This window comes from Saccopteryx bilineata, chromosome 1 (genome assembly GCF_036850765.1).
Source record: "Saccopteryx bilineata isolate mSacBil1 chromosome 1, mSacBil1_pri_phased_curated, whole genome shotgun sequence".
Taxonomy (NCBI): Eukaryota; Metazoa; Chordata; class Mammalia; order Chiroptera; family Emballonuridae; genus Saccopteryx; species Saccopteryx bilineata.
The window spans coordinates 85,547,017-85,650,409 of NC_089490.1; the positions used below are offsets into that span (position 1 = coordinate 85,547,017).

General features: G+C 48.9%; 3 protein-coding genes across 4 annotated transcripts; 1 reads left to right on the forward strand and 2 right to left on the reverse strand.

Moving 5' to 3' along the window:
* The first annotated feature begins 7,539 nt into the window (after positions 1-7,539).
* On the forward strand, positions 7,540-13,715 carry SHISA8 (shisa family member 8). Its single transcript, XM_066253072.1, has 4 exons — positions 7,540-8,457; positions 11,046-11,179; positions 11,904-12,050; positions 12,273-13,715. Exons 1-4 carry the CDS (start codon positions 7,934-7,936, stop codon positions 12,662-12,664), a joined length of 1,197 nt encoding a protein of 398 aa, XP_066109169.1. The 5' UTR covers positions 7,540-7,933; the 3' UTR covers positions 12,665-13,715.
* Positions 13,716-15,401: 1,686 nt separating this feature from the next.
* Positions 15,402-81,839, reverse strand: SREBF2 (sterol regulatory element binding transcription factor 2). 2 transcript variants are annotated; one of them, XM_066256741.1, is made up of 20 exons: positions 81,589-81,839; positions 48,396-48,506; positions 48,084-48,305; positions 46,955-47,136; positions 46,076-46,222; positions 44,079-44,300; positions 42,565-42,679; positions 42,178-42,359; positions 40,479-40,671; positions 39,706-39,887; positions 37,118-37,394; positions 35,443-35,612; positions 28,678-28,846; positions 26,369-26,486; positions 25,493-25,602; positions 23,872-24,004; positions 20,712-20,880; positions 19,369-19,554; positions 17,686-17,797; positions 15,402-17,175 (listed from the first exon to the last, which is right to left on the reverse strand). In XM_066256741.1, the coding sequence occupies exons 1-20, from the start codon at positions 81,674-81,676 to the stop codon at positions 16,955-16,957; spliced, it is 3,309 nt and encodes a 1,102-aa protein (XP_066112838.1). In that variant the 5' UTR covers positions 81,677-81,839; the 3' UTR covers positions 15,402-16,954. The 2 variants fall into 2 exon arrangements, with proteins under 2 accessions (XP_066112838.1, XP_066112829.1); XM_066256732.1 differs by having other exon boundaries at positions 48,084-48,506.
* A 4,100-nt stretch (positions 81,840-85,939) lies between these two features.
* On the reverse strand, positions 85,940-102,593 carry CCDC134 (coiled-coil domain containing 134). The gene is made up of 9 exons (XM_066256754.1): positions 102,464-102,593; positions 102,001-102,095; positions 101,078-101,112; positions 100,339-100,460; positions 99,355-99,473; positions 99,059-99,143; positions 97,231-97,412; positions 96,868-96,939; positions 85,940-89,182 (listed from the first exon to the last, which is right to left on the reverse strand). Exons 3-9 carry the CDS (start codon positions 101,086-101,088, stop codon positions 89,057-89,059), a joined length of 717 nt encoding a protein of 238 aa, XP_066112851.1. The 5' UTR covers positions 101,089-101,112; positions 102,001-102,095; positions 102,464-102,593; the 3' UTR covers positions 85,940-89,056.
* Positions 102,594-103,393: the final 800 nt, after the last annotated feature.

Genomic DNA, 103,393 nt, shown 5'->3' on the forward strand with positions numbered 1-103,393 from the left:
AGGAGTACCTCCATCTCTTCTTCCCTGGGACACAGCCACTTCCTGCCCAGAGCACCTAACCATCAGCAAACCCCTCTGGAAAGTGAGCTTCCCAGCTGGTCTGAGGCTCTGGGCTCAGCAGTTACCACCCCATCACTCATCCATTTACTGCCCACAGATCACACTGGGTCCCTGACACACCTGTTTGTGCCAGGGACATTCTGGGGGTACCACGAGGTCTGCCTCAGGCCCCGTCATTGGGTCCTGGTCTGATGGGAGAGACAGCAGCACACAATAACAGGACAGGATGATCCATGCTAGGGTTAGGGAATGTCCCAAGCAGGGAATGTGACTAACCCACCACCTAGGGAGTGCTTTGAAGAGTAAGAAGTATGTCCTGAATCTGAGGTCATTTTCCTGATGGAATGGAGCAGAGAAATGACATTCCCGCTCCAGGGGACTGTGTGCAAAGATGTAGAGGAGAAGGGGTAGGAGGGGCATCAAGAAGCAGGGACTGTGAGAGGTCCTGGAGAATTAGGCAGCATTGCCCGAGTACCAGGACAGGCTGTGTAACAGCCTTCGCTGTGCTGTGCCTGCCACAGGCATAGCGGGATAGCCACCCTCAGGGAACCCAGGTGCTCCTCCAGCCCTATCATTAGGTGCCTCACCCTTTCCTGTCCCCTCTGAGAGGCCACCAGACCCCTCTGGCATTCCTCTGGGCGGAATAAGCTCCTATTTGCTCTGTCGTGAGTGGTTCAGTTTACCTAGAGCTGAAATCAGACCTCTCTCCAATTTGTGCCCCTCCCCAGCTGCTTGTTCTGACCCTGGGTCGCGGAGGTGTAAGAGCAACTGCCCAGGTCACACAGAGAGTCAGGAGAAACCAAGAAGACACAGACTCCCGCGTTCCGGCTGTGCTCTTTCCTGGGACTTTTAAGGTGGAGAAGCTGCCCGAGGAACACTGCACAGGTCCTAGTGCCCAGAATGACCTCTGGGCATCTCTTCACTCTTTTGAGCTGCAGAGAATCTGGGGTCCAGCCTCGACGTCCAGACGAATCCAGGATGGTGCCAGCGAAAGTCTATCCGAGCCGCTCTTATTATCAGCCCCAGTGGCAACTTGACTGACAACAGCTAGGCGCGGAGACCTAGGTTCCGGAGGTGATAGGACCAGGACAAGAGGCGCGGCCAAGGGCGGGGCCAAGGAGAGAGGCGGTGCCGAGGGACCCCAAGCCTCAGAGTTGCGGGAAAGGGGCGGGGCCAGGGGCAAGTAGAAGGGGTGGGTTCAAGGCCGTGGGCGGAGGGAGAATGCGGGAAAAGGGAGGAATCCGATGAGCCGCAAGAACAATGTCAAATGTTTGCTTCTCCAAACCTGGACCTCTGCGCTTACGCGAGGTCCCCGTCTCCACGCACCTCCCGAGCCAGAGGGGCCCGGACGCAGGGCATAGCCCAGAGACCTTGGGGCGAGGTGTGTGTGCAGGGCTCAGGACGCCTCCGCTGCATTCTCGGCTCGGAGCTGGAATGTTGTGTCAAAGTTGTGTCCCAGGAACCCGCAGGATAAGACTCGGGTGGACGCGCTGTGTGGCCTTAGCCGAGCCCTGTCCTCCCTGGATCTGCTCCCGTTCTACGGACTAGGTGGCCAACTCCAGACTTGCACATTCACTGGAGCCTTTGGAGGGTCCTGAAGGGGGAGACTTTTGGGGGTGCTCTAGGCAGAGGGATTAGCTGTAATGTCTGGAGCAGGACTCCCCGAGGCAGGGGAGGGAAGGGAGGGCAGGGCTGGGGAAGAAGGTACTTAGGGAACTGGGATAGAAGGCTGAGCCCCAGCTCCCAGTACCCCGGTCTACCACTCCCTCACGGCCTCAGAAGCCCGGGCATCCCCTCCTTACTGCAGGCAGCTGGAGCCTGAGTCACCGAGCTGCCTCTCAGGGAGACAAAGGAGCGTAAGGCCCTCCCCTTCAGACCCCCTTCCGGTACTGGCATCCATCTGTGCTGCTAGCTGGGCCTTCTGCCTACAACCTCTGCTTCCATCATTGAGGCAACGAAAGCAAAATGGGTTTGAGAGTGAGGACTTGGAGATTGTGAACCGCACCCAGCTTCTCAGCCCAGCGGTAGTGCAGGTCCCCCTGAGGCTTCCTGGATCTGAGTGCCTTTCAGTCAGGGACCCATTGGCTTTTCCCTGCAGCTCAGGGGAAGAGGTGCTAGCCACTCATTTTGCAGATAAGAAAACTGAGACCTAGAAAGGTTGAGCGGCCCTATTAGAGCAGAAGTTGCAATCTATGTTATTCTGACTCCCAAACATGGGATAAGTAGGAGCTCTCAGTGTGAAGACTGGAAAGGCATTCTAGGCAGAGAGCCCCACCTGTGGGAAGGCCCAGGGGCTCAGATAGGAGTCAGAGTGCATTAGATGTTGGTTAGGTGTTTAGTCAGGTACTGGGCTCACTGTCAGGGTGTGGGAACACTGCTCTGGGCCAGGGTCCTCCAGCTTCTCTTTCTGTACTGAACTAGCCAGAAGGCAGATTTGGGGCTCACAATGCAGGTTCCAGGCCAGACCCTGGCCCTTCCTGGTTGTATGCCTGTCATAGCAGTCACTTCCCCTTTCTGGGTCTTGGGTTTCTCTCTAGGAAATCCTAAATCCCCTGGGCCAGGGCGGAGCAGACTTGTTACCCAGCATCTAAACTGGGGACACTGAGGCACAACACAGGCTTTCCCTAATGTCCACAACTTCTCAGAACCCTGAGACTTGCACAGCCAGAGCTGGGCACTGAGTGAGGGCTCAACAGTGAGGAAAACATGTTTTCACAGGTGTATTCACACTGACACACACATGTATACACCCATGCCAATGGTTCAGGGAGTCAACCGTAGTCACACTAGCCCAGACATGCATGCTCTAGCCACTCAAATTCGTAAGAACACAGAGACCCACACACTCAAGCTGCTAGCACTGCCCTGGCTGATTAGTTCAGTTGGTTAAAACATCATAATCATTTGCAAAGGTTGTGGGTTTGATCCCCAGTCAGGGCACATACAGGAACAGCAGAACAGTCAATGTTTCTGTTTCTTTCCCTTCCTCTCTCTCTAAATCAATAAATTAAAAATTTTAAAAGTCCAGAAGAAAGATAAAAAATTAAAAAAGCTGCCAGCACTCGCAGCTGGGGGGTGGGGCAGGTGCCCTTCAGGCTCAGAGACACACAGCTCCTCTGCCCGCCCCATGGAGCTCACTGCAGATGCCAGGGGTTATTTTAAGCCTGGATCAATGGACAAGTTTTGGTGACACAGGCTTGGGGGGGGGGCAGAGGAGACAAGGGGAAAATGCTCTGGTGCTGTGCTGTGGAGGGATCCCAGGTCCAAGGAGGGCAGCCTGGGCAAAGGGGTCACTTCGAAGCCGGACTTCTCCATGTTTAGATCCCCTTGCCTGGCACATGGTTGGGGGCAGTGTGAGCTGGATGGATGGCCAGGCCCCAGGGTTCAGCCTGCCAGCTGTGGTCTCTATTTGCCTTTGTTCCCTCCGGCTTCCTCCCCCAGTTGTGTATTCATATTTTTTTTTTTTTTTTTTTTTTTTTACAGAGGCAGAGATAGACAGGGACAGACAGACAGGAACGGAGAGAGATGAGAAGCATCAATCATCAGTTTCTCGTTGTGCGCGTTGCGACTTCTTAGTTGTTCATTGATTGCTTTCTCACATGTGCCTTGACCGTGGGCCTTCAGCAGACCGAGTAACCCCCTGCTGGAGCCAGCGACCCTGGGTCCAAGCTGGTGAGCTCTTTGCTCAAGCCAGATGAGCCCGCGCTCAAGCTGGCGACCTCGGGGTCTCGAACCTGGGTCCTTCCACATCCCAGTCCGACGCTCTATCCACTGCGCCACCACCTGGTCAGGCTGTGTATTCATATTTAGAGAGCATTGAGTGGCTTGCATGGACCTGGCAGATGTGGGCATCTTTGGTTGTTGGCTGACCACTGAATCAGACAGCGATGGGGAGGGAAGTGTGGGTGTGGGAAGAGGTTAGACAACAGTCCCCAGGGGTGGGAGGAGACTGGAATCTGCTTCTTCATTAGACAAATGGAGATTGTGTGTGTGTGTGTGTGTGTGTGTGTGTGACCTGACCAGGTGGTGGCGCAGTGGATAGAGCATCGGATGTCTATGCAGAGGACCCAGTTTCGAAACCCCAAGGTTGCCGGCTTGAGCATGGGCGCACCAGCTTGAGCGTGAGGTTGCTGGTTTGAGGGTGGGATCATAGACATGACCCCATGGTCGCTGGATTGAGCCCAAAGGTTGCTGGTTTGAAGCCTAAGGTCACTTGCTGGCTTGATCCCAAGGTCGCTGGTTTGAGCAAGGGGTCACTCGCTCTACTGTAGCCACCTGATCAAGGCACATATGAAAATGCAATCATTGAACAACTAAGGTGCCACAACGAAGAACTGATGCTTCTCATATCTCTCCCTTCCTGTCTGTCTGTCCCTATCTGACTCTCTTTCTGTCTCTGTCAAAAAAGAAAAGAGAGATTGTGTGTGTGTGTGTGTGTACATATATATATGTGTATGTGCACATGCACATACACACACACACAGAACCTGATAGGAGTTAACATGGGGCGAAAGCTGAGCGGAGCACTCGCTGATGCCAGGATAGTGGGAGCAAGAGAGGGTTCTGGGCCCAGTCACCCTACCTGGGAAGAGGCCCCATTCCCAGGAAGCAGGTCTTTTAAAACATAGTGCCCAGCGGTAGGAAAAGCGTGGAGAATTGGTCCACCCTTAGAGCCCTGATAACATAGAGGGCAGCTAGGCAGAGTGTGTGGGGGCAATGATACAAACTGGATTGTGCCATGGATTCTATTTTTAGGAATACTCCCTAAGAGCAGAAAAGGATGCACCAGTAAATATGGCTACAAAGTTCTAAGCAGAAAAACAAACTGAAAGTTTAACATCAAAAAGTAAACTAACTGACTTGTGATGGCGCAGTGGATAAAGCGTCGACCTAGAAATGCTGAGGTTGCCGGTTCGAAACCCTGGGCTTGCCTGGTCAAGGCACATATGGGAGTTGATGCTTCCAGCTCCTCCCCCCTTCTCTCTGTCTCTCCTCTCTCTCTCTGTCTCTCCCTCTCCTCTCTAAAATTAATAAATAAATAAAAAAACTAAGCTTTAAAAAAAAAAAGTAAACTAAGGCCTGAACACGCAGTGGCGCAGTGGATAGAGCATTGGACTGGGATGGGGAAGACCCAGGTTTGAGACCCCAAGGTCACTAGCTTGAGCACGGGCTCATCTGGTTTGAGTAAAGCTCACCAGCTTGGACCCAAGGTCGCTGGCTTGAGCAAGGAGATACTCTTCTGCTGTAGCCCCACGGTCAAGGCACATATGAGAAAGCAATCAATGAACAACTAAGGTGTCACAACAAAAAACTAATGATTGGTGCTTCTCATCTCTCTCCGTTCCTGTCTGTCTATCCCTATCTATCCCTCTGACTCTATCTCTGTCTCTGTTAAAAAATAAAATAAAAAGGCAAACTAAGCCTGACCAGGCAGTGGTGCAGTGAATAGAGTGTCAGACTGGGACGCAGAGGACCCAGGTTAGAAACCCCAAGGTCTCCAGCTTGAGTGTGGGATCAGAGACATGACCCCATGGTCGCTGGCTTGAGCCCAAAAGTTACTAGCTTGAAGCCTAAGGTCACTGGCTTGAGCCCGGTGTGTCACTCACTCTGCTCAACACCCCCAACCCACCCACCCTCCATCAAGGAGCCACAAGGAAGAATTGATGCTTCTCATCTCTCTCCCTTCCTGTCTGTCTGGCCTTACCTGTCCCTCTCTCTGTCTCTGTTACAAAAAAAAAAAAAAAAAAAAAAAAAGGCATGTAAAATGTGACATATTTTAGTGTCTGTTGCCCCTGGTGATGGGATTAAGGCGATTTCATTTCATTCCTCATTTATTTTCCTTTTCTCAAAATTTGTAATAGTCTTTTAAATGGGTAGGGTCTTCCGGGCTGAATGGGAAGAGTGCTGAAGGAGACAGGAGCAGGCTGTCTTAGGCCAGGGCACTAGGAATCAGCCTGAGGTGGGTCCTGTTGTAGGGAGGTCACCCCCCCCTTCCTGTTTTGGCTCAGTAATACCTGAAATTAGCCTGTCAGCCCCTCATCTCAGCAACAGGACTTGATCCTTCTTAAAATGTAAATCCTCCTCCCTCTTTTCACACCTCCTCCATTTTTATAAGCTGATCCCACTGGCTGAGTGAAGAGAGAACGCAAAAGGGTGCAGACCCTGTGAGCCCAAATTCTTTTTTTTTTTTTAGATATTTGCATATTGCTTCTTTTTTTAATTATTTTTTTAATTTATTCATTTTAGAGAGGAGAGAGAAAGGGGGAGAGAGGGATAGAGAGGGAGAGAGAGAGGAGAGAGAGTCAGAGAGAGAAGGTGGGGAGGAGCTGGAAGCATCAACTCCCATATGTGCCTTGACCAGGCAAGCCCAGGGTTTCGAACCAGCGACCTCAGCATTTCCAGGTCGATGCTTTATCCATTGCGCCACCACAGGTCAGGCTGAGCCCAAATTCTTTATTTTATAGACACTAAAGTCACTCACTTCATTCATTCATTCAACATATATGGGGGAGGCCGGTGCTCTGTGGAGACACCGGGCTGAACTGAACCCTCTTGGTGTTCCCATCAGGACAATGGGAGACACCATATTGACGCTTGTCTCTTTGAAGGGGCGTATGATGAATCTGCTTCTCCAGGAAAAGTTTTTGATGTTAAGATGAGAAACAGGCAGAGAGAGAAGTAAGGCGCTGCTGCTTGGTCACATTCTCCAGTTAAACCCAACTTTGAAAAACAAGACCGAGCTATGCTCTCCGTCAGTCCAAGTTCCATACTCGCCCCCACCGCCTTGCCCAGGGCTTGTGAAAGAACCTGAGGGTCCTGCGGGGCGACTGGGCAGAGGGTCCGTCAATGGCCTTGCCCCCTTCTTTGGTGATATTTTTCCCCTCTTACAGCCAGGGTGGCAGAGCGATCTCGGGAGAGTTTCGGCCAGGACATGCCCATCGCTGCCATAGGTGTTGGGACACCGCAGGACCCCAACCCAGCGTCCGGGAGGTTCTGGGACCAGGGCGCGAGCCCCTGGGTTAACGCTGCCCCCCAGGCAGTGCGGAGGGGACCCATATTTGGCCCTGTACAGCAGCTTTGCTGGGGGTTGTCACACTTCTCTGTCTCGATCATAACTGCCGGAGAAGACCAGAAAGAGGCGGAAGAGTCGGGGGCGGCAACGACACTCCTAAGGCTGCTCTGTCTCCTTAGTTCCTTCACCTGTAAAACAGGCGCGCCCGCGGCGGTGCTAGCGTCCTAAGCAACAGACCCGAGGGCTGTAGCTGAACCCTTGGAGCGTCCAGTCAGGAGGAATAATTTGGAGAGGACTTTGGGATGGATCCCGTGAGGCGCCCCAGCTGTGCGGGCCCCGCTGCGTCCCCTCCCTCTCCTGGCGGCAGCCGCGCTCCTCCCACGGCTTTGCTTGCTTCTTCCCGCCCTCCTTCCCGCACTCCCTCCCTCCCCCGCCTGCCCGAGCCCGCGCGGATCCCGAGCCGCAGCCAGAGCGCGGGCAGCGCAGAGCGAGCGGCGGGAAGGTAACCTATCCGACAGCCCGCAGCCCCGCTAGGCCCGGGATCCGCACACCCGCTGGGCCAGGGGAGTAGTACATAACCAGGCGCAGGTGAGGACCCGCTGCCCAGCCCGGGGGACTGCCCACGGCGCGGACTGGCTGGCTCGGGTCCGAGGTGAGCCCAAGCGGAGGACGCGACTTCCGTCTCCGAGAGCTTCGGTCGAGCCAACCCGGGTCTGGGGTCCTCGACAGAGGCTGACGGCAGAGAAGGCATCTGTTGGGCGCCAGAGCCTGGGCAGCGGGCTCCGCGCCATCCCTGCGGGCGCTGAGGGAGCTGCGGCGCGCAGCCATGCGCCAGGAGCTGTAGTCCAAGGTGCTGGCCCGATGGAGCGGGCCAGGGTGCGGGAGCTGTGCTGTGGTCACGGCCCGCCGGGTCTCCAGTTCGCGCTCGGGCTGTTGCTGCTGCTGGCGCGGCCGCCGTCGGGCCGAGCGGGGGCCCCCGACGCGCTGGAGCCCGCGACACCCAGTACGGCTGCCCCGGCTGGCGGCGACCGCTGCCGCGGCTACTACGACGTGATGGGCCAGTGGGACCCGCCCTTCAACTGTAGCTCTGGCGCATACAGCTACTGCTGCGGCACGTGCGGCTACCGGTTTTGCTGCCACGACGGGCCACGGCGCCTCGATCAAAGCCGCTGCTCCAACTACGACACGCCGGCCTGGGTGCAGACTGGCCGACCGCCCGCGCGGGCCCGCGACATCGCCTCCCCCCGGGACCCGGGCCGCGAACGCAGCCACACGGCCGTCTACGCAGTGTGCGGCGTCGCCGCGTTGCTGGTGCTGGCGGGCATCGGGGCGCGCCTGGGCCTGGAGAGGGCACACAGCCCGCGCGCGCGGCGCACGGTGACCAGGTGAGCGCGCACCCGCCGAGTCCGGGCGGGAGATCCCCGCACATCCCCGCTTGGACCGCCCGGCCTGTTTGGTGGACGTCCCCTGGTGACCCTTCACCCTTCGCGCCCTTCTCGGAACTCTGGTCCTCTTAGCAGCCCCCCTCTCCTGGTTCTTCCTCCCAGTCTCTGTCTCCAGATCTGTCTTCCCCTGCCCCTCCCCCACCACACACTTCACAGGCGTAGACAGCTGATACCACACTGTCTCCCCTTGACCTTCGGCGAAGCTGGGTGCTGGGACGCCCTTCCCCGCGGCTCCTGCCTACTCCCGAGTGGGCGAGGAGGGTTGGTCGCCCGACAGAGGGCACACTGTCCCAGCTCAGGGGAGGGGGTCCAGGGCCAAACCCCACTAGCGCGCGGTAGTGTTGATGTAGTGTTGGCTATCTTGGATCTGGAGGAATGGAGGGGCTGGGGCATGTTCTGTAGCTCCTTCGGCTCTCTCCCTCCAACCACTCCCCTATTTTCCCTCCTCTTTGTCCCTTGCATAGCTGTGACTCAGGCCTAACCTTTTCTTGGGGTTTCAGACAGCCTCCCCAATTCACCCCACTCAATACCCACAGGCTAGGGCCAGAGTCTCCTCTGCTTTTGTAGAGAGACCTAGACAAGTGCTAGTTGAGTTCTGAGCTGTGTTTAAAGTGGGATGCACAGTACCCATGTTCTCTTCCTCACTGAGTTAGGGACTCAGGGATTCTGTGTCCTGACCATGGAACTCTCACCCATGCCCCTACATTTATATGTTCCAAGCCACCCTCATGTCCTGGGGTCCTGGCCCTCCTCATTTACCTGGGTCCTCTCTCCCTTGGGCATGTAGGCTGCTGACACTGTATGTGACAGGCTGGTATTTAGAGGTGACAATAGAGAGAAGCCCCCATGCCTGGGTGGGCCAGCTATGGATGCTTTCCCCCTTCTAGACCTCAGGGACAGGGAATAGGGAATGAGTACTTTCTTGGCACCCCTAGTCTCCAGACCATTTAGCCCACCCCTCTCAGATAGCTTCAGGGCAGAGCTGGGGCTGAAACCCTGGCTTCAGTTTCTGTGTTGCCTTTGTGATGTGGAGGCTCTTGACCTGGGTCCTGGATGCTGCAGGGACAGGGCCTGGGCCTCTTAAGCATGGAGTCCCTCATGCTGGGTGAGGAGGAGACGATAGTGCATGCCCTTGACCAGAGTGGGGCAGCAGGAGCTGAGGGCTATGATAGTATAGAGGGGGTGATTGGGACAGCCTAGCTGACACGTTCACTTTGAACCTACTTCATCTGCACAGGACTGGAAAGCAGTCTGGGTGGTTTCAGGAAGAGCTGGCCCACCCCGAATGTGCTATGTGGCAGGAATCCGTCCTTTCCTCTTTGAGCTTCAGGCTCCCATGGGCCCTGACTCCCTTTTCTCCTCTGGGAGACCTGAAACCCAACTTGAGTTTATGTGTGGAGTGTTGTAAACCCCTATGCAACCCCCAAATCTCACCTTTAATTCTGCAGTGTTGAGATAGATGGTAAGAAAAAGCTTCTCAGAAGAATTGGAGGGGAGCTGGAGTATGTCTCTAGAGAAAGTCTGTGCAAAGGCCCAAAGACATGAAAATTACTCAGGTGTTTGAAAGAGCTGGCTGAGGGGTGTTTGCCCAGAGATGAGAACACAGGTGGGCAGCTGAGGAGTGGGCAGGGCATGAAGGTCAGCTCAGACAGGCACTAGAAGGCTTTCAGACCCTGCCATATTACAACCAAACCCTGCCTGTCCCAGTTGTCCCACCTCGAGCATGCTTCTTCATGAATCAGGTTGGGGCCTCTCATTTGGGGCCTCAACCCCAGAAGGAGAGTCAGACTGAGCTAGGAGAAAATTGTGGGTTCTGGGTGCCAAAGGTAGCTGAGCTGAAAGCTGGGTCTGGCTGTCTGCTAGAAAGGCTAAGTCAGATGCTGTCACAGCTGGGTTGGGGCTGAGTGTCCTGGTACTACCCAAGGTCACAGAGCCTTTGATGCTGGGCTGCCACAGGGGGATCTCCCGGCTCCCCTTTCCCTCATCTGTCTGTTCTCCATTCCTGTGCTGGCAGCTATGTCCCAGGACCCAGCAGAAACCCTTTAGGCTTCCTGGAGGAGGGATTCTGGTGGGGTTTGAAGAATGTGTAGTTTTATGGGAGGGGGTGGAGAAAACGATATTGTCAGCAACAGCAGCAGCCGTAGGAGCAAGGCCCAGGAGACATATATTCATAGAACTTGTGTTGAGAGAGGAAATTCAAGTTGGAGGGTCTTGGATAGTGGACTCCAAGAAGGGAGTGGGGGAGGAGAATTTGGAAAACAGGTGGCTCTGGTTACACATCACCCCATTAGAGTTTCCTGACCTGCTATGGGAAGTGGCCATGTTGGGGCCACAGGTTGTGCCTGGAAAGGGAAACTAGATGTGTAAGGTCAATCACAGGGGAGCAGGGAGGCCCAGAGGTTGAAAGAGCTGCCTAGGGCCATACAGTGAGGCACAGTGCCCAGGGGTTGGCGTTTGATAGGGCAGGGCCAGGCCAATGGGGAAGGAGGAGACTAGGAAGGCTGTTTCTCATCCCTCTTTCCTCACAGGACATTGACAGAACTTCTGAAGCAGCCAGGCCCCCAGGAGCCACTGCGTCCACCTCTTGGCCCACCTCTGGGTAGCTGTGTGCAGGTGCAGATGGGTGATGGCCTCCCCCGAGGCTCCCCCCACAACAGCATAGGTGAGTAGGCTGGGAGGGGGGAGGACCTACAGCACAGGTCCTCCCTTATCTGACACGGGCCTGGGAGCAAAGGAAGGGGTGCGCTGAAGGGCAAGAGGCTCTGAGCAGATTGCTTTCCAAATGGAAATAAGTTGTCCCCTCTGCAGGTGTGTGAATGGACTCAGCTGGTCAGCTCCTCTTGGTAGAGAGAAACCTTCTGAGGGGTCCTGCAACCTCCAGCCTCAAGGACTCTATAAGGAAGGTTCCAGATTCAGGGGTCCCTGGCTCAGGTTGTTGTTCTAAGGTTTGGCTCAGCACCCTGGGGTCTGCCAGGCCAGAGTCTATGGCCTCCTACAGGTCTTTACCTCCAGGCTGGAGCCTCCCTCTTGGCCTCTTGTAGAGGCAGGCTTGACTCCCCTATGTGAGTTCTAATCCTCAGACATTCCCTCCATCTCTGCCAGGAGCAGGTCCTGGGACTCAGTGCCTGGCTCAAGCTGAACATGCTGGCCAGTCATCCAGGAGGTTAGCACCCGCTCAGGCCTGGTTGCTATTCGTGTTTTTCTGAGCCAGGCCCTGTCCTGGGCGCAGGAGATTTTTCCATGAAGACAAGTTCCAGTTTCAGTCTCGCCCAAATAGCCACCCAACCAAACTGCAGTTGGGACGAGGGCTGTGAAGAGAGGGAGTGCAGGTGCAGTGTCCTCCATTCAGCGGGCTGAGTCTCATCTCCCGCCCACCCTGGCTCTAGACAAGAAACGCCACAACAACGTGCCCCTGGGAACAGCGACACCAGGACCCTCCCGCGGACCCCGGCTGCAGGGCGGAGGCAGCATGACGCTGCAGCCCGACTATGCTAAATACACCACCCTCAAGGTAGCCGCGCTCAAGGCTTCAGGTGAGTGGCCGAGTTTGTGCAAGTAGCTCCGGGGCCACCGGACTTGCAAAGACCCCAGCTTGAGGCTCAGCGCGCCAGCCAGCTGCTGCATGGCGCCTATGCCTGGGCTGTAGCCCAAACCCTGACCAGGCCAACTGGCTGGGACCCCTAGCGGGACCCAGAGCCGGGCTGTGGAAAGCCGCGTCTCCGACGGCTTACCCCCGCCCCGCCCTGTCCCCACAGAGGCCTCTCCGCCGGACTTCTACCAGCATTTCCCAGCGCCCGCACCTGTCCCACTGACCTTTCCAGTGCGGGCTCCGCGACCCTCGGAGGACTTGCCGCTCGACGCCTGCCCCTGGGCTCCGCCGGGCTATGCGCCCCACGCCGGCCCTGCCCCGACGGGACACCGTAAGGCCTGGACCGCCAGCTGCTCTGCTCAGCCCGCACCGCGTGGCCACCTGGTGGCTCAGGCCTCCCCTGCTCCCTGGCGCTCTGGCCACATGCACCGGCGCCAGTTCAGCGTGGAGAAGCTGCCCGAGGCCTTCGGCCCGCAGCCCCCTGGTCTTTACCGCTGCGCAGGCCGCGGACCCCGGCACCTGAAGAGCACCAATAGCAAAGCTGAGGTCACCGTATGAAGACCGGGATGCTGGTTTTCTGAAGTATCGCATCTGCCAGGGATGCGAGGGGGAGGGGCGCTGTCCCCGTAAGTCCAGCCCATCCACCTGCCCCAAATGGTCTGGGGGGTCTTGGAGCCTGCAGGGCTAGGAAGGGATCTGTCCTCGGAGCCCTAGGGCCTGGTTCCTCATGTAAATAAACCCTTTCCTGTGGCTCTTACCCGAGAATAAAGGAGCCCAAGCTTGGTTCTAAGAGGGACTGATGGCAGAGGCATAGGTCATTGACTGCACAGACGGTAGTGCAGAGGGCACAGCATGCACAAGGGCAGAGGACTTCCTGAGAGCTATCAGGTCTGTTCTAGAAGCCAGGGAGAAGCGGCTGAAGGGGATAGTCAGGGCTGAATGCCAGACTTAATGTCCACACTAGTGGACTTGTGGGAGAAGGGCATTTAGGCCCTAGTCATCTTGAGGGCACAGGTGAACACTAGCTGACCCATGCCCCTTAATGGAGGTGAGCACCCCCTCCAGCAGGTCACCACCCTCTATGGCTCCAGTTGGCTGAGGTAGGCTGATCCTTACTGACATATTCTGGCACTGGGCCAGCCCCTGGCCTGCAGGCCACCTGGTCAGCTTGGCCCAGAGCCACCCTCCAAAGGGTGTGGGCAGTGGGCCGGGTGGACAGCTGGTGCTCAGGATGGCAGAAGCCTCCACCCAGTAGCTACTCTGGAGGGAAAGGGAATGGGACGTTGAACCTGGAACCTTGGCAGTGCTCCCACAGGGATGCTCACACCACTCATGCTTGGCACTGCCAGCGCTCCTCCTTCCTACCAGGTAGGCTCTGCCGTAGCCCAGGGCAGTGCCAGCAGCCTATATGCATTAACTTTCTGTGACAGGCAAAGGAGGTTGAAGGGTGGGCAGTGACCCTTATGTGACCTCAATAAAGCCATCCAGTTGGACCTCTTTCCCCTGTGTACCCCCCCCCTTTTAGAGACTTTATTTAGAGAGGGAGAGAAAGGGGTGGGAAGGGGAGCGGAAAGCATCAACTTGTAGTTGCTTCTCGTATGTGCCTTGATCTGCCAAGCCTAGGGTTTTGGACCCTGCGACCTCAGCATTCCACCGCACCACCACAGATCAGGCGGCAGGCATGGTATACCGTTTTAAGAACAATGGCCACCATTTGTTGCTGTGTCTTTTATTTAATTCTCATAGACGCCCCACGGGTATGTGGCTTTACAGATGAGAAAAACTCAGGTTTTGAGCCCTGAGTAACTTGCCAAGGTCACCCAGCTGACTCCAGTTTAGGACTCATCCATATTCTCCTGCCACAGTGACCCTGATGGTGAATGGCAGGCAGTGGGCAGTCAGAGGAGCGAAGGTTCTGAACATGTGTCTTGGTAGGGAGAGGCCCCTCCCTGCTTTCAGGGTACAAGCAGTCTCAGACCTTTCTCCCACTGACTGGGAAGCCCTGATACCCCTAAACCTACCAGTTCTTTACTACCAGATAGTCCACCTCTGTCTCTAACGGCTGCTGAGGAAACCAAGGCCCAGAAGCCACAGGACAGAGCAGAGCCTAGAGCCCATGGTCCTGCCTGCAGTGAAGGGTCCAATGGTTTGTTGAGGAGACAGCTTCATACTCTCAACCCAGAGTGGGGGTGGGGTGCTCTGGGGCCTATCCTGCAGCTGTGCAGAGCTGGGGGAGATAGGGTGGGTACTGAGTCATGTAGCGGCCCAGATTCACAAAAAAGGATCAGTCTTCTGGGCACATTGGCCACCCAGGATCACCCACTCTGGTGACGCAGGCCCTGCCTGGGTTGTGCTGGCAGAGGTGGGCTCTACTTCCCTGCTCCTTCGAAGTCCCAAGAGCCCTAGATCTCTACCCCAGGGGGTGAGGGTGTGGCCATGGGCATGCCTACCACTGGAAACGCTGCTTTAATAACTGGCCAAGGATCAGCTGCAGCTAGGCCTCTCCTGGCTGCTCTTGCCCTTGGGACAGTGTGGCCTGCTGTGACTGCCCTTCAGAGAAAGCAGTGGCTGAGAAAGCTGAAGGCACTGGGCACACCGCTCAGCCAGGCCAGGTGACCATGAACTTCAGCCCCAGGCTCATTACCACACGACTTCCTTTCTACTTGGCCCAGTGCTCTCCCTTCCTCACCACTGTGGTCTGTCTAGCCCCTCATTGGTCTCACAAGGCACTTACCATAAATTGGTACATTCAAACCAGCCAACAAACCTATGGGGACAGTAGCCAAAGACAGGGATTGTCATCCCCATTCTGCACATGTAAAAGTAGAGGCTGAGGCGACATCCTGTCCAAGGTGACCCAGCTGGGAATTAGAGGAGCTGAACTTGAATGTGATCTGGAAGCCAGTGAAATCTCCTGGCTTACCGACTCTAGGGAGGATGGAGAAACCAAGGGCCGCGCACTCAGTAAGGGATGAATGCAGAAGGGCTTAGCACCCCAAATCCCAAAGAACTGCGGCTGTCAGCCAAATAGCCACTGACCCCCATAGCACCACCCCTTTCACTCAGGCCGTCCCAGACCTGGCTGGAGTGTGCGTGAGACAGCCCTGCTGGAAGGAAGGGGCAGAGTGCATGGGTGAGGGAAGAAGCTCCATCTGAATGAAGTCTCTGGCGCCTCTCAGGCAGGAGGGGCTGTCCTTCATCCTTCTCTGGCCCACGGCCCACTGGAGGCCAAGCCACGCAGCTACCAGGCTAGTCATCACAGCAGTCACACCAAAGACCCTCACACACCTCGTCCTGGGTGGTACCAATCTGTGTTTATTGAATAACCTACATTCAGGACATGGTGAATGATTCCACAGCAAGGCTGCCATAGGTATATCCCTCTTTTCAGTGAAAAACCACCTCCTCCCACCCCTAAACAATGAGAAAAGGCACAGTATATACACATGACACAAGGGCTGATTTACCCCATAGCCAGGGGGCCATAAATTATGGCAAGGGGGGAGGGGCAAGAGAAAGAAAATGGGCAAGGTCCAAGCTGACCTGCTCTGACCTGTATTCAGCATCAGAGGAACCCCTGCTGTGTGCATGCCCAAATTTGTGCTGGGCCTCTGTCACTCCCTGTCTAACCAGCCTAAGGGGTGAGAAGCATAGGGAGGGAGGGGAGGAAGTCCATTTCAGCCTCCCAGCAGGCTCTGGGATGCCAAGCAGTCCTCAGGCCCTGGAGAAACAACCTCAGAGGAGGCACCAAGCCTGGGAATCTAGGAAAGTGGGATCACTTTTCCTCCCAGGAGCCCCAAAAAGGCAGGGGGCCTCATTCCTAGTGCCTGCCCCCAAAAAGGTGCTTATCACTAGGGGCTAATCCCTACCACCCTCGCTTATTTTCAGGTCAAGAATTAGGAATAAAAACAGACCATGGCGGTAGGAATTGGGTGTGTGTATGTGTGTGTGGGGAGGACTGAGAACTGATGCTGAAGGTCCAGGTCCCCAGTTCCAGTAGGTGGCTTCATCTCTCCCAGTCCCTGGGCCTACCCTGAGCTTGGGCTGAAATCCCAGGGGGTGGGGGAGTGGAAGGAACAGGACAATTAAATAAGATACCATTTATTTTTAAAAAATTAAAAAATAATACCAACATTATTTCATCCATTCCCAGGCCTGCCCCCTGCCCTCCCCATAGCCTCCTCAGGGCTGGGCTCCCTTCCTTCCCTGGCTGTCCTGTGTAATAAAGAGAAAACAATGAACAGGCTTTGTCAGGCACAGGGGAGGGGACACAGACTCGGAGAGAAAGAGATGCCACAGCAACTTAGTCCTGCATCACGGCAAACCCAAGCACACTGATATAAAAACATTCATATAAAAAAGAGGGAGAGGGCACGCTGGGCACAGTGCCAAGGGTGAAGTGCTCTAGTGCCCTGAGACACATGTCCCCCAAGGAAAGCCTAATAAAAAACAAGGAAGCAAGAAAGGGGGCGGGGGTGGGAAGAGACAAGAGAAAGAATCTTGGGAGGACTGGAGACAGGCTAGGCAGCCTGGGGTTACCCTGCTGCTTTCAAGTCAAGGCACCCCCCAATTCCTGCCCCGCTCTGTCTTTCCTCTCTCAGGCCCACTGGGTCCTGGACCATTGGCATCTACCCATATCAGCTACAAGGGGCTTTTGCCCAGGGGTCCATTGGCCTGAGGTAGACCTAAATCCCTAGCAGGTGACACCGCAGAAGACAAGGCTCAATCCCATGTCCCAGAGGGAGAAGGGAGAGAGATTGAGAGGCAGAGAGTGGAGGGAGAGAGACTCAGAGACAAAAGGACAGACAAAGAGGGAGGCAGAGGGCCGAGGCAGATAAGGCCCAGTGGTCAGGAGGCGGCAATGGCGGTGCCACCGCCCAGCTTGACAATCATCTGCTGGCAGTCGTTGCAGGAGCGCCGGTCACCCACCTTCTCCAGTGTACGGGCTGCCTCAGCCAGTAGCACTGCCCGCTGGCCCGGGGAAGAGAGGAAGGAGAGGGGAAGGTGGCGGCAGGCCAGCAGGATGGCGGTGGCCCGCTCTCGTTGGCCAGGCCAGGCATCTACCTCTCCTGTGGGAATGAGGAGACGGGTGTAGAAACCATTCACTGAGAGCCCGCTTGAATACAGGTGCGACCCCAAGGACTTGATGTGTACTTGTTTATTCAGTCCTCACATCCGCTCAGGGACATGGGTCCCAGCGTCCCTTCTCCTTGTTCACAGACGAGATGAAATGACTTGGCCAGCATCACACAGCTGTCATCTGTGTGGGGCCCTGAGAAGTAGCCCCTGTGGTCTGGTTCCAGGGCCCATGCTACTCTGGCTCCTGCACTGGAATCACATCCCCAGCCCCCTTCACCACTCCCGAGGCTGGGCCCCCAGCAACCCAGTCCCACAGCTCTTCCCTGGCTCTCCCTTCTACCCCGCCCAGCCCCCAGACAACCCACCAAGCCAAGTCTTGGGCTTTTTCATTCTTATATCACCTCTGAGAACACTACTGAAAGGTCACTACAGGGCTAGGCGCCTCCTCCACTCAGGCAGCCTTACACCAGGCCTTCGGGCTGGGGTGCTGGTGGACTCACCATGCTTGGTGTTTGAAGCAGTGTGCCGCCGCAGGCTGTGCTCCAGCAGCTGGTGGGTGCGGGTGGGGCTGGCTCCTGCCATCAGGCGCACAGTGGCTTCATGCAGGAACACCTACAGAGGCGTACGGGAGACAGTCAAGTCTATGCCCCAGTAGGTCCTCTCTAGCCTATGCCCCAGTAGGTCCTCTCTAGTCTATGCCCCAGTAGGTACAGGTGCCATTCCCTGCAGCATCTCATCCGCCACCTGATGACACCGCTTCTCTCCACGCTACCTTGCCCTGCTCACCCTGTGAAAGCAACCGCTGCTGTCCTCACACTGACCTGATACAAGCCAGAAACCTGGAGGAGTGGCAGGATCAAGGAACACAGCACAGGCGAGCTGGTGGGGGCAAGAGCGAGACAACAAAGGAGGAAGAGGCAAAGGGCTACCAGTGACAAAGACAGCGCTGCCACACCTTCTAGACTTGGAAGATGAGTAACTGGGGTGGAGCCTCAAGTCCTTGGAGGCTGCCTCCAACTTGAAAATATTACAGAAGGTGAAGCAGGGACAGGAGGGATACAGGGGGTCAGCTGGACTGGTATCAGGTCCAGGGTCCTATTTTCTCTGTTTCTTCAGAAAGAAAGAGTTCAGAATGTTCCCAGGTGGAAGCCTGCAACTCTTCTGTAAATATGAGTCACGAGGTGGGGGTGGAGGACCAGGCCCAGGTCTCTAATTCTTTAAAATCCAACGTTCTTTTATACCTCAATATCTCAGTGTGGAGAGAGTCTCAAGTGCCACCCAGGGCGATGGGAGAGCCAATGCAAAGTTCTAGCAGGGTTGGGGCTGGATGGAAACGGCACTTCCAGGGAGGCCCCTGAAGCCAGCCATGCCCTGAGCAGACTAGAGGACCACAGAACCCTGGGGCACACTTCCTTTTTCCAGTAGGGATGGCTCTCTGATGACTACATTCTGTCTGCTGTGTCTGTCCTGGCTTCTGGGCACACAGTGGGTACAGTGTAACTCTGTGAGGGTCCCACAGCACCCTTGGGTGAGGGCAGCTCACTCTGAGCCCTTCTCCTTTTTTGTGCCCTTCCCCCTCCTGACACTCTGGCCTCCTCACTTAAGTTTTTGAAAACAATCCCGGCAAAAATATGTAGGGTACATTATTCTAACCATCAGTAAGAAGAAAACAAGGAATGATTTAAGTCCACTAAACCCAGCCACACAACTACCCTCTCCAAGACCTATCTTGGGCCCTGTGGCCACTGTCAAAGGGATGTGATGTGGAAAGATCCAGGCAGCAGAACCCAAGCTCCCAATGGCTCAGAAAAAGGGCTAAGTGCAGTTATAAGGAGATTCTGTCACTGACGACAGCTATGACAGCCAGAGCAGAACTTCGTTGTGTCTTTCCCATCCCATACTAGAGGGGGCCAGGAGCACGCCCTCCCATCCCAGTCTTTGATTGTGAGCCCTCTGCCCCCGTCTGTGAGCCCTTGTGTCCTGCTCACCACCACACACTAGGACCAGGCACACAGCAGGTACTCAACCCACAGGAGCTGAACAAAAGGACACATGGCACCCAGCCCAGAGCTTGACAGGTCAGCTGGGTGACCTCCAAGGACTGACTCCTCGACCCCATGCTGGTGCCGTGCTAGGCCCTGGGGACCCCAATCTGCCCTCCCCACCAGATAGCTCAGTCTCACCTTGCGGTAGGCTGAGCAGAAGCTGTGTGCCAGCCTGCGCAGGCTGCCCAGGTCCCGCTGGAAGCCGGCCAGCTCAGCACCTGATGCGTGGTATGTCTCACCCAGGGCCTGGCTGGCTCCTGCCTGCTTTTGCCAGAGTGCAGTGCGCAGCGACAGTAGCAAGTCAGAGGTCAACAGCTGGACTACCTGTGGGGTGGACCACGGGGGAGGAGACAGGAGATGAGCCTATTGCTGGGGCAGTGATCCCAGCTCCTACCCGGTCCTCCTTCCCAGCCCAACACTTGGCAGCTCCATGACGAGGCCACTCCACTTCAAACACAATCTGGCATTTCTAAGAGGGGAGCAGAGGGGAGCATTTTCGAGTGGGGCAGGCGCCTGGGGCTGATTCTGAGAGCCGTAGGATGGATGGGGTCTCCCTCTTCTGGGACCATTCTTTCACACAAAGCTGCCACTCAGGAACATAGCCTCAAGGATGCCAGCAGCCTCTCTCTCATTCCCCAAATTCAGCTGAGACTATTTGGTTCTCTCATACAGACAAATACAATGGGAGACTGGCAGAGAAAGGGACAAGGGAGTGATGGCTCCCTCACAGGCCTTTGGCCTTGAGCCTATTCAGCACACTGCCTGTCCTGGAGGGCTGTCATGCTGTCCTGTTCACCCAGTGTCCTGGGCCACTGGCAACCTAGCCACATGGGCCAGCCTGGTCACCGCAGGCCAAACTCCAGGGACAAACTCCCAAGATATACTTCACCCCTCCCTTTCTAGAATGAAACCCTGCTCCTCCCGGGGAGCAGAGAGTGCTGCGCTTCCAGCCGTGTGCACTCCTCCCTCCCCTCTCCTGGGAGGGCTGGGCCTGGGACCCAGCAGTGTACTTGAACAGGGCTAGGTGGGAAGTCTCTCGAGGACTGGGCAGGCCTCCGTGATGCACTGTGGAAACATTGCATGGGTACCGCCAGAACATGCAATGCAACTACAATGCACCACAGCTGCCCGCTGGGATGCTGTAGCGGGTCTGCTTAGGGTGTATGTGCACGTGAGGGGGGTGGCCACTCCAAGGCTGGCCTACAGGGGACCAGAGGGTTGTGCCTGGGGCAAATGCAGAGCCCTGACCAGCAAGATCTGGGACTCAGACAGTCTAGGAAAGATACAGGTGAAACATCCCTGCTCCCAGGACTAAACAGGGAACCCATCTGGGCCAATTGGCTGTTTTGGGGAAGGAAGCTGCTTGTCTGGTCTCTAGTTTGTGGACAGCCCCACAGGCTATGTATACTCAAGGTGGGTTAGAATAGTCTTACCCACTACAGCTGGTACTTCTTGGAGGAGCCAGACAAACCCTCACTTACATGATTGAGGGTGGGATCGCAGGTTGCACCACTGACGTTGAGGCTGTTCCACAGGTGACCACTGGCCCTCTCACAGTGGAAGAAGGAACTCTGTTGCCCATCTGCCTTCCCAGGGAGTGACGCATGCATAGCTCGGCAGGTGTGGAGGATAGCCTTCACCAGGGGGCTCCTGGGTGGTAAGAGGGAGGCAAGATGAATGAGGCCAGTACATGTCACCTGTGTAACGTGAGAAGGAACCTGAATAAGTGACCACTAAAACCCATACTGCCGTGACACGTGAGTCTACCGACTCAAATGCTTCCACAGTGGTTCCAAGTCCTCAGCTCCAGATCTGAAATGCTAGCGCCGGGCAAGGGTGGGCAAGGGTGGATACCCCACCCCTACAGCACCTCTTTCAAGCACTCACTTTCTAGTTAAGAAGTTGGAAAATAAACCCATTAAATGCTGAATATACAATGGTGGGCAGTACAGGAGCCATGATGGAAGGTCCCACAGAGATAAAGAATAGTTAAGGATGTCCTCTCTGAAAAGGTGACATCTGAACAGAAACCGGAAGAAACTTGGGGAGTGAGCTGAGTGGATTTCTGGGGAGGAGGGTTCCAGGCAGAGGAGGAGCATGAATGTCTGACGCATGTGAGAATATTCAGGAGCCAGCGCGCTGGAGAGGAAAAGCGAGGGAGTGGAGGAACAGTGAGTTGTGGGGTCAATCATGGTCAAACAAGGCTCTTCCTAGCCCAGCCATAGCCTGTCTCCTATCTGCCTCTGATCCTGCTCTGGGCTCCAAAAAACCAGAGAGCAGCCCCTGTCTCTCCTTCGTTTCTCTTTATCTGGAATACCCTTCCACCCTTTTGCACTCACCTCTGAGACTTGTTCTACCTGCTGGGCCCTCTGGTCTGCCTTCTCCTGTCCTGCCGGTTCCACTTTCTGCCCTCCACAAGCCTCCTCTGGCTGCCCACTGAGTCAAGTCCTTTGTGCCTACCTCTGCTCTCCCCCAACATCAGCTCTTGGTTTATGGGCCTCTCTCCCTCATCTGAGGCTGCATGAACTCTCAGAGGACGATCTGCCTCTGGCCTAGAACCACTCCCAGTGAAGAGATATGCTGGCTGCTTCACAGAGGCTGTCACAACAACCCCCACAAAAGAGTGCCTTTGCAGGAAAGGTCACTGACTATTTGCTTATGACCTTAACTTGCTATCTTGCTCACAACTGCCTGTGAGAGCCTAGAATGCAGCCAACACCAAGGAGGCCCTCAGCTAAGCATTTGCTAAATGAATGATGGAACTGTGGCAAGTGCAGGATATATCAGAATAGGGCATGAAACTCAAAATGGGGCATGTGGCCAAGAGGGAAGGATCAGAGATCCAGGTGCTACCACCAGGACTACGAAGCCACTGAGGATGGTCATTCAAACAATCTGTGCCTCAGTTTCTTCATCTATTGAGTGGCCACAATATCACTTGCTGCTTCCTATGGTGACAAAGTGCTGGCCTCATTATTTGTTTTTTGTTTGTTTGTTTTTTCTTTGCATTTTTCCGAAGCTGGAAACGGGGAGGCAGTCAGACAGACTCCCACATGCGCCTGACCGGGATCCACCAGGCATGCCCACCAGGGGGCGATGCTCTGCCCATCTTGGGGCGTTGCTCTGCCTCAATCAGAGCCATTCCAGCACCTGAGGCAAAGGCCACAAAGCCATCCTCAGCGCCTAGGCAAAGTTTGCTCCAGTGGAGCCTCAGCTGTGGGAGGGGAAGAGAGAGACAGAGAGGAAGGAGAGGGGGAGGGGTGGAGAAGCAGATGGGTGCTTCTCCTGTGTGCCCTGGCCGGGAATCAAACCCGGGACTCCTGCACGCCAGGCCGACACTCTACCACTATGAAGGGGGAAAAGACAGATTAAGAAAATAAGTTGTTGTTCTACTTATTTATGCATTCATTGGTTGATTCTTGTAAGTGTCCTGACTGAGATCAAACCTGCAACCTTGAAGTATTGGGAGGATGCTCTAACAACTGAGCTACCTGGCCAGGGCCATTTGCCTTGTTATTTATACCTGCTCTCTAAGAGGCTATTTCCCCAGAAGCTAGTATTAAACTCTCTGGAAAAACTTAAGTTCTTTTCATAGAACAAATTGAGAAGAGGATGGGGAGGCTGGGTTGGGGAAGGGTTCCCATAGCGTCATTATCCTTGAAGAGCAAAGAGACCCCAGAGGTACTGAATTCAGGAAGAAAAAGTGCCTGCTGAGGGACTCAGCGGCATGCTGGGCTCTGTTTCTTAGAAGCAAGATGATTTTAGATCATTTACCTGGCAAGTCTCAGACTTACTGGCTGGGAGACACACATGGGGCAAATGCTAATGCAGGGCTTGGTGCAGGGTGGGTGCTCACTGGTTGGGAAGCTTAAAAATGGGTTACTTAAATGAATTTGGGATATTAGACCCACTTTAGGGAACCTGACTAGACCTACTTTTCTCAGCTCCCTCTAGCCCTACTGGTTAAGAGTCTGCTTGACAGGAAATGCTGCATGCAGCCTTGGCTCTGAGGACCTTCCTTGTGGGGTTTTTGGATCTTCCCTCTCAGTCAGGGACACTCAAATCCGGTCAGAAACTCCACAGTGGGGCTGCCCATCACTACAGGCCAAATGTCCATGGGCAAAAGAGTCCCTACAGAGGGATGAGGGATGTCAAAGACTCTGGCTATGGCCATACTAAAGGCCCTTTGAATGAGAGGGCTGGTGAGGGGGTAGGAGAAGGCGGAAAGGATACTAGGGAAGGATCGTTGGGCCCACATAAGCCCTGAGCTGGCCATGAGCCATTACCACACTGCCTGCCTCCACCATGAGCTTCTGAAGATGCTGGGAGCCCCATCATTCTCCCTCCCTGTCAGCCTGTGGCTCCATCGAGGCTGTGGCTGGAAGCCCCAGAAATACTGTTGGTAGCTGCTGAGATGACACACTCAGACAGATGAGCTTGCCAAGCTCAGTTTCTCCGTGGTGTCCTAGTCCTTCCCCTCACTATTTCTCCATCTATCGTTTGGTCCCCAGTCTGCCTGACCCTTCAACCTGATGGCCTCCCAGACCTGCTTCCTCCCACTAACCGAGACAAGTGAATCTGACACACCTAGCATTTGGGATCCCTCTGGAGAGAAATAAATGGTAAAGGAGGCTTACTCACTCGGTCACTTCCAGGGCCTTGGGGACACGCTCTACTTCGGTAAAATGAGCACGTACAGCCACGTCGTCTCCCTGGAGCCAGTTGATGGCCACAGTGATTGCAGATGTCCACCAACGACAGACAATGTCTGGACCTGGGGTGAACAGTACCAAACGTCCTTCTAGCACCCACAGAAACCAGACGTGTGGTGCTCAGCCCGCTGGCTGCCCTTAGTCCCCATATGGCATATGCTATCTTTTTACTTTCCAGTGACAGGCCGAGGGCTCTGCTGCCCTCACACATTCCTGGTGGAAGTACCACCAACACCTTTTGGCAATATGTATCAAAAGTCTTAAAAAATGTTTGCTCTAGCTCTCAGTTCCTGAGATTAGCATTAGAGAGCAGAGCAGAGAAAGGCCATGTGGAAGAGGCCAGGAGAAGCAGCCAAGATGGCAGAGTGCTGAAGGAAAAGCCAGTTTGTGCAGAGTTTGTGCAGGGAGAAGGAAGGAGTTGGGGAACAGAGGTGAATAAGTCTGGTGAGCTAGAAACCTTTGATTCTAGGAAACTTGGATAAGTCAGTAGCTTTGTGAGCACTGAATGAGTGGGTTTTGGAGCCCAGTGTGTGTTTTTACTTGACCGCTGGGTGCAAACTAGGATTAAAGATTATGGCCCACCAAAAAAAAAAAAAAGGTTTACTCTATTAACCTGGTAGTCTATTTTAGGCAATCTATTACAAAGAAAATGGCCTAAAATTAAGGAAAAAAGTTTAATAAAGATGTTGCATTATCTAGAAGTAAAAGCTGGAAACAACCTGAACTTCCAATGGCCATTACAAACAGTGCTTCCAAAGTAGCTGCAGGAACAAGCTCATGTTAGAACCTTTTAAGTCTCCTTCTCTGAGGCTTAGTTTTCTCAACCGCAAATTTGTGATACCAATGGTTTTGAGATGCCAGTAGGACAGACATGCAAACAGAAGGCCTAAGAGCGCATTCTAAACTCTGAAATAGGAATAGGCCACGAGGTCAGTGGTCACCAGGAGGCGGCTGGTTTTCTGGGATCCTTCCTTCCCTAGGGAGAGTGACTAGAAGGGAGCTTGAAACTCCCTTTTTCCCAGCAGCCTCAGAAGCCCAAAAGGTGGCAACTGATATGCCATCACTGATGGCATTTCAGGGACAGAAGCAAAGAATGTCCTGGTGCAAATTCAGTCAGTGGATTGCACTGTCACCCAAGGCTATGAGTAGCTGGAGCAGCACATATGCCCAAATGGAAAGTCTCTCCATCAGAAAGTATCAGACCCACAGGCAGCCAGGGATGGGGGCTGTGTGTCTGAAAGGTGAGTTCTCACTGGCCCCTGGTGCCTGGACCACTTGCTGCCTGTTCTGGGTGTTTGGGGAGGTTGCTGACCTGCTCTACCAGCCAGGACCCGGGGAAGACATAAACTTGCTCATTCTACTTCTGAAAGAATTCTTATTTCCTGACCCCAGAATGCTGCCCAGCAGGGTAACTGTGGGTTCAGGGCTTGGGTCAGATCCAGAGAAAAGTCTCGAGTGTGTACTCACAACTAGCTGGGGACTCTGGCACAAAGGGGCTACAAAGGGATCAGGCAACCTGACGTCTGCGGAGCACACAGCAAGACACTTACCGAGGGCTGACTTGAGCACGGAGCTGCTGGAGAAGGGTGGGGTCACAATGCCCACAGAGTCCACAAAAGAATTAAGCAATTTCAGGTACTCCAGAGCACTGGAGAATTCACTAGAAAGAAAAGAAAGGGTCCCATGTACCTCAAAATGTACCCAAGGACCACACTCACAGCCTAGCTGTTCATGACTGTTTCTGGCCCCTTCCCCTCCACAGTGCCAGGAGCACTCCAGCTCTGCTCCCTATGCCATTCACACTCTCCACAGGCCTTTCTTCCTCATACTTTACTGACACTCCTCCCCCTGCCTGGCAGGAGGGCCAGGCTTTCTCTGTCCTTCCTGACCCCAAAACTTGACTCCTCCCCTCAAGGCCCAATTCCAATGTCAGCTCTTTACAGAATTTTTCTGATGTCTGGGGCAGAAATGCCCTCCCCATCCCACTCAGGTATATCCCAGTCAGGACCTGGGCCTAAGAAAAGACTTATGAACTATGTAAGAATAAGAGTTCTTGGCACACTTAGCACAGACTGATCCCCAAGATGTCCGGGCCAGAGGTGGCTGCCTTTGCTGAGCTCTCCACAATTCTGTTCCTATCCCCTCAAGAGGCCATCCCTCCCCACCCCGAGGAAATCAAATCCCTGACCTGCTTTGAGCGCTAACTCTACCTGCTGAGGAGATAGGTAAAAAGGAGAAGGGGAATGTGACATACTTGGTCTTGGGGCAAAGGATAGAGGCCAAGATAGAGGAGTAAATACAAAGGAATAATTCCATTTCCTGTAGACTCTACACTAGGACTTGTTTCCCTCTCAGAGCTGGGCCTCATAGCTGCCCTGGGCTTTCTGGACAGATAGCCCAAGGCAGAGGCGTCCTGGGGACATTACCAACTCTCTTCTTCCTGATCTCCAGCCTTCTTCTTGGCCTGAGGTTTCACCAAGGACTCCACAGCTTGCTCTAGCAGGTTCTTGCAGAAGGCTTGGTGGACCTGGGCAACAGGGTCAGCTAAAGAAGAGTAAGGCCAGGAGAAGGATTAAATGGATTTACCTATGAGCCCATTTTGTCTTTACATAGAAAACAGGGTGGGGAGAAGAACCCATATAGCTATCCCATCCAAACCTCAGAACTGCCTTATTAAAGGGTTAGAAGGTGGGGTGGGGTGGGGAAAACCGTCAGCCTCAGAGTACAGATCCCAAGACTAAGCATAGTTATAAACGGGAGGGGGGCCCTGGCCAGTTGGCTCAGCGGTAGAGCGTCGGCCTAGCGTGCGGAGGACCCGGGTTCGATTCCCGGCCAGGACACACAGGAGAAGCGCCCATTTGCTTCTCCACCCCTCCGCCGCGCTTTCCTCTCTGTCTCTCTCTTCCCCTCCCGCAGCCAAGGCTCCATTGGAGCAAAGATGGCCCGGGCGCTGGGGATGGCTCTGTGGCCTCTGCCTCAGGCGCTAGAGTGGCTCTGGTCGCAACATGGCGACGCCCAGGATGGGCAGAGCATCGCCCCCTGGTGAGCAGAGCGTCACCCCTGGTGGGCGTGCCGGGTGGATCCCGGTCGGGCGCATGCGGGAGTCTGTCCGACTGTCTCTCCCTGTTTCCAGCTTCAGAAAAATGAAAAAAAAATAAAAAAATAAAAAAAAAAATAAACGGGAGGGGTGTGTGTGTGTGTCTTAGCACTTCCGTTCAAGGATGGAGGCTGTAAGGTGGTTGGGAAGGCAGATGGCTCCCTCAAGTCCCAGAGGCTACCTCTCCTCCTTGTGGCTCAGGACAGCCAGCTGAAGAGGAAAAGGAGGCAGCTGCTGCCTTGATATGACAAGGAAGTCTCTGCTCCTGTTTTCCAAAGCCTTGTCATGGGACTTGTAGCCAGCAATGATTTGGCTGCTCAGGAAATACGACTTGTAATGCTTGCTATAGCTGACTGTCACCAATAAGTCCCTGCTGGAAGGCCCAAAGCAGGATGTCACCAGTCCCTTCCCTCCTCTCCCCTCACATGCACATAGGTGTGGGCCTCAATCTGACAGGAACGAGGAGGCAGGACACTTATGAACACAATCCGGGTGACCAGGCCTAGAACCAGAGCCTGCAAGATGTCAGAAAGCCATTGAGACTGGGGGTGATGAACACACAATGTAATCTACATATGATGTGTTGTGCAATTGTGCACCTGAAACCTATGTAATTTTATTAACCAGTGTTTATAAACTCCAAAAAATTTAATTAAAATTTAAAAAGCCAGTGAAAGTCTAGGTATGGACAAAACAGATGGGGGAGGGGCTGAGAGATTTAGGTTGGCTTTTGCTTTTATTCTTACTTTTCGGTACTGTACACTATTCTTACATTCAGCAATCAAGATTTTTTTTTTTTAGTTTTATTTATTGATTTTTAGAGAGGAAAGAGAGAGGGAGAATGGTGGGAAGAGGGGTAAGGAGCGGTAAACATCACCTCATAGTACAGTAATTGCTTCTCGCATATGCCTTGACCAGGCAAGCCCATGGTTTTGAACCGGTGACCTCAGCATTCTAGGTTAATGCTTTACCCACTGTACCACCACAGGTCAGGCAGCAATCAAGTTTTTTTTAAAGGGTAGTAAACCCCTTTACTCCCCCAAATGTTTGACACACACACACTTGTACCTGAAGAACATGCCCCACTGTCCCCAGACTTCCAGTGTAAAGAGGGAAACGGCACACAGAGAGCAGAAAGCCAATGGCTACTCAAGTCAACCCGTCTAGCTGCTACCACTCCGAGGCTAGGCGAGTCGACTCTAATCACTGTCAAACACCAGGGACAATAAGCCAGCATCTCCTCCTGACGCCTGGAGCCCTGTCCCTGCCACCACTCTGAGCACTTGATGACCGCCTGTCACCTATTGTTCCCTAACTGCTCCATATATGTCTGTCTGCTTACCAATGGGACCTGAGCCAGTGAAGAGCAATGTCACACATCCCTTGTGTCTCCAAAGGACCCAGAACAAGGGCAAGAATATAGTCTGATTGACGTAAGGAGCACAGGCTTTGAATGTCAGAGTGGCAAGCTGCAAATCCAGCTTAACTGCTGACCATGCCCATTACCTTCCTATATTTTGGGAAAAACAAGACTGAGAGACATCTTGTGTCTCCACATGTCTAGGGCGCAGTTACCCTGCAGTCCTGGTGGTCCTCAGGTTTTCCTCCAGTTCACAATGGTTGTGAAAGTGTTCTCACCTGGGTTCCTCTGGGCACAGTACAGACTCTCCTTGGCAGCTGATTTCGCTGACCAGCTCCGCTCCATGAAAAACTTCTGGCCGAGGGGGTGGCATAGCCAGCGCAGTGAGTCAGGGACAGCACTGCGCTCGGGGCCACACAGACTCTGGGCTCGACTGAGGAAGTAGCTCTGTGGAAGGACAAGGATCATGGGTAACACCAGGGTGGTGGCAGGCTGGGGAAAGGAGATCAACAGGAGGGCTGGGACACTCATGTTCCTGAGAGTAAATACCACTACTGAAACTAGGACAAGTGGCCAGTGTCCGGCCTGTGAGGAAAGGCCAAGAAAGACTTTGAAAGACTCTTTGCTGGCAATTCAAAGAGCCAGCATCCCAGGCTCTCGAGTCCCTCCCTGCCCACAGGATAACATGAACTCAGGGCCCCAGGAACAAGAACCACAGGGACAATGCTGTCCATCCATGTTTCCCAAAATTTGTCATCTTTTTATATTCTAAAACCTATGATTTCTGACTCATAAAACCACCACAGGCCAACTAAATGAAGAGCTGAGCAGAGAGGGGTGGGGGTGGGGGACACAGATACAGGGAACGTAGGAGCCCAGTAGAGGGGCACTGGCCCAGGCTGGCAGACCCAACTGTCACATTTCTGCTCTGGGCTCTACTGTGAGGGGACCTGTCCCCTTGTCTGGTTCAATCTGATGGTTCTGACCTTTACTGGGCCCTAAGTAGCATCAACTAATGTAATGGCTTCAGAAGACTTGAATGCCAGGGTCAGAAATAGCACCATCAGAACACTACTCAAGGAACATGGGCTGAAAAGGCTGCTTCTCTCTGAGGGAGTATGGAGATGGCTGCATAAATCCAAAAGAAAATGACCTGGCCCAGCAGCTCTACAGACACACTCTAATATTGTCAGGGCACTTAAGAGGGCCAGCTGGGGCATTTCACTTAACCTTCTCATCACGGGCTGGTGGTACTATTGTCCTCTCCTTCTCTTTGCTGACTACCACGCCTGAAAAAGGGTCCTGGAGAGCAAATGCAAAGGGATCCCATGACCTTTTCCTAATCGCCAAGAGAGCACTTGCAGAATCCGGGCTCGGAACTGAGCTTGGAACGGCAGTACTAAGAGCAGCAGCTGAGGCTCCCCATGAAGGCTGGGGGGTGGACCAGCAGCAATGTCAGGGCCTCTTGAAGTTGGAGAATATTCCAACAGCTGGAAACTCGCCAACTCTCCCAAACTCCCTCCTGAGGACACCTGCCTGATGGCTGCTCCAGGGGAAACCGAGGACTACTGGCCCAAATGTCACCCACAAACAGAACAGAAACAAAGCCTGTTTGGGGAGTACTGAAGAGGAACCCAGAGAAGTCATTTAGAAAATCATTACATTAAAATACACTTTGTAAGCTGAATTCTTTAAAAAAAAAAAAAAAAAAAGAAAAACCTTAGTTATAACAAATCTCATTTGGGGGGAAGGGGGAGGAAGAAGTTTGAGTTTAGTGGTTTGAATTAATAAGAAATATAAATCCTAGAATAATCATCCACAGTACAGCTTCTAGAAATGAAACTGAAAAAATAACTCCTCTTGCTCTTTTAATTTTCTCAGCATTATCACCCTATGATAATTTCCCTAAATTTTACAGAAACCAGAATTCAGCTGAGCTGGGGCCTAGGGGATCCCTCCTCTGTAACTCATCGCTAACTGATGAATTCAGCGGCTGAGGCAGGAGACTCAGAACTGTTTAGATCCTGAAGGCCACCCCGTGCCCTCGGGCCAGTTTCAGCTCAGGTTGTGCCCTCCCATACCAGTCTGACCTTACATTGTTGTAATAAAACACAAGCGCTGTGTGAAAGTGTGGAACAAAAAACGAAGTGGTAGTGTCAAATCTGACTGCGAAGTTTGAAAGGTGTGCGGTGCCCATGTGTATTTGTATTAGTTTTCAACAGCTACTAAACTGTTAAGACATAAGTGTTTATTAAGATACTTGCACCTAACTAACAACAGAACCTCTGGAGATTTGTTCTAGCTTAAACAAACCACAAAAAAAATTCCTGAGGCATAGTGCCACAAACTGAGAAAGATAGGGAACCTCAGGCCCAAACCATTTTCAGAGGCCTCTGCTTGTCCCCAAAGCCTGACTCATTTATTAGCTAACTATATTCAACAGAATTTAAAGCTTCTTCCTCTTCAAGAAAAGACTGTCCTGGTCCCTTCCCAAGAAAATCAAGCCAATTAAAAAGGCAGTTCCTCTCCTACAGGTCAGGTCCTCTCCTTTCCCCACCTTACTGAAAACTGCAAAATGTCAACATCATTCATGTTCTAACATTTATACCCCCTGACCCAGCATCACCACTTTCTAGAGATCTAACCTGAAGTGGGTAAAGACAGCGTGCGAGGACACTCCCTGCAGCACTGTGTCTAATGTTCACCAGCAGGAACTGGAACAAACAGTACAGATGTGTGCTGGAGTACTGTGTACCTCTGCAGAACAATGATGTGATGGAGAAACAGGCCTGAGACTTCCCTTTAGATAGAAAAAAATCAAGTAGTAAAACAGGGTCTCTGGTATGATCATGTTTTTTTTTCTTTTTGACAGAGACACAAAGAGTCAGAGAGAGGGACAGATAGGAGGGATAGACAGACTGGAAGGGAGAGAGATGAGAAGCATCAATTCTTCATTGTAGCACTTTAGTTGCTCATTAATTGCTTTCTCATGTGTGCCCTGACCGCTACAGCAGACTGAGTGACCCCTTGCTCAAGCCACCACTAACCTTGGGCTCAAGCCAACGACCATGGGATCATGTCTATGATCCCATGCTTAAGCTAGTGACCCCTGCACTCAAGCTGATGACCTCAGGGTTTTGAACCTGGGTCCTTGGCATCTTAGTCTGAGGCTCTATCCACTGCGCCACTGCCTGGTCAGGCTCTAGTGTGGTCATGTTAAACAAATTATAACGCATATAGGTTAGTATGTGTAGGAAGTAAGTTCTGAGGAAAGACAAATCAAATGTTCTCTGCTGGTTAAGCATACCAAATACTTTCGGGGGGTAGGGTGGGAGAGTCATGGGCAGGGAGATTCAAGGCGACTATTTTACTTATCCTCAGCTGTCATATGCATCTTCCACAAACGGACCCTCTTAATTCCCTTTAAAGGACAGCAGCATCTTAGCAATAAGGACAATGGAGACCCTAGTAGGATTCTTGGGATGATGAGATGATCCCAAAATTTATATGGAAAGGTGAAGAGCTAGCTAGTCACTAAAGCCAGAGAACTGATACTTCCAGATATCAAAACATACGAAGACTCGGCCAGCCTGACTGGTGGTGGTGCAGTGGATAGAGCATTGACCTAGAACACTGAGGACCCAGGTTTGAAACCCTGAGGTCATTGGCTTGAATGAGGGATCAACATGAGCCCAAGGTCTCTGGCTTGAAGCCCAAGGACACTGGCTTGAGCCCAAGGTCACTGGCTTTGCCCGAGTCCCCCCGTCAAGGCAAGTATGAGAAAGCAATCAATGAACAACTAAAGTGATGCAACTATAAGTTGATACTTCTCATCTCTCTCCCTTCCTGTCTGTCTCTCAGCAAAAACAAAACAAAAACAAACAAACAAAAACCTGGCCCTATGGGTTTGAAGGCACTGGAACAGACTAGAGCGTCCAGAAGCAGACCTATCACACACAAACACTTGAGTTAGGAAAGAGGCCTCAATGCAGTAGTGCAGTGAGAAAAAGTCATTTTATTTTTTTACCAAATCTGAACAAAGAAAATCATTTATGCTAAGCCCTGACAACATATGCATAGCAATGACAGAATCATGAATAAGTGGGATAAATCTGACCCAATAACCTCCAATCATTGCACATAAATTGTGTGCAACAGGCACAATAGCCCCACTTCCCCAATAATGAACAACCAAAAACAAGTTAGGCCAATTCAGCCCTTCACAAAAATTCACCCTGTGATTTTCTACAGTTTGGCAGTGATCACAGGAGTAGTATAACAAGACTATTCAAAGGGCATTCCCCAAAACAATCAGCATTGGCAGCACTCTCCTCCAAGATGGGAAATTTACTGAAAGGTTGTATATTATCTGCCAGTGGGTGGTCCTAGTGTAGCAAGTACGATAATAGTACTGTCATTTTAATAACATGACATCTGGGGCAGAAACATATCCATAGAGAAAAAAAGCAGATCTTGTACCCCTACCTCCAACTCATAAAAATCATTTCCAGGTAGATAATGGGCCTTTGTGTGAAAAGTACAAAGTAAAGCATCTCAGATAATACAGGAGACTCTGTTCAGTATTCTGAGAATCTGGATTTAATGAACACTGAGATGACACCATTAAGGGAAAGAACAGACAAGCCATAGCATGGGAGAGGACATATGCAATGCCCACATTCAACAGAGGATTACAGCAAGATTACAAAGACCTCCTTGAATCCATTAAAAAGATAGATTCCCCAAATAAAAAATAGGTAAAAGAATTGACTAGAGTTTTCACAAAAAAGGCTACCCCAAATAGGCAAGAAACCATCCAAAGGGCCAATAAAAAGGTATTCAACATCATTAATCATCTGAGAAATGTAAATGAAAACCACAATGAGATACCAGCAGAAGGGCTAAAAATCAGAATAGGCACAATCATGTGTTTGGTGAAGACACAACAATTGGAACTCATACATTGCTCATGGAGCAGAAGTCAGTACAACCACTTTGGAAAACTGTTAGGCAGGATTCACCAAAACCTGGGCCTCTGATCCAGCAATGGGGTCATTCACAATGGGGACATTCACAACAGCACTCACTATTCGCAATAACCAAAACCCGGGAACAACTCAAAAGTCCATCTACAAGAGTCTAGTCTTACAGTGGACTACTATAAAGCAACAAGAATGGACCATCTGCAACTATCTGCAACATGAATGCATCTTCCACAATACAGTGAGCAGAAGCAGCCAGGCACATACAGAACATACTCTATGACTCCACTTCTATAGTTTTGATAGAGGCTACACAGCCAAGGTGATTGAGCACTGGTTACTGTGGCTGGAGAGACGAGGGGAGGGGCAGTTTGCTGACTGCAAGGGGGCCCAAGAGAGGCTTCTAGGGTTTCAGTTGTGTTCTCTTTCTTCCTCTGCCTGCTGGTTATATGGCTGTGTTCACTGCTAAGTCACTGAACTGTGTATTTATGATTTGTGTACTTTTCTACACGCATACTATACTTCAATAAAAAGTTTACAGGACGCCTGGCCTGCGGTGGCGCAGTAGGTAAAAGCATTGACCTGGAACACTGAGGTCGCCGGTTCAAAACCCCAAGCTTTCCTGGTCAAGGCACATATGGGAGTTGATGCTTTCTGCTCCTCCCTCCTCCCTCCTTTCCCTCCTCTCTCTCTCTCTCTCTCTAAAAAAATGAATAAATAAAATCTAAAAATAAATAGATAAATAAAAGTTTATAGGAACAGCAAACAAAAGGCAAGTTAAACTATGGAGAAAGAATTCAGAATAATGGTCACCTTTGTGGAGGGCAGGGTGAGTGGAGAAGGACTTTAGGAGGCTTCTGGGGAGAAGGGAACATTTTACTTCTTGATTTGGTTGATTGTTACATGGGTGAGTGCACTTTGTGGAAATTCATCAAGCTGTAAATGTGCATTTCTCTGTATGTACATTATATTTCAATAAAATTAATGCCTTCAACATACCTCTTGGGGACAGAGGTTAGAAGTGTGACGACATCAGCCTAGAGCACTAGGACAAATGAATGGAACAGACAAGCATCCTGGCCAGGACCCCAGTGTGCTCTCTGGGCAGCCAGACCAGCTCTACCTCTCACATATCCTGGATTCCCTGCCAGACTGTATGCTCCCCGAGGATAGGGCAACTGTCCTGCTCACTGTTGCATTCCCACCCCGAGAAGTGCCTGGCCCAGAGCAGGAACTCGGTCCTGTCTGCTGAACGGAAGTCTTATCTAGCTACGGTCATAGAGACAGGGTTGAGACTTGCCCTCTGCACCTAGCTATTGTGATACACTTCAGGAAACATCAGTGCCACCATATGGCACATTCCTGTTCACTCTCAGCTCCTCAGTGCCATTACTGAGATATGAAAACAAATGGAGAGGTGATCATTCTGTTCTGAGCACAGCTGGTGTACTCCGAAGCCTACTCAAAGTGGGCACTGAATAAGCAGGCCTGTCTGCAGATGAAGAGAAGGCCTGTGAACAAGTTGGTAAGAGGGCCTCTGAACTGCCTTTGTGGACTTCTAAGACTGGCTCCACACCAGGCACCTGGAGGCGCCTGAAGACTGCAGCTCTTCAGGGTCTGACCTGGGCTCCCTGCAGACATGTACCGTCTTCCATTTCTGGATCCACAGTGCTGTGATCAACACAAAGTACCCCATAAACACCTTTTGAGCAAATAAAAGAACGAGGAGACCCAATCAGAAGATTCCAAGAATTTTTATCACCACTGGAAAAGCAGAAGAGTCTGTATTAACCCTGAATGTGGGTCACTCTGTATCACCGAATCAATCTTACCTCATAGCACCAAAATGTTCTGCTTATGCTGGTTAAGGGCCATGAAGGAGCATTCTGGTCTGTTTTGTTCACTGTTCTAAGTCTTGGAATGGCCCATGGAATGTCTACCCCTCTGGGTGGTCAGCACCCGAGAACAGGGCACACATCTATTTTTGCATCTTAGCTCCTGGCTGGGGAAGATGCTCAGTGAAGGCCTGAAAGTTTGCAGAAGGAAACCGAAGGTACTCACTGCCAGGAAGCCCAGCTTGCCTCCACACTGGGTCTTGAGCCCCATGGCGGCAGTGAGGTGGATCTCCACCAGCGTATTGGGTGGGATTTTCTCTTCTGCACATTCAGCCAGGTTCACAGCACACAAAGCCATGTGGACATCTGAACAGGCAGATCTGGCAGGGAGCTTCCCTGTGGAGGCAAAAACAGACATCAAGGTTGACAAATTCCCCAAAATAAGGTTTTTCTTGCTTTCTCTAGCACAGAGTTACAGCAGAACCAAAAGAGAAAGTATTGAACTCTGTGATCAGACAGTCCTGGATGGGGTGGTGGGCTTTGCAACTTAGTAGCTGCATGCTTCTTTACAGCGCCCAGAGGGGACAAAAGAAAGTGCATGTCATGGCACATGGTTATGTATAAGTGGGAGAGGTTATGATTAAAGGTCCTGCAGGAGACGCAGAGGCGTGCATTATAACATTTTTCAAACCGTGTTCTGCTACTCTAGCCCTGTGTCTCCAAGCCTTTCGAGAGGTAATGAAAAAATTTTAAATCACCTGATTTGAATTTATCTTTGCTTAAAAAGACACCCACATATATATAACAGACACCCTTCTGAAGTAGGAAGTAACACAAAACTGAGACATGATGACCAAGGTATATGTTGGGTGAGTAGCTGAATGGCCAGGGAAGGCTTGTCCACTCTCCTGTATGAGGGCTGCACAGCTCATCTGGGTTAACCTTCAAGTCTGGGTATGAAGTGATCTTGAAAAGGCACGAGGTCCCATCATGGCTCTGAGGCTTTCACACTGTTGCTTGCTTTGGTCCTCTCGAAAGGACCAGTAAGTGGCCAGGGCAAGCAGTCTCCTCACTTCACTAAGGGGGAAGGCTGACCTTAGAGTGGGCCCATGTCAAAGGTCCAGAAGATGCCTGAGCCTGGCCTCCCAACCTTACCCAGCCCTGCATTCTTCCCATGGGGCCACTCTACCTCTCTGGTCTTTTTATCAGAGTAGGGAGGCCTCAACCACCATACTTTATTCTGCACAGGTGTTAGGTGTTGGTCTCCCCTAAGAAGTACGACCCAGCTTCCTCTTTTGAGGGAGGAAAGGCGGAGGAGAGTGTGGGAACACGCTTTAGGTTCCTCTGTCCCCACAGTCAGTGTTAGCAAAGCACCTGGCCCACAGCACTGCAAACTACTGAATGCTATGCACCGTTCCATGAAAAGCCAAGACTTTCCTGAAACCGTCCCCAACAAGTGCCCACCCCAACAGAAGCCCGCCCGATCTTTCTGCTCCCTCCACCATACTGAACCAGGTCATGCTGACCTGTCTGCCTCTCTATTAGAGCAGGGTTTGCTGAATGAAATAAATGATCATTATTTCTTTGAATCTAAGATGCCATCAATTTTAAGTTTCACCATTAATTTAAGTACCACTAAAGAACAAACACTGCTAATGTAACCATGGCATGCCATTGCCCAAGAGTAAAGATGATAATGATAAAAAAACATGTGCACCTTAAATTGATGAAATACAGTGAGTGCCATTCTCTGGAGGCAGTTGGAAGGTCTGTGCAACTGTCTAAAAGAGCAGTATAAAAGGGGCATGACTGGGTGGAACACTCGCAAATGAAACCAGGGTGGGGAGATGGCAAGGAGCACCTCGAGGCGAGGCAAGCCAAGCAGCAGTGGCAGTCCTCACCTGTGATGTGCAGCTGGTGCAGCCTGTGATAGGCCAGAGCTGCGTCCCGGGCACTGGCCTTGGCTTCATCCTCAAAGCCTGCCACAGTGGCTGGGGTGGCACGCCGGCACCGGAAGACCTTCTTGAGCAGCCAGCGCACCAGGCGCAGCTTCTGCAGGCTGTAGCGGATCACATTCCAGGAGAGGCTGCAGGCCAGGTCCAGGCGAGAGGTGGGCAGTGCCCGGCCCAACACTGACAGGCAGGTTTGGAGGTTGGCGGCAGCAGCCGCAAAATCCCCCTTGAAAGCAACAAGAAGATATAATGTTCACTGGCCTTATTGTGGCTTTTTTGTTTGTTTTAATAAAATTTTTACTTTCCCTTCATTCTCCAGATCATCAGAGTAATACATATGCATTGAAGAAAATCTGGGAAAATTCAGAAAGCTACAAAAAAGGGAAATCATCTGTAATCTTTTCCCACAGAAAGAATGACTAATGACATTTTAATATATTTCCTCCCAGCCTTTTTACTAAATTGGGATTGACTTCTGTTTTATCTTTTTTTTTTTTTTTCATTTTTCTGAAGCTGGAAACAGGGAGAGATAGACAGACTCCCGCATGCGCCCGACCGGGATCCACCCGGCACGCCCACCAGGGGCGATGCTCTGCCCACCAGGGGGCGATGCTCTGCCCATCCTGGGTGTCGCCATGTTGCGACCAGAGCCACTCTAGCGCCTGAGGCAGAGGCCACAGAGCCATCCCCAGCGCCCGGGCCATCTTTGCTCCAATGGAGCCCTGGCTGCAGGAGGGGAAGGGAGAGACAGAGAGGAAAGTGCAGCGGAGGGGTGGAGAAGCAAATGAGCGCCTCTCCTGTGTGCCCTGGCCAGGAATCGAACCCGGGTCCTCCGCATGCTAGGCCGACGCTCTACCGCTGAGCCAACCGGCCAGGGCCTGTTTTATCTTTGAGCAAACACTCTTCAGAGTTTCCCACAGCAGCTTTTACTTTAAAAAAAATTAATTAATTTATTTACTTTAGATTTTACTTATTCATTTTAGAGAGAGAGGACAGAGAGGGACAGAGAGAGAGAGAGAGATAGAAGGGGGGAGTAGCAGGAAGCATCAACTCCCATACCTTTATCAAGGAAGCCCAGGGTTTCAAACCTGCAACCTCAGCGTTCTAGGTCGATGCTTTACCCAAGGTCAGGCTAATTTACTTTTTTTAAATGTTAATTGTATTGATTTTGGAGAGAGAGAGAAACAGGAACATCAACCTGCTCCTGTATGTGCCCTGACTGGGGATCTAACTGGAAACTTCTGCGCTTTGGCATGATGCTCTAGAGCCAACTGAGCTACCTGACCAGGGCACTCTACAGTAGCTTTTATACATAAGATGATAACAAGAATTTAGATGATGATTTATGCAGTCTTTTAGGTTCTCAAAGAGTGGTCCCTGGAGATTACTAGCATCAACTCCTGGGATTTTATTACAAATGCAAATTCTTGCTGTCTCACCCCACCATCCTGGACTACTGAACCAGAACCTCTGGGAGTGGGCCCCCATGTAATTCTGATGCCTGCTAAAGTTTTGAGAACCAGTTTTAGTAAATACACAGCTAAACTACTCTAATCAAAGATATGGCCAAACTACTCTGCCAATCTGAGAGTCTATGGACCTATACTGAAGCCTTCTTTCTGTTTCTCTCATTAAATGGTGTTCGAAGACTTAGGCTACTGTCTTGGGAAACGGAAGTAACCCCTCCTCTCCCTTCCCACATCATGCAGTGAGTATGCAACCTGTGCTTGTCTTCCAGCATCATTACAGGAAAGCGGATTACTACACAGGGATAGTGGGTGACAATGCTCATAGAGAGTGACAATCTCTAAGGTGGTGGTGGCATCTTTCCACCAGAAGTACCTGTATTTACAGATTCCAAAGGAGGTAGCCTTTCCTTGTGCCCATCGTTCCTCTTCCCTGTTCCTCCCAAGAAGGTCAGCTGTTCCCAAGGCTCAGGCTTTGGTTCTTGCCTCTTCTAAAGTTCCAATCCAACTCTCCCCAGGACTCTCCTGGCAGGGGCACAGCTTCCAACATACTCGGGTCCTGACCCACCTCAGCTCCCATGGCCCTCTGCCGGGTGGCTTGTCATGCTACGGGGCCCTCTCATGGCACTTCCAAACATCATGGCTTAGACAGAGCCCATATCTTCCAGTCTCCCCTATTTTAAAGTCAATGTCACGCCACTTTCTTTCCATTTTACAACTCAAATCTTCCTTGACATGTCTTTCAATTCCCATGTATCCATGCTTTCTTTTTTCCCCTTTGCTTGGCAGGTCCTTCCTGCCATTAACTGCTCTGCTCAAGCCCCAGATGCCCTCAGCCAGAATGTACCTTCTGCCCCAAACTGCTGCAGCAATTTAGCCTTCCACTGTCACCTCATGTCCGTGTAATTATATTTATGCATATGTGCCACTGCTCCGCTGCCCTGAGACAAAGGCAGGGTCCCTTTTTTCTCTCAATCACTACCTTTCCCCCACAAGCACCTACCACAGGACTTTATTCATGGGGGTATTCAACACAACTTGCTAAGTTATTGACTGAACACTGGAACTCACCCTGGCGAGGTCTAGGTCCGCCTGTTTCCGGTGCCTCCAAAAAGTGACTGAGGAGCGCGAATGTGGCCGGATCACTGGTTCCCCATGGACCAGCAGCTTCACAAAGACGCTCAAGATGATCACACCATTCACCAGCCACAAGAGGAGCGTTGGCATCATCCAGTCAAACCAGCCCGCAGAACCTAAAGAGCAGCATCTCAGTCAACCCGTGAGAAAGGGTCCCCGTCAGAGCAGCCCTAGGTCTGCTGCTTATTGAACTCTAGCATTGTGACATGAAAGAGCTTTTACCTCATTTTCAGAAGAAAGGGCAGATAACATAATTGCTTCATTTACTAACAATGTCTAAATGCTTAGGATAGGAATAATCGACATAACAAGAAAATCTAGACAATTCTAGAGCCTAAATAGGAACCCTGTAAACCTTGTCACTATGGAGCTAAGTGTCACAAAAAGTCTGTTAGCCAAGGGGGTTAGGCTACTGGTTTCATGACTCAGACAAAAACATCATATCCTCCTTCAAACAGCGCCCCCCACCAATTCCCATCCCTAGGGAATTACAGCAATACAGGTTAATGGTTTATTTTGCTCTTTCTGACTGAACTCAGATTTGCTGTCACTTCCAAAATGTGACTTCTGCCAATCCCTATTGGAAGCAAGCAGGTGAGGGTCGCTTTCAAAGCCCTTCAGGACCTGGTGGACAAGCTGAATAGTCTGCATGCAGGGCTCGTCTCCTCCACAGCAGCCCACCTATGCACGTGGGGCCCACCACCCACCTGACTCAAGTGACAGTACGCTGCGGCCAGAGCCTGAGTATGGGTGCTGGTCAGAGTCGTGGGTCCCTCCCCACTGCAGCAGGGCAGTCAGAGGGTTGAAGGACAGGCACAGGAAGGTGAGGACACACAGCAGGATTCGTGAGCGGTCCACCATGCCCAGCGCTATGGGAGGAGAGTCTGGTTCATCTTTGACCTTCAACACAGGGCAAGGTTAGAGTGAGTGAATGCTGTGTGGATTTTTACAGCATTTTACTTTTACATAGATCAGAATCAGATTGTGAGATTTAAATTCAAGAGCATTGAGTCAGACAGGAGTAAAGCCAGGAAAGACAAAACTGCCCCCCAAAGCCCACAGCACTCATCCTGCTGCCTCCTGGGAAAGAACAAGGTCTAAAGACCGAAGGTAGTCAAGCTACTTCTCAAATAGTGCTCTATCGCAACAGAGAGTGCACCATACAACTGTTTCTGTGAGCTTCTCCAACAGGCAAGACCAGTCAAGTGACAGAAAGCGAGCAGTGGTCTGAGGCTGGAGGGGGTGTGTGAACTACCTGTACAGGTAATAAAAGGAGCTTCATGGGTAATGAAAATGTTCTGTATCTTGATTATAGTGATAGTTATATAAGTGTATGTATAATACTGTACGGTACTGTAAAATAGGTGTACTTTATTACATGTAACTTACACCTCAATAGAGTAGATTAAAGACCATACTCCAGTGTGGACCTATGTACAGGAGCTCCTCTATTTTAAAACCTTTTTTCCCCCCTCCCACTTTCCAGAGGGAGAACTGGAGGCAGAGGCCTTGCCCACCTGAGAGACCCTGAAGAGGGAGGGAGGCTAGGGCAGATCTTCCCTTTCTCTCACATTCCATGCCACTCCTTTTCAAAATTTTTAAATCACTTGAAAATTTCTTATGATTGTTGAGATACCTAGCTAATTTGATGTTATATAGCCTTTTATTACCAAATAGAATCACATTTATAAAATATTTCAAAAACAGAGCTTCCTTAGTAAAATTAAGAATATGATACTATGAACAATTTGATCAAAAACATATGTTGGAAGGGAACTTTGTGCTTTCAGAGTCAGAAAGTGCCAATGTCAAAATATAGTGCAGACCCAGTGGTCTCTGCAGGTTCCCAGGAAGATCATTAGGCTTGAGTCTCTTTTAACCAATTCCATTAAACAGCAATTGCCAGGGGGGCTTTCTTGGTCTATTAAAGGCCCTTGGTTGGAACGTTATTTGTTAGATTGTACACTGTAATAATTTCCAGAAGAGGGCCCAGAGGCAGCCTCATCCTAAACCAACTGATGAAACCTCACAAAGTGGTCTTGCCAGACCCATTACAGGCAAGGGAAGTAATGAGGCGCCTCTAGCAATGCCTTGCACCCCCACATGACAGCTGCTGTGTGTTCTGCTCTGGATCTGGCCCTCATTTCTCTCTGATGGGCCCTTTCAGCAAAGACCAGTTCAACTGGACTACACTGAACCAGTTAAACAGTTTCTACTGTTTGCTCCCACAGTCAGGTTTTTTTCTTTATTCTCCATGACCTGGCTAATTTCACAGAGTTCCTGTTCTTTCCCAGACCAGGCCTTCTGAACACCAGGCCTGGCGCCTCTTTGTGTGCCCCTGCCCCAACTATTAACATTGGAGAGATGAGCAAGATCCAGGGGTCAGAGGATTTCAAAATCTCATACCTTTGCCTCATCCAACAGAGGGCTTCCAGGCTCAGAGTCGATGGAGTAGGGGGAAAAGCCGGCTTGGGACCCTGAGTCAGAAGCCGGAGGGGACATCAGTAGCACATTCTGATTAAAGTCATCAATCTTCAGGTCCACGTCATTGTCCACCAGGCTGCCTAGGTCGATGCCCTTCAGGAGCTCTGTAAAAAAAACTCTACCTGGCAAATGGTCTATTTCTACACAGCCCCACCAGGGCCAGGGAGGGGCTGGGTGAGGGGCGCATGGCCCCTGCTCCTACTCCATCCCTGGAGGCACCACTTCTGCATCAGTGGCCCTCCCGGTGCCCAGCACAGGACTTCTCCTATAACCAGGTCTGACAGCCTTTCTTTTGATGAGCACACTCACTGTTTTTCTGACTCGCCAGCTTCAGCACCATATTCTCCTGGCGCAGTTTGTGATTGACTTGCTGCAGGTATTTGATGTAGTCAATGGCCTTTCTTAGAACACCAGACTTGTGCATCTGGGAAGGACATAGATGAAAACACGGTGACATCAGTAACAGGCTGCACAGTGCAGAGAGCAGAGGCCAGAGCTCGTGGTGACAGCATGGCACTAGAGCGGGAGGTGCCGGGTTCGGGTTCTGATGCGGGCTCTTCCACTGATTAGCTCTGCTCTCAGGACAAGGCACCTCACATCTCTGAACCTCACCTTTCTCTTCTTTAAAATGGAGATAATAATAATTATATAAATCATAGGCATGCAGTAAGGGCTAAGTGAGATAATATACAGAGAAAGCTCAGCTCCTGGCCTGACAAATAGTAACGCTTGATAAATAAACTTAGCAACATGACTACTTCCTACAAACCCAGCATGACATAGAGTTAAAGGAAAACAAATGGCATAAACCCAGAGCACTACTGGATGGTTATCTTAAGTAATGGTGTATTGGTGCCTTTCACACTTACAGGCTACTAAGGAAAGTGAAATTTTATTTCAAAATAGAGGTAAAGATAAACAAATAGGTAAAAAAGAAAATCTAGGCCCTGGCCGGTTGGCTCAGCGGTAGAGCGTCGGCCTGGCGTGCGGGGGACCCGGGTTCGATTCCCGGCCAGGGCACACAGGAGAAGCGCCCATTTGCTTCTCCACCCCCCCCCTTCCCCTCTGTCTCTCTCCTCCCTTCCCGCAGCCGAGGCTCCATTGGAGCAAAGATGGCCCGGGCGCTGGGGATGGCTCCTTGGCCTCTGCCCCAGGCGCTAGAGTGGCTCGGGGTCGCGGCAGAGCTACGCCCCAGAGGGGCAGAGTGTCGCCCCTGGTGGGCGTGCCGGGTGGATCCCAGTCGGGCGCATGCGGGAGTCTGTCTGATTGTCTCTCCCCGTTTCCAGCTTCGGAAAAATACAAAAAAAAAAAAAAAAAAAAAAAAAAAAAGAAAGAAAGAAAATCTATGTGCCAGAATATACATTCATTGAAGCATCAGAAATGTATGAAAAATCAATTTCCTCTATTTGTTGTTGATACTAGACTCAATTCCAGTTTCTCTCTTCTCAAACAGGTACAGATATTGCTAGCCACCCAGAACATAATTAAACAAAGAACAGCAATGCCATTGGCTGACTTCAAGGTACATACAGTCATGTACCTGGCCCCCAGTGAGTGGCAGGCATTTCTCTGCCTCTTTTCTGGAGTCCACGATCCCTGCAGAGCAGAACTCAAGATCCAGGAAGCCACTGTCTTACCAACTCACAACAGTACCCTTACATTGGTTAATATTTTGTAATACTAAAAAACCTTAAGATGCTTTAATAAGAAAGCACCTAATTTATATTCACTCAACCTGGACCTGGAGATTGCTAAATTCCCAAGACAAAGACAGGTAGAAAGGAGATGATTGGGCATGAAACACCATTTTGCTTGGCATCTACCTTGGCATCTGTTCCCATGACCAGGTCCTTCAACTCGATGATTTTGTCATTGATAGAGGAGCGATACCGCTTCTCAATGATGTTGTGTGTCGTCCGTCTTTCTCCTTCTTTGGGGGGCTCAAGCTGCTTGACTCCCCCAGGTACCTGCTTAATGGGCACTTTTTCTTGCCCCATCATCACCGGCATTGTGGTCAGAATGGTCCCACTGCTTCCCACCAGGGTCTAGAACAGGCACAGACACAAGGCAGAATTACCCCTTGGTTAGTCTGAGTAAAGCAACCTCATAAGACCAACCTGTGGCTTGTGTTTGTGATATCACCTGGCAGTGCTGTGGGTGGTCTAAGACCCTTTCTGAGTTAAGTAAGGCCTCAAGAAGCCTGAAGAGCCATGAAATCTCAGATATTATGCTCTTTCAAAATCACACTTCAATAGAATTAATGTGGATAAATTTGTCTTATCCTTGAATCTAGGGGTCCAGAAATAAGTCATATGATTTCTGCTTTGGTGTCAACCATTACCATCTCTGAGCTGAGTTCACATATAGCATACCACATCACTCTGGCCTCAAGGAAAACATTTTCCTAGTGTATGACACATTTTTCCCCTTCATATGACAATTAAGCAACTTACTGCATTTCCTTATACAATTTGACCATCTAAAAGCTCAGGGGCAGAAATGACACTCTCATCAGAACCATTTGATTAAATAAGTAGACCAACCACAGAGGCTCCCCTCATTTCACTCCTCACATCTGCTTTCCCCAATCTGTTTCCATTTTTACTAATTTTAGTTTTATTTTCTTCAATAAATGGCCACAAATATCCAAATGACCGATGCACAAATAAAAAGCTACTTAATTAACTTCATTAGTTACCAAGAAATAATTTGCACAAAATAAAACATTTTAAATGCACAGCTTGATGAATTCTTACATATAAATATATGATGGGTGTGACTAAAATAACCCAGATCAAGACGTAGAGCATTTTTACACCTACAACATTCCCCACTGCCTCTTCCAGTAACGCCTGCCCCTTCTTCCTCCTGTAATCTGTTCTGACCTCTATCATCATGGCTTTGTTTTGCTCATCCTGAACTTCATATAAGTGGAATCAATAGCATGAGCTCTTTCCTGACAGGCATCTTTGCTCAACATACTGTATCTGAGGTTCAGTCATGTAATCAAATGTATCAACAGTTCTTTTGGATGGACATTTGGGTTGTTTCCAGTTCTTGGCTTTTATGACTAAAGCTTGCTTTCAAATTTTGATCATTTCTAATTCTGTCAGACTCTCTTGCTAAAATACTGAAAGTAGTTGAAACCCTACAACTGAAGAATGGGTGCCTTCCATGTCCCTCACCTTGGAGTCCCTTCTGCCTAGTGGGTCTAGGGTCCTTTAGAAGCCAAACCTTGCCTGACCGAGCGGTGGCACAGTGGATAGAACGTCGGACTGGTTTGAGACCCCCAGGTCACCAGCTTGAGCGCGGGCTAATCTGGTTTGAGCAAAGCTCGCCAGCTTGGACCCAAGGTCAGCTGTAGCCCCAGGGTCAAGGCACATATGAGAAAGCAATCAATGAACAACTAAAGTGCCACAATGAAAAAACTGATGATTGATTCTTCTCATCTTTCCGTTCCTGTCTGTCTGTCCCTATCTATCCCTCTCTCTGACTCTCGCTCTTGTCTCTGTAAAAAAAACAAAAACAAACAAACAAAAAAAGAAGCCAAACCTCCCCCAGAAGGACCTGAGAGGTAGAAGCTCCTGTGTGGAGCTGTTGCCCAGGAACTCTGCTGTTCCTCTCTTCCTCTCTAGACCCTGGTTCTCCCACATGACACACATTGGTGTGTAGTTAATGTACTTCTCAGGGGAAAAACAAAGGGGGTAATAGTTGCAATGTGATTGACACATTCCACAAAGCTTCTACACCTACATCTGAGGCCTAACACCTCCCAGAGAAGAGGCAGAGGGTGGCAGGCAGGGGGGAAGGAGGCTCTTACTGGTACTTGCAGGGCAGTTGTCTGGATGGGAGTGGTGAGGGCAGTGAGGGCTGGGTTCTGGACTGCGGCCATGACAGGACTGCCATCTGTCTTCAGTGTGGTCAAAACAAGGGAATCTGTCTTGATGATCTGAGGCTGTACTAGGACCTGGATAGAAAAAAATAAAAGGAGAAGTGGCCTTATTTTTCTATTTTGCATTAGCTTCTTACTGCACAGACCCTCTAGAAAGATAAAGAGAAAATGACATTTTCATGAAACTGAGAATACATCTTGATTGCAAGGTTTAGCAGGAGAAAAAGAATATAGCTAAAAAGGGTCCTAAGTTTAGCACTGCTTTGAGGAGAGCAGTGCTAAATACTAAGAAGGACCTTCACTGTGTGAGGATGGGTAGGGGCGCCTGGGCCCTGCATGGCACCAGTGAGCGGTGTCTGTGGCCTGTAAGGGGAGAGGGGACATGGCTTGGGGTAGATGGTGGCAGAGAGAGATCTGATTTTGAACACACTCAGGAAAGAAAGCCAGGAACCTAGCTGAGAAGCAAAACTGATAAAGCAAGATAATTTAAAAAAAAGATAGATTACTGTAAGAAAATATAGTCCACAATAATACATGACTTAAAGACATTTTGGGACATTTCTTTGCAGTTTATACCCATTATCTGTATAAATAATATACCCACATTTACTGAGTCCATGGGAGTACTAGTGTATACCCTCGATGCCAGCTTAGCCAGGTCTCTACACCATGCTCACTGTGGCTTTGCAACACCCAGGTGTCCCTACCCACCCTATAAGCTGCTCCCTCACACTCCGATGGTCCTTCAACACAAGACCAGCCAACAACCCCAAGTAATGCCTCCTTGAATCCTTGTCAGCCACCTACCGGGACTTGCTGCACCTGTGGTGCAGCAACTGTCTGCACTGTGGCTGGGGCGAGGGTCTGCAGGGTGCCATTGGCCGTCTGTGTCAGCACCCGCTGGGCCTGTACTGTCTGCACCTGCTGCTGGATGGTGACCGGCTGCACCTGGGAGGATGTCACTAGGCTTTGAACTTGAGGCTGAAGAACTTGGAAGAGGAGAAAAAAGTCACATTGTCAAGGAATGCATTTGGTCATTATAGCTGCACAATAACTGAGAATGGAGCGATTCATAATGTCTCTGACTCCCCACCTGCTGTGGAAGAAGACGTGCACATCCATTTACAAGCTGGTCTTAGATAACCTCAGAAGGGCTGCATCAATTTCTGAGGGAATGAGTGCAAATTATTTGATTGTTCTGGGTGCTGGGGTGGAGGTGAGGGAAGCTAATCAGCAAATTGACTGCACCCAGCAAGGAAGTTAACAGATGTTGAGAACTAACAACTCCCTGGGACTTCATTTCCTTCCATGAAATGAACAGAAAGTGTACTTTGGGATGACTGCCCAGCTTTTTGCCTTGATACCTCCCCTCGGCTCCTAAGCCCTTAAAGTCCATTGAAGAACTGTCAGGGCAATACTAATCCCACCCAGCGCTCCCGCCGAAAAGGCACAACAGGGAAAGTCACTCATTCACTAGATACACACTGAGGACCTACTAGGAGGCCTGCTACTCAGAGACCCAGCACCTATGTTCAAAGTCTTTTTCTCTGTAGTGGATGTTTGCTGAATGAACAGCTCGCAACCTACAGGTGCGAAGGTGTTCCCTGGGTAAGTTTCAAGACTAATTTTATGCAAGCCTCCACCTCTAGTTACAAGGATCACCCTGTGTCTACTCTGCTTGCTGGACTCTGAAGCAGACACTTGTCAAAGCAGGAACAATAGATATTAGGCATTTGAAGAGGCAGTATGTGAACCATTCCCGAACCACTGTTCTGACTGCCAGTTACCAAAACTTCATTTAGACAGGATCAAATAGATAAATTTTTGTCATCTCTGAAGAGGACAGAACTATTTACAGTCTACTTCGGAAGTACCAGAAAACTGGCACATAAACTTTTGAACAAACCATCCCTATCATATCTGACTTCTGAATCACCTTGAAAGCTGGTAGCCGCATTCTGGTATATCAAAGGCTGCTGGATGATCCTCGTCTGGGGAGCGGTGCTGAATGTTGGGGTAATCATTACTGTCTGCTGCTGCAGCTGAGCTTGAGGCTGAGGCTGGGGACGGGGCTGAAGAACAGGAGTTGCCCTTGGCGGGGTGAGAACTGAGGTGGGGGAAACCTTGACCTGTAGGGCTGGTGCCTGGGGGGAGGTGGCTGAGGGAGAGAAGGAAGGTAATGGGACCTGGCTGAAGGAGCGCTGCATCGAGGGGTCCCCAGCTCCGCCACTGCTGCCCCCGCCATTACTGCTGCTGCTGTTGTTGCCACTACCACTGCCGCCAGGGAAGGAGCTACACAGCTGCTCCGGGAACAAGTCAGGGAACTCTCCCACTTGATTGCTAACAAACTGCAGCATCTCTGTGAACAAATGAAAAGGAGTCATTTTATTAACATGCAAAATATTAATTTTCAAGCCTGACCAGGTGGTAGCACAGTGGATAGAGTGTCAACTTGGGATGCTGAGGACCCAGGTTTGACACCCCAAGGTTGCCAGCTTGAGTGTGGGATCATAGACATGAAACCTCATGGTCCCTGGCTCAGCTGGAGCCCCCGATCAAGGTACATATAAGAAGCAATCAATGAACTAAGACTGCCGCAACTATAAGTTGATGCTTCTCATCTCTTTCCCTTCCTGTCTTTCACATGCTCTCTCTCATTAAAAACAAAACAAAACAAAACAAAAAAAGCCTGACCAGGTGGTGGCGCAGTGGATAGAGTGTCGGACTGGGATGTGGAGGACCCAGGTTCGTCTCGAGACCCCGAGGTCGCCAGCTTGAGCAAGGCTCACCAGCTTGAGCCCAAAGTCACTGGCTTGAGCAAAGGGTCACTAGGTCTGCTGTAGCCCCCCAGTCAAGGCATTTATGAGAAATCAATCAATGAACAACTGCGGAGCCACAACAAAGAATTGATATTTCTCATCTCTCTCCTTTCCTGTCTGACCCTATCTGTCCTCTCTCTGTCTCTGCCACACACACAAAAAAAACCCCAGAAAAAATTAGCCCTGGCTGGTTGGCTCAGTGGTAGAGTGTTGACCTGGCTTGTGGATGTCCTGGGTCTATTACTGGTCAGGGCACATAGAAGTGACCTGTTTCTCTCCCCCCTTCTCTTTCTCTCTTCCCCTCCCACAGCCATGGCTTGATTGGTTTGAGCACATCCACTTGGGTGTTGAGGGTGGCTCCATGGAACCGCTGCCTCAGGCTTTAGTTTGGTTGCAAGCATCAGCTCCAGATGGGCAGAGCATCAACTCCAGACGGTAGATCCCAGTTGGGGCACATGCGGAGTCTGTCTCATTATCTCCTCAACTCTCTTTTAAAAAAAAAAATTAACTTTCAAATTTGCTTAAGAAATCAAGGCATGAAAATCCAATGGTGTTTCCAAGAACAGAGCAGAAATGGGTAAGGAAACCCTCACCTCTCTCTGATACAGGGTTATCACCTGGGACAAGACTGCCAACTGTGGCCTGACCAGGTGGTGGCACAGTGGATAGAGCATCGGACTGGGATGCCGAGGACCCAGGTTCAAGACCCTGAGGTCTCCAGCTTGAGCACGGGCTCATCTGGTTTTCATCTGGTTTGAGAAAAAGCTCACCAGCTTGGACCCAAGGTCGCTGGCTCGAGCAAGGAGTTACTCGGCCTGCTTAAGGCCAGCGGTCAAGGCACATATGAGAAAGCAATCATTGAACAACTAAGGTATCGCAATGCGCAACGAAAAATTAATGATTGGTGCTTCTCATCTCTCCATTCCTGTCTGTCTATACCTCTCTCTGTAAAAAAAAAAAAAAAAAAAAAAAGACTGCTAACTGTGAAATAAACAGGCCAGGACTTCATCATCTGTTTGATGTTCTTTTCTCCCCTGACCCCCACCTCCAGGCCTTTTTACTCACATTCCTAATTGTATCAGTCCTATCAAGAAGCCACCGCTGTGCTGGTTGAGGGTTGTTTTTGGAGGGTATGGCTGGTCCCATTCTACAGCTAGGAACACTGGGGCATAAGGTGGGTAGTTGCTGTCCTAAGGCTTTGGAACTCAGTAACTGCTCTCTGAGGCCGCCTCTGGTCACAGCACTGTTCCCATGGCAAAGCAGAAGTCATGTGGGTCTGTCTGCAGAGCTGTGCCAGACCCTAACTCTCCCTCACCCCAGGCAACCTTCCTTCCTGACCACAGGCAGGCTCTGGATCTTCTCTCCAAGCAGGGCATAGGCTTAGACACTGCTGGTACCCCACGAACACTCAGGGAAAATGAAGTTGATGGGCTCTAAGTCATGGATCTTTAGGAGAGGAATAGATAGAAAACATCTGTTAAGGCCAGAACAGGGAAATAACTTGACCAAGGTCACACCACTCATCAGGACACAGCCAGGTCTCTGCCCCCCAGCTTCGTGTTCTTCTACTGCACCACAGTGCGTTCACTGCCTGAGGGCCAGGGCAGAGCAACCTGGGCCCTGCACTCCATGCTTTAATCATTTTTTATTTTTCAATTACAGTTGACATACAGTATTACATTAGTTTTAGATGTATACCCCAGTGATTAGACATTATAAAACCTAAGTGATCATCCCAATAAATCTCATACTCATCTGACATCATACATAGTTATTAGAATATTATTGACTATATTCCCTTGCTGTACTTTACATCTCCATGACTATTCTATAACAACCAATTTGTACTTAATCCTTTCACCTTTTTCACCCAGCCCCTCAACTCCCTTCCTATCTGGCAACTATCAGAATGTTGTATCTATAAGTCTGTTTCTGTTCTGCTTGTTCACTTATTGATAGAAATATATTTATTGCCATTTTATTGTTAATATATTTTACTTTTCTGTCCCTTCTTCTTCTTCTTAAAGACCCCTTAACATTTCATGTAATATGGGTTTGGTGATGAACTCCTTTAGCTTTTTCTTGTCTGAGAAGCTTTTATCCATTCTTCAATTCTAAATGATAGCTTTGCTGGGTAATCTTGGTTGTAGTTCTTGCTTTCATCACTTGGATGTTTGTTGCCAATCTCTTCTGGCCCCCAAAGTTTCTATTGACATCAGCTGACAGCCTTATGGGAGCTCTTTTGTAGGTAACTAATTGCTTTTCTCTTGCTGCTTGTAAGATTCTTTATCTTCAACTTTTGGCATTTTAATTATAATGTGTCTTGATGAGGGCCTCTTTGGGTTCATTTTGCTTGGGACTCTCTATGCTTCCTGGACTAGTATGTCTATTTTCTTCACCAAAGTTAGAAAGATTTGTCATTTTTTCAAATAAGTTTTCAAGTTCTTGCTCTCTGTCTTCTCCTTCACATAGAAAGTTGATACACTTGAAGTTGTCCCAAAGGCTCCTTACACTACCTTCATATTTTTGGATTCTTTTTTCCTTTTCTTTTTTTTATTCCGATCACCAAAAATATGGGTATCCTTTTTCTTTTTTTGCTTCTTTACATTCCAAATCGCTGATTTCTCTGTTTCATTTACTCTACTGTTGATTCCCTGTAAATTATTTTTCATTTCAGTTAGTGTAACCTTCATTTCTGATTTTTTTTCATGATTTCTATGTCCTTTTTATGCTGTTGAAGTTCTCATTAAGTTCCTTGAGCATCCTTATTACTGTTGTTTTGAACTTTGTATCTGGTAGCTTACTTGACTCCATTTCATTTGTTCTTTCTTTGGTGGTTTCTCCTGTTCTTTCACCTGGGATCTGCTTCTTTGTCTCCACATTTTGGCTGTTTTCCTGTTTGTTTCAGTGTATTAGGTAGAGCTGCTACATCTGCTGGACTTGACAGAGTGGCCTTGTATATATATATTAGGTGTCCTGTAGGCCCAGTGGCACAACCTCGCCAGTCACTTGAGCTGGATATTCCAAGGTGGGCCCCTGTGTGGGCTGTGTGCACTGTCCTGTTGTAATTGAGCCTAGATTGCTGCTGGTGTCACTGAGAGGAATTGATCCCTAGGCCAATCAGCTTCGAGGACCAGCTCCTCCTACAGTGGAGGAGCTACTTTGCAGGAGTTGACCTTATAAAGCAGCACTTGCTTCAGTGGGGCTTTGGTGCTCTCCAAATCTGTCCCTTGAGTGTGTCGCTTGTGGAAGTGGTAGGATTGTAATCTGGCATGGTATGAAGCTGTCCACTGGGTACACTGGCTATGTGGCCTCTTGGAAGGTACAAGTTCTACCACCACCTGTGCCCTGCCCAGGGCCACAAGCTACAGAGTGATCTGCAGCTGCTACCTGTGCTGAGCTTAGAGGTGCCCAGGAGAAGCCAAGCTGCAAACCAAGGCTAGTGCTGTTGGTGCAGGGTTTGGGGCCTCACTTAGCAAGAGGTACAGGGTATACAGAGGCTAGATGCTACTTCTTTGAGAGATTTTAGGAAAACTCCAAAGGATAAGGCAAGACAAGCCATTCCTATGGAAAAAGCATTGGAAACATCTTGGGTGGGTCTGCAAATTGGGTGGGACAGTCTTAGGGAATCTCCAGGGTGAACGAACAGTGTGAGTCAGGTTGATGGGGACTCAGACATGCCATCTACCAGCCCTGTGGGAGTGTGTGTGTGTGTGTGGGGGGGGTGTGTCTCAGAAAAGGAACAATGGTCTCTGCTGGCACTTTTGTCTGGCCGAACGTTTCCCCCACCCAAGCTCTGAAGCTGATGCCAAACAATTCAATTCCTCCCTGTATGTCCCTGGTTCTTTGCAAACTGCTGCCCCAGCAATGGAGCTCAAAGGATGTGAGTCTGAGTAAGTCCATACACAGGCCTTTTAAGAGGAACTGTCTGAGACCAGCCACCACCCATCTCCCTCAGCCTCAATCCCTGCTGGTTTTTACAGCCAGAAGTTATGGGACTTGGTTTCCTGGCTCTGGAACCATAGGCTGGGACCCCTCACTCCTCAGGGATGATGTCCACAGTGGAGATATCTCTTCCAATTTTCAACAAACACACTACCACATGTGGGTGTGGGACCAGCCCATTCCATGTCTCTGCCCCTCCTACCAGTGTCAGTGTGGCTTTTTCTTCTTCTTTTTTTTTTTCCACTATTTTTTCTTCTTCTTTTTTGTATTTTTCTGAAGTTGGAAACGGGGGAGGCAGTCAGACAGACTCCCGCATGCGCCCGACCGGGATCCACCCAGCATGCCCACCAGGGGGCTATGCTCTGCCCATCTTGGGGCGTTGCTCTGTCATAATCAGAGCCATTCTAGCGCCTGAGGCAGAGGCCAAAGAGCCATCCTCAGCGCCTGGGCAAACGCTGCTCCAATGGAGCCTTGGCTGCAAGAGGGGAAGAGAGAGACAGAGAGAAAGGAGGGGGGTGGGTGGAGAAGCAGATGGGCGCTTCTCCTGTGTGCCCTGGCCAGGAATCAAACCCGGGACTCCCGCATGCCAGCCCGATGCTCCACCACTGAGCCAACCGGCCAGGGCCAGTGTGGCTTTTTCTTTAAATCCCTAGTTGTAGGACTTACAATCAGCTAGATTTCAGGTAGTTCTGAAGGATGACTGTTCTATAGTTTAGCTGTAATTTTGATGTGGACTTCAAGTTTTAGAGGGCCCACTTTGGCCTTCCTCTGGCTGTGCCTCTTTCCCCTGGGCAAGGAGTCTGTAAGACCAACAGGAAGTGTTCACCTGGAGGTCATGTCCCCTGCTACCCACTCTAGATCATGCTCCAAGTACCTGGGATCCCTGAGTCCCTGGCCCAGAGGGCCTCAGGCCTGCTTTCAGGGCCTCTTCCACTGGTTCATCCTCCCAAAGGTTTGGCAAAACCCCACTTAATCCACAACTCATCAACTCATCTCTCATGAGTTCTTCCTTCTACCTCACAGGGCTGGTCCCCATTAGGAGTCTGGAGCCTCAGTTTTCTCCCATGTATTTTTAGATCTACAATTCTCTATGCTGTCCACACCTCCACTCTCAACCTTTCCTTTCCAATACATTCCTAATTGTTCCTGAACTGTGATATCTCATTCTCCAAGCCCTTAAGGACAGAAGATACTCTGCTATTTGGTCACCAAAATAAAAAACAAAACACAAACAAACAACCTCCCCCCAAAACTATTTCCATTAATTTCCCTAACCGCTACCAGCAAGTTTCTCCCAGGCCTCTAACAGTGGCAGGAGCAGGGGGAAAGGGACAGCTATGAAGTCTTAGGTTAGGCAAGCAAAATGGTACTGGGGGTTTCTAGTGTGACCTTCCTATCAGATAACTAGAGTTTAGCAGTTCAGCACTTTAAGTGTTTAGTTAATTCAAGTTGCTGGCAAAACAACATGTAAAAAGATTAAAGGCAGCATAGTGGTGTTATTTACCAACACCTGGACACTACTCTGTCTCCACTTGGCCAATCTGTGTGTGTACCAGAGGAATGGGCAGATTGCCACAGATACTGTCACTCGTAACAACCAATTCTGATTCCATCATACATGATTAAAACAAGAAATGTCCTCAAACTCAACACAAAATTCAAACAAAGCACAATTAGTACTGGCACATTCCAGTACAACTGTACAAGGTTATACAAAGCTTTAAGAAAATGGCTAAGAGCCTAACCAGGTGGTAGTGCAATGAATAGAGCGTCGGACTGGGATGTGGAGGACCCAGGTTCGAGACCCCAAGGTGGCTAGCTTGAGCACGGGCTCATCTGGTTTGAGCAAAAGCTCACCAGTTTGGACCCAAGGTCGCTGGCTCAAGCAAGGGGTTTCTTGGTCTGCTGTAGCCCCACGGTCAAGGCACATATGGGAAAGCAATCAATGAACACCTAAAGTGTTGCAACGAAAAACTAATGATTGATGCTTCTCATCTCTCTCTGTTCCTGTCTATCCCTCTCTCTAACTCTCATTCTCTGTCTCTGTAAAAAAAAAAAAGAAGAAGAAGAAGAAGTTAAGAGACCTGGCCGGTTGGCTAAGTGATAAGGCATCAGCTTGGTGTGTGGATGTCCCTGGTTTGATTCTTGGTCAGGGCACACAGAAGAAGGGCCCATCTGCTTCCAGCCTTCCCCCTCTCGCTTCTCTCTCTCTTCTCCTCTCCTCCTGCAGCCATGGCTCAGTTGGAGGGAGTTGGCCCCACACACTGAGGATGGCTCTATAGCCTCCACCACAGGTGCTAAAAAATGGCTCCAAAATAAAAAAAAAAAGGCTCCAGTTGCAACAAAGTAAGGGCCCTGATGGGTAGAGCATCCCCCCTTAGTGGGCTTGCTCTGTGGATACTGATCGAGGTGCATGAGGGAGTCTGTCTCCGCCTCCCATCTCGCTTAAAAAAAATCTAATAATTTGTTGTGCTTTCCAGAATTCCCATAAAATGCCAAGTCTGGGGAATTAACACAGAAGCCTGCTTTGTGCCAAAACAACATCACTCCCTAGCTGACTGCTTTAATCCATGAATGTTTAGGAGGGCAAATGGCAAGAGACGGGCACCTGCTAGATGGCATTGGTTCTGGCACTAGGTTGGTCTTGGGGCACCCACCTAACCTGCTGTGTGAAGGTGGGCAAGTCACTTCTCTTGGTTTCCTCACCACAAAAGGCTGCTTTAAGAATACTCAATTGGGTTCTCTCTTGTGATTAATAAAATAATTTATGCAAAGTGTTCATTCACTGATGGGCAGACCTTTATTTATTTATTTTGGGGGGTATTTTTCTGAAGTTGGAAATGGGGAGGCAGTCAGACAGACTCCCGCATGCACCCGAGACCGGGATCCACCCGGTATGCCCACCAGGGGGCGATGCTCTGCCCATCTGGGGCGTTGCTCTGTTGCAACCAGAGCCATTCTAGCACCTGAGGCAGAGGCCATAGAGCCATCCTCAACGCTCGGGCCAACCTTTGCTCCAATGGAGCCTTGGCTGCAGGAGGGGAAGAGAGAGACAGAGAGGAAGGAGAGGGGGAGGGGTAGAGAAGCAGATGGGCGCTTCTCCTGTGTGCCCTGGCCGGGAATCGAACCTGGGACTCCTGCACGCCAGGCCGACGTCGGCTCTACCACTGAGTCAACCGGCCAAGGCAATGGGCAGACTTTTATAAAGACCCCTCTTAGTGGTGCTTTTGGAGCACCCACTACCTGGCACTTGGCTCCACTTATGCCATGCTCTCCAAAACCTTTTGTTGGGAAGACATGGTTGGTATGGTGAAATAACTTGCAGAGGTCACAAAGCTTAATTCACAAAGCAGGGTAAGAGTGTGTAGGCAGATGGAACACAACTACTTAAATTAAAAAATAAATCCTTTTCAACCCACACTTGACAAGCTCCAGTGGTGTTATTTCCAGCCAGGCAGATGGGGACTGGCATAATTGGCACAGAGGGCCTGTTAGGACCCAGCATTTAAAGGAAGAAGTAACAAGGAAAAGCTCTTTGAGTCACTGCTCTAGCAGGGAGCACAGGGCCTCCCTGGGACCTCCATCTGGTCTGCAGTGACAAAGGGGGGATCCCGCCAACCAGAATGAGGCCCACCCCAAGCGCAGTTTTGCTCTGTAACTCCAAACTGCACCCCCACCCCCTTGGGAGCATCCTAATGTCTCCTTGCTGTTCCCTGCTCTGATGACATGGGCTCTCATTTCCACAGAGAGCCATGAATCCTAGAAAAGACAGGCCTAGGAGGAGGCACAGGTTTTATGGAGCTTTGAAAATGAAGTTCTGGTTCCTGCATGGTAAGCTGAGGCCCCCCAGAGCTGAAGGCCAGATGTGGGCCTCCCTGGAGTTGGGTGGGCACCCCTGGTGCTTACCCTCCCCCATCAAGCCATCATTAGCTGCTTCTTAAACTAAAGGTTAGGTTGCTAAAAAATAAAGTGGAATGATACCTGGGTTTTGGGCTCTTTAAACATCCTGTAACTAAAATGCGGGGCTCCAATTGTTACCTGTGCACTGAAGCCAGTTATCCAGAGACCTCAAGTTCACATGCTCTTTATGGAGCCTGTGACCTGGAATTAACATAAATCACTTTGTCCTTCTCAGCCTAGCAACATCTACCTGCGAATGAGGTAGCCCAAAATATGGTCAGATTAATTCCGATCAGCAATAACAAGTCTGAAGCCCCAAGTGGGGTAACATTGTCTTCAAACTGTATCTGTCCAGATGTTTTCCTATACAGGGCCTGCTTGCACACACAAACATGCACACCTGTGTAAATGGTTTTGGGAAAACAGGATCACACCGAAGGTGCCATTTTGAACCTTGCTGCTTCCTTTGCTTAGTAAAGCAGAAGAATATTCATTGTCAACCATTGCATACTGGATATATCATCTTTTTGAGAGTTCCAAAGTATTGTATTGAATTGATACACTAGAATTTAACCACTTAGTAATGACGGATGAGTTGTTTTCAATTTTTCAGCATTAACAATTCTTTTGTTTTTGACAGAGACAGAGAGAGAGTCAGAGAGGGACAGATAGGGACAGACAGGAAGGGAGATGAGAAGCATCAATTCTTCGTTGTGGCACCTCAGTTGTTCATTGATTGCTTTCTCATATGTGCCTTGCGGGGGGGGGGCACTACAGCAGAGCGAGTGTGCCCTTGCTCAAGCCAGCAACCTTTGAGCTCAAGTCAGCAACCATGGGGTCATGTTTATGGTCCTACACTCAAGCTAGCAACCCCATGCTCAAGCCAGTGACCTCGGGATCTCGAACCTGGGTCCTCTGTGTAGCAGTCCCATGCTCTATCCACTGCACCACCCCCTGATCAGGCAGCATTAACAATTCTTATAAAAATCTTTCTTGACTTATCTGATTATTTTCTTGGATAACTTTCTAGTATTAGATGGCTGAGTCAAAGGACAGGTACGTTCACTTTGGAAATGTTACAATCCCTGCTCCTGCCAGCATTTCCCCACACCCACTTCTGCCATCAGACAGTGGGGAAAAAAACAGCAACTAACTGTTTTGACTTGTATGAATGAGTAATAGCGAAGCTGAATGTTTCCCATTCCAATGTTATTGGCCATTTGTATTTCTTCCTTTGTAAACTGCTTGTTCTTGTCCTTTGTCCATACTTCTATTTAATTAGGTCTGTATTGATGTGAAAAATTTCATATATTATGGACATTTGCTCTTTCTTATATATTTGCCACACTGTTACTCTTCATTTGTTCAGGAAAAAGAATGGCACAATGATTATGAATTACCATAATTATGAGTTAGCCTTGTAACTTGGGGCAAGTTTTACCTTTCTGAGCCAGAGTTTTCATATCTATAAAATGTGGCAAATCTACCTAACTTATGGGGTTGCTGAGAGAATTCACACTGAGAATACAGCATGGTGCCTGGAACATCGTATTAGGTAGTAGTACAAGTTATTTACAGTGTTTTTTTGACTGTCAGTTTTGCTTTTACTCTTATTTTGAAAATGCAAATTTGTTCCAATATATTGGATATATTAAGGGAACAGTTTCAGCATAACATGAATTTTGTGTTTACTTATGCATGAAACAACACAAAATGCAGAAAAGCATACACAGCTGAAATGAGCTACAATAGGAATACACAAAATATACACATGCACTCACCTCAAATGTGCACCAGCCTGTTGGGTCACTGCATGTGTTCTATACCATAAGCATCTACTTTCCATCACAAAGGTCAGAACTTCCCATCTGACTTCAGGTAGTCCTCCTCACATCATTTTGCAATAAATGATAAACTGTAATTTTCCAATGCCTACTTACACAAAGCAAACCTTACCTCTTTTTCATGGTAAAGTACCATAATTACTGTGGTATTATATACTTCTTAGCTATTTAATAGCAATATTGGGTCCTGGCCGGCTGGCTCTGTGGTAGAACGTCGGCCCAGTGTGTGGATATCCCAAGTTCGATTCCCAGTCAGGGCACACAGGAGAAGCAACCATCTGCTTCTCCATCCCTCCCTCTCTCACTTTTCACTCCCTCTCTCTCTCTCCCCCACTCCTGCAGCCATGGCTTGATTAGAGTGAATTGGCCCTGGGTGCTGAGGATGGCTCCAAGGCCTCCATCCCAAGTATTAAGAAAAGCTCAACGGAGCCATGCCCCAGATGGGCAGAGCATCATTCCCTAGTGGGTGGATCCCGGTCCTGGTGCTTGCGGGAGTGTGTCTCTGTCTCCTCTCACTGAATAAAAGAAAATAGTTTTATTGGGTTCCTATCTTTTATTATCTTTATCTTTTTTTGTCACCTCTAAAGTATTTTTAGTATTGTACCCGCCCATGAATAAGCCCTGTGGTTTTTAATGCATGATTTTACATAGTATGTTGATTTTTAGGAATTCATATATTGCATTATAGCAGAATTGACCATAGCAGTTTTTCAAAAGAATTTTAATTCATTTTAGAGAAGGGAGAGAGAGAGAGCAAATAAGAAAGAGAGAGAGCCTGACCTGTGGTGGCACAGTGGATAAAGCATCGACCTGGAAATGCTGAGGTTGCCAGTTCGAAACCCTGGGCTTGCCTGGTCAAGGCACATATGGGAGTTGATGCTTCCAGCTCCTTGCCCCCCTCTCTCTCTCTGTCTCTCCCTCTCCTCTCTAAAATGAATAAAATAAAATAAAAATAAAAAAAAGAGAGAGCCCTGGCCGGTTGGCTCAGTGGTAGAGCATCGGCCTGGCGTGCAGAAGTCCCGGGTTCGATTCCCAGCTAGGGCACACAGGAGAGGCACCCATCTGCTTCTCCACCCCTCCCTCTCTCCTTACTCTCTGTCTCTCTCTTCCCCTCAAGCAGCCGAGGCTTCATTGGAGCAAAGATGGCCCAGGCGCTGGGGATGGCTCCTTGGCCTCTGCCCCAGGCGCTAGAGTGGCTCTGGTCGTGACAGAGCAACGCCCTGGATGGGCAGAGCATCGCCCCCTGGTGGGTGTGCCGGGTGAATCCCGGTCGGGCGCATGTGGGAGTCTGTCTGCCTCCCTGTTTCCAGCTTCAGAAAAATACAAAAAAAAAAAAAGAAAGAAAAAAGAAAGAGAGAGAGCCTGACCTAGCGGTGGCGCACTGGGTAAAGCGTTGGACTGGGATGCAGAAGACCCAGGTTCGAGACTCCGAGGTCGCCAGCTTGAGCGTGGGCTCATCTGGTTTGAGCAAAAGCTCACCAGCTTGAGCCTCCTAAGGTCGCTGGCTCAAGCAAGAGGTTACTTGGTCTGCTGAAGGCCCGCAGTCAAGGCACATATGAGAAAGCAATCAATGAACAACTTAAGTGTTGCAACGCAACGAAAAACTAATGATTGATGCTTCTCATCTCTCCATTCCTGTCTGTCTGTCCTGTCTGTCTGTCCCTGTCTATTCCTCTCTCTCTCTCTCTGTCTCTGTAAAAGAAAAACAAAACAAAACAAACAGCAATGTCAATTTCATGGGGAAAAAAGAGAGAGAGAGAGAAAGGAGAGGAGAAGCAGGAAGCTTCAACTCCCATATGTGTCTTGACATGGCAAGCCCAGGGTTTTGAACCGGGACCTCAGCATTACAGGTTATCCACTATGCCACCACAGGTCAGGCAACCATAGCAAATTTTAATATTGTGTAGTAAAATTCCATGGTTTTGTGTTACACTTAAAAATCCCCTTGTCCCTAAGATCATAAGGATATTCATCTTAATTGTCTTCATTAAGTTTTGTTCACTTTATCTTTCATATTAGCTCGGCCCAACAAACATAAGAACATAGAAATAAGCATAGCGTGTGATATGTATAGGCCATGGGGAGCGAGACAGGCTACAGCCAGTAGGGGAGTGGAGGTAAAAGCAAAATCCAGTTTCCACCAAGAATCCTTCCTGAGTGTCCTGCTTTCAACTTGATCATATCTCCCCTCCGAGGATTTTTTTTTCCTAATAATCAAAAAAATCTTAAAAAGCCTGACCAGGTGGTGGTGCAGTAGATAGAGCGTTGGACTGGGATGTGGAGGACCCAGGTTCGAGAACCAGAGGTTGCCAGCTTGAGCACGAGCCCATCTGGTTTGAGCAAAGCTCACCAGCTTGGACCCAAGGTTGCTGGCTCGAGCAAGGGGTTACTCGGTCTGCTGTAGCCCCACGGTCAAGGCACATATGAGAAAGCAATCAATGAACAGCTAAAGTGTTGCAACAAAAAACTGATGATTGATGCTTCTCATCTCTCTCCATTCCTGTCTGTCTATCCCTATCTATCCCTCTCTGACTCACTCTCCGTCTCTGTAAAAAAAAAAAAAAATCATAAAAATCAAATATAGGCCAATATCAAACCCAAGTCAACAGCTAACTTTTCATTTCTCCATCATCCTATTTGTGATTACTACTGCTTTCTCAGGACCTAAAATGTCAGTCAGCCCTGTTCAAGTCACCCAGAGGAACAAGGAGTTAAGAGGCTGGGTTCTGTGAACCACACCCTTCAATTCAGTAGCTCTAAAATGCAGTCAATCACATAAGAAACATAGGGACAGTTATAACAGGCAAATTGGTGCCTGCAGTCACTGTATTCAAACACCAGGAGACAGGTACTGTATGATTTCAGTCATATGTGAAATCCAATGAACAAAATGAACTAACAAGCAAAACAGTGACAGACTCATAGAGAGCAGGCTGACTGCTGTTGACAGGTGAAGCTGGAGGTATTGAGTAGAAAATAAGAGGAAAAATTCATGAACATGCTGGGTGGGGGGGTAACAGAGGAGGGTATAGGAGAGATAAAAATGGTAATGGGTGGAGATTTGGCCTAGGGTGGTGAACACACAGTACAGCATACAAAATAATGTGTTGTAGAATTGTGTGCCTGAAACTTGTATAATTTTGTGAACCAGTGTCACCCCAATAAATTCAATAAAAAAGAAAAAAACACTAGGGGCACATTCATTTGGTAGAAAGCTTGGAGTATAGGGACAGCATTATGTACTTTAAGGTGATTCTGGGGAAAGGGCGTCTGGAGGAGGTATAAATGACACAGGATGGCAAATGAGTAACTAAGATAGACTATATTTTGAGCAAGGAATGAGCGTACTCTTTATACTGGCAAAGAAACCACAGAGGGAAAAAATGGGTAGGGAGGTGGGGTTTCTCAAATACTTGCGTTTCATAACACACAAATGTGTCACATGTGCCTCTGCATTTATCAAAATTACATAATAAAATAAACCATCTGAAAATGAAGGGAAATAGAAAGCACAAAGGTAAGCCAAAGTCACTGTGGTCAGCTCTGCTTCGCTCTCTCTCAGGGGCAGCCTCAGAGGGTTCTAGCTCTGCTGCACAGTCCTGGCTTTTCTGGTCCAACACAGCAGGGCACTTGAGCCAGCTCACAGAGTTTCAGCAGGGAGAGTAAGCTTCAGCACCACCTTCAACTGCTCTTTCTTCTTCTTCCCTCTGTGGTAAGTTCACTTTGAATTTCTAGCATCTCTCTGCTCCACTTCCATGCTCTGCCTGATCTCAACTGCAGCTTCTTACCCAGCAACAATCATCTTATTTGAGTACCTTTTTGGTCCAACGGTCTTTCAAACCAAATGGAACTTCTTAAACAAAACTTCCTACCAATTGTTCCCTCCAACTTCAAGGGAATTCACTTCTCACTCACCCAGCTCATCACCCAGCCTAGAAAAATGCCCACTCCCTTTTCTGCACCTGCCTCCGGGCGGTTGGGACAGGTGTCTTTCTCTGGGTATGATTACCATTCTCACCTTTTCTTCTCACCATCTTCTTCCTGTCTGAATTTTACAATTCCATTACAAAAATACCTGTATTTTTTTTTGGTATTATTTATTAGTATTACTTTCACCAAAGACTCTTCCACCTCAGATCCAGCCATCTTTCAGCTCTTAAACACAACTGTGATTTGTTAAGAAAAATTATCTGAAACCTAAAAATAGGCAAAAAAAAAAAAAAAGGAAAGTGTCCCTTTCAAGTCATACTAGAGGTAGGCATGAATAACCTGCCCACCTACAAGTCACCTGATGCTCTATGGAAACATAAACTTGTTTGACTTCTGTTTATTACTGATTAGGCCAACATTCTGTAAAGCTAGATACTTACCTGTAGAAAACTGATAAATTGCAAATTATTTCTGTCTGGCAAAAAAGATAAGCTTGAAGGCTTTGTTTTTATTGGCTTATAGAACATTAACCAGTTTCACATCTAAATTTGCAATCTTATTCTTTTCTAGTATGCAAATATCAGTTTTTTGCATTCTCCTTAGATTCAACTTTGTCATGTTTTTATACTTTGCAAGGGTACCTTGCTACCCAAATTATTCTCCAAATGAGACCAATGTTGGCATGATACTCCTTTTTAGAACATGCTCTCTCTTTTTACACAGAGAACAAATCAATAAAGACATATGCCTTATGACATGCATTCAACAAACATTAACTGAGCCTTATGAGCACGGGATCATAGACATGACCCCATGGTTGCTGGTTTGAGCCCAAGGTCACTGGCTTGAGCAAGGGGTCACTGGCCCAGCTGGAGCCTCCATATCAATGAACAACTAGTGTGACACAACTATGAGTTAGTTAATGCTTCTCTCTTCCTTCCTGTCTCTCTCTTGCTTAAAAAAAAAATCTGCCAGGAAGAAGTGCTAAGTTTAGGATAAAAAGAGGAACCTGTTGGAATATGTTGCTTAAAAGCTTTTGTTGTTGATTTTTATTGCTATTTATCTCATGTTTGTGTGTGAGTATATGTATATTTATAAATGAAGTTCAAACTGACTTTATTGGAAAAGAATTTCATTAGAACTGTCACCCAGATGTTTTTGCTTTTAACATTTTGCTGGCACTATCACACATTTTGTGGTATATAATCTTCAAATCACCTACCTGTTTCAAGCACTCTTCTAAATGAGTTAGTATGTGTAAAGTCCATAATAACTTAATAACTTCTTGAAAAGTGGTGGTGGTGGTTACACAGCAAGAAACAAGTCCAAGTGTAAGGGGAGAATGGCACATGATCTCAGTCAGATGGGTAAGTGAGCCGCCAACTGGGGTAGGAACCTCCTCCTCCTTCTTCGAAGTCCCTTGCTCTTTCCACAAGCATGCTGCTCTACATGTTGTCTCAACAAGCACACTGGAGGCTTCCTCTCAGAGTCCCTTCCTGCAGCTAGGTTCTAGAATGCTGTGGTCAACAACCAAATGCCATCACAAGTACCCCACCCCTACCAAGAGCCCCACCCAGTGTCCAGCGAAGGAACCCACGCCTCCAAGCTTTACCTAACACCAAATTAGAGGCATTGGATGACTGTAATCCCGTGTTTGAAAAGGCTGTCCATTTTATTCCATTTATGACTTTGAAATGCCTGCTCTTAGAAAGAAGTCGAAACTAGAGAATAATAACTAAGAAGGGAAAACCAGAGCCAACTGGTAGTAGTAGTAGTAATAAAAATAGTATAGTAATTGTTAACATTTACTGAGCTCTTAGTATGTGTCAACAATTATATTACATGCTTTGCATAGATTTCCTCATTTAACCTCTACAACACTTTGAAGGAAATGCCATTATCATCTCCACTTCACAGACAGGGAAAATGAGGCACAGAGAGGGTAACTTGTCCAGCATTACCCAGCCAGCAGGTAGTAACACTGGGATTTAAAGTTACACCCTTAGCCACCACACTGGACAGATACTTTGGTTCTATCATTATAGGAATATCATTAAACAGAACCTGGCACTGGGCAGATGCTCAGTAAGTGCCATGTTCATGAATGAGCATGGACACCTCAAGCTCAGAGAGAAGGAGCGTCATCCCAGCCCTTCCTTCTAGTATTTTCCAGTTCTTCACCTGCTCCTACAAGAGGCTGAAAGTTAAGAGCAGGGGGTAAGACTCCAAGGAACCCATCCTGCATTATCCTGTTGTTTGTTTTTTGTATTTTTCTGAAGTTGGAAACAGGGAGGCAGACAGACTCCCGCATGCGCCCAACCGGGATCCACCCGGCACGCCCACCAGGGGGCGATGCTCTGTTGCGACCAGAGCCACTCTAGTGCCTGAGGCAGAGGCCATGGAGCCATCCCCAGCGCCTGGGCCAACTTTGCTCCAATGGAGCCTTGGCTGCGGGAGGGGAAGAGAGAGAGAGGAAGGAGAGAGGGAGGGGTAGAGAAGCAGATGGGCGCTTCTCCTGTGTGCCCTGGCCGGGAATTGAACCCGGGACTCCTGCACACCAGGCTGACGCTCTACCACTGAGCCAACCGGCCAGGGCCTATCCTGTTTTATAAGATGAAGTCCTCACATTTCACAATGTCAGGTAACCAAGTGTCAACAGAGTCAGGCACAAGCCTGAAACTGTCTTCCTGAGGACAGTCTCCACAGTAGAGGATCCAACCTTTTGCAGTCCTTAACTGGTTCAGGCAAGAAAATAAAAAGACCCCAACAACTCACCATCCCACCCTTCCATTCATTACCACACTCCAAAATCTCCCTAAAACTAATAATACTTGCAAAGCAGGTTTTTGAATCATGTTGCAAACACCTACCCTGCCCCTGGGTACTGTAGCCGGGCGCTGGAGGATGCTGAGTGCCAGGCATGGGACTCAGCACAGAGCAATAACTTCAAAGTATTAGTTTCCTTCCCATCTCCTGATCTCAGAGAAAACAGAGAAACCCAACCTACTGGGTGGAGTTGTAACAAGGTTGGGAACTCACAAGTGCCTCCCAAAGAAAGGGCTGTCAGAATGCAGAGAAAGGACTCATCCATCCTGGTAGGCAGTGGAAGCTGAGCCTAAAAGGATGAAGAGAGTTTTGAGAGTCAAAGAGAGAGAAACTTATTGCAGGCAAAGGAAGGTCTGAGCAAACCCACAGCACCAGGAAATGTCCTACAAGTTGCTGAACTGAAGAGAGTGAGGAACAGAGTGTAGAGGTGCAGCTGCTTACAGAGAATTTGTGAATGGCCCAGTAGTATCATACGGCATCTGACTTTGTTTCAGAGGCAAAAAGAGGCACAGCAAATGTGGCAGACGTCTGCCACTTTTGTTCTGTTGGACCATCATCCACCTCTCCACTCCCATGAGCACCCTGAGCTTCTCTTTGGAGAGTCCCCAGAGGGTGCTCTTGGTGGGAGGAAAGGCTTCCTGCATGTGGCTCTGACTGACCCATGCTCCCACCAGGAGTTTGACTCTTTTGGGAATGACCCAGGAAAGCAGGACTACAGCAAAGATCACCATGGTCCAAACCCAGTTGCCTTAGAGCTACACTCAGATGCTGAGCATCCTCCTTTGGTTGCAGCCCGTTTTCTAAGTCTGGCTCTCTAGCTTTTCTGGTCATTCCCTGTACCATCCTTCTCATAAACCAGCAATTTCCAACCTATATCACCTCAGGACACACATTAACTAATTACTAAAATGCTGTGGCACACCAAAAAAATATATTTTTTGCCAATATGACAAAGAAAATAGGTATAATTTTGATTCATTCATACTGGACAGCTATTGTTGTGTTGGCTGTTGTCATTTTTTTGACAATCTAAGGGAAAAGTGGTCAGTGTCCCTGACTAAATAGGTATAGTATGTTTTCAAAATTCTTTCCCTGGCCAAATAGCTCAGTTGATTAGAGCATCATCCTGAAGCATAGAGGTTGCCAGTTCGATGTTCCTGTCTCTCTCTCTCTTTCCTTTCCTCTAAAATCAATACAGTAAACATTAATATATATATATTTATATATTGATCTAGATCTAGATCGGGGTCCCTTTTTACACAGGGGGCCAGTTCACTGTCCCTCAGACTGTTGGAGGGCCGCCACATACAGTGCTCCTCTCACTGACCACCAATGAAAGAGGTGCCCCTTTCGGAAGTGCGGCGGGGGGTCAGATAAATGGCCTCAGGGGGCCGCATGCGGCCCGCCGGCCGTAGTTCGGGGATGCCTGATCTAGATATATATATATATATTCTGGCTATCTATCTATCTATCTATCTATCTATCGATAGATAGATTCTGGCCCTGGCCAGCTGGCTCAGTGGTAGAGCATCGGCCCAGTGTATGGATGTTCCAGGTTCGATTCCCAGCCAGGGCACACAGAAGAAGACCCATCTGCTTCTCTACCGCTCCCCCTCTTACTTGTCTCTCTCTCTCTCTTTCTAGTCTCCTCCCCTCCTGCAGCCAAGGCTTGATTAGAGCAAGTTGGCCCTGGGCACTGAAGATGGCTCTATGGACTCCACCTCAGGTGCTAAAATGGCTCCAGTTGCAAAGGAGCAAGGGCCCTAGATGGGCACAGCATCGCCCCCTCGTAGGCTTGCAGTGTGGATCCCGGCTGGGGCGCATGTGGAAATCAGTCTCTCTACCTCCCCTCCTCTCACTAATAAAAAATAAATAAAATAAAATTCTTGCAGCACACCATTTAAAAATCACTGCTGTGTACTTCTTTTCTATTTCAGCAGCCACCAGCAGTTTCTGCTGCTTATCACCAAGACTCCTGAATGACACACAATACACTGAAGCAGAAGAGGGCCTGATCCAAGCTGTGTCGGAGAAAGATAACCGTTATCAGGAGTGCAGACTGCAAATCACTCACACAGCCAGCACTGACTAATCCTTTTTAATAGGCTGTTCACTCAGTCTGGAACTTGGCTCCTCTTTCCTACCTCTCCTTTACCCTTAAGATCTCAGCTTATAAATTACTTCCTCTGGCCTGACCAGGTGGTGGTACAGTGATTAGAGCATTGAACTGGGACACAGAGGACCCAGGTTTGAAACTCAGAGGTCGTTGGCTTGAGCACAGCCTCATCCAGATTGAGTGCAAGCTCATGAGCTTGAACACAGGGTCACTGGCTTGAGCGTGGGATCATAGACATGACTCCATGGTTGCTGGCTTGAGCACAAAGGCCACTGGCTTGAAGCCCAAGGTTGCTGGCTTGAGCAAGGGGTCACTCGCTGTCAAGGCACATATGAGAACACAATCAATGAACAACTAAGGTGCCGCAACAAAGAATTGATGCTTCTCATCTCTCTCCCTTCCTGTCTGTCTGTCCCTATCTGCCTCTCTTGCTAAAAAGAGTAAAAATAAAAAATAAAGTACCTCTCTGCAAAAAGTGTTCTCTGAGTCTACCTCTCCACTAGTTACGTGCCCCTCCTGGACACTGTCCCAGATCTTCCAGATTTCGATCTTTGGGGGTGTACCCTGGGTAGGTTCCTAGAACATGCCAAATTATTCCAAATTTTGGTCCAATTTGATAAAATGAACACCCTAGTCCTTTTTCTTTCTTAAGTTCTGTTCACTCACTCATCACAATTCAGCTCAAATGCTAAAATCCTGTGAAGTTATTCCCAATTCCCTTTCTTTGTGCTACAAAAACTTGGGAGTCTGTACCTCTGTTACGGCCTCTGTTGATTTTGTTTTGTATCCAGACTGGTTTATATGACAGCTCCCTGAAAGAATCGTTTCCTTCATCTCTACACCCCAGAGTCTAGCACTGTGATTGGAATATACTGGACATCATTCAAGCTGACTTGGGTTGAACTATTTTCTTAATGAAATTAAGAAATTTAAAAACAACATCTGACAAGAGCAGGGGCTCCTTGACAGGCTTCCTGAATCAGGGCATGTCCCACCTTATTCTCACAGGGCAGGAATTAGTAGGAGACCCCATATCAGGATACCTAAGTTCAACTCCTGATGCCACTTCATTGGCATAGAAAACCTTGGGCAAATCTTTTTCTGTTTCAGTGTCTCATCTGCAAAATGGAAATAAAAATCAAGCATCAGCCTTACAACACTGTGAAGAAGACAAGTGCATCAGGACTTGTATAAAGTACAAGGCCTCACTGAACTGTTCACACCTAGGAAGAAGAAAGATCTGTCCTGTTGCTGTGGGATGGTGAGGGCCTGACACCACTTTAATAAGGCAGTTTCACGTCTGGTCCAGCTGCTGGGATTTCGTCACTGTTTCAAACCAGACCTTAAACCCAACAGACTAGTTATACAGGGTCAGCTGCGGAAGCTAGAGTATTAGGGACATTTAAACACATACTCACTAGCAATTCCAAAGGCCTCTAAGAGATATAGAAAGAGCTCCATTTCCCGGTCCTTCAATGGTTTAGGATTAGTTTCTTTTTTTTCTTCTTTGTTTTTTATTATGTGAGAGGCAGGGAGGCAGAGACATACTCCCTGACCAGGATCCACCCCGCAAGCCACCTACCAGGCCATGCTCTGAGGTCTGGGCTGCTGTTCAGTTGCTCAGCAACCGAGCTATATTAGTGTCTGAGGCGAGGCCATGGAGCCATCCTCAGTGCCCAGGGCCAACTTTGCTCAAACCATTTGAGCCATGGCTGCGGTAGGAGAGAGAGAGAGAAAGAGAGAGAGAGAGAGAGAGAGAGAGAGATGGGGGGAGGAGGGAAGCAGGTGGTCACTTCTCCTGTGTGTCCTGACTAGGAATCGAACCCTGGACTTCCATAGGCCAGACCGGTGCTCTATCACTGAGCCAATTGGCCAGGGCCAAGGATTTTTATTTTATTTTATTTTTTCTGAAGCTGGAAATAGGGAGAGACAGTCAGACAGGCTCCTGCATGCACCCGACCGGGATCCACCCGGCACGCCCACCAGGGGGCGATGCTCTGCCCATCCTGGGCGTAGCCATGTTGCGACCAGAGCCACTCTAACGCCTGAGGCAGAGGCCACAGAGCCATCCCCAGCGCCCGGGCCATCTTTGCTCCAATGGAGCCTTGGCTGTGGGAGGGGAAGAGAGAGACAGAGAGGAAGGCGCGGCGGAGGGGTGGAGAAGCAAATGGGCGCTTCTCCTGTGTGCCCTGGCCGGAATCGAACCCGGGTCCTCCGCACGCTAGGCCGACGCTCTACCGCTGAGCCAACCGGCCAGGGCCCAAGGATTATTTTTAAATTGAGTTTCGCCCAAAGAGCCTTACCTTGAGTCTCAGGCTCTGCGACTCTGCTACTCTTACAAACTCCATCATGTCAATAAAGTTTTGTAGAGGAATTCAAGTTTAAAAATTTAGCTTTAGTTATAGTTAATAGACTTAGTAATCAAAACACTTCTAGTTGCAGTCTACTTCTAGTTGTAGTCTTTTTTTAAATTTTTTTTTATTCATTTTAGAGAGGAGAGGGAGAGACAGAGAGGAGAGGGAGAGACAGAGAGAGAGAAGGGGGGGAGGAACTGGAAGCATCAACTCCCATATGTGCCTTGACCAGGCAAGCCCAGGGTTTCGAACCAGCAACCTCAGCATTTCCAGGTCGATGCTTTATCCACTGCGCCACCACAGGTCAGGCCTCTAGTTGTAGTCTTAATTGAAGAGTTTAGGGATTAATGCATGCAAAAAGTTGTTTCGGGAGGCCTGTGAGCAATTAACTATTTGTCAGAAAGAGTGCAATCAGTCAAAGAAGTGTCTGTGAAATGCCAGCCCTGGACCCTGACTCCTGAAGGCTTAAGAGCAATGAAGTCTTTTTCTTGTGAATTTCAAAACCCTTACCTACCCTTTTCTCCTCCTTACCAAAAGGCCGGCGTGAGATGAGTTGTTAAGGTGGTTTTTAGGGTACATAACTCACCACCTCCTCACATCCCAGCCATCTGAATAAAGTGCTCATAAAGATTCAACTCTGTCTGTACCTACAGGTTAGGTAGTGACAGGCAGAACGATCTTCAACTTTTCCAGTTTCTGTTTAACCCTTGAATCTTGTGGTTCAGAAATGGAACACTCTGGTTGCTCAGCAACAGAGCAATATCCCAGATGGGCAAAGCATTGCCCCGTAGGGGCTTGCTGGTTGGATCTTGGTCTGGCACATGCAGGAGTCTGTTTCTGCCTCCCCACCTCTCACTTTATTATAATAATAATAATAATAATAATAATAATAATAATAAAAAGAGCCTGACCAGGCAGTGGCGCAGTGGATAGATCGTCGGACTGGGACATGGAGGACCCAGGTTTGAATCCCTGAGGTCGCCAGCTTGAGTGCAGGCTCACCAACTTGAGCGAGGGGTCGCTAGCTTGAGCATGGGATCATAGACATAACTCCATGGTTGCTGGCTTGAGCTAAAAGGTCAATGGCTTGAAGCCAAAGGTTGCTGGCTTGAGCTCAAGGTCACTGGCTTTGCTGTAGCCCCCCCCCAACCCCCGTCAGGACACATATGGAAAGCAATCACTGAACAACTAAGGAGTGCAACAAAAAAATTGATGCTTCTCATCGCTCTCCTTTCCTGTCTGTCCCTATCTGTCCCTCTTTGACTCTGTCTCTGTACAAAAAAAAAAAAAAATGAAATAGAACACTTTACCTGTACTCTGTTACTGCTCCTTTGTGTCCCATCCACACCTATAAAAGCCCTTTCAAAGGGAAAATATAAATATCCCAAAACTGTATTCTAAAAACAGGTCCCTTGGTCCTAAGAGTCAACTTGCAAACTGAAGTTCCTCATTCATTCTCAGATACAGTCAAAAGAAGTGTGAGTTCCTGCCCTCTTCCTTTCTGTGAATTAGCTCACTGAAGTCTTGTAGCACCTATGACAGTGATGGGCAATCTTTTGAGCTTGGTGTGTCAAAATTCACCAAAAAACTGAGCATAACTCGGGTGGTGTGTCACTTTGAGAAAAAAACTATAATTTCGCAATATTTATAGTTTAAATAACAAAATTGTATAATTGTAATATATAACTGTATTTAATAAACCAAAAACTAATTATTTAGCTTACCCGCTTAGTGACTTCTTTGTTCATCTGTCAGTCCGTTTCTTTTGTTGGTCTTGATATTATTTAACTTGTGTGGGGTACCCTGAACTAAGATAGGTGAGGGGGAGGAAGAATTCTTTAACTAACCTGCCTATTAGTGACTTTTTTGTTGCTGAATTTCATTGGCTAAATCGTCAATTGAAGGTTGGTATTTTGTACACTTCAAGCTCAAGCAAGTGCTACTAACTTCATCTGTCAATGTTTCTTTTGTTGGTTTTGATATTATTTAACGCTGAGAAAATAAGGTCTCACAAAAGTACGTAGAGGGGGAAAAATGTGAGTAAAGTCATTGATATATTTTTCAGGGCGCTAAAAGTCTGGTAATTGGTTCCAGACACTCCAAATTTCCTGTTCGTAGTGGCACTCCTCTTGATTCTCCAAGTGGCACCTTTCCAGATTCTCAAGCTTTGACCTCAAGTCGACAAACACCTGAGCTCAGATGCTATCTTGAAATTCTGCAAGTTGCATCTTATGTAAATTAAGATGGCTGCTGCTATTTCTAATGGTGGAAACGGCACCCATAGGACAGGCCCTTGCCTCTCCCAGCCTCCCCCTCACTTATCTCAGTAATGATGGTCAATTAGAAATCCACGACACCCCAGAACAGTAGATTGGATGATGGTTGCTGTGGTTATGTGGTTACTGGTAACGGCGATCACAGGATCCCCAGAGATGTTTCCCCCGGGGCATTCCGCTGCTCCCTGCTCTGCTGGCTGGAAGTGAGGTCAAAGATCCCCTAACGGCCTAACTGGAAGTCCCAGAACTAGACGCTCTGTGCCAGAGTTCTGCTGTTTTGGCCTACAGACCTCCAGCACAGAGTGTCTACACTACAGCAAATGTTTTATCCTCGGCTACTGCACCTCGGCATGCGGCACCATACTTCTCTGGTATGTGGCTGCGTGTCATCAGAAATGGCTAGGCATGTCAGTGCTGACACACGTGTCACTGGTTCGCCATCACGGATCTACAATGTAGGCATCCTCAAACCCCACCATACAGTGGAAACTGAGGCTCAGAGAACTGCTTATAAGACCCAGGAGAAGTCACTTAAGTGCTGGTACAGAGCAGACTCTTCCAGGTCTCTAGCCTCAGACACCACACACACCACCTTGTGTTTACAACTTAGAATCCGGCTTACACCAGACAGGACTGTGGCAAGGTGTTTTGCAGTTTGACAGGAAAAGTACATGGGTTTTGCAGTTTGACAGGTCTGGACTGAGGTCACCATTCTCTATCACTTACTAGTTGTGTGACCTGGGCCTCAGTTACTTCATCTGTAGTGTACCATCAAATTGGAGAAAGGATTACAAGTAAAACATATGAGACCACGTAAGTAAAGGGCTGTATATACACTGTGAGGGTGGGGACCTTGCTTTCCCTACAGAGCCCAGCACAAAACAGACCTGTGAGGGTCTGAACTGTGGGTCTGAGGAGACATGGTGCTGGGCATGTGATGGGTACTGACTGCACTGTGATTTCAAAACCTGATAAAGGATGGAAAAATAGAAGTGACTACAGAGACAGTCAATAATTAAAAAAAATAAGTCACCTAGAGAACGCCGATGCATCTCAGGATAAAGAACAGTACGTCTGCACAGGATCCATATAAAATGGTCCCATATTCATTATCAAATATATAAATAGAGCAATTCCAATGCCATTTATCCTGTTCTTACACCTGAACAGACATCAAATGATAAATTTATATAACTATTTGCCACAAAAATTTTTTTCATAGTAAATCTGGAAACACCCTCAAAAGTCCACCATTCAGGAACCGGCTGTACCACAGTACAGCCATATAATGGGAAACCATGCAGCAGTGAAAAGAACTGGAGAGGTCTCTAAGATACATTATTAAGTGAAAAAGGGGGCAAGGTGTAGAAGAACAAAAGAACAAACCTTAGAGAATGTTACATATATGTGTAAAAAAGAGGGGGGACAAAAATAAAAAATTCATACTTGCTTTTGCAGGAGGTAAAAGAAACTAAAATAATTAATTCCTTGTGAGGAAGTGGGGGCTGTGAGCCCTAAACAGATGCTGAATAGGACTGGTAGCAAGACTTTTCCCAAGTACTCTCTAATATTTTTTATTTTGCTATATTAGTATACTACATTTTCAAAATATTTTAAATATTTTTCAAATCTTAAGTCCCAATCAACACAGTAATATAGCACTGGAAAGGTTTTAAAAAAGGGCCGCAGCTGGCAGTGTGAAAGAACAGTAGCCCAGTTCTCATCTTGAAGAGTCCACTGTGGGAAATAAACACCAATGAAGTAACTCCAAGGTGAGTTGCTCACTTGTGTTTGGAGCAGTCCCTATGCTGGTGAAAAATTCCAAATGACGCACATGTCTCCCAGGGACATGGATACACAAGTATTCACTTTTCAGATGAATCACGTTGGATTGATTATATGGCTATTATACCTCAACTATTTCAACACATAGCAACTTGTAAGTGAAAACGTAACAATCTGTGTGCACATTCATAAAGTTCAGACAGAACCCAGAAGGATATAATTTGACATTCAAATATTATTTAAATAAAGTTGTTTAAGAACCTCCTTATAATACTGAGGAGAGAAAAGCCCTTGTTGAGTGAGAAGTAAAAATGTATTTTTTTAAAAATGCCAAGACATGAACTGAGTATCAGAAAGACAGAAAAACCTGTTCAGTGAGAGGCAGGCAGCACTGAAGAACATTAGGCCAAAGGCCTGGGTGTGAATGTGCAGAATGTTTGTCAAGGGCGAGGCCAGACTGACCCAGGAAGGAGGAAAAACCTAAGGAGACTGGTTTGGTGGTTTGAGCAACTCCAGGAAACGTGTCCCAGGAAATGGACCTAGGTGAGTTCAGGAGCTAAAAATGGGTGGAAAATAAATAAGCTGTGAGCAATAGCAATATGCATTCAAGTGTCAAAATAAAGCTGTCTTAAAGTTATACACAGGGTAAAAAGTAGATCTGTGCTACTTCTCCAAAGTATGACTCACTGGAAAAATGGGAATTCAATTTCTACCCTTTTCCTCACCTCCGCCTCCCAGTGGTGTTCTGACCACACCCTTCCCAACTCACCCCTGGCTCACTGGGTTGGCCACTCCAACCTTCCCAGTGATGTGGACACCCAGGCTGGAGCCTATGCAACACCCTGAACTTCAAGTGCTTTCCTTTCCTCATTAGACATCCCTTTACAGAAAGCCTCAGTGCCAGGTACTGTCTGGGGAATGCCAAAGATGATACTGACTGCAGAGAGAAGCCAGCAGAGATCCAACACAGTGCCACCAAAAGGCTCAGGGACTGGAAGTTCCTCACAAGATGGGGTGCGGGGTAGGCTACCTACCAGCAGAAGGACTGTATGAATGCAAGTATCTGATACAGGGGGCACTCCAGAGCCCATCCAGTAGGGACAGTGACTGACAGCTCAGTTACATCAGTGTACATCTACATGGAGTTCAGAGCACCAAGATAAGATCCTACAAGCTTCTAGAGGAGAAAACAGATCACACACAAAGGATCAGGAATCAAAATGGTATCATATTTCTTTTCTTTTTTTTTTTTTGAAGCAAGCAAGAGAGAGAGACAGACAGGAAGGAAGAGAGATAAGAAGCATCAATTCTTCATTACGGCACCTCAGTTGTTCATTGATTGCTTTCTCCTATGTGTCTTGACAGGGGGGAGGGGGACCTCTAGCAGAGCAAGTGACACCTTCCTCAAGCCAGAGACCTTGGACTCAACCCAGTGACCATGAGGTCATGTCTATCATCCCACACTCAAGCCGGTGCCAGCGCTCAAGCTGAATGAGCCCATGCTCAAGCGGGTGACCTCACAGTATTGAACCTGGGTCCTCAGCATCCCAGGCCAATGCTCTATCCACTGTGCCACTGCCTGGTCAGGCGGTATCATATTTCTTAACTACTAGAAGATAGAAAATAATTAGGCAATACTTTAAAAATTCTAATATAAGCCTGACCAGGTGGTGGCGCAGTGGATAGAGCACTGGACTGGGATGCAGAGGACCCAGGTTCGAGACCCCGAGGTCGCCAGTTTGAGCGCAACCTTGAGCAAAAAGCTCGCCAGTCTGGACCCAAGGTCACTGGCTCGAGCAAGGGGTTACTCGGTCTGCTGAAGGCCCGCAGTCAAGGCACATATGAGAAAGCAATCAATGAACAACTAAGGTGTCGCAAGGAAAAACTGATGATTGATGCTTCTCCTCTCTCCGTTCCTGTCTGTCTATCCCTATCTATCCCTTTCTGACTCTCTCTCTGTCCCTGAAAAAAAAGATTCTAATATAAAATTATGTCCAACTTTAACATTCTAAACTCAGCCAAACTATCAAATTTAAATCAGTATAGAAAGAAGGTATTTTTAAGACAGGTGAGGTCCCCCCCAAACTTTACCTCCAATGACTCTTTCCGGAAGCTACTAGAGGATGCATTCCATCAAAACAAGGGAGTGAATAAACAAGAACTAGGGAACAGGGGCTTCCATATTGCCCCTAGGGAGATGGGTAAGGGTAGCTCAGATAAGTAAGTGCAGGACAGCAGACCTGCACAACCATCAGATAGGGCAACAAGGAGGGTTCCAGGAGGAACATCAACAAGAGGGATAAAAAGGAATTGATCTTTTGACAGTTTGTCATAAGATTTAAGGCTGAATTGGTTAAAGGAATACGGGAAGTAATCAAGTGAATAAATGGGACTATTATAAGCCCTAGGAAAATACAAACAGCAACAAAAACTGTACACAAATGTTCAAAGCAGCTCCATTTACAATAACCAAAAAGTAGAAACCTAAATGTCTATCAGGTGATGAATGGATAAACAAAACATGGTGTATCCATACAAGGAAACACGATGTAGCAACTCAATGGACATGAACAACATTAAGCCACATACTAAGTAACTAAATTTGTATGAAATGTCCAGAATAGGCAAACCTATGAAGGTAGTAAGTAGATCACCTTGCTGAAATATCTTTAACCTTCTCTGAAGAGAACAACTGCCTCTACTGGTTCATCATTTACTCATTCCTGACTCCTTTCTGGTTTGTCTAGCCTTGGACTCCCTCATCTACGGTCAAAGGTCGACCTTCTAACTGCCAGATCCCATAACTTCTTTCATGGTCTTGCCATCCTTGCTATCCTTTGCAGCACTGTCTCCATCATCCAGTAATCACTCCTCAAAAAGCTCACCTCCCATCTGTTATGGCACTTCCCTCACCTGATCTGACCTCCTGGTTCTATCTTCTCCCACCTCTACATTCAACTCATCAACAGTGACTCCATCTCCATCCCCAGTTTTGACCTTCTCCTGAGTATCTGCCTCCTATTTCCTAGTGGATGATACCCCAAGGACTTCAATTTCAGCCCGCTTAAGACAAATTTTCATATTCCCAAACCAGCTCTTCCTAAAGCAGCGGTTCTCAACCTGTGGGTCACGACATTATACAATACATTTTAAAATAAAATATGTATTTTCTGATGGCTTTAGGCGACCCCTGTGTTTTGGTCGTTCGACTCCCGCCGGGGTCGCGACCCACAGGTTGAGAACCGCTGTCCTAAAGGCTTCTGAACTCTCCTAAAACCCCAGGATCAAAGCCTTGATGGGAATCTTAGAATTCCACCTATGCTCTGACTGCAGTACCAAGCCTTCAGAGGTGATGTCCTGTCACATCCAGCAACTGGCACTTCCTATCCAAGTCCCATCACCCTCTTAGTATTGTCTCACACCAAGATGGCTACAGCTCCCTTCTAATTGGTTTCTCTGACTCCAATCTTCCTTGCCCATCACCACAGTTGAATTTCCTTAAAATCCATGATTAATGTGCATCACCCTACTTGAAAACCCTCCCTACATTCCACAAATCATTTGCATCTGATATTAAGATCTCCACAATTTGGGCCTGACCTGTGGTGGCGCAGTGGATAAAGTGTCAACCTGGCAATGCTGAGGTTGCCAGTTCGAAACCCTGGGCTTGCCTGTTCAAGGTACATATAGGAGTTGATGCTTCCAGCTCCTCCCCACCTTCTCTCTCTGTCTCTCTCTCCTCTCTCTCTCCCTCTCTGTCTCTCTTTCCCTTTCTCTCTCTCTAAAATGAATAAATAAAAAAAAAAAAATTAAAAAAAAAAAGAAAAAGAAAAAAGAAAACCTTTAAGATCTCCACAATTTGGCTCCAACTCACCTTTCAGAACTTATCTTCTACTGTTTTCTTAAATACACCATATATTCCAAGAGCTCACTTGTGCTTTACTTTTTAGTCATTCTCCTTCTACATGCTTGTCATGCTGCTTCTGCAACCCATCCTTCTGGGTCCAGCAAACAAACAACAACAAAAAACCCCACCTCTACCACTGTACCTTTCCTGATCCCAGAAGAAGATCCTGTTTTTGCCTTTCCAGACCTGACATCATAATGTATGAGGCCCTAACTCATAACACAGACACCTACCACAAAAGATAGTGCTCTAGATATCCTATTGTAAGAGGCCTGGTGGCCTGTGACAACAGAGCATTCTGCAGTGCAACAAAGCCCTGGAGATCAACTAACACACATACTTTGTTGAGCTAACATTTAAAAATCTGGATATTTCACATAAGAATCCAGACTTGGGCATCTCTTGAAAAAGAGATGCTGATCCTTCTGAAAGGCCTCCTTTGCCTACTCAGTCTAAATTTGCCTTCCAGTCACTCTCTGCCACATGGACCCATTTTATTTTCACTGAGCAATGCCAATGGTGTCATTTACTTTATTTTTTATTTATTTATTTTTTTTTTACAGAGACAGAGTCAAAGAGAAGGATAGATAGGAACAGACAGACTGGAACGGAGAGAGATGAGAAGCATCAATCATCAGTTTTTGTTGCGACACCTTAGCTGTTCATTGATTGCTTTCTCATATGTGCCTTGACCGTGGAGCTACAGCAGACCGAGTAACCCCTTGCTCAAGCCAGCGACCTTGGGTCCAAGCTGGTGAGCTTTTGCTCAAACCAGATAAGTCCACGCTCAAGCTGGTGACCTCGGGGGTCTCGAACCTGGGTCCTCCGCATCCCAGTCCAATGCTCTATCCACTGCGCCACCGCCTAGTCAGGCTACTTTATTCTTTTTTTTTTTTTTTAATTTGTTTATTCATTTTTTTAGAGAGGAGAGAGACAGAGAGAGAGAGCAAGGAAAGAGAGACAAAGAGAGAGAAGGGGGGAGGAGCTGGAAGCATCAACTCCCATATGTGCCTTGACCAGGCAAGCACAGGGTTTCGAACCGGTGACCTCAGCATTTCCAGGTCAATGCTTTATCCACTGCGCCACCACAGGTCAGGCCCAGGCTACTTTATTCTTTAAGCTTCTTTCCTCCCTCAAAAACTGGAAATTTCCTGGAAGAGAAGAGACCTTGTATGTCTTATTCAAAGCTATTCTCAGCAGTTTGTCCACCATGTAGGGTACTTAGAAGCCACTCAAAAGATGTGCTTAATGAGTAAATGGATATGGCCTCCTTGGGCCCACACCTTTGTGGACTGCAGCAGGGCCAACTGATGATGCCAAATGAAGGATTCTGCCTACCTGTCCCCTCCTCCTAGAGGCAGATATGAGCTCTTTAGGTTGCAAGTATCCCCTTTCCCCCACCACACACATATAACAGTATATGTATTCATACCCAGAGTCTTTCCTTCCTCATCTGACTCTCTCCTAAAAGCATCTGGGCTGGCTATCCCTGATCTAACCCAACCTCAAGGACTATGTCTAGTACAACTTAGAATCCTGTCCAGCCTAAGGGCCTGGGCTCATTCAGACAGTCCACAAATATTTAGTTCTAGGAACAAGAAATACAACATAAACAAAAGAAAGGCCTTTGCCCTCGTGGTGCTGACATTCTTTAGGCAGAACAGATGGATGAGTAACTATTCAGTGATATTTGTATCTGCAGACCACTGGCCTTCAGTTTGCTCAACCTTTCTTGTCCTTCAAGGCCCAGGTGAAGGGCCACCTCCTTGGTGTAGTCTTCCTGGTAAGCCAGCCTTCATCAAGCTCCATTAGTGGCAATTTTCACTTAATGATCGTGAAATTGTGAGCTGTTCTATACTCAGCACTACAGTTTTACTGTCATTCATCTCAAGCTCCATGAGATCATAACACTGTCTTTCCTAACTCTCACATTCCCTACAGCTCAGAAACTACAGCTGGCATTTATTTGAATACTTGTTGACCAATTAAACACAGGGAGCCCCTTTTCCCCAAATCTGGTATGGGGATCTATGAAGCCACTGAACCTTTCCAGAATGTGCAAATACTCAGAAATCTATGGGGATAAAATTAATACTTAACTGCTAGGTCATTTAACACATTACAAATTAAGCCAAGTAGGGTTCAATTATAAAATGGGAATGCAAAATGGACAAGAATTTCTTTGTGTATGACTCCGGGTAGGTAGCTTCAGACATTCTTCTTACTGGCTGTGTGACTGTGGGTAAATTAATAAACTGCCTTGGCCCTCAGTTTCAGGATCTATGAGAGGGGATGAAAGTAGCAGAATGGTAGTCTACACCTAAGAATTGAGAACATTAAAGTATATGGGTACTTAACAGAGTGCCTGGCATGGAAGTGCTCAAAACATGTTAGCTGCCCTTGTTAAGTTCCAAAAACTACCCTTTCCCATTTGTTAATACATCTGTCTCAGGAGCACTTAGTGGGAAAGACTGTCCCAGAAAGCAAGGACAGGCCAAGTGGTAAAATGTTCTAGAAAGCAAAACGGGGAACTGATCCCTTCCAATTAGCTGCTGCTACTTAACTCTTCCCAATCTGCTGCCTCGGTTTCTTCACCTGTACTATGGCAATGGAGCCATCATACCTGCCTGCAAGGCTGTACAGAAATCCTAATGTGAAGGCACTTTGCAAAGTCAAGAGCACAATGCAGCTGAATTATTGTTTAAAAGCATGGGTTCTGGACAACCTAAGTTGAGTGACCTTAGGCAAGTTAACATCTCCCTCACGGGATTGTAGTGAGGAATAAGAGAAATCACTTAAGGTATTTGGGACCTAGAACATCAGAAGAGCCAAACTATTAAAATTTATCATTGAAATTGTCACCCCCAAGAGCCTGATGTAGGGACACCAACATTAGCCCAGAAATTGGGCTCTGTAATCAAATGGGTGACCTTGGGCAGGTTGCTAATCCTCTCCAAACTTTGGGTTCCCGTGGTAACAAAATGAGAGCATTGCAAGAGAGGATCCCTGGGCTCCTACCAGCTCTTCCACTCCGCTGTTAAGACCGCTGGAACAAAGGCTACCTGCTCCCCAGCCTGTCCCGGAGGGGCCACAACTTAAAATTACTGCCGCTCAACTCCCTTTACAGCGCGACAGCAGGAGCGCACGTGTCTCCATTCTAGAGATGCATCCATAGTCCGTCGCCACCTCTCGCTTCATCAGCAACTTGCTTGCAGCCATGAGCTGCCCAAAGTTTCCTGAGCGCCAGAGAACCTGCCGTGTGTCTATCCCAGAAGACCAGGGCTGGGTGTACGGAGCCCGGGGTCCCAGTCGCGGGGATCCCAAGACTGCTCCCTCGGCGGGGCGGGGAATGACAGGTGCGTCGCCGGGCCGCGGGCGACGACAGTGTGGGATATGGGGTGACGCGTGTAGGTGCGCGAAGAAGGCGGCGGCCGCGCGCGCTCTCCTCAGATCGCTCCCGCCCGGCCGCCGCGACGCCCCTGGCTCCGCGCTGCCGGCCTCACGACCCTCGCTCCGCTTAAAGACACACGACGCCGGGGAGCGGATCCCACGGCCTGTTGGAGCAGCCCGTCCGGGTTCAAACCCGCAGGACCCGGAAAGCCTGGGGAGCTCCAGGACGACCGCATGTGCCGGTTCTACCCGCGCGAGCCAGGGCTTGGGGCGAGGGGCGCAAGCGCACCCGCGCGCGCCGTCGTAACCCCTTCCTCCCCGCACGCCCACTCACCCACCCACTACTCACCGTCGATATCCCCCAGGGTCAGCTCGTCGCCCAGCTCCGTAAGCGTCTCCATGGTCTCCAGACCGCCCAACTCGCCGCTCTCGTCCATCGCTCGGCTCTCGGCGCAGAGGCCACCCTCCCGGCTCGTTCAGGGAGATGCGGGGGCGGTGCCGCCGCCACCACCCATGACACCCGACAGCCCCCACCCGGTACCGCCTCACCGGCCGGTGCCACCCTCCGCCATGTTTGCGCCGCGCGGGAGGGGCGGGGCGGGACTTCCCCGCCCCAATCCGCGCCCTCTGCGGCCCCGCCCCCAGGCCGCGCGCACCCCTGTTTGTTGTCAATGGGACCAGGCTGGTAGTGGCCAATCGACGCGCTAAGCGGCGCGTGGGGTGATGGCGCGTCAGCGATCAGCAGCTCAGATTTGCATAGCGAGACCACACCCCTCGAGGTCTCGTAGCTACTGCAAAGAGAAGCCTCTCGGTCCTCAGCCCAACCTCCTTCCCTTAGTTTAAAGAAGCCGCTTTCTTTTCCGTTGGGTCTGCTCCACAAGCAATTCCATTCACCAGCCGGAAATTGAAGAGTTAACAAGCTCCACCCGGACCGCTGGTCGCCCCGCCGAGCAAGCTGTGAGCACATTATGTCATCTTCCCAGCTGCCGCCCCCACCACCACCCGGCTGGAGAGCTGGTGGAAACAAACTTGGGCCCCGAAGGAGCCCGGTGACCCTTCAAATTGCATTCTTCCCACGCCACTTAAAAAGGCGGAAACGGAGGCTCGACATGGACTACGAATTGTGTACTTGTATTGATATAAGCGTGGAACGTATTGGCAACCTCTGCACCTTCGCATCTGCCGTAACCATACGGTTATTCCCGGGTTCTTAATTCGGGTACCTCAGAACCGCCTGGAGACCTTTAAATCAATGCCAGTGCCTAGGGCCACCACTATCCACGTGAGGCGAGGCCCAGGATGAGCATTTTGACAGTTTCGCAGGTATTCTGACACACAGCCACCAGTATATCACCACTCTTTCAAGAATCCCACATCCTGCAGCTGGTCATGATATAAACAAATGTGCAAACTTCTAGGAACTTATCCTAAGGAATAAAAATACGTGTGCTCAAAGTACACAAGAATATCCATAGACTTTCATCCCAAAGTCCTCTGTAACTGGAAAAGTATACAGCCCAAGGGACTGGATGAATGAATTACATCCACATAATAAAATACTATGGCATCATTAACCATTACATAGATAAATATGTAACAATCGACTTTTGCACTATATTGTTTATATTCCCTGAGTGTGAGAGGCAGCTGTTGCTCAGTGGTCAAGACTTATGAGCACACAGGCTGTGTGGACGCATACATATGGATCCACTTACGCAGTGTGACCTTGGGCAGTTTAACTGTCCTAAGCCTTAGTTTTGTCATCTCTAAAATAGGAATAGTGCCCCCTCACAGTTGTAAGGAATAAATGAGATCATCTGCACATTCATTAGATAATATTGAACACCTCTATGCCAGGCAAAAAATAGTTCCTGCCCTCTGAGAGCTTCCAGTCTAGTGAATAAAACAAACATTAAAAAAAACATAAAAAAGGCCCTGGCTGGTTGGCTCAGCGGTAGAGCGTCGGCCTGGCGTGCGGGGGACCCGGGTTCGATTCCCGGCCAGGGCACATAGGAGAAGCGCCCATTTGCTTCTCCACCACCCCCCTTCCTCTCTGTCTCTCTCTTCCCCTCCCGCAGCCAAGGCTCCATTGGAGCAAAGATGGCCCGGGCGCTGGGGATGGCTCCTTGGCCTCTGCCCAAGGTGCTAGAGTGGCTCTAGTCGCGGCAGAGTGACTCCCCGGAGGGGCAGAGCATCGCCCCCTGGTGGGCAGAGCATCGCCCCTGGTGGGTGAGCCAGTGGATCCCGGTCGAGCGCATGCGGGAGTCTGTCTATGACTGTCTCTCCCCGTTTCCAGCTTCAGAAAAAATACAAAAAAAAAAAAAAAAAAAAACATAAAAATAACAGATAATAGTACAAGTGATCAAGGGAAAGTAACAGCTGTTACAAAGGACCTGACCTGGGATATCAGGAAAGGCCTGATATTTTAAGATAAAACCTAAAATTATGAGAGACCTGTGTGTGGTGCAGCTAGGGTAACAGACAACATGGACAAAGGCCCTGAGACAGCAAAAGCTGCTGCCAGGCAGAACTTGGCATATGGCCTGGCATATAGTAACTGCCCACACAAGGTAGCTATTGTAATTGATAAAAGAGGAATCTATGCACTCACATGAAAGTAAAAAAAAAGGGGCCTGACCTGTGGTGGCGTAGTGGATGAAGCGTTGACCTGGAAATGCTGAGGTCGCCGGTTCGAAACCCTGGGCTTGCCTGGTCAGGGCACATATGGGAGTTGATGCTTCCTGCTTCTCCCTCCCTTCTCTCTCTTTCCCTCTCTCTCTCCTTTCTAGAATGAATAAATAAATAAATAATTAAAAAAAAAAAAAAAAAAAGGGAAGAGGAAGGCCCAACAGCTGTCAGTTATGGTTTTGGGGAATAGGAGGTTTAGGTTGAATTTTCCTTTCAGTATACTTTTTATAATGAAATTGTATAACATAGCCTTATTTTAGGAAAAAAGATTGTTTACATGGTGGAGAGTTGGGTGTTGACTACATCAGTCTCACCCTGAAACAGTAAAATCAAACCCTGTTACCCTGCTCTGGACCAGGTATTAAGCTGGACAGTGGGACCCTCAACTGCGCCTCAGTGGCTCTCACAGAGCTCTCCACACTGGGGGGGTGACCATCTGCTGGCCTACCCTATGACTCACTTTAGTCCAGTGCCCACCCATTCCTGTTTTAGTAATCCTCACAGAAGGCTGCAGGAGCACCAAGTCAGGCAGCAGGCACAGCTGTTCCCATGGATCCCAGTTGGACCTATGGAAAGGCCCTGCTTCCTAGCAAAGTAGCCTGAGGGGGCACACATGAGGGCTTGGTGAAAACTGCGGAAAAAAGGTAGTGGCACTGGATCCAGACTCCGCAAAACAGTGGCATTCTCCCTCTGGTCCGGGATCTCACCTAACTGAACAGCCCTTCTGGTAGGCACCTTGTTTTGCCCAGAACTGGCTCTCAGGGGTGGAGCAGCTTCAACAAGTCACTCCTCAGGACCTGGGTTTTTCATCTGAAAAGGAACTGGACTAGATGACCATTATGTCCAGATACCCACAACAAACTGGGCACTTCCTAAAGGTCACAGAAGAGAACTCTGCATGTTTTTTCATTTACCTTTTTTTTTTTTTTTTTTTTTTTTTGACAGAGATAAAGAGAGGGACAGATACAGAGACAGACCAGAAGGGAGAAAAGCATCAATTCTTTGTTGCGGCACCTTAGTTGTTCATTGACTGCTTTCTCATATGTGCCTTGACGAGGGAACTACAGCACAGTGAGTGACCCCTTGCTCAAGCCAGTGACCTTGGGCTCAAGCCAGCGACCCTGCGCTCAGGCTGGTGAGCGCATGCGCAAGCCGGATAAGCCTGTGCTTAAGCCAGCGACCTCAGGGTTTCGAACCTGGGTCCTTCGCCTCCTAGTCCAATGCTCTATCTGCTGCATCACTGCCTGGTCAGGCTCATGTACTACTTTTGATGCCTCCTCTTTTAGGTTTCTGCTCTCAGTGCCTCTCCCCAATCTTTCAGGATTCAGTTTGATCTTTTCCTCCAGGATCAAGCAAGAGCATGTACCCCATGGTTTGACAAAGTGAAGTTTTAGGGTGGGAAATAACATTTGGTTATTATTTCTTTTTGAGAGCAAGAGAGAAGGGAAAGATGAGAAGCATCAACTCATAGATGCGTCACTTTAGTTGTTCATTCCCATATGTGCCTTGGCAGGAGGAAGGGCAGGGAGACCTCCAGCTGAGACAGTGACCCCTTGCTAAAGCCAACAACCATGGGATCATGTTGCTGATCCCAGTGGGTGACTTCGCATTCAAGCCAGTGACTTCGGGGTGTTGAACCTAGGGTGATGGTGAACCTTTTTATAAAAACCGCCCAATGCCTGACCAGGCAGTGGCGCAGTGGATAGAGCGTCGGACTGGGATGTGGAGGACCCAGGTTTGAGACCCCGAGGTCGCCAGCTTAAGCATGGGCTCATCTGGTTTGAGCAAAGCTCACCAGCTTGGACCCAAGGTTGCTGGCTCAAGCAAGGGGTTACTCGGTCTGCTGTAGCCCCACAGTCAAGGCACATATGAGAAAGCAATCAATGAACAACTAAAGTGCCACAATGAAAAACTGATGATTGATGCTTCTCATCTCTCTCCATTCCTGTCTGTCTATCCCTCTCTCTGACTCTCTGTCTCTGTAAAAAACAAAAAAACAACAAAAAAAAACAAAAAAAACCCGCCCACTTTTGCAGTGCTGGTCAACCTGGTCCTTCCCACACACTAGTGGGCGTTCCAGCTTTCATGGTGGGCCAATCACAGCGCCATTTGTTTGCTTCCCCTATAGCCACCATGAAAGCTGGGCCACCCACTAGTGGGTGGGAGGGACCGGTTGACCAGCACTGCAAAAGTGGGCGGTTTTTATAAAAAGGTTTGCCATCATGGACCTAGAACCTCAGTGTCCCAGGTCAACACTGCACTACGCCACCACCAGTAAGACAACTTTTGGTTTGGGATAAGCTGAAACATAAAGACTGAGGGTTATCAGGTAGCAATAGGGCAAGTGCCATCAGCTTTGTAGTCTTAGAGGATGCAGCATTAGTAAAAGAGCAGAAGAGAGACTAAGCCTAAAATCTCATTAAGGCTCAGATGAGGAAAGAGGAATCGGGAAGAGACAGATCAGACTCAGAGCAACAGAGTTGAGAACCAGGACAACATAGTGGCCAGAAGCCTGAGAAGCTCTTCAGAAACTGTCAACAGCATCTCTCTGCAGACAATGACTAGGAACAGCAGAGGAAGATATGGGGATGTAGGTAAAGCACAGAGCATTTACCTAGCTGCTGTGGCTGACGCAATGCTGTGAGAATACTCCAGATCCCGGAACCCTCCAACCAGGAGGGAGCTCGCCTCCTATAAGGAAGTGACTCAGCACCAACTACGCAGCTCCCTGATCTTTTTAGCCATTGGCTTTGAAGAACACGCTGTAACACCCTATAGGCTGAACCTGTGTATATAAGCTAACTTGCTTCCTGAATAAAGCGGATCTACATCGCTGAACCTGGTCCCTGGAGTCGGGTCTCTGCATCTCCATCGTCCTAACCCCCAGTGGGCCTTGTCCACATACTGGCACCTCGAACAGGGACCCAACCAGCACTCAAAGGACGGCCAGTTTGGATCCCAGGAAACCCCCAACCTGCTTGACAGGGTTTCTTGGGTACTCACTAAGTGGTTCAGTCTTCACCCGTCCAAAGCCACAGGGCTGAATAAGGAGGAAGAAGGGTTGTAGGCTAGGAAGGTTTTGCCCCCGGGGACATCTAGCAATGTCTGGAGAAATATTTGGTTGTCCTAACTAGGAGATTACTAGATATCTAGTGAGTTGAGGCCAAGAATGCTGCTAAATATCCTATAATACCCACAGTCTTCCTCACATTCACAACAAAGAATTTTCTGGCCCTAAATGTAAACAGTGCCACTGTTTAGAAACCCTACCTTACAGGATATTGGGAGTTCCCAGACTTTCCATGCATGTCTCAGATTGGGCCTGAAAGCTCAAAAGACAGGGAAAAAAACAAACAAACAGGAACAACATCCAAGGCGATGCTGAAAGCACTACTGAAGATAACATTTGCCACCATTAGGCATCTCTGGCACTGATGGTCTGGCCACTTGGCATCTCCTCAACCCCTCTGGCCACTGCTTCTACCAGCACCATTCACACAGGCTGGTGCATCTGGTTGGTGATACTTCAGTCACAGAACTGAATCCTACCTGCAACAAGGCTGGCCAAACAAGTACCCTTGGGTCTCTACAGCTCCTGGAAGGGGAGATAGACAGGCTCTGCCTACAGTAAGACTCAGGTGAAGTTCTGAAAACAAGTGACCACAACAATCAACAGTGCAGCAAAGGGAAGGAGAGAGGGGAAAGCAAGATGGTTCTTCTTTTTTCTCTGAAGGTATCAGATAGGAGATTTTGGAACCGTCTGAAGATGGTGAAGAAGATACCAATCAAGATAGAGGCCAAACATGTAGAAGGACGAGCCCAAGAGGACCAAGGTACCAGATAAGGAAGAAATGAAGATGGCACTGGGCCCCTCTCTTTGTGCTTACAGTGGATGCTCAGCAAATCTATGGGACAAACCCCAGCCTTGGAGAAGCAGTTCAGGGCTGGGCAGGCAATTCAGATATTATCAAATTCATTTTACCAGTGAAGCCACAGCACAGAGAAGGGGTGGGCCAGAGTCACTCAGCAAATCTGATGGACTAAGACAAAATGCAGGTCTCCCCTGAGCTCTGTCAATAGTGGTGATGGTAGGTTCTGAAATGGTTATGTCTCTTAACTTTTAAGAGGCAGACCCTAGCTAGGCAAGGTCAAAGAGACAGAGCTAGAATTCCCACCAAGGCCCCTCCCTCCTCTGCCTGGGAAGGGCAGCTGCTCACTCACAGCCTCTGCAGCTTCCCTGCCCTGTGACCGCAAGACTCTGCTTGCATACCTCCTGAGTCAGAAAGCTCAGGCTGATTAATCCAGCTTGGGGCAGCCCTGGCATTAAAGCACAGCCTCTGCAGAGGTGCAGCCTATTCCTCTAGCCCCCCGCCCATAGGCTGAAGATCTCCCAGCACTGCCAAAGAGGAAAAGTTGACTCTTTCCTGTGCATGCTCTATGACTGTCCCCAGATAGTTGAGGAGACAGATCATGTTGCTCCAAGGTCAGCTTGGATAAACAACCTCCAGTCCTTTTCCAACACTGATCCTTTGTCAAGGACAGAGCTGAGAAGCGATTAGGAGGCCTCAGCCAAGCCCCAGCTTTCCTGCCCTCCAGGAACATTCTCTAAGGTGCTCTCTATACCTGAGGACCTCTGGTTCCCCAACACGGCCCCTCACTACCTACCAGCTATGATTTGCCCAGAGGGTTTGCTGGCTTTTATTGTGTCTCTGTAGGGGGGTTGGAACTTGTGCCCTGTGGCTCAGTGACATATGGAGCCAGGGACAGGTGCAGGGCTTCCACACATGGATCGAAGCCTGGTTCTGCTACCTCTCCATGAAAGGGCAGCCAGCCAGCCACTGGGAGAACCCAGCCCTAGGCTCCTCCTATGTCCCGCAGCATCTCCCCAGGGTTAGGTCTGAAGCAGTGCAGTGTCCTTTGAAGGTCCCCTCAACACATCCTCCAGGGAGACCTCTAGGAGGAAATCCAGCCCTCTGCAGCACAGTCCCTTCAGCTGGGGTTCACAGTCAGCTCCAGGGTCCCAAGCAAATGGGCCAGCTCTCACCACCGATCAGTCATCGCTGCTTCACCTTGGCCATGCTGCCTCCTCCTCTTCCTCCTGGCCCCTTGAACCCTGGGCTGCAACAGGGCTATAACTCAGACTGGGATCGTGAGATCCGTGGGCCTTTTCGTATCTCTCTCCGCTTCTCATCTTTCTTCCGGCGTTTCTCCTCTTCTCTCAGGGCTTTCTGGAAAGGGTCGGTGCTAGGAATGAACTGAAGGGAAGAACAGAGTGGTTTGATTTAGTCCCTGATGGCAGTTTACACTGAGCTAGGCTGCTGTGTGGACACATCGACCCAATCCCTGCCCTCAGAGAGCCCACAGACATAGAGATGGTTAAATGGGTTTGGGGAGGACTGCTAAGTGGGTCCTAAAAGATAAGCAGGAAGGTTACAACAAACAGGGTGAGGGAAGGAGGACATTCTAGATAGATAGACAGGTGCTGAGGTGTGAACTTCCACAGGCATCAGAGGAACAATAAACAGACTCCTCTCAGGGTGAGAGGGTCGAGTACCCAACAACCATAGAACACCACCCCCAAACCCTGGCTGCCATACCCAAGGAGGAGGGGATGGCAGCCAGTGAGAATAAGAGACAGGCATTCTGTCTAGGCAAGGGAGTACACAGGAAGCAGGTGGATCAGAAGTCAAACTGACAGACCCTGGAAAGGGGGTGGGAGGAAGAGAAGATGGTGGTAGTGCCCATGCTCATGGCTTCCATAGGTGATAGAGGGTGGTGCCCAGTGAGGAAATGGCAACACAGGGCAAGCAGGAGTGGGAGAAGAATGAGAACTGCAGTTGGGGCACTCTTCAAGTGCAACTCCACTCCTACACTCTTCTCTCTCTGCTCTCTCCAAACCCATGGCTTCTGGTCAGATATCTCTCAAATGTGCATATTCACACCTAAGTGCCTGCCTGGCACCTCCACTAGGATGACCCAAATGTGCCCCCAACTTGGAATGGCTCCACCACCAAACCCAGTCCCTTTCCAGCATCCCTATCTTCATGAACAGTGTTTCCCCTACCACACTCTACTTCCTATTCCTACAAGTTAATTCTGCTCCACTACGGGGAGATAAGGAGCTGGGAGGAGCCCCTCAGGATACTCCTATACCTTCTGATTCTAGCTGGGGAAAGGCCAGTCAAGAGATCTTGGCTTCTTCAGCCCCAGATGGCTCAGCTTCACCAGGGGAGCCCAAACTTAGTTAGGGCAGAAGAGAAAAACTGCCCATCCCTTTCCTGGATCCCTTCCCCATGAGACCTGCACCTAATGCCCACTTTAAATTCCTGACACTAAACTCAAGCAGCCCTTTGTGCTGCCTAGCAATGGAGCCCCAGCAACTCTCCTACGCCTGGCACGATCAGTTCTTCCTCCCTAATAGGTCATTTCCATCAACATGCAGACATGCCAGTCTCTCCTGAATAAATCCCCTTTGAACCCACACTGACCTCCAGCTATTCTCCCACTGGTCTGCTCTCCTTGAAAACAAATTCTTCATAAGGGTTGTTTGGACTTCCTGAGCCCACTTCCTTTCCCCCCATTCTCTGGAAATCCAATCTTTTGTCCTTACCCCACCACCAAACAGCCTTTATTAGGATCTCTGATGGCCTCCACGTTACTAATTCCAGCGGCTAGTTCTCAGGTCTTATATTCCTTAACCTTGCCGCAGGGTTTGATGTGCCCATCACTCCTTCCTGGAACTTTCCAGGTCTTTGGGAAACAACTCTCTTGCATTTGCTACTATTATGCTGCCTGCTCCTTTTGGGGGCTCATTCCCCAAACCTCTAATTGCAACCACATCTCAGTCCTCAGACCACTTCTTATCTGCCCTGAGTCCCTCCCCTCTAAGTGATGGCGTCCTGGCCACAGATTGGATATTTTCTTCATATGCTAGACTCTCACCATTTGTAGCTTGAGCTTCAACCTCTTCCTTGAAATCTAGTCATATAGCCAATTGCCCCTCTGGTATGTCATTCAGATGTTCACCAGGTCCAGAAACAGTCTTGGCCCCAAATGCAGCCTTCAACCTGCTCCCACCACAGTCTCCCCTTTTAGAAAATGACAGCCCCATTCTTCCACATGCTGAGGCCAAAAATCTTCGAGTCATCCTTAATGCTTCTTAATCCACATCTGCTTCCTTAGCAAATCTTATTGGTTCTACGTTCAAAATGAAACTGGAACCTTACCATTCCTCAGCAGCCCTCACTGTCACCTAGTTCAAGCCACCATGAACTCCCAAATGGAAAAGCACAGGAGCCTCCTAGATCATTCTCCACAAAGCAGCCAAGCTGATCCTTTAAAAGGGAAGTCAGAGCCCATCACTCTGCTCTCCATGTCTCTCAGAGTAAATGCCAAGGCCCCTGAAAAGTCCTCCTCCAAGGGCCGCATGACCTGGCCCACTCTCTGACTTCACCTCCTTGCACTCCTCACCCCTCCACATAAGCTGCCAACTCAGGCCCTTTGCACTTGCTGCTGCTATAGCCAGGTATGTTCTCTACCCTCTGACTACATGCTGGCTCTCTCTCATTCCCTTCAGGTCTTTTTTTTTTTTTTTTTTTGTATTTTTCTGAAGTGAGAAGCTAGGAGGCAGAGAGACGGACTCTCGCATGCGCCCAACCAGGATCCACCCGGCATGCCCACCAGGGGGCGATGTTCTGCCCATCTGGGGCATTGCTCCATTGCAACCAGAGCCATGCTAGCGCCTGAGGCAGAGGCCATGGAGCCATCCTCAGCACCCGGGCCAACTTTGCTCCAATGGAGCCTTGGCTGTGGGACGGAAAGAGAGAGAGAAAAGAGAGTGGGAAGGGTGGAAAAGCAAATGGGTGCTTCTCCTGTGTGCCCTGGCCGGGAATCAAACCTTGGACATCCACACGCAGGGCTGACACTCTACCACTGAGCTAGTCAGCCAGGGCTCCCTTCAGGTCTTCTCAGTGAGATCCTCTCTGCACCCAATTATGCAAAATGACAACTGTACCTCCACCTTACCCCAGAATTCCTTAACCACATCACCCCACTTTTTTATTCATAGCTCATCACCACCTATCATAGTATATATTTTTTATTGACTGTCTCCTCCAACTCTAAAGTTCTTTCCAAAGTGAGCAGGGTGTTTCTCTAATTGCTTGGATTCAATAAGTGCTCACTAAATGAATGAATAGCTATAGTCTCTGAGCCTATTTAAACTAGTCCCTCTGCCTAAAGATCTTCCCTGAGCTAGTCCACCTGACACTTACTTGCCCAGAGCCTTCACCACACAGAGGCTGAGTCAGGTCTCCTTCAGGGGTCCCACGTTCATCACTTCCCTCCTCCACTGGCAGTGATCATGCTGCACTGGGACTGTTTCTCTGCTGCTTTCCCCATCAGACTGTGAGCATCTGAATGGCAGGGAAAGGGCCAGCCCCTTCTGGACAGAGACAGTGGCTAGTACTCAGCCCGACACAAACTGGCGCTAGTGATGGCTATGTACAGTAGGAGGTCCCCGGAATACTTGCCAGTGTAGAGGGAGCATATGAAGGGAGCTGAGCAAGCCTGGGCTATGCCAGTGGACAGGTCTGTGTTGGACATCAAAAGTATAAAGCCTGACCAGGTGGTGGCACAGTGGATAGAGCATTGAACTGGGATGGGGAAGACCCAAGTTCGAGACCCCGAGGTCACCAGCTTGAGCGTGAACTCATCTGGTTTGAGCAAAGCTCACCAGCTTGGACCCAAGGTTGCTGGCTCGAGCAAGGGGTTACTCCATCTGCTGAAGGCCCGCAGTCAAGGCACATATGAGAAAGCAATCAATGAACTAAAGTGTCGCAATGAAAAACTGATGATTGATGCTTCCATCTCTCTCTGTTCCTATTTGTCTCTAGCTATCCCTCTCTGTCTCTGTTAAAAAAAAAAAAAGTATAAAACCTTGCAACTGTCCCTAGACAGTGAGAAGTACATTGCTGCTATGGTTCTGTCCAAGCAGAGCACATTATAATGAAGCTAAACTAAATTTACCCTGGAGCCCATTCTCTCTGAGGCCCACACTCTCACCCTCTCCATGTGAGGCATCCATGACCTGCAGTGTGAAGAGGGCCAGTATTACAGCAGTAAAGCATCCCTATGGATGCTCCACCATTGGGAAAGGCATCATGGTCTTGAGCGCCCTGCATGTTCTTGCTAAGCACAAGAACTCAGCCCTGACTATTCCTTACCAGGACCACTTATCAGAATTGTGACTACAGTAAGCTGCTGGCTCAACAGGGCTCTCAACTCAGAAGTTACCCTACTCAGTCCTGGTCTACTGAAGTTAACTGAATTTCTAGCAAATGGTGCTGTGCAGAAGTTAACAGAGCCTACCTGACTGCTATTCTGACAGGCCTGCTTCCAAGGCCAGCCTTTGGCTGACGTCTGGGAACTTGGATTCCGGGAGGGCTTCTACCACCCTAACTGTGCCCAATCTGTTTGTGGTTTATGCTTAACACTTGCATCCCTTCTGGGAGGCTGGAACTTTGGCAGGTGCCAGGCAGAAGATGCCTACTTGACCAGCCAGCTCCCAATTAAAAACCCTGGGCACTGAGTCTTCATAAGCTGCCCTGATAGAGAACTTTTCACACATGCTGTCACAACTTGTTGCTGGGGGAATTAAGTATGCCTTGTGACTCCACTCGGAGGGGACTCTTGGGCGTTTGCGCCTTTCCCTTTGCTAATTTTGCTTTGTGTTTTCCCTGTAATACATAATGGCTGTGAGCATGACTATACACTGCGTCCTAGTGAATCATCAACCTGAGGATGGTTTTGGAGACCCCTGACATAGCTGGTAGTAGCCATCAGCCCCTAGTGACAATGAAAGACTAGCTGTCATAAAAAGCCAGCCAATGATCTGAATTAAAAGCCATCACATTTGCTTAGATGATACTCCTAAAGACCAGGCATACTACATTTTTACTATCTGTTGTCAGTGTCCTAGCCATCTGGTCTGCTGCTCAGAAGACTTGGTGGATCAAGGACAGCCATCCCTCTTTGGGTCTGTGAACTATGGAAACAAACTGTGGTTGACAAATGGACAGTCTGGGTCCCTCGCTCAGATGCCCATAGTATGGCCTTTTCTCTGACGAGACTGACCAGAATCAAACTGCTGATCACAACAACCCAGATGCAGTCATTTCTGCTTAAAAGCATTATTGTACTAGATGTGGCAACATACCTGCCATCATGGACTGACACAAAAATAACTCTGTAGTTCTGGTTGGACTATCTGGAGTCCCGGGTTGGAATAGTATGGCTAAATGCATTAGGATAATGACCAATTGGTTGAGTACACTCCTTGTGTATTCATGTGGACCAATATGGGAGATATGCCTCTGAAAATTTTGTAAAAATGCCCTTGTCTCATTCACATCTGACCCTTCTGTTTGAAGATCTAGGTAAGAGTAGGAGATGACGGTGAAAAAATGTTAACATAGGTCTAGGATGTGACATACCTAGCCTCCAACTGGTTAGGTTAATAACCCCAGCATCTAGAGAGAGACCACCTTAGATCCCAGGACATATGGAGAACAATTAATTCCCTTTGTTGCTTAGATCCAGCACTGCCACCGGGCTAAATAATCCTAGGATCTGTCCAGGCCAAGTAGCAGCTGCAGATGACAATCTAACCAGCTGCTAGATATGTCATTCTCAACATGATAAAATAATGACAAAGACACAGTTAGTACTGAATTATTCTGGTGTGCCTGATGCCATCAAAGGCAGCTTCTGAACTGACCCTGTGCAGACACACATACCAATACAACCTTGTTTCAATCTGACAGATACAAATCCATCTCCTTCTCCTGATGCCTGAGTGGCCTGGAGTTATATCATGTAGGGCAGTGGTCAGCAAACTCATTAGTCAACAGAGCCAAATATCAACAATACGATTGAAATTTCTTTTGAGAGTCAAACCGCATCTCCAGTTGCCCAACACATCCGTGCGTACCTGCGCACCCGCATGTGGTATTTTGTGGAAGAGCCACACTCAAGGGCCAAAGAGCCACATGCAGCTCGCGAGCCACGGTTTGCCGACTACTGATGTAGGGCAACTGAGGCTGCAACTACACAGTGACACTCATAATTCAGCCAAACAATGTAATGGTGACCCAAATACAGTGTAATGCATGGGAGACAGTGAGCTATGGAGTTCTCTCTCCACTGGGGATGAGGTTTGTTGTGGATCTCTGTAACTACTGGCAAAACATCAAAGGTCAGCAAGTCAGTCTAAACTCTTGTGTGCGTGGTAATCAATAACATTGGCCTTAGACCACATCCAATGGTCTAAAATAGGACCTACTAGTCCCTCCAAAACCGATCAAAGCTGGCTGAGTCTCTGACCCTGAAGCACACAGCTTGAAATGTCAGATACTGCACTGCAGGCTGGCATCATCCTGCTGCTTTTAGTCTTGCTGATGGCAGCCTTAAGTGTAGTATGAGACAGATTGAACAAATTTGGACCTAGCTTCTACCAGTCAGATTAATAGACTGAATAGCATGTTCATGTGGAAATTTGCATTAGGTCAAGACCTTTAGGCTGAGGGATGGACTGTGGGGGAGGCAGTCCACCATGGCCCTGAGCATCCCTGCATACTCTTACTGGGAACACCAAGAATGCAAAGCCTTGACCACTGTGTACCTGGGCCATTTCTCAGGACTGTGTTTGCAGAGAACCTTGAAGGATGAGGTGATGTCTCTCCTCCTCAAAGAGCAGGTTTACTTCTGTTCACTATAAAAGTGGTAAATTTCCCAAGCTTGGTAGTCTTTGGATGTGGCATCCATCTGGAACCCTCTGTCACCCCTGTGGGACTCAGGGAACAAGGAGAACAAACACACCAGGACAGGGGTCCTCAAACTACGGCCCGCGGGCCACATGCGGCCCCCTGAGGCCATTTATCCGGCTCCCGCCGCTCTTCCGGAAGGGGCACCTCTTTCATTGGTGGTCAGTGAAAGGAGCACATTGACCATCTCATTAGCCAAAAGCAGGCCCATAGTTCCCATTGAAATACTGGTCAGTTTGTTGATTTAAATTTACTTGTTCATTTTAAATATTGTATTGTATTTGTTCCCGTTTTGTTTTTTTACTTTAAAATAAGGTATGTGCAGTGTGCATAGGGATTTGTTCATAGTTTTTTCTTATAGTCCGGCCCTCCAACGGTCTGAGGGACAGTGAACTGGCCCCCTGTGTAAAGTTTGGGGACCCCTGTACCAGGACAACAGTCTGGACACTGGTTTTGCTGTAATAAATTCTGATGTCTCTGACCTGCCAGTATCCATGCAACAGTAGCAGACTAGCTTGTTAGCCTCCAAGTAGGGTGTAAAATCTGAGAACCCTCAAAGACCCTGAAACACCTCCTTTCCTTGCACCAGGGGCAAATCTGTGATTTGATGAGTGTAGTCCTCCAAGCCTTTTGACCCCCTGCACCTCTGATCCCCTCCTCTCATCATATACGCCCCCATCTGTAATCCTACCCCACAGCCTCCAGCCCTCAGAGCCCACTCCAGCCCCCTAGGAATGTAGGACAGAAGCTTGGCTCTGTGATCAGAGGCTCAAGGACAGAGAAGAGCATGACTTGACTTCCTCTGGCTTTCCTCACATTTATCCCAAGTAGGGTCCCTATTATACACTGAGAAGGGTGTGTTCACAGCCTCTGACTGCCACCCACAGCTGTAGTCCACATCCCATGAATAGACATGTCATCTGAAGCTAAGACAGGGCAGTGGCTTACCCAAAGGCACCAGACAGTGAGTAATGGTTCCTGGACCCAGACCTGGGCATGTCTGGCTTCAAGTCCAAAGCCCTTATGTCCCACCTCAGGCACCCCAACCCCTGCAGGATCTGGCTTCCCGTGGCCTAGCAGAGGCAGAGCAGACATGGCCACAAGCCCCCAAAGCTCACCTCTGTGCGGTCTACTTTAAATGGGTTGTGGAAGTCAGAGCCTTTCTCGCTGATCCCCAGCTCCTGGGCCATCTGCAGACGAGGAAAAGCTAGTCATCCTCTGCCTTCTCCTGCCTCTTGCTCACCCGCAGGCAATTCCCTCCACGTTGGAACCCAAAGCCCGAGACTTGGGCAAAGGTGCGCCAGGTGATGACCCCTAGGGACCCAGGTGAGCACAGAACCCCTTAAGATGGCAACTCAAGGTACCCTGAGGCTTATCACAGAAAGTGCAACCAGATGATGACACTCAAGTCCAGCTGTAGTTGCAAAGCTCACAGGATACTGGGAGACAGGACTCAAGACTGCCTCTGCCCCAGTCCTTACCAGGCTGAGGATAGGTGAGTGGGGCCCCTGGTCAAAGACGCCTGACTGGTTGCAGAAGCTGATGCCCCAGCGGATGAGGAGATTCCAGTTGGAGTTGTGGTCAAAGTAGTGGTGTACGATCCTTGGAAAACGCAGCACCACATCACCGAAGAAGGCCGTGTTCTCCACCACTTGGGAGAAAGCTGGCAAGAGGACCCTGATAAGTGCCATGGTTGATGTCCTTCTACTGCCCTCCTGGCCAGCCCCAGGTACCTCTAAAAAATGGAGGCAATCCCACCAAACCCACTAAACAGAGAAGGGACCAGTATTTGCTGTCAACAGGAGCACTACATGCTAAAGGAATTATGTCCACTAGATCACTGAATCCTCAAACCACCTTTAGAGGGAGATGTAACAGCTGCTCCCATTTTACAATGGAAAGAATGAGTGGTAAATTTGGGCTGCAAACCCAGGTATGTCTGACTTCAAAGGCCCTGCTCTTTCCTCTATATCTCATGACTTAGAAGACTCTTGCTATAGAGACCAGAGATGGGTGTCATTCTGCACATGAAGGCATCAAATGAGGTTTTGCTGGGGCCAATTCTCCCCAAATTGTTATTGAAATGTCCAAGCCTGATATTAGCACAACCAGTGTCTATGAGGGGTCAGGTTTGTTAGGATGGCCAGGGAACACATCAGGGTTTGTTTTTTAAAAATACTCTTCCAATTTTATTTTATTTTATTTTAAATGCTTAAGTATTTTGAATTAATTTTAGACTTACATGATATACCATAAAATCCTTTCACTTGACTTCCTTTAGTATCATCTTATGTAAACACTGTACAACTACCTACACCACTAAATTAACATTGATACAATACAGCCATAGACCTTATTTGAATTTCATCAATTTCCCCACTAATATCCTTCTTCTGGTCAACAGGTCAGTTTAGACTATTTTGTGTCCATAATGGTGGCAGGTCCCCAAACCCAGGCTAGCACGAAGAGTAAGTATAGACCTAGCCCTGGCAGCAGCTCCTGTTTGGGGGCCCTGCAGATAATGCACAGGTAGCCCTTGGCAGCAGTGTCAGGCCACCCACAGATAGGCAGACTCCTTCAAAGATATGTCACGTGAGGCTGGAACCCTGGGCTTCAGAACAATCCTGAACTCAGGAGTGAGCATGGTTTATAAGTAAGAGCCAAGTTATACATATAACTTCCTCAATTACAGTGGAGATTAGAGATGATATTTATAAAAGTGCCTACCATTCAACATGTAAAGGATACTTCCAGCCTCTCTCAGTGTAATGTAGGAAATTTTATTAAGATATCCCTAGTTAATGGGAAAATTATCACTGGAAAGAATTTCTTGGAAGGGGAAATGAAGGGACACAATATATTCTACCTAATTTGTCTGTCCTATCTAGTCTCAAAAATGAATTAAGAGGGTTGGGACTTGCAGAACAGTAGTAAAGAGTGTGGGCAACTGCCCCCACTGTCCAGTCACTTCAGTAGGCCTATTTTTTCTCCTGTAAATGGGAACAATCCTTGCCTTCTCTACCAGAAGGGTCAGGGTGGTGAAGGCAAGGATCCCTGGAGAGGTAGTGGGCAGAGCTTCTTCCCTGGTTCCCCTGTTCTGGGAACAGGATAGCACAAAGAAATACATTTGTGCCAGGGATACAGAAATTGGCTCTGAAGCTCAGAAATTCTTGGAAAACAAGGGGAATACATGGAAGGTGCCACAAGAGAGTATTTCCAGAGAAAAACAGTGCCAAAAAGAGGAAGGAAGAAACAACTAGAGAACATCAAAGTGGGGAGGAGGAGAGGGAAAGATTAGGAAGACCATACCATCCTTCAGTTTCTCGTCCTGGGGGAAGGGCCCATCTGGGAGCACATCTGCAGCAATGAGCACTGTCCGGGAGTCCTCCAGCACCTGAGGGAACCCCACCTGGCTGAGTGACTTTGCAGAGACCTTTAGAGATCAACGATCAACCACAGCCCAGTTTTCTTAAACCCTATTTCAAATCTTTTATACACACAGTTCCGCCTAATTGAACACTATCCCCTTAAGAAGCTGGTACTCATCCTTCAATGCCCAGATCAAAGACTAGGCCTGTCATGAGCTGCCCTGCACCTGCATGCACCTTAAAGAGCCCCTTGAGCATGACATCAAGGATCTTGTACTGCTGGTAGACGTCATTCAGCTCCACCAAGTTTTTCAGTGCCAATAGCTGCTCCCGCCGCTTCACCTCAAACATCTTCTTATCTGAGCAGCATTAAGTTAAGGAGTTGGCACCGTTACTCCTGTCTGGATAATCCAGTGGTCACAACCCAAAGGGCCCATTCCTGACAAGTAAATATCTGAAAGGCCACAGATACCCATGCCTGAGCCCCGGCTGCCACCCCCCACCAGGGAAATAACAAACTGAGCAGCATATGCACCCTGAAATGTTATCATTTGTCCACTTCACAGAGGATTACACACCTAAGAGATTAATCACAGCCCTCAGGTCCTGACCCCTGTCCTTCCCCTCCCAAGAGCCTTCCCACTATGTCCCACAACTATTCACACTATTCCCAGAACCTCTGCTCCTTTGCTCACTGTACACTCTGCCTAGAATGTCCCCAAACCTTCTCTATGAGTTTTTATTCTTTCAAGACCCAGTATAAAAGTCAGAGCACACTGTTTCTCCCATGTTCCATCAGAGCAGTGATCACAAAGAACAATGTGAGGCCTGTGTGAAGGCCTCAGAGCCAGGGACTGATCCTGACTCATTTTTGTGACCCTAACGCCTGGCCCAGAGTAATGGCCCAGTATGCTAGGACCTAAGTCCCCCTGCCCAGGATCTCACCCACAAGGTACTAGGCACATATATACAATTCTCAGAGCCCTCATGCCTCTGAGACATGTGCCTGTCTTTTCCATTTAACATAATAGGGAAACTGAGGCTCAGAGGACAGTAGATTTGATCAAAGTTTGATGAGAGTACCTTACCTTTTCTTCCCTGTTCCCATCAATGGAACCTGACCCACCCTTAGAATGCCATAAGGGGCTGTGAGTATAGAGAGACTTCATTTATATATTACTCAAGCACAGCTCATTAAACCCCCCCTCCAACCTCAAAGGATATAGATCTCCAAGCTTGGGTCCAGGGAGGTCCTCAGGGTGTTTGTGACTCCTGTCCCAGACAGTAGCAGGACAAACAGGACGACTAGGAACTGAGAAAGGTACATATCCACGATCCTGGAGCTAGGGGAGTAACCCAAAGAAAGAAGGTAAGACCCGAAGATTAGTGTTATATAAAATACAGTGAGGTGAACAGCAACTTCTTCTGACATGGCATACCCTCCAAGTACCAAGAACCCAACTTTAGTAAGCCCTGGAGCCCCAGTCCCTAGTCCAGGGCCTGTGACCAGCAGACTCAAAATAAAGGCCATGGAGTAGTAGGTAGGAGGGAGGTCAGCAGTGCAGGGATGCTTAGAACACAGGGGTCAGCGTCTGGAGCTCTGGGCTGGAGCCCTTGTTCGTCCCAACCATAGAACATCAGGCAAATTGCTCAGCTTCTCTGAGCCTCAGCTTCCTCATTTTAAAACAGGGATAAGGGGGTCACCTCCCTACTGCAGGGAGGGAGAACTGAGTGAAGCAATATGCCTGAGGAAGGTGGGGCTGGTCAATATCATTCCCTCTCAATCCCCCACCCCCATCCTGGCCTCCCAGAAGGTATTTGATCAAGGAGGCCCAGGCAATAAGGGGGATGTGAAGCTTCTGGTGTTTCCCTCCTTCCCTGACTTCTGTCATCAGAAAGGGACATAGGGCAGGAAGGGAGGCAGGGTGGTCTTGGAGTAAGAGGGATGCTACTCACTCACTTTGGAACCATAGGCACCTCAAGCAACACCTATTCCTGTTCAAGCAACATTCTCCAATTAGTTATTGAGTACCTACCATGTTCTAGGCCAGGGGTCCCCAAACTTTTTACACAGGGAGCCAGTTCACTGTCCCTCAGACTGTTGGAGGGCCAGACTATAAAAAAAAAAAAACTATGAACAAATCCCTATACACACTGTACATATCTTATTTTAACGTAAAAAATCAAAACGGGAATAAATACAATATTTAAAATAAAGAACAAGTAAATTTAAATCAACAAACTGACCAGTATTTCAATGGGAACTATGCTCCTCTCACTGACCACCAATGAAAGAGGTGCCCCTTCCAGAAGTGCAGCGGGGGCTGGATAAATGGCCTCAGGGGGCCGCATGCGGCCCGCGGGCCTTAGTTTGGGGACCCCTGTTCTAGGCAATGTTTTACAGCTGGGAATACAGCAGTAAAACAAAAGTCCCTGCATTCATGGTAGTTATTTCCTTAGCAGAAATAAGAGATAACCAATAAACTTATAAAACAAAAACAGAAGAATGAAAGGGAGTTGTTGGGGTTCAATATTAAATACAGTTATCAGAGAAGGCTTTAGACTTAGGTAACAGGGACCCAATTTTACCAACGTGGAAACCATGGCACAGAAAAGTGTGGTCATTCAGCTATGCCCAGGCTAAACCAAGAGTCTAAATGAGTAGGCTATCTCAGAGCAAGCCACTCTTCTACCGGAACACCTGCCCCACCAGAGAGAAGCTCCGTTACTGACAGTGAGATCCTGCAAGGGTCAGCCAGATAATCACCCCCAGACACACACACACACACACACACACACACACACACATACACACACACACGGATGATACAACTGAAAGAGAATAAAAAGTAGTTCAAGTTCACCCAAGACCCCCAAACTTACAATGTCACGTTCCAGAATCAAGGAAACCAGACACAGGCTAGAGTAGAACTTGGGTCCAGGGAGATATGACTGAAGCAGGGGAAGAGTGGAAAAAGCTAAAACAACAACAAAAAGAAAAAAAAAAAAAACAGACTGCGTGGGGAGGATTCTGCCTTCTCTACTGTTACTCTCACTTACGGGGCCTCTCAATCCCGCTCCCCGCCCTTGCATCCCTATATCTCTTTCCAGCTCCGTTAGCTACTCTGAATCCATTCTGCAGGAGTGGCCTGGTGGTGGCGGGCCCTAAGCCAGTTTGCGGACCACGGGTGCTGACCCCAGCCTTTGGGGCTCCGGGAGAGAAGGAGTCTTTCCAAAAAGAAAAAGCGAATCTCAATCCCCACCTACCTGCAGCCGGTTCCGGGCCCTCACTCTTTCAGCCTCTCCACCAGGAGCCTACCCACTCGAAACCCGACCCCCCACCTACCAGATCAAGAGTGCGGGAAAGGGCAGCAGCAGAGAAACCAGCCGTGCGGCCAGGTCTGCCCCGAGACCAGCAAAGGTGCTCAACTCGTTACCAAGAGCCGCAGCATTGGGACTGCTGAGCGCTCTCCCGCCCACCGCGAGGTTTCTGGCCAATGAGTTCAGGCCGCGACGACTGCGACGGTTACCTCACTTCCGGTCCAGCCCCTCCGAGTTCCTGTTGGAATGTCTTTCCATCTTTCCTGCTCCGGGTCTTGGGGTCGTGGTTCTCGGTAAAGATCAGATTGGAGAAGTTAAGTCCGCGCCCGACTTAGAGGGTGCATCAGCCAAATGGGGCCTTTCCAGGAACTGTTTCGCCAGGTGACGGTGCTTGGCAAGATCAGTTTAGTGGGTCTTGACTGGGACACTATTTTAAAAGTAAACTAGCAGTGCGGAGTTGGGGCATCCCCTGCTCGCTCCTCAGGTTCTCCAAGTTCTAAACTCAGTTCATTGGGGGCTTCCCCGTTGGTTCATTAGGACGGAGTTCAGACCATTTTTGTGAAGAGTCTTCACCGGAGAAGGATGGGTGTAGGGCCAGTGGCCCCGGCAGTGGCCATGCCGATGCAGGTTCGCATTGGGTTTAGGCAGGCAGTAAAGGAATTAAGGAGCCAGAAAATGGTGGGCTATTCTGTTTATTAAAGTCTCCTATAGATGGACAAGCAAACAGGCAGGGATGCCCATGAAGGAAATGATTACCTCATGTTCTTTTCTTCAACTAATTCCCAGCTCCCTTCATTCAGGTTCCTCCAACCAGTAAGTAGAGTGAGAAATAACCAACTCGTTTATCGATCTCCCAGCCCCCTTTGTATGGCCATCTGGGTTTTTTTTTACGACCATTCCCCAACCCCTTAGCCTAGTAAATGATATGGCCTTCTCTTCCTTCTACCTTGGCATC

Excerpts from the sequence above, each read along its gene's own strand:
- SHISA8 (XM_066253072.1), top strand. The coding sequence starts at position 7,934 with ATGGAGCGGGCCAGGGTGCGGGAGCTGTGCTGTGGTCACGGCCCGCCG. Across the intron at positions 8,458-11,045 it reads GCGCGGCGCACGGTGACCAG|GACATTGACAGAACTTCTGA; the intron begins GTGAGCGCGCAC and ends CTTTCCTCACAG. Across the intron at positions 12,051-12,272 it reads AGCCGCGCTCAAGGCTTCAG|AGGCCTCTCCGCCGGACTTC; the intron begins GTGAGTGGCCGA and ends CTGTCCCCACAG.
- SREBF2 (XM_066256732.1), bottom strand. The coding sequence starts at position 81,676 with ATGGACGAGAGCGGCGAGTTGGGCGGTCTGGAGACCATGGAGACGCTT. Across the intron at positions 42,360-42,564 it reads GCTGGCGAGTCAGAAAAACA|AGCTCCTGAAGGGCATCGAC; the intron begins GTGAGTGTGCTC and ends TTTTTTTTACAG. Across the intron at positions 17,798-19,368 it reads TCTGCTCAGCCTACCGCAAG|GTGTTCCTGCATGAAGCCAC; the intron begins GTGAGACTGAGC and ends ACGCCTCTGTAG.
- CCDC134 (XM_066256754.1), bottom strand. Across the intron at positions 99,474-100,338 it reads CCCAAGCTTGGAGATCTATA|AGAAGATGTTTGAGGTGAAG; the intron begins TCCTTTGAGGTT and ends GCTGCTCAGATA. Across the intron at positions 97,413-99,058 it reads GGACGAGAAACTGAAGGATG|CTTTCTCCCAAGTGGTGGAG; the intron begins GTATGGTCTTCC and ends TCCTCTTGCCAG.